This window comes from Theropithecus gelada, chromosome 2 (genome assembly GCF_003255815.1).
Source record: "Theropithecus gelada isolate Dixy chromosome 2, Tgel_1.0, whole genome shotgun sequence".
NCBI classification, from domain to species: Eukaryota; Metazoa; Chordata; class Mammalia; order Primates; family Cercopithecidae; genus Theropithecus; species Theropithecus gelada.
In genome coordinates, this window is record NC_037669.1 from 99784977 (window position 1) to 99909881 (window position 124905).

At 43.0% G+C, this 124905-nt stretch overlaps 4 protein-coding genes and 1 non-coding gene across 15 annotated transcripts; 1 reads left to right on the forward strand and 4 right to left on the reverse strand.

Annotated features, from left to right (window-relative positions):
* Positions 1-25553: 25553 nt before the first annotated feature.
* Positions 25554-39722, reverse strand: ZNF621 (zinc finger protein 621). Of its 5 annotated transcripts, none has more exons than XM_025377944.1 (5): positions 39562-39722; positions 38742-38827; positions 31696-31822; positions 30828-30935; positions 25554-29124 (listed from the first exon to the last, which is right to left on the reverse strand). In XM_025377944.1, exons 2-5 carry the CDS (start codon positions 38763-38765, stop codon positions 28064-28066), a joined length of 1320 nt encoding a protein of 439 aa, XP_025233729.1. In that variant the 5' UTR covers positions 38766-38827; positions 39562-39722; the 3' UTR covers positions 25554-28063. The 5 variants fall into 5 exon arrangements, with proteins under 5 accessions (XP_025233729.1, XP_025233728.1, XP_025233730.1 ...); XM_025377943.1 differs by having other exon boundaries at positions 39326-39699; XM_025377945.1 differs by lacking the exon at positions 31696-31822 and adding an exon at positions 31562-31642 and having other exon boundaries at positions 39562-39684.
* A 6562-nt stretch (positions 39723-46284) lies between these two features.
* Positions 46285-58576, reverse strand: ZNF620 (zinc finger protein 620). Of its 3 annotated transcripts, XM_025377949.1 has the most exons (5): positions 58479-58570; positions 58237-58309; positions 52993-53119; positions 52060-52173; positions 46285-48687 (listed from the first exon to the last, which is right to left on the reverse strand). In XM_025377949.1, exons 2-5 carry the CDS (start codon positions 58258-58260, stop codon positions 47684-47686), a joined length of 1269 nt encoding a protein of 422 aa, XP_025233734.1. In that variant the 5' UTR covers positions 58261-58309; positions 58479-58570; the 3' UTR covers positions 46285-47683. The 3 variants fall into 3 exon arrangements, with proteins under 3 accessions (XP_025233734.1, XP_025233735.1, XP_025233736.1); XM_025377950.1 differs by lacking the exons at positions 52060-52173; positions 52993-53119 and having other exon boundaries at positions 58479-58576; XM_025377951.1 differs by lacking the exons at positions 52060-52173; positions 52993-53119 and having other exon boundaries at positions 58417-58506.
* Positions 58577-62806: 4230 nt separating this feature from the next.
* Positions 62807-62918, forward strand: LOC112619798. Its single transcript, XR_003118301.1, has one exon. It is a non-coding gene; the product is annotated as a U5 spliceosomal RNA (small nuclear RNA).
* Positions 62919-80435: 17517 nt separating this feature from the next.
* ZNF619 (zinc finger protein 619) lies at positions 80436-92185 on the reverse strand. Of its 4 annotated transcripts, XM_025376762.1 has the most exons (6): positions 91968-92141; positions 91313-91398; positions 86965-87118; positions 86636-86785; positions 86284-86400; positions 80436-82217 (listed from the first exon to the last, which is right to left on the reverse strand). In XM_025376762.1, the coding sequence occupies exons 4-6, from the start codon at positions 86637-86639 to the stop codon at positions 80785-80787; spliced, it is 1554 nt and encodes a 517-aa protein (XP_025232547.1). In that variant the 5' UTR covers positions 86640-86785; positions 86965-87118; positions 91313-91398; positions 91968-92141; the 3' UTR covers positions 80436-80784. The 4 variants fall into 4 exon arrangements, with proteins under 4 accessions (XP_025232547.1, XP_025232544.1, XP_025232546.1 ...); XM_025376759.1 differs by lacking the exon at positions 91968-92141 and having other exon boundaries at positions 86636-86755; positions 91313-91391; XM_025376761.1 differs by lacking the exons at positions 86636-86785; positions 86965-87118 and having other exon boundaries at positions 86284-86397; positions 91968-92185.
* Positions 92186-105747: 13562 nt separating this feature from the next.
* Positions 105748-110453, reverse strand: RPL14 (ribosomal protein L14). 2 transcript variants are annotated; one of them, XM_025376766.1, is made up of 6 exons: positions 110377-110453; positions 109755-109856; positions 109006-109100; positions 106495-106594; positions 106350-106403; positions 105748-106079 (listed from the first exon to the last, which is right to left on the reverse strand). In XM_025376766.1, exons 1-6 carry the CDS (start codon positions 110377-110379, stop codon positions 105792-105794), a joined length of 642 nt encoding a protein of 213 aa, XP_025232551.1. In that variant the 5' UTR covers positions 110380-110453; the 3' UTR covers positions 105748-105791. The 2 variants fall into 2 exon arrangements, with proteins under 2 accessions (XP_025232551.1, XP_025232552.1); XM_025376767.1 differs by having other exon boundaries at positions 110266-110401.
* Between the last annotated feature and the right edge of the window lie 14452 nt (positions 110454-124905).

The window sequence follows — 124905 nt, forward strand, 5'->3', positions numbered from 1 at the left end:
AGGTTGATACTTGGGTGCTGGGTGGGGTGACTGGTGTCTGTGTTTCGTCACGTATGTTTTGTTTTGACCGGAATGGAAAGCGTTAATTCACTTACCCATGCAGCCAGTTGGGCTGCATCATGCAAAGCTAAGAGGCTTTTCCTTATGTTCCCATGAAAAGAAAAAGGTGATTTTCTTTTGTAATGCAGCTTGGCCCCCACGGCTACAGTACAGCAAACAAGGTCATCAAAACTACTCGGAGAATGGGAACCCAGAAACCTGGCAAGTTGGCAAAAGCGTAAGGACTTCTTACCAGTCAGGCTTCTGACTTCTCTCTCTCTGTGCAGACTGGCTGAGTGAATGATAAAAATCACCGCTTCTCTCCTCTGCAAAGTTTTGATTAACGAGAAATAGGATTTGTGTGACAAATCTTAGCTTGTAGCAAACCTGGTGTACTTTATGCTGTAAATTTGTCCTTCTGTGTTATTCTGTCAAAAAGAGGGGTTACTGGCCGGGCGCGGTGGCTCAAGCCTGTAATCCCAGCACTTTGGGAGGCCGAGACGGGCAGATCATGAGGTCAGGAGATCGAGACCATCCTGGCTAACACGGTGAAACCCCGTCTCTACTAAAAAATACAAAAAACTAGCCGGGCGAAGTGGCGGGTGCCTGTAGTCCCAGCTACTGGGGAGGCTGAGGCAGGAGAATGGCGTGAACCCGAGAGGAGGAGCTTTCAGTGAGCTGAGGTCTGGCCACTGCACTCCAGCCTGGGTAACAGAGCAAGACTCCGTCTCAAAAAAAAAAAAGAGGGGTTACTATGGGATAAAACACTGCTGTAGGTCTCCTATAAGACCTCTGTTCAAGCTAGCCCTGAAGACTGGTCAGTTACAAACTTTGCTTCAGGTCCCTGAAACAAAAACCAGATGGGTTTCCCTTTCGTCTTGTTTTATGTCCTTGAAAGTTTCACTTTGCAACTGTGTGGGAGTATTCTCTCTTTCTTTCTACCATCTGGAAGTTAGAAATGTTCAGGTTCGTGTCAGGCAGCCAGTCTGAAGTTACCGAGAGTCTGAAATGTGTCAGTACACTCTTCATCCCAAATGTGTCAAGCACTTGGGTAAGTTTTGTCTTCAAAGACCCCATCCCTATGGGGCTTTTTTCATCTTTCACTATCTTAAGCCCATTTCTGAGAGTGAATTCCTGGGGACCATAGACATGTCTCCTCTCCCCCATCTGTAGAAATACTTCTTGCTTATATGGTAAAATCTGGGAAAACCACCATCTGGTTTAACTGGCTTTTGGACTGAGACGCTATTGGAAAGAAGTATGCCATTTTTTAAAAAGGATTTTAGAGAACTTTTACTTGCAACATTTTTTTTAAAGGTTTGAATTAAAAGAAGGACACATGATAATGTCCTGGCTAGTCTTAGAAAATTCTCTTGAGCAGTTAAAATCCTTTGAAGCTTGAAAACGACTGCTCTAGACTCCTTCTGGGAAAGAAGATGGTAGTCGCCTCATGCTGTAGTTCAGTAGCTAAGCCATTTCGCTTTCAAAATGGTGGCCTGGGTTCAATTCCTGGCTTAGGGAATTAGTTCTTTCTGATTTAATACTTGTGGGAATGGCCCGGCGCAGTAGCTCATGCCTGTAATCCCAGTACTTTGGGAGGCCAAGGTGGGCAGATTGCCTGAGGTCAGGAATTGGAGACCAGTCTGGCCAACATGGTGAAACCCCGTCTCTACTAAAAATACAAAAAAATTAGCCAGGCGTGGTGACATGCACCTGTAATCCCAGCTACTCGGGAGGCTGAGGCAGGGGAATCGCTTGAACCAGGGAGGTGGAGGTTGCAGTGAGCCAAGATCATGCCACTGCACTCCAGCCTGGGCGACAGAGAGAGACTCTGTCTCAAAAAAAAAAAAAAGCTATTTACTGATTCTTTGTCCCCTCCATGGACAGCTTCTGATTTTCTATCTTGAGTTTTCCTTTCTCCAAGGTACCTTAGTGGTGATTCTAGATCTTCTAAAAACCTCTTGTCATCTCTTTGGAAACACTTCATGTGTCCACAGATAAATCATAACCTTAGTTAAGGATTTTTGGGTTCACTTGGGAAAATACCTTTGGGGAAGAAAAATAAAGCTTAAAAGCCAGAGGTGTTGGCTGTTTGTCCTGGCTACAGTCTGGTAATAAGAATTTAAAATGATTTTTTTTAAAAAAGAGCTCCATGGTTAAAAGTCAACTTAATTAAAAGTGGATATCCAAACTACACATATATCCTTTATGCTTTTTTCTCTTCTTGGGTCTTGTTTTCAGAGAGAAAAAAAAAGTTTTTTCCTCTCAGTCAACTGAATTATTTCTCCATTTACTTTTTTGCCTGTCTTTTTGCCACCCTCAATGCCCACATGAGAAGACCTAAGGTAATTGCAGAGAGCCTGGGACTTTTGGGGAGAAATAGAGGAGGTGCTACAGACCCCATTTTGGGAAAAACCTGTTTTCCTCATGGAATCTCCAAAAGTGTAAGCAGACAGATCCCTCTCAAAATCTAAGGCCCTGCTCTGTTTTTCATTGCGTTACCTGACCTTCTTGACTTTGGGGCATCAGAAGTTACTTTGCGTTATGAAAGGGTTGTTAGCCTTGGTGTGTAATAGCTAAGTAGAAAGCATACTTTTAGGGATGGCTAATGTAATGGCAGTTGCTTACAGTGAGTGGATATTACTACAGGGCGACACCAGGTTCTTTGGATAAGAAAAACACGCTCTTGGGTGCCTGGTAGGTAAGAATTGGGGATGGGCTGATTACAGAATGTGCTGGTTGGCTTTGGATTGCTGACAGGCCTCGAGAGAATGTCCTTGCAGTGAAATGCATGGTAAAAGCATTGCACTGTCTCATCCCATAGCGGTTTCCTCTTTTGGGGAACCCGGGATCCAGTGTAAAAACGAGATCCTTGAGTTTGGAGGATCTGTTTTGCCTTCCAGCTACTCCTGTTTATTAAGCCCTAGAAACTGCATGCTTTCTTGGGCCCATTCCTTAAAAGGTTCCACCCTAAAGCCACTAATCCAATTTATAAACTTAAATCTTTAGGAAATACTCCATGTATAAAGAAAGGTCTTTGCTTTTCCTGGCATTCTTAGCTGGATTTTTACTCACACCATTTTCCTTGATTTGATTAAAACATAAATTCTCTATCTTGTTTCACCTAAGAATTGTCCCTTTAAGAATGCAAATTTACAGGCCAGGCACAGTGGCTCACACCTGTAATCCCAGCACTTTGGGAGGCCGAGGCAGACAGATCGCCTGAGATTGGAGTTCAAGACCAGCCTGACCAACATGGAGAAACCCCGTCTCTACTAAAATACAAAATTAACCGGGTGTAGTGGCGCATGCCTGTAATCCCAGCTACTTGGGAGGCTGAGGCAGGAGAATCGCTTGAACCCGGGAGGCGGAGGTTGCGGTGAGCCGAGATCATGCCACTGCACTCCAGCCTGGGCAACAGGAGCAAAACTCCATCTCAAAAAAAAAAAAAAAAAAAGCAAATTTACAATTGCCTCTCTGAGAATTATTTAGGGCGAGGAACAGGTAATCAAGAGACTGATGGTATCAAAAAGGGAAGAGAAACTTAAAAACTGGCAAATGAAGAATCTTATAACTCTACCAGATCTACTTCTGTCTTTGTATTCATATGTGTCAGGTGTGTGATGTTTCACTACCAAAACATATAAAAGAGCTCTAATTAATTGGCTTAAAGAAAAAAAAGCACTTAGGCCGGGAGCGGTGGCTCACACCTATAATCCTGGCACTTTGGGAGGTCAAGGCAGGAGGATTGCTTGAGCCCAAAAGTTCAAGACCAGCCTTGTTGATGGCTGTTGTGAAACCTCAATTCTTGTCTTCTTAGTTTAAAAGAATTTAAACAACAGGCACATGACAAAGGAGATGCAGCATAGAGCAATGTATTGCAAAGGAGAATGAATATTCTGAAAGTTAGGTGCAGAATAAACAGTACAACCTAAGAGAGGGTTCAGAGCAGACTGCTCGTGAGGATAAGACAGCATTACCTGTTACAGAGGAAACTCCCTTTATGGGACTCTTACATGATTATTCACAAGGGGTGGGAAGAGGTGTTACTAACAAGCATGTTCTGGATGGTCCTCTCGACACACACGTGCAGTAGCTGTATATGCTTGTTCATACATCACATGTCTCATTAGCATCTTAAGTCTCCACCCAGGGGTGTGTTTTTTACTACCATAGTGAACAAAGGATCAGCTTGAGGTCAGCTAAAATCAACATGCCCTCTACAGGGGCAATTCTCTACTGGAGATAGCTATACTTTGGTCACCACGGTTACTGCATCCCGAGGACATGGTTACTTCCTTGACTACCTATCCTGCCTCGCCTGGGCAACATAGTGTAACCTTGTCTCTACAAAAAATAAATGTAACATGAACAGATACTTTTCAAAAGAAGACATACATGCAGCCAGCAATCATATGAAAAAAACAAAAACTAAAACTAAACATCACTGATAATTAGAGAAATGCACATCAAAACCACAGTGAGATACCATCTCACATAAGTCAGAATGGCTACTATTAAAAAGTCAAAAAATAACAGACACTGGCAAAGTTGTGGAGAAAAAGGAATGGTTATACACTGTTGGTGGGAGTGTAAATTAGTTCAACCATTGTGGAAGACAGTGTGGCAATTCATCAAAGTGCTAAAGACAGAAATACCATTCAACCAGCAATCCCATTTCTGAGTTTATACCCAAAGGAATATAAAGCATTCCATTATAAAGACACATGCATGTGTATGTTCATTGCAACACTGTTCACAATAACGAAGACATGGAATCAACCTAAATGCCCAGCAATGATAGATCGATAATGAAAATGTGGTACAAATACACCATAGAATACTATGTGGTCATAAAAAAGAATGAGATCATGTTATTTGCAGGCACATGGATGGAGCTGGAGGCCATTATCCTTAGCAAACTGACACAGGAACAGAAAACCAAATACCACATGTTCTTACTTATAAGTGGGCGCTAAATGATGAGAACACATGGACACATGGAGGGGAACAACATGCACTGGGGCCTATCAGGGGTTGGAGAGTGGGAAAAGGGAGAGGATCAGGAAAAATAAGTAATGGGTACTAGGCTTAATACCTGGATGATAAAATAATCTGTCCAACAAACCCCCATGACACAAGTTCACCTATGTAACAAACCTGCACATGTACCCCTGAACTTAAAATAAAAGGTAAAAAATAAAAATAAAACTACATTTTGGCCAGGCATGGAGGCTCATGTCTGTAATCCATCACTTTGGGAGACTGAGGCAGGCAGATCACTTGAGGCCAGGAATTCGAGACCAGCCTGGGAAACATGGCAAACCTCCATCTCTACTAAAAATACAAAAAAAAAAAAAAAAAAAAGTTAAAAATAAAAAATAAATATTTTAAAAATTAGCCAGGCACAGTGGTGCATGCCTGTAGTCCCAGCTACTCAGGAGGCTGAGGTGAGAGGATCACTTGGGCTCAGGAGGTCAAAGCTGCAGTGAGCCACAATCATGCCACTGCACTCCAGCTTGGGTGACAGAGTGAGACCCTGTCTCAAAAAACAAAAAACAAAAAAAAAAAAAAAAAAAAAAAAAAGAAAGAAAGAAAAGAAAAAGAAGCACTTAAATCAAATATTTTGCCAGAAAAATAGAAACTTTAATCACTTTATAATCTTTGGTAAATATGGTTTTAAAAATTATTGGTAAAATAAAATGACAATGTTTTCAGAATTTAGACAATTGGTTTGAATTAGGCAAATCAGATATGGTGTTTGCTATAAGTTTTAAGGTCATAAACTGCTTTTATGACTTTTTAAAAATAATCGTTTGACTTACCTGTTTTACAGTCATTACATTTTAGGTAAGGCCTGGAGACATGGAGTTAGCCATGTCCCCCGGCTATGCTGGGAAGAGTCAGATGTGTCTGCAGCTCTGTCCTTATCCTAGGCTCTGCAATCTGATACATGGTTAAACTTGCTTATATTTCAGGTTCCTCACCAAAAGTAAAATTTGCTAAGAGTTAACATTGTAACATATGTAATTGAGACCAGTGAGAAATAGTAAATAGTTTTACATGCAAGGCATATAAGGAAAGTAGAATGTGTTTTCATACAAGATTATAAGAAGACTTGGAAGTATGGTTTTTATTAAAGAGAACTTTTAAGTATTATCTTAAGTTAAAAAAAAAAAAATTATAGGACAAACCTGAAAGGCTAAGCAAGTTGTAAAAGATTTGTAAAACATCAATCTTGTAAAGGAAGTTCTATGCGTTTAAGTAAGTTTGCTAAAATTTGAAAAGGTTATTTAGTTTTTCTATAAATTAAACATTAAAATAAAAAGCACACTGATGCAGGGCTAGAATCTGGGCCCATGTGTCAGAATAACAGGGTTACCTTGGAACATTGATCTGTTCTATGATAGAAAATTTTAATGAATTATAGAGGGTTTATGGAAATCTTGCCATATGGTCAAACTGATTAAGAACGATTTGTTTATAAGGTTTGATTAAAAATTAGATTTAACATTAATAATAAAATGAAAAGGTAGAATTTGGTTTTCTCTTTTGAACAAGATTTTCACATAATATTGAGAGATGATGAAAGATTTGTCTTTACCTTTTAAATAAACTGCAGGAAAAAAAGGGAAAAAGAGGGGGAAGAAAAGAGACAGGCTCAATTCACCTTATATTGTCTTTATTGGGTCTTATTTGGAAAGCTAAGTCTCCCTTCTACCCACAAGTAAAGGTTTTTGCACTTTAAAATTTTTTTAGTTACCACTTCAACTAAATAAATGACCTATAATCCTATTTTGGGATATCAAGTGGTTTAATCCTTTGATATTTGACACACTTTCCAAAATCAAATGCTAAATTAAGTCTTTTTTGAGGGTCCCCTAAAGCCCAAAAGAGACATAGTCACCTTTGGCATACTGAAACCATACAGAAAACATTGACAAACATAAAATGGTGTTTAACTTTATTTAGGTTATATTTATATAAATATATTATCAGTATGTGTTCCAAAATTATTTAAGCTTCCTATAATTCTAATATGTCTCAGTATATGTTATCAGTAATATTTATAATTGTTACATTCAATTGTCGTGTGCCATAGAGGTGACCAGATTTCCTTGTTCATTGTGTCTTTAACCATTGCTGTCCTGAGACTTTTGTCACAGATAATTATTATCTTGATTGATCCTTTTTTAAAGGTGGTTTGTGACTGGGCCTGGGGGCTCACACTGGTAATCCCAGTACTTTGGGAGGCCGAGGCAGAAGGATCACTTGAAGCCAGGAGTTTGAGACCAGCCTGGCCAACAAAGTAAGGCCCCATCTCTACAAAAATTAGCCAGATATGGTGGCATGCATTCATATTTCTCAGCTCTTTGGGAGGCTGAGGTGGGAGGATCACTTGAGCTCAGGAATTTGAGGTTGCAGTGAGCTAAGATCACACCATCACACTCCAACTGGGGAGACAGAGCAAGAACCTGTCCCTAAAAAATAAAATAAGTAAAAGGTGGTTTGCTTTTAAAAGGTACTCTTGGCTGCAGATTTCTGATAACTTTGGAAATTGTGCCATTAAAGTAGAGGGAAAACTTCCAGGACTCTCACAGGAGAGCTGGTATGTTCATGAATATCAAGCAGAACAGGAGTTAATTGCATGAACTGAACTAATAGAAGACTGAAATAACCTTTTTATGACTTTTTGCTTGAAATATGGCTGATTCTTTGTGTTTTGTTTTTCAGAGTCTCAAAAATTCTTTTGAGCTATTTACAGCTTTTAACAATTGAGTAATGTACATTCCTATGAACAAACTTTAAAGCATATTTCTCTCTACCTGATGTCTCTAGAATTTGGAAGCTATTTCTGAGTATTCTTAGCTTATGGCAATATTGTTATTTGTATAATTTCAATAAGGATCTGTTTTCTTTTGTAACAGGACACAATTGGAGACACTGGCTGTTTTACCATGGCTTTGGCTGGAATGACATGTTTTCAGACTGTTTTGAGGAACTGAGGTTGATCTAATAGAGCCAGTAAAAGCTCTTTGGAAAAACTGGCCTCATACCTTATCCTTTACAGGGTTTCTAAACTGTGGTAGGTAAAGAATGTCACTCTTTTTTTTTTTTAATCTTTTATTTTGAAATAATTTTAGACACACGAAAAAGTTGAAAAATAGTACAAAAATCCTGCATGTATCCAGATTCCACAAATGTTAACTTTTTTTTTTTTTTTTTTTTTTTGGAGACGGAGTCTCGCTCTGCCGCCCAGGCTGGAGTGCAGTGGCATGATCTCGGCTCACTGCAAGCTCTGCCTCCTGGGTTCACACCATTCTCCTGCCTCAGCCTCCCAAGTAGTTGGGACTACAGGTGCCCGCCACCACGCCCGGCTAATTTTTGTATTTTTCGTAGAGATAGGGTTTCACCATGTTAGTCAGGATGGTCTCCATCTCCTGACCTCGTGATCTGCCCACCTCAGCCTCCCAAAGTGCTGGGATTACAGGCGTTAGCCACTGGCCAAATGTTAACATCTTACATAACTATATTACAATTCTAGAAACAAGGAAATTACCATTAATATATACTATCTAACCTACAAACTTTATTCAGATTTTTACCAATTGTTATTTTTGTCATCTAGAATCTAAGTTTAGTATGTTCTTATGTCCTTTTGGTCATCTAGAATCCAAATTTAGGGATTTTGTTGTCATGTCTCCTCAATTTCCTTTAATTTGGAACAATTCCTTTGCTTTTCAAGACGATGAAAGAGTTGCTTTCTGACAGGCCCAGGAGCCCCAAGTTATTTTGGGATCTCAAGAAGAGAAGAACTCACTCAATTTGTACAGGTATCTGCAGGCACAGATAAATAGTTGGCTGGGCTCAAGAGGCTTTTTAAAAGATTTAATCTGAGCTTCCTTATGAAATGAATTCCAGGAAAGCCTTTTATTAAAAACAAAATAGCCTATATAGCAAATACTTACTCTTGCTGCTCAATATACAAATAATTGAACCAAGTATTATAACACTAAAACTTACTTTGCAAATAAATTAGTCCTAACATGATTTGTCTCAGGTAGAAATGGAAAATTGGAGAGAGAGAAATTATGTTTCAGAAAAACTATAGTTTGCCTGTCATTAGATTCCAACTTTGTCCATTGTTTTTTGAGTCACTGCTAATGACCCAATATCTGATTGGTTCTCAGGGTCATTCACCTGGATCTCTCAAGGCTTCAGGTCTGTTCTATAGGGATTCCCGAAGCTATGATCGTTCCTTAAGTTGGGCTCATTATTTATCTTACAGTCTGCTATTCACTTAAGTGCTGTGCTAAAGGTGTGGATAAGAGTACTAATGTTTTTGTTATGAAGACTTTGGTATCCCAACCAGGGACCTGTGACTACATGCAAACTGCCAGATGGTTTCAATCCTCCTACCCTATGGGCAACCCTACCCCAACTATGCCTTTGTCAACAGAAAGAAGTTAGAGCAGTCATTGCCGTTTTCCCATTCCCATCTCCATAGCTCACACCTCAGGACTGATATGTGCTAAAACCCAAGGGGGAGATTGAAACAACCTTTGCAAAATTATGACAGTAAGATAAATCTGACATAGTCAATTCCATCTTGTTTCTAACCTCCAAGCTATACTTGGTCACTCCTGCATGTAGACCAGCTTACTTTGGGAGAAATTTAGTTCATAGTTTAACCTTAAAGCAAGGATGAATAGCCCTTCCCAAAACTAAACTGCCTTTGTATAATTAGTGAAAATCCACAAGTTTAGGATTATGAGAGGTGCCTGAATTCTGTTAAGATGTAGGCTTAGTTAAATGATAACCAGCCATTGTTCAAGAGGTCACAAGATTTGTGACTTCTCCAACTGCTTATAGATAACATCACTATTATAGAACCTAAGATTGGTTTTAGATATAACATCACTATTGTAGAATCCAACATTGGTTTTTTGAAATGTTGTTCAGACTGACCCCACCTGGACTCATGACCCATGACTCAACTGGTCCTGTGGCCCCACTCAGAGACAGACTCAGCCCCTCAGCAAGTCCATTTTCTACACCCCTATGATTTCATCTCCAACCAATCAGCATTCCCCACTCCCTAGTCCCCAGTCCACCAAACTATCCTTGAAAACCCCTAATCTATGAACCTTCAGGGAGATTTATTTGAATAATAACTTTCTCTCTCACAGGGCATGGCCCACCTCATGTCAATTAAACTCTTACTTTATTGCAGTGCCATGGTCTCAGTGAATTGGTTTTGTCTGTGCAGCAGGCAGGAAGAACCTCCCTGGTGATTACAAATATGCCAAGTACTCTGCTAGTTATTTGGAAATCAGATAGCTGTATAAATTAGACATGTCAGCCAATCATAAATTATTTACTTGTTTCTTTCTTTCTTTTTTTTTTTTTTTTTTTGAGATGGAATCTCACTCCCATTGCCCAGGCTGGAGTGCAGTGGTGCAAACTTGGCTCACTGCAACCTCCACCTCCTGGGTTCAAGCGATTCTTCTGCCTCAGCCTCCCCAGTAGCTGGGATTACAGGCTCCCACCACCATGCCTGGCTAATTTATTGTAGTTTTAGTAGAGATGGAGTTTCACTGTGTTGGCCAGGCTGGTCAGGAACTCCTGACCTCAGGTGATTCAGCTGCCTCAGCCTCCCAAAGTGCTGGGATTACAGGTGTGAGCCACCGCGCCCAGCCTACTTGTTTCTTATAATAAAAATCTCACAATGACTAAGGTTCAAATGAGAACCAGCAGTTGATATCCCTTGGTCATCATCCTTCAGCACCAAGATCATAGCAATCTTGTTATTCACTTTGGGTTTCCACATGAAACCCAACGGCAAAGTTGCAGATGTAAATCCTACCATATCAGTAATTACGTTAAGTTTAAATGAAGTAGGCCTTATAAGGCATAGACTAGCAGAATGCATTTTTTAAATAAACTATATGCTGCCTTAAAAGACACAATTTAGAATCAAAGGCACAATTAAACTAAAAATAAAATCATGACAAAAAGATATGTTATGCACTCAGTAACCATCACAGAGCTAAAGTAGCTGTACTATATCGACAAAAGAGACTTCAAGACAAAAAAAAGTTACTTGAGACAGAAAGATGTAACAGTTAAAAAAAAAAGAAAAAGCTCAATTTGACATGGAGAAATAACAATTATAAGCATAGATGTACCTAATAATAGAGCCCCAAAATACATGAAACAAAAATTAAGAGAATTGAATTGAAAAAGAGACAACTCAATAATAATAGTTGGAGACGTCAATACTCTATTCTCAATAATTGATAGAGGCCAGGTGCAGTGGCTCAAACCTGTAATTCCAGTGCTTTGGAGGCCAAGGTAGGAGGATCAGTTGAGGCTAGAAGTTCAAGACCAGTTTGGGCAACAGAGTGAGACCCCATCTCTACAAAAAGAATTTTTTAAAAAACAATCTCTATTTAACAAGTAAGCAAGTTGCACTAGTAAAATGATGCTATCTTGTACTTTTTATTTTCTCCATCCTTCACTCATTACTCCAGCCACAGCAGATTTCCTTCAGCATTTCAAATGAGCCCTGTACCTGACCACAGGACATACGGGTTTTTCCCTCAGCACCTCCTCTTTACTCACAATACCCCATACGTTTTCTTCAAGTGCTTTTCCAAATTTATCATAACTTACTCAATTATCTGTTGTACTGTCTCCCTCAAAAGATTATAAGGTACAAGAGGGGATGACTTGTTTATCACGATATCTTAGTCCTAGTGCAATGCCTAGCACATAGTGGGCACCCAATAAGTATTTTTAAGAGAATGAATTAATTTGTTCCCTGGGTTCACCAATATGTCATCAACTATCACATATCTCACTATTGTTAGAAAAGCACACTTATTTTAGAATAAATTTGTCTCTAAAGAACAGTTATCATTTTTTCTGTTGTTTGTTTGTTTGTTTGTTTGTGACAGAGTCTCGCTCTGTCGCTCAGGCCGGAGTGCAGAGGCATGATCTCGGCTCAGTGCAACCTCTGCCTCCCAGGTTCAAGCAGTTCTCCTGCCTCAGCCTCCCGAGTAGCTGAGATTACAGGCGTGCACCACCATGCATCTAATTTTTGTATTTTTTAGTAGAGACGGGGTTTCATCATATTGGCCAAGCTGGTCAGAACTCCTGACCTCAAGTGATCATCCGCCTCGGCCTCCCCAAGTGCTGGGATTACAGGCATGAGCCACCACGCCGGCCAATCATTATCATTTTTTTGTTGTTTTGGTTTTTTGTTTGTTTGTTTTTTGAGACGGAGTCTCGCCGCGACACCCAGGCTAGAGTGCAATGGAGAGATCTTGGCTCACTGCAACCTCCGCTTCCCTTGTTCGAGTGATTCTCCTGCCTCAGCCTCCCGGGTAGATGGAATTACAGGTGTCCACCACTACGTCCGGCTAATTTTTGTAGTTTTAGTAGAGACGGGGTTTCACCATGTTGGTAAGGCTATTCTCAAACTCTTGACCTCAAGTGATCCGCCCACCTCAGCCTCCCAAAGTGCTGGGATTACAGGCGTGAGCCATTGCGCCCCGCCCACAATCATTTTAGATTCAAGTCTGCTGATGTTCCCTGAAGGTTTCTGCCAGCCTGTTTCTCAGTATCTTCGTAATTAAGGTTTGCGGAGAGGTAGAAAATCAGACAGAATGAGCATGCACTCATTTGTGGGGGAAATACATTGTAAGGAGCAGAAAGAGTAAATCAGGCAGAAAGCATCTTGAAAAGCCTCATCTGATGGGTCTTACTGCAGCATCTGGCATACCGTGGATGTGGCAGGGCAATTAAGAAAGTGACTTATGGTTCGTTTGCTTGATTTTGCTGCTGCCAACCATCAAGGACTGAGTTATTTTTTTTTCCTCTCCCAGGAGATACAGTAGCCAGTATCTCGGGTACTAAAAATCTGGATTTTTCTCTTTGCATGGGAGTAGTTAAAAAGTGCTTATGTTGGGCCGGGCGCGGTGGCTCACGCCTGTAATCCCAGCACTTTGGGAGGCCGAGGAGGGCAGATCACAAGGTCAGAAGATCGAGACCATCCTGGCTAACATGGTAAAACCCCGTCTCTAGTAAAAATACAAAAAAAAAAAAAAAAAAAATCAGCCGGGCGTGGTGGCGGGCACCTGTAGTCCCAGCTACGCGGGAGGCTGAGGCAGGAGAATGGCGTGAACCCGGGAGGCGGAGCTTGCAGTAAGCAGAGATCAGCCACTGCACTCCAACCTGGGTGACAGAACAAGACTCTGTCTCAAAAAAAAAAAGGTGTTTATGTTTCAAAAAAGGATGAGTTCATGTCCTTTGGGAAGCTGGAAACCATCATTCTGAGCAAACTATCGCAAGGACAGAAAATCAAACATGGCATTTTCTCACCTGTAAGTGGGAATTGAACAATGAGAACACTTGGACATGGGATGGGGAACACCACACACTGGGGCCTGTTGGGGGGTGGCGGGAGGGGGGAGGGATAGCATTAGGAGATACACCTAATGTAAATGATGAGTTAATGGGTGCAGCACACCAACATGGCACGTGTATACATATGTAACAACAAACCTGCACGTTGTGCACATGTACCCTAGAACTTAAAGTATAATAATTTTAAAAAGTGTTTATGTTTCTTTAAAGAAAGAGAAAGAAAGAAAGAAAGAGAGAGAGGGAGGGAGGGAGGGAGGAAGGAAGGAAGGAAGGAAGGAAGGAAGGAAGGAAGGAAGGAAGGAAGGAAGGAAGGGGGGAGGGGGGAGGGAGGGAAAGAAACTGCACATTGGAATTTACTGACATGAAAATAATCCCTAAAAACAGGCATTTTCTGTTAAAAGCCTAAGTTTATTGAGGGAATTAACTCGCCTGGGGAGAGCATGCAGTGCAGGCCTTGTGTTTTTCTGTTTGAGAAGGGGAATCTAGAATGGGATTATTCCCTCAAGACTCCAGAGAGCAGTGGGAGGAGTGGAGACATGAGTCATGAATGTTCAGGTCTGAGACGGCCAGGCCTCCAGATGAGTCTGCTCACTAATCCTTGGAAGGACTGAGCATGCCCTGCAGTGTGGCATTTCTGTGAACAGGATCTAGTAATCTGTGTTTAAGAAACCCTCCAGAGAATTCTTAAGCATTTTCAAGTTTGAGAATCACTGGCCTATAGTATGATCCCCATTGGGCTTTTTAAAACTTGTATGTGTTCATGCATGTAAGAACATATATACATATACTAAAAAATCACATATGCATATGGAAAATGACCTAAATAATGTACACCCTGTTCACAATAACATCTGGATGAAGGATTTCGATGGCAAAAAGTACTAGTTTTTTTTTTTTTAAACTTTATATTATGTTGATTTTATCTTTTTAAAGATGTTTCCAAAAGAAAACAGAAGGAGTAGTGTGATCAGGGTTCCACTTCTCAGAGCTTATCTGGGCTCCGTCTGCCCTCCGTCATTTTGGCTGGCTCACCTCAGGCTCACAAGATGAATGCCACAGCTCTGAATACCACATCCAGACATGACAATACCGAAAGGCCACTTCCTCAGTGTCTCTTTTGTAAGAGTAAAAAATTTACTCCTTGAAGCTCCTAAGAAGCCCTCCCTTGTGTGTTATTGGCTAGAATTGCAGCACACTGCTATGCCCTAGCTGGTCAGGAAGGGGTACAGAAACAGCATAATTGACTTGGAGCAAGCAACGTTTACCCTCTGGAGACGCACCTTGCTGTGCACGGCTAATGGAGGGAGGGAATGATGAACAAAACTCAGACAGAAGGAAGAAAGAGTGTGTGTTATTGGCTAGAATTGCAGCACACTGCTATGCCCTAGCTGGTCAGGAAGGGGTACAGAAACAGCATAATTGACTTGGAGCAAGCAACGTTTACCCTCTGGAGACGCAACTTGCTGTGCACGGCTAATGGAGGGAGGGAATGATGAACAAAACTCAGACAGAAGGAAGAAAGAGACTGGATGTTTTGTAGACAGCCAACTGTAGCTGCCACATGTGTTTACACTGCTCTTCATGGAGGTAGTTATCCTTTTTAGCTAGAATCACTTAAGTTCCTGTTGCAATTATTGAGGATTTAGCTCTTTTACATCTCACTATACTCTATCATTCTCCCAACATTATTATATCATAAATTTTGGTTATAACAAAAGGCAGCATTTACATTATCATGACTGCATAAATATCATTATTTTCCAAACTAAGTAGTGCTTTCTAATTACATTTTTTCACTCAACTTTTTGTGTTTCCTGTAGTTCACAGTTGCCTGAATTCTTTTTGTAACGTGCTTTGTTTTTTATGACCCTTTTCTCCTACAGACCTGTCAAACAGTATTTTCCCCAACACTCAAGGACCTCAAGCAATCTATCAATTTCCCCCACCTTTTTTTTTCTCCAGAAGATCTCCCTCTCACAACCTCTTATTGTTCTATTACGATCATGATTGGTTGCTGCCTAACCCTAGTATATAATTGTACAAGAGAAGGAGAATCATTCTCTCCTTCTTCTGTGCTGGATTCCCAATTTCCTGGATCCCCTACTTTTTTTTATTATTTCCTCATTTTTCTGAAACACACATATTCTTATAACATGATGGCTAAATTATTTAGTCCCTGCGCCGGGCGCGGTGGCTCAAGCCTGTAATCCCAGCACTTTGGGAGGCCGAGGCGGGTGGATCACGAGGTCAGGAGATCGAGACCATCCTGGCTAACATGGTGAAACCCCGTCTCTACTAAAAATACAAAAAAACTAGCCGGGCGTGGTGGCGGGCGCCTGTAGTCCCAGCTACTCGGAGGCTGAGGCGGGAGAATGGCGTGAACCCGGGAGGTGGAGCTTGCAGTGAGCCGAGATCGCGCCACTGCACTGCAGCCTGGGCGACAGAGCGAGACTCCGTCTCAAAAAAAAAAAAAAAAAAAAATATTTAGTCCCTGAATGCTTAAAATCTCTTTATAATTTTTTTTTTGTTTTGGAAAAATTTCAAATTTATAGAAGAGCTGTAAGAATAAGAATATACATGAAATACTTGTTACCCTTTACCCAGACTCACTTATTAATATTTTACTGAATTTTCTTTAGCATTTTCTTTTTCTTCCTTTCTTTCTCTCTTGTGGATGGGTGAATGGATAGATGATAGAATAGATAGACAAATAATCATTTTTTTCTAAAATAATTAAGGAGAAGGTACATAGGCCGGGCATGGTGGCTTATGCCTGTAGTCCCAGCACTTAGGTAGGCTGAGGCGGGCAGACAACCTGAGGTCAGGAGTTCAAGAGCAGCCTGACCAACATGGTGAAACCCCATCTCTACTAAAAATACAAAATTAGCCAGGCGTGGTGGCACATGCCTGTAATCCCAGTTACTTGGGAGGCTGAGGCAGGAGAATCACTTGAACCCGGGAGGCAGAGGTTGCAGTGAGCCGAGATCACACCATTGCACTCCAGCCTGGGCAAAAAGAGGGAATCTACATCTCAAAAAAAAAAAAAAAAAAAAGTTACATACATCATGGCCCTTCATCTATAAATACTTCAGTGTGTATGTAATATTTCCAAGGAATAAATATTCTCCAAATAACCATAACACAGTTATCAACTTTAATAAATTTAACATTGATCCAATGTTTTTATATATTGTCTAGATTCTAATGTTGTCAATTGGCCCAACAATGTCTGTTATAGCAGTTTATTTCTTCTCTACTAGAAGATTCAGTCAGATCAAGCATTGCATTTAGTTGACATGTCTCTTTAGTCACTCATAATCTGGAATCTTTTCTCAATCTTTGTCTTTTACACCAATTAACACTTTTTTAAGAATACAGAAACTTCTTTTGTAATATTACATACTCTATTTTGGGCTTATCTGGTGCATCCTTGTGGTTAGATCCAGATATTCGTCTCTGGTTAGAAAATTCATTCAAGTGTTGTGCCTTTCTCAGATCATCACATATGGAGGTCACAATTTCTACACACTCCTCATTGGTGGTGTTAAGTTTTTGTGTCCAGTCAAGATGTTGTACAATCTCTAGATGCTTACTGTGCTTTCTCTTGCAACTAATAAGCTTTCCATTGGTAGATATTTAAGACTATACAGATATTCTCCTCCTCATTAAATTTCCCCCCTAGATTCAGCAACCATTAATGATTCTTACCTGAACCAATCTTTACTATAATGCTTGCAATATGATTATTTTTCTAACTCCAGCATTCTCAGTACATTTATCAGTCAGTCTGCTCACATTCATTTACTTTTGATGGATATTTGACTATGGGTGTAATTCTAGGTTGAAAATAATTTTCTTCAGGATTTTGAAGGCAATCCTTCACTATCTTTCAGCATCCCATGTTGCTATTGAGAAGCCTGGTGCCATTCTGAATCCAGTTTCCTGATGTGTACTCTTTTCTTTATCCTTGGTGTTCTGACATCATACTATAATATATTGGGATTTTTAAAATTTTTGCCCTTTTTTCCTAGAGTCCTTCTTCCCAGTTTTTCATCCTCCTCCTCTTCCTCCAATTTGAACTGGTTGTTGCCTAAGACAGGCACACAATTGTCTTCCTGTTCCTTCACTTTTCTATGAATATTTGATCCTCCGTTTCCTGAACACAGTTTTTCTCTTTTTTGGTTTATTCCCTAATTTTGCTAAACCACACCTTCTATAGTACTATATCTCAAGCAATTTGTTAATGGAAAAAAATTGCTAAATGATACACTGAAACTAATATAGAATCACTGTACATAGTTGTACATGGCATAACTATCTCCAGTGCCCCTGGAATAACAGCATCTATGTTACTTTTTAAAATGTACAAACTAGCAGAATATTGTGCACATGTCCCGATTAACAAGTAAGCTATAATATGTTTAATGGATGCAGGAGATGTGAGTCTCCTGGCTCACATCTGCAATCCCAGCGCTTTGGTAAGCCGAGGCTGGAGGATCACTTGAGGCCAGGAGTTCGAGACCAGGCTGGGCAACACAGTAAGAACTCATCTCACCGGCCGCGGTGGCTCACACCTGTAATCCTAGCACTTTGGGAGGCTGAGGCAAGCGCATCATTTGAGGTCAGGAGTTTGAAACCAGTCTGGCCAACAGGGTGAAACCCTGTCTCTACTAAAAATACAAAAAAATTAGCTGGGCGTGATGGCAGGCGCTGTATTCCCAGGTATTTGGGAGTCTGAAGCAGGAGAATCGCTTGAACCCAGGTGGCGGAGGTTGCAGTGAGCCAAGATCGCACCACTGCACTCCAGCCTGGGTGACAGAGGGAGACTCCGTCTCAAAAAAAAAGAAAAAGAAAAAAGAATCCATCTCTACAAAAATTAAACATTAAAAAATTAGCCAGGTGTGGTGACAGACACCTGTAGTCCCAGCTTCTAGGGAGGCTGAGGTAGGAGGATTGCTTGAGACCAAGAGGCCTAGGAAGCAGTAAGCCATGACTGGGCCACTGCACTCCAGCCTGGGTGACAGAGCAAGACCCTGTCTCAAAAATAAAGTAATATTATGTATTACTTACGAACTCCGGAAAAATAACAGAGGGAAACAGGGAGAACAACAAAAGGGATCTCCACTTTAATTCAAGTATTTTCTTTCCTTCCTTCACTTTAATTTAAATATTTCTCTTCCTTCCTTCCTCCCTCCGTCCTTCTTTCTTCTTTTTTTTTGAGACAGGGTCTCACTCTGTCACCCAGGCTGGAGTGCAGTGGTGCAATCACAGGTCACTGCAATCACTGCCTTCTGGGCTCAGGTGATAGTCCTGCCTCAGCCTCCCAAGTAGCTGGGATTACGGGCATGTGCCACCACAACTGGCTAATTTTTTCATTTTTTGTAGATATGGGTTGTCACCATGTTTCCCAGGCTGGTCTCCAACTCCTGGGCTCAAGTGATCTACCTGCCTCATCCTCTCAAAGTGCTGTGTTTACAGGCATGAGCCGCCAGACCTGGCCCTATTTCTTTCATTAAAAAAAAAAAAAATCCTTGGAAATAAACTTTTAAAAATCATGACTGTATCATCATGTGTGTACAAGTTGTTTCTCAAAGTATTTAAAAGAGATTCAAAGGCTGGGCACGGTGTCTCATGCTTGGAATCCCAGCACTTTGGGAGGCCAAGGAAGAAGGAGCACTTGAGCCCAGGAGTTTGAGACCAGCCTGGGCAACATAGCAAGATCTCATCTCTACTAAAAATAGTAAACTTAGCCAAGCATGGTGGCAGGCACCTGTAGTCCCAGCTACTCAGGAAGCTGAGGCAGAAGTGCTTGAGTCTGGGAGGTCAAGGCTACAGTGTGCTATGATCACACCATGGCACTCCAGCCTGGGCGACAGAGCGAGATCCTGTCTCTAAATAAATAAATGAGATTCAAAATGGAAATATCCTAAATGTTCAATAATGAGACTGCTTACGTAAAGAGTTTAAGTCCAGGGAATGTAATATTATACATCCATGAAACATATTATAGCTTACTTGTTAATTGGGACATGTGCATGATATTCGGCTAACTGAAAAACAGAAATTTACAATAGGATATGCATAATATAATTTGTGTATGTGTACATATGTGTGTTCACTAAATACTAAAAGGGGTGGAATTCAGGCGTAGGTACTTTTCTAGGTAAGTTTTTTGCTCTAAGCACATAGTTCTTTTATAGTTAGAAAATATTTATTCATTTCGGTTAATTTAAAAAGTTTATTTTGCGAAGATTGAGGATGTGCCCATGACATAGCCTCAGGAAATCCAGATATGTGCCCAAGGTGGTCACGGCACAGCTTGGTTTTATACATTTAGGAAGAGACATGAGACATCAATGAATATATGTAAGAAATACATTGGTTTGGTCTGGAGAGGCAGGACAACTTGAAGAAAAGGCAGGAAGACTCCAAGCAGGGAGGGAGCTTCCAGGTCAGCTAGGTGATACCCAAAGGCTTACATTCTTTAGAGTTTCCAATTAGACTTTCCAAAGGAGGCAGATCAGATATTCATCTATCTCAGTGAGCAGAGGAGTGACTTTGAATAGAAGGCAGGTTTGCCCTAAGCAGTTCCCTGCTTGAGTAGAAAACAATTCTTTAAATTTAAAAGGTGCTTACATAGCCCGGGCTCTATGTAAGCCCTACATAGCCCGGGCTCTATAGGTGGCTCACGCCTATAATCCCAGCACATCCCAGCACTTTGGGAGACCCAGGCGGGTGGATCACCCGAGGTTGGGAGTTCCAGACCAGCCTGACCAATATGGAGAAACCCCGTCTCTACTAAAAATACAAAATTAGCCAGGCATGGTGGCACATGCCTGTAATCCTAGCTACTCAGGAGGCTAAGGCAGGAGACTCGCTTGAACCCAGGAGGCACAGGTTGAGGTAAGCCGAGATTGTGCCATTGCACTCCAGTCTGGGAAACAAGGGCAAAAACTCTGTCTCAAAAAAAAAAAAAAAAAAGCTGCTTATATAATCAAAAGATTAAAAATGGACAATCTGTACAAGTGATATAGACATCCCTTCTAGGTTGTTTATAAAACAATTAAGCACTTTGTTTATGGAAAATGAGAGATCTGAAAAGTACAAGAAAATCGCTCTGTCCCTGGCTCATAGCGACTGTAAAGAGAACCTCCCTTCTCAGTAACAAGCATAATTTGTCTTCAGATTTCTGCTGCCTATACATTTGACACTCATTATTTACACCTCTACAATCTAATGGACATCACTCCTTCCATAATTAACCAATTTGATAGTCACTGAAGAACAAATTACAATTGAACTGCTAAGACTACCTGCAAAAACAGAAATAAAAACAAACAAAAAAGCCCTATTTCATGTAAGTACTTGACATACTGAAAACTGCTGCTATAACTTGAGAGTGTTATTGTTAGAAAATTAGCATCAGGGCTGAGTGTGCGCATCAACATACTTCAGCTTTGTCCCCAACCACTGCAACTGTTAGCAAGGTCATTTACTCTCTCTGGAGCCTCATTTCTTTTTATACAAACCTGAAATGTAAAAATCTAACCTTTCAATGCCCTGTGCTTAAATGTCAAATGGGGAGTAGTACCAGGAAAGTATATCTTTTTATCATTATTAAAATCCAAGGTGTCCTTGTGGACGCAGCAAAATGGAGTAGATTGAAACTTTTGGGCCAACTGCAATTTCCTATAACACCACAAATCCATTGAAACAAGAAAGTAAATCAGTAGAAATGAAATTGTAACAATGGTTGCTGACTCATTTAAGAGAAGGATATGAGCTAGCCTTACAATTGGGTTTCATGTAATACAATTGTCAAATGCCCTGTAGTCCCAGCTACCTGGGAGGCTGAGGGAGAAGGATTGCTTGACCCTAGGAGTTCAAATCGTTTGGGCAACACAGAAAACTTTGTCTCTTAAAAACAAATTGTCAAAAGTTTTCTTTATGAAATGTATTAAATCATCAGGCTTTTTAAATGATTTTTAGATTAAGACAAGTTATGTAACCTATTTCTGGACAGCCATGAAATAAGATATTATTACTGATATACTTCATAGCAGTGTTGAAAGGTCACATTTTGAAAAATACAGGCATACCTTGGAGATATTGCAGGTTTGCTTCCAGACAACTGTAATAAAATGTTTAACACAATAAAGGGAGTCACACAATTACTTTTATTTCCCAGTACCTATAAAAGTTATGTTTGATCTATAGTATAGTCTATTAAGTTTGCAATAGCATTATATCTGACAATGTACATACTTTAAAATATTTTATTGCTAAAAGATGCTAACGATAATCTAAGTCTTCAGTGAGTCTTTGTTGTTGGAAGAGAGTCTTGCCTCACTGTTGATGGCTGCTGAATGATCAGTGTGGTGGTTGCTGAAGGTTAGTGTGGCTCTAGCGATTTCTTTAAATGAGACAATAATGAAGGTTGCAGCATCAACTGACTCTTCCTTTCCCAAAGATTTATCTGTAGCATGTGATGCTGTTGGATAGCCTTTTACCCACAGTACCCACAGTAGAACTTTCTTCAAAATTGGAGTCAATCCTCTCAAACTCTGCTGCTGTTTTATCAACTAAGTTTATGTAATATTCTAAGTCCTTTGTTGTCATTTCAACAATGGTCACAGGATCTTCATAAGGAGTAGGTCCTATCTCAAGAAACCACTTTCGTGGCTCTTCCATTAGAAGCAACTCATCTGTTCACGTTTTATCATGAGATTGCAGCAATTCAGTCACATATTCAGGTTCAGGTTCCATTTCTAATTCTAGTTATCTTGCTATTTCCACCTGCAGTTACTTTGTCCACTGAAGTCTTGAACCCCTCAAAGTCATCCATCAGGGTTGAGGTCAGTCTTCCAAACTCCTGTTGATATTCTGACCTTCTCCCACGAATTGCAAATGTCCTTAATGGCATCTAGAATGATGAATCCTTTCCAGGTTTTCAAATTACTTTGTACAGAAGAATCACTATGGCAGCCACAGCCTTACAAAATGTATTCCTTAAATAATACTTGAAAGTCAAAATTACTCCTTGAACCATGGAGTAATGGATCCTGCAGAATGGATGTTGTTTAGCAGACATGAAAACATTAATCTCTTTGTACATCTCCATCAGAACTCCTGGGTGACTAGATGCATTATCAATGTGCAGTAAAATTTTGAACGAAATTTTTTTTTTAGGCAGTCTCACTCTGTCACCCAGGCTGAAGCGCAGTGGTACAACCTCAGGTCACCAAAACCTCTGCCTCGCGGGTTCAAGCAATTCTCCTGTCAGCCTCCTAAGTAGCTGGGATTACAGGCACGCACCACCACATCCAGCTAATTTTTGTATTTTTAGTAGAGACAGGGTTTCACCATGTTGGTCAGGCTGGTCTCGAACTCCTGACCTCAAGTGACCTGCCTGCCTTGTTCTCCCACAGTGCTGGGATTACAGGCGTGAGCCACTGCACCTGACAGAAATTTTTTTTCCTAATATTTAATAGGTCTCAACAGTTGGCTTAAAATATTCAGTAAACCATGCTGTAAACAGATGTGCTGTCATCCAGGCTTTGTTCTTCCATTTCTAGAGCACACGCAGAGTGGATTTAGTGTAATTCTCATGGGCCCCAGGATTTTCTGAATGGTAAATGAGCGTTGGCTTCAACTTAAAGTTACCAGCTGCACGAACCCCTAACAAGAGAGTCAAGCAGTCCTTCAACGCTTTTAAGCCAGGAATTAACTTCTCCTCTCCATGAAAGTCCTAGACGGTTTCTTCTTCCAAAAGAAGGCTGTTTGATCTATATTGAAAATCTCGTTTGATGTAGCAACTTCATCAATTAACTTAGCTAGATCTGGATAAATTGCTACAGCTTCTACACCAGCACTTGCTGCTTCGCCTTGCACTTTTATGATGACTTCTTAAACCTCATGAACCAACCTCTGCTAGCTTCAAACTTTTCTTCTGCAGCTTCCTCACTTCTCTCAGCCTTCATACAATGGAAGTTACAGCCTTGCTCTGGATTAGGCTTTGGCTTAAGGGAATTTGTGGTTGGTTTGATCTACTATGCAGACCACTAAAACTTTCTCCACATCAGTAATAATGCTGTTTCACTTTTTTCGGTTTCATTGTCACACATGCTAGAGTGCGGTGGCACAATCATAGCTCACTGCAGCCTCGAACTCCTTGGCTAAAGGGATCCTCTCACTTCGGCCTCCCAAGTACATCAGACTACAGGCACGCACGATGACACCCAGCTAAATTTTTAATTTTTTGTAGAGACAGGGGTCTCACTATGTGGCCCAAGCTGGTCTCAGACTCCTGGCTTCAGGGGATCCTCCCACTTTGGCTCCCCAAAGTGCTGGGATTCTAGGTGTCAGCCACTGCCTGCACCCGGCCACTTTATTATCGTTCATGTGTTCCCTGGAGTAGTACTTTTCATTTCCTTCAAGAACTTTTCCTTTGCATTCACAACCTGACTGTTTGGCAGAAGCAGTCTAGCTTTTGGCCTATCTCAGCTTTTGACATTAGCCTTCCTCACTAAGCTGACTTTTTCACTTAAACACTTGGAGGCATTTGTAGGGTTATCAACTGGTCTAATTTCAATACTGTTGTGTCTGAGAGAATAGTGAGGTCTGAGGAGGAGAGACATGGGGAACCATCAGTTAGTGGAGTAATCAGAACACACACACACATCAACTAAGCTAACTGTCTTACATGGATGCAGTTTGTGGCACCCCAAAACAATTACAATAGAAACATAAAAGATCACTGATCATCAAGACGCATATAATGAAAAGTTTGAAATATTGTTAAGTTACCAAAACATGACACAGAAAAATGAAGTGAGCACACGCTGTCGAAAAAAAAATTGCCCTGATAGTCTTGCTCAACACAGGCTTGCCACAAAACTTCAGTTTGTAAAAAATGCAATATCCGCAAAACACAATAAAACAAAGTGCAATAAAATGAGGTATGCCTGTACTTCGATAATCACTAATTCATTATATTTTAGAAACAAACATCTGTTTTACACAAGAAATAGGTAGCAAAGGTGGAGGGTGTTGGACAATTGGCAGGTAGCACTTGGGACTGGATTCCTGAGATGAGACAGAATGAGAGCAGTAGCAGAATAAAGGAGACAGGATAGAGACGGAACTACCTTTTATATTTTCTCAGCTGTGCCACTAATGCTTACCTCTCTGTGCTTTCTTTATAATTTTGTATAAAATATGTATATTTCTAAATAGTACCTTATTTTAGATTTTTAAAAATTTCAGCAAATCATGTTACAGGCCAGGCACAGTGGCTCATGCCTGTAATCCCAACACTTTGGGAGGCCAAGGCGGGTGGATCACTTGAGGCCAGGAGCTCAAGACCAGCCTGGCCAACATGGTGAAACCCCGTCTCTACTAAAAATTTAAAAATAAGCTGGGCGTGGTGGCACACACCTGTAATCTGAGCTACTTGGGAGGCTGAGGCAAGAGAATCACTTGAACCCGAGAGGTGGAGGTTGCAGTGAGCCAAGATTGCACCACTGCACTCCAGGCTGGGCAACAGAGCAAGATTCCATCTTAAAAAAACAGTAATAATACTATTATAGTGTAGGGTGTTTTTGTTTTTGTTTTTTCAACTTGGGTTTGGGAGGTTTGTTTTTTGCTTTGTTCTGTTTGATGATCATTGTATATAATATCTGGTAGTATAAAACCCCCTTGTTCTTCAAAATTGGGTTAGCTACTCTGTGTCCTTTGCCTCTCTATACGCAGGCCCCTCTGGAATTTTGATAATGTTTTTATGAATTCATTTGATAAAAATTGAAATCTTGACGAAACTAATATTTCCTACCCATGAATATAGTGCATCCTTCTGTCATTTAGGTCACTTTCAATGCCTATAATGGGTATCTGATATTTTACAGCTGCCCAACGTATTTTGAAAACCCCTTCCCCATTTTCAGACTTCTCCATATTATGACTGTCTTCCCAGGCAGAATCCAAAAACTGTATTTCCCAGAAGCCCCTGCAACTTGGACATACATATATAACCAACTCCCACTGAGCAGGTACACCCTAGCTGAAGACAGAAGAACCTACCAAAATGATTGTGGGGATATTTTTACTACAGAATGTGAAACGACCTTCCTGGTAGTCCAGTCTCTGTCTTCAATGGGGGTGGCAGTCCAGTAGCAGGCACCAGCAGCTGCTGAGTTTCCACTGGAACCAGTTGGTTCTGTGGTTGGTCATTTTTCCTGGCTTCTGCCTATGTGGCATCCCAGCTTAGTTCCTCTTAGACATTTTGTAAGCTAATTAATAGTATGCAGCAAATCTAAGGTGGATTCTTCAGTCTACTACTGATCACTGACACAGAATGAGGAACCAGAAGTGGGTTACTGAGTGTGACAGAACCTTAAAACAGTAGCACTATTTAGTGGAAGTGACTGAGAATACGGTGGTGAAGAATCAGATACTGCAAGCTGAAAAGTAGATGGGCGAAACGAAGTGGCCACAGCTCTTCTGGACTCAAGTTGGCTCCATATGTTCTCATTCTGGCACGGGGCTGAAGGCACAGCCACTTTCTGGAGCTTGCTGTTCTCTCGCAGAAGGCAGAAACAACCATAAGCTGAGCATGAGAACTGAGAGGGATGTTTTGGAAGTTAAAGAAGAGAGGAAGTATAAAGTAGTCGCCTAGGAAAGCAGGGGAGTTAAGTGGACTCCAAAAAGTGTAGTATGACCGTCAGGAAACATTAAGGGCCTCCATGAAGTTACTGGTCATGAATTTAAAGTGACAATTCAGCATGGTAGTAGGCTTTCTCTTGATCACTTCTGGTGCAGGAACAGAGAAGGCAAAGAACTGTATTTAGTCAGAGATGAGGTTTTGCCAAGCGAGCATGACAAAGCAAGAGAAGGGCAAGGGAGTTAAGGAAGACTGTAAAGGAATTATTTTAAGAACTGACCATAGAGTTTAAGCTGGGTAAAGGAGGAGGGGTGGGCATTTTCTGTTTGAAGCACATCTCTTAAAGTATGGTCCATGCTAAAGATCTGGCCATCACCATAGATATCCAAAATCAGAATTTCTGCAAGACAGAAAACTCTTCTTTTTACAAGCACATCACATAATTCAGGCACATGGTAAAGTTTAAAAACCAATAATGTAAAGGTTTTGCTATTAACTGTTACAGAGAAACATCTAGATAGCAACAGCAGCACAAAAGAAAAAAATGTATGGACCCTTCCATCAATGCTTAGGACTTAATGTTTACATTAATGCCAATAAATGCATAATTCAAGTTCTTTTCCCAGTAACTACTTCACACAGTCCACTGAATGGTTGTAAAGGATCCTCATCAAAGCCACTTCCAAGAGCAATCCCAAATTCCACTTCACTAACCTACCACATAAGCCTAGCCACTGACCCACTAAACAGCTCCCTTTATTTCTAAAGAACAATTTTGGAGGCTTATTCAGATTCCCCTCGAGTTGGCTTTACACCATTACTTTTATTTCTTTAGTAATTCATCAAATTCATATTTACAGTTCATAAATATGAAATAAAATATAGAAGCCAGTGCTCACAAAGAAAAAAAAAACAATGCTCATCAAGAAAAATCTACAAAACACATGCAACAAAGATGAATGAATGCCTTTGTGTATATTTACTTAGGAAATAAAAGTTAAAAGAAACATCTAGCTATCAAGAGCAAAACTAAAGAAAAAAACTTCATGTTTACAGACATGATTGCTCTCACTGCCATCAACATATACTTCTTTTTTTTACTGTTTATTTCACACTATCTTTTGCATAGATGTACGAGATTCTCAAAGATGTGTGCCAAGGGCAACATAACTTCAACTGTATTAATACCTCACCTAGCCATGGGCCCACTAAACAATCTCCATTAATCTCTACGGTCCATTGTTGGAAGCTTATTCCAATTCTCTACCAGTAGCCACAGGTCTTGTACATTTCTCCCAGGCTGCTTATCTCTAATCATAATGGCCTAATACAGGGATATCCTCTTTTCCAAACTTTCCTAACACCAAAGTGTTCTACCACCAGCAACCCCACGATGCAGATACAGCCACTGTTGTTCAAGCCTGAAAGGGACTAAAGCAAAGGTTCAGTATTTCCATTTTCTACCCAGAAGAGATTATATAAACATGGTCTTTAAATGTATATAGATGATAATGGAATTTATGTTGAAACAGCTGTAACACATGTAAGGTGAAGAAAAAAATACGAATGAAACTCAAATTAGGTTGGAGGCCGGGCACAATGGCTCACTTCTGTAATCCCAGCACTTTGGGGGACCAAGACAGGCAGATCACTTGAGGTCAGGTGTTTGAGACCAGCCTGGCCAACATGGCAAAACCCTGTCTCTTCTAAAAATACAAAAATTAGCTGGGGGTGGTGATGTGTGCCTGTAAACCCAGCTATTCGGGAATCTGAAGGAAGAGAATCGCTTGAACCCAGGAGGTGGAGGTTGCAGTGAGCCAAGATCACACCGCTGCACTCCAGCCTGGGTGACAGAGCAAGACCCTGTCTCAAAAAAAAAAAAATTAGGTTGGAGATTTACTGGGCATAAGAACCATAAGACTGCCAAGATAAAGCTCATGAGGAGTGAGAAGAAGGGGTGAGAATAACTGGGGAAGGTTTCACATTGGGAGTAAGATCCTGGAAGACACGCACTATTTGGGCAGATGAAGAAGGTATTCCAGATGTAGGCAGCAGCATGAACAAATTCCCAGAGGTAGGAATGAGCACAGCATGTGGAAAGGTCAGCGAAGGCACAGCCACAGCTGGAGCAGAACAGGATCCCTGGAGAAGAACAGGAGGTAAGGCTGGAGAGGGGCACTGGGGACTGACTAGGGATGGCCCAAGAACCTTGACCGGCTTCTTTTCCACAGGGTGCAATTTCTGATGCTGAACAAAACTTCCATACCATTTGAAGGCTTTCCCACACACCTTACATTCATAAGGCTTCTCCCCAGTGTGAACTCTCTGATGCTGAATGGAGGCTATTTTCTGAGTGAAGGCTTTGCCGCACTCCTTACACTGGTAAGGTTTCTCCCCAGTATGAATTCTCTGATGGACAATAAAAAGTGACCTACAACCGAAAGCTTTCCAACATTCCTTACATTTATAGAGTTTCTCTCCCGTGTGTAATCTCTGATGCTGCAGGTAGGCCGCACTCCTACGGAAAGCCTTCCCACACTCTTTACATTCATAGGGTTTCTCTCCAGTGTGGATCCTCTGATGCTGAGTCAAGGCTGTGTTGGAACTCAAACCTTTGCCACACTCCTTACATTCATAGGGCCCTTCTCCAATGTGGTTTTTCTCATGTACAATACAGTCATAGCTGGACTTGAAAGCTTTGCCACACTCCTTACACTTAAAGGGCTTTTCCCCAGTGTGACTCATCTGATGCCGAATGAGCTTTGAGTTATATCGGAAGATTTTCCCACATTCTTTACATTCATAGAACTTCATTCCACCTCGAAGTATCAGGTTTGGATTTAGATTGAAAGTCTGCTGCATTGCCTTGCTTTTAAAATCAAAGTGCTGAGAAACGTTCCTGAGAAGTCCTCCTACCGGCATTCTGTGCAACTCTGTTTCTTCAGAGGCTTCCTGCTTTATAACCGGCCCTTCATTTTTGATCCAGGACTCACCACCTGACCAAAGAAACCACAAGGGTTCCTAGTTACAAAACTGGGAGAAAAGTAGGATCCAGTGTTCCTAATTTTCTCTTGCAGAATGTAATTTTAAAAACATACCTGTGAAATGGTTATATACAAGCATCTATAAAGGAGGATGAGAGAGACAAAGAAAAATAATGACAGGCCAGGTGTGGTGGCTCATGCCTGTAATATCGGCACTTTGGGAGGCTGAGGCAGGCGGATGGCTTGAGCTCAGGAATTCGAGACCAGCCTGGGCAACTTGGCGAAACCCAGTCTCCACAAAAAAATACAAAAATTAGCCGGGTGTGGTGGTGCACATCTGTGGTCCTAGCTACTAGGGAGGCTGAGGTGGGAGGATCACTTGAGCCCAGGAGGCAGAGGTTGCAGTGAGTGGAGATTGTGCTACTGCACTTCAGCCTGGGTAGCAGAGCTAGACCCTGTCTCAAAAAAAAAAAGAAAAATAATGACATAGAATTGGAGAAGTAAAGGCACAGAAACGGAACAGGAAAGATAGCCAAGAAGTGCTCCCCATGAGCAAGGCTGGAAAACTGAACTAAGGTAGGTGAAATGGGAAGAAGGAGAATCAAGAATGAGAAGGAAAGAAGGCAGGAGGGACAAGAAAGAAAAAAGAAGGAGAGAATAAGAAAGAACAGCAAGAAATGGGAAAATTTTTTAAAGAGAGACAGAAACCCAGAAGAGGAGAAAGGAATGAGAGACTGGGAAGAATAGAGAAGCAGCTCCAACACTAGAAGAGGTCTTGCAGACTGAGAAACACAAACCAGGAAAAAAATGGATCCCAATGTCCTACCTGTAACCCAGGCAATCACCCCAAATTCTAAACAATGTCCTAGTTATCCTATATTTAAATATTCCACACAATATTCTGGGATAGAAGATGATTAGTTTCAGAAAGTCAGCTGGAACAGAAGTTGGATCAGAGAGCTGTAAGCCACTGTGGTACCACTGCTCAAGGAACCACTATATACAAAAGCATGTATGCGTGAGAAGGCTTGACATTTTCTTCCAAAAAAACGGAAACGCAAGTAACCAAAACCTTCCAGGACTGGTAAGTCATCTCAGGGAAATTTTAGGTGGCGTGTGTGTGCACATGTGCATGTGTGCATGTGTGTGTGTGTGTAGGGGGCTATGATGGGAGAATATTCCTAGCCCTTTCGTCTATAGTCCCATCTATGGTAAATATAATGTAGATCTAAAGATTATGGCAAATGAAACTCTTAAGTGATTTAGATACTAAAAAGGCCAATTAAAGCCATTCTTTTCAGGGCTGAAGGCCTAAAGTAAAATGTATAGCTATAGCACAAATAAGTCAGTTTGGCCCAAAAAAATCATATTTTCCTTAAATTTGGCTGAAACCCCACTTCTTTGCAATGAAAAATGGCATACAATTAAAACTTCTCCACCAGTAAGTAAGAAAAAAGTGGTTTAGGAGCTACTGGGTTACAGCTTTTCTGCCTCGGAGGACAGCTACATGAATGTGCAGACAGCGCGAGGCCATGTACTCCTAGAGGCGGTCTTTCGAAGCTCAGGGTCAGAACTCAGTGTGAGTTCTGAGAGTGCAGTGAGTATCGACTTATAAATAACTGGGAGCTTTGTTCCCTGAAGCATAAGAAACACTTCTTACCTAGTAAACCAGGAAGGCAAAACAAGAAACTTAACCACTGGATTCTCATACTCACCTTGACTGATGCCTCTCGGAATCTCGGTATCCCAGGGATCTGGGCCCCATGGTGCTTCCCCTCTCTCCAGGTGGGAGATCAAAGCAGGTTTGGGGAATGGAAACGCTACTTTATGAAGAAAAGAGAAAGACAAATCGAGGGGAGATGTCCAGAGCTATTCCTGGGATCTTTCTCAGCCCACCCTCCATCAGGCTACCTGGGAGAGAAATGGAACATCAGCAGACCAAGTGAGAGTTCCGACAAGGAGGTCCAAACTGTGCTCCACGATAAAGCCAAGGAGGTATGATTCTCCTCAGAAAGAAGCTGCAATCTGGCCCTGACTCAGAAGAAGGGAAACTCCCTCAGGAAAAATGTACCTACTGCTCCCCTGGGAGACCCTTCCACAAAAGGAGGGCCAACATCCCCAGAAAACTGGATAGACAAAGGAACAAAGGGCTCACCTAGGGTGCCAGAAAGAATGTTTTCCCTCAGGGCCTGGGACCACACTGTTCCTGGAGTATAAGGAAGTCTAATTTCAAAACCAAAGGGAAGCCAGGCACAGTGGCACACGTCTATAGTCCCAGCTACTTGGGAGGCTGAAGCAGGAGAATTGCTTGAGCCCAGGAGTTTGAGGCTGCAGTGAGCCATGGCCATGCCACTGCCCTCCAGCCTAGATGACAGAGCAAGACCCTGTCTCAAAACAAACAAAAAAGCAAAAAACAAACAAAAACAAAGAAAACCAGGGATTTCCCTACCCAGTATTTCTGGAGGCTGGTGATTGCAAAACTCTCCTCTGAAGTCATCAAACCCAAGGGCTACTAGAATCCCCAAAACATCTGAGGAAGATAGCAAACTGTTACAAAGGGCCACAGAGGGAGGGAGGCCTTACCCAGGGAAGCCACATTTGCATAATTCTCCAGCATCACCTCCCCGTATAGGGCCCTCTGCGCAGGGTCGAGGCTGGCCCATTGATTCTGGGTGAAGTAAACAGCCACATCCTCAAAGGTCACTGACTCCTGAAACAACAGGTTCCTGCTCAATCTCTGAGTGAGGAGTAGAAGGAAGAAGGGAGCAGCTTGAGCTTCAGGGAAGGGATAAACCTGCCTGCACCCACAACTCTGAGCCCCACGGAAGATCTGCTCAAACAAGAGCATCCACCACCACAGCCGGGGCGAGCCCTCAGCCAGTAGTTCCACTTTCAAATGGGGAACACTCTCCCATCTACTCTCCCAACACTCTCCCATCTACTCAGCTCTGCAGCCCCTAGCTGCTACTGATTCTTATAGCCTGGCATCCAGTTGCTTTCTCCCTGGTAACAGCATCTACTCCTAGGTTCCTAGCTTCACAGATCTGTCCCCCTGGCACCTCCTACCCTCAGGTACTCCATAATCCTCTCTCCTTATTTTCTATACACCAACCACTACAGACAGCAGCTACTCACCCTGTGATATGGTATGGCTGTGTCCCCACCCAAATCTCACCTTGAATTACCACATGTGGGAGGGACCTGGTGAGAGATAATTGAATCATGGGGGCAAGTCTTTCCCATGCTGTTCTCGTGACAGTGAGTAAGTCTCACGAGATCTGATGGTTTTAAAAAGAGGAGTTCCCCTGCCCAAACTCTCTCATTTTTCTCTTGCCGCCACAATGTAAGAAAGGTCTATCACCTCCCACCATGACTCTGAGGCCTCCCCTGCCATATAGAACTGTAAGTCCAATTAAACCTGTTTTTCTTCCCAGTCTCAGGTATGTCTTTATCAGCAGCATGAAAATGAACTAATACACCCTGTATCCACCCATCCAAGGGGCACATGCACAGCCCCCATCTGCTCCCTGTACCTAGCTTCTCTTTGGTTCTCCCCAACACTGTCTACAATGTAGAGAGAAGCATGTTAGAAATATCACCAGTATTTTGCAAATTTCTCTTTTCCACCTTTCTGCCTTATCAGAAAGCTGGCTCTCTTGAAAGAAACCTTTAGCCTGCCTGTTCTGACCCTCTTCTCTGAACCACCAGTCTTGAAAGACAAGCTGGCAGTGCCAGGTCCCTGGGCACAGATCTGTCCCCCAATTTTCTGAGCTCCATCACATCCACCAAGGCTGTCGCTTCACTAGGTGTTCCCCTCTCTGACTCCCTCCCCTGGGGCTATCTCCATCTTCCCAAGAATGAAGACAACTATACTTGTTGATTAGCCCTGTGCACCAGGCCCCTAGGTTGGTTATTTTATTTATTTATTTATTTATTTTAATTATTTTTTTGAGACGGAGTCTTGCTCTGTCACCTAGGCAGGCTGGAGTGCAGTGGTGCAATCTCGGCTCACTGCAATCTCTGCCTCCCAAATTCAAGTGATTCTCTAGCCTTAGTCTCCCAAGTAGCTGGGATTATAGGCACACACCACCATGCCAGGCTAATTTTTGTATTTTTAGTAGAGACGGGATTTCAACATGTTGGCCAGGCTAGTCTCAAACTCCTGACCTCTGGTGATTCATCCGCCTCAGCTCCCCAAAGTGCTGGGATTACAGGCATGAGCTACCAAGCCCGGCCTTTTTTTTTTTTTTTTTTTTTTTTTTTTAGAGACAGGGTTTCACCATATTGCGCAGGCTGATCTCAAACTCCTAGGTTCAAGCAATCCACTTGCCTCGGTCTCTCAAAGTGCTAGGATTACAGGTGTGAGCCACCACGCCCAGCCAAGGTTGGTAATTTTACATCTTGTTTTTCATTTAATCATTACAAAACATATGTGAAATAAGAATTACTATTCCCATTTTTCAAATGATGAAACTTAGATTCAAAAGTTCAATTACTTTGCTGAAGATCACATAACCAGGAAGCGGTAGAACGGGAACTTCAATACAGATCTGCCAGACAACACACGTGGGCTCTACTAACACACCAAGCTGTCTCCCACACTGGGCTCACAAACTTCCCCAAAAACATGGCTAACCCCTGAACCTGGTGCTGCCCTATCTTTGGAGAATAGCTTCTCAAACTCAACTCCAAAAATCACCATTCAAACCATCTTTAGTGTACTCCCTCCAGGCCATGTGGGCCCCCTCCCCCAATTTAAATTGGGGGTCATCTATTTCAAAACTACACACACCACCCTGGAAGCCCAAGCCTCTGAACCTTCCATGAGGCCCCAGAGCAGTTCCAGATGGTGCCCACTGGCTACTTTCTCTGGCTTTTTTTTTTTTTTTTTTTTTTTTTAGCAGAATCTCGCTTTGTTGCCCAGGCTGGAGTGAGGTGTTGTGATCTCGGCTCACTGCAACCTCTGCCCCCTGGGTTCAAGCGATTCTCCTGCCTCAGCTTCCTAGGTAGCTGGGATAATAGGCACCAACCACCACACCTAGCTAATTTTTGTATTTTTAGTAGAGACAGGGTTTCACCATTTTGGCCAGACTGGTCTTGAACTCCTGACCTTAGGTGATCCACCTGAAAGTGGACCCCAAAGTGCTAGGATTACAGGCGTGAGCCACTGCACCCGGCCTTTCTCTTCTTCTAGAGTTCAGCATACTGCAAACCACAGAGACTAGACTCTCAGCTTGGAGGAGGTTTCATGACCTGTACGCTTTCTCACCTTGATGCTCCCACAGACGATTCCATCTCCCAGAAGAGTCTCATTACGCTATGCAGTCAGCCTTGTTCTTTTCAGATGCTGAAAATAAAATACCTACCAACAGAGGCACAGTCAAGCTCCTAACTCTTGCATGCACATTCTACATTCTGTCTCCTGGGAGCCCTTAAAGCAGCATATGGACTGGAGTGGGCACAGGGGAATAGAGAAAAAGGAATATGACTGTAACTGGTCTCGAAGGAAGGAGGGAAGAACTGTACATCAAGGATAAATTCTGGCAACTCAAACTGCTTAGGGCAGCTCTGCTGGCTCCGCACGCAGGTCCTTATGAGACAGTGTCTTTTCAAACAAGAGCAAGTAGAGAACTCAGCTCTAAAAGATGCTGAAAGGAAAAAATAAAATAAACGCAGACACTCCTCAAAGGGAGAGCCAGTCTTTAAACTGAGCAAAGACGAGGTCCAAAGGGCCCCCAAAATAATGTGAGCCAAAAGCCCAAACAGCAGACTGGATCATGTTGTCCTGTATACAATTACTGTACTGCTTCAACAAGCCATTAAGGGCTTCTGAGGACAGTAACCACAGGCTCACAGATAAAACCAAATTTCACCTCCACTTACAGCAAGTCAAACCTCACACCCTGACATCTCCAGAGCTTCTCTCACAACTTTCTCATCTCTTCTTCCACAAACTGTCTGCCTCTCCTGCCATCTACTATCCTCAAGTTTCATGAGCCCTAGAAAATGCCTAATATTAAGGAAAAAACATTGTTTTAAGGCAGTTGGGTTTGGGATATCTTTTTGTTCTTCCTGTGGATGGTCCCTATGTACCTCACCTTATTTCATTTTTCTCCACAGTATTATTCATCTTGTCATATGATATGGTTTATCATCTATCTCCGCCCACCAGAATGTAACTCCATGAGGCAAGAATCGTTTGTTCATGATTGGTTTACTAGCACACAGTAGAGTGCCTAACATGTACCAGATGCTTAATATATATTTCCTAAGAGTTTATTTCAAAAACGGTTACCCATTAAAAAAAATTGTTTTAACTTATGAAGAGAGTAAGAAACCAACAGCAAACACCATCTAAACAGTAAAATGCTACAATAAATCCATTAAAGTTGATAGTTGACAATTTACCATAAGCTGAGGTTTTACTTTCTGCAAAAGATGGGAAAGGAGCATATATATAGGACAGGAATGAACATAAATATCTCTGCTTGCAGATGAAATAACTATCTGCCTAAAGACATCTAAGTACCAAGAAAACAAACTGAAAACATTTAGAGCTGATAAAACAATTCACTAAATTATCTAGATATAGAATAAGTAAACCAAAATTATTAGCTTTCCTAAGTACCATCATAAACAACTGGAAGATACACTGAAAGAAACCAAGATGCCATTCACACAAAAAATTGCTAAGAATGGACCTAAGAGAAATCAGTGAGAACAGGATGGAAGAACACTAAATGTTTACTAAGATACATTTAAAAAGAACTGAATAAATTGGAACTTATGGTGTTTCTGAACAGGAAGAATCAAACTTGTAAAGATGTCAATTATCTCCAAATTTACTCATGAATTCAATAAAATCCACTCTCCTACCAAAAAAAATCCATGAAATTTGTGCAGGGGTGGGAGATCATTTAAAGTCAGCTAGAAAAGCATGCGTGAAAAACTAGCAAACAATGTTTTGGAGAAAACAATTGAAAGAAAAAAATGAGGGGGAATTAAACTTTATTTTAAAAGGATAACACATTAAGAATATGAGAAGACATACTAAAGTGTGGGAGAAAATATTTGCAGAAGACATATCTGATAAAGCACTATTATCCAAAATATACAAAGAACTCTTTATGAACAAGCCAATTAAGAAATAGGCAAAAAACCTCAACAGACACCTCAACAAAGCAAATATACAGATAGCAAATAGGCATATGAAACTATGTTCAAGATTATATGTCATTAGGGAACCGCAATGAAAAACAATGAGATACCACTATATACCTATTAGAAAAGCCAAAATCCAAAACACTGACACCACCAAATGCTGGCCAGGATGTGAAACGACAGAATGCTCACTCATTGCTAGTGGGAATGAATGCAAAATGGGACAGCCACTTTGGAAGAGAGTTTGTCAATTTCTTACAAACTAAACACACTCTTACCATACAACCCAGCAGTCATGCTCCTTGTTACTTAACTAAAGGAGTCGAAAACTTCTGTCCACACAAAAACCTGTAGGTGGACATTTATAGGGCCTTTTTTTCATTATCGCCAAAACTTGGAAACAACCAAGGTGTCGTTCAGTAGGTGAATGGATAAGCTGTAGTATATATAGACAATGGAATATTATTCAGCACTAAAACAAAATGATCTATCAAGTTATGAAAACACATAGAGGAAATGAAATGCATTATCACTAAGTGAAAGAAGCCAGTCTGAAAATGCTACATACTGTATGATTCTGGCTATATGACATTTTGGAACTGGCAAAACTATGAAGAGAATACAAAAATCAATTGATGTTTGTCAACTGGGACGGGACTAAGGGGAAAGTAAGGATGGATAAGAGAAGCATAAGGTATTTTTAGGGCAGTGAAACTATTCTGCATAATACTATAATAGTGGATACATGTCATCATCAAGAGTGAACCCTAATGTAAACTATCGACTTTGAATGACACTGATGTGTCAGTATAGGTTCACTCCCTATAACAAAAGCGTTACTCTGATGTGGAATATTAATATTGAAGAAGGTTGTGCGTTTTGTGGTGGCAGGAGATAAATGGGAACTCTTGCTTTCTGCCCAATTTTGTTATCAACTAAAACTGCTCTAAAAACTATTTTAAGTACCAGTGTTAAATGGTTTCATGGTAAGTTATTTCTCAATCAAACCTCATATGCTATTTAGGACATATCGGAGAATAAGGAAAGAAAAAAAGGATTTCCATTCTTCTAAAGACACTGACATTGTACTACTGTGCTGATACCAGACTTGTATTTGAACTTCTATCAGAACTTGTATATACATGTGTAGGGGCAGGGAATACACGGGAAATCTCTGTACCTTCCATTTAATTTTGCTGTGAACCGAAAACTGCTCCAGAAAATAAAAACTATAAATAAATTAATTAAATTAAAAAGTAAAATGCAGCCTGGCCAACATGGTGAAACCCCTTCTCTACTAAAAATACAAAATTAGCAAGCGTGGTGGCACATGGCTGTAATCCCAGCTACTTGGGAGGCTGAGGCAGGAGAATCGCCTGAACCCGGGAGGCGGAGGTTGTGGTGAGCCAAGATGACACCATTGCACTAGAGCCTAGGTGACAAGAGCGAAACTCCGTCTCAAAAAAAAAAAAGGAAAACACTTAATATCTTACCTGACCGCAATATCTTCTTAATTGACCAACACCTTTCTACAGAATTTGCCACTAAGGGCTGGGAAGATCCTTTTAATATATAAATCCAACTCTGTCACTCTGTCATCTCCCCGCCTAAAATTCTTCAGTGCCTTCCCAATGAACCAGTACAGAAACCACTGTCCTCACCATGACCTATAATACAGGTATCTATTTCTTCCATCTCATATTGAACCACTTTCTCTGACCCCTTCCGGTTTTTAGAGTACATCCAGCCTTCCCTTCAACTTCACAGTCCTTGCATCTAGCATTTAGAAAATGTATATTTAAGTAACAATGCTAGTCTCTCTGGGATACATGCAATACAATTCGTGGGCAATCTCTCCAATAAAGAATTTCTGATTTCAGGCTGGAGTGGTGGTTTATACCTATAATCCCAGCACTTTGGGAAGCCGAAGTGGGCGGATCACCTGAACTCAGGAGTTCGAGACCAGCCTGGCCAACGTGGTGTAAACCCCGTCTCTACTAAAAAGACAAAAATTAGCTGCACATGGCAGCGCACACCTGTAATCCCAGCTACTCAGGAGGCTGAGGTATGAGAATCACTTGAACTCGGGAGGCAGAGGCTGCAGTGAGCCGAGATCATAGCAGCACTCCAGCCTGGCGGCAGGGCGAGACTCCGTGTCAAAAAAAAAAAAAAAAAAAAAAAAAAAGTCTGATTTCAGCAGGTAACTTTCATTTCTAGAACATGATCTGAATTTCCAAATTCAGAAAGAATTCATTGGCATAGGTCCCCTGTCTTTCATTTAAATCTATACATCCACTCTCTATACACAAAACTTTTATTTTCCCAGTACATATTTACATCTGCCATAGCCCTAGAGATAGATACAAAGGGGAAAACACAGCTTGGACAAGTTAGGCTTTCCTGATCCTTTCCTGATTATGTGATAGCTAAAGTGAGTTTAAAAAAAAAAAGATTTAAGCTCAGCTCACCTGAGGCCAAGTTGCTTGGAGCATGGCGGATGTCCCCCGGCTTCATGCACTGTCTTCTGGGTTTGGACAAGCAAGATCCTCAGGAGCTAAGAGAAAAACAGCCAGGAGTGCTAAGGACCCTGTCCTCCACCACCTACAGCAACCTATGGCCTCCTAGTTTCCACATTTCCAGCACTGGATGCAGGGAGATTCTACTAGGACTCCCTCTAATTGTTCTCACGCTGATAGCCCCAACCTTATGAGCTGTTCTGCCTGGTCTTCAGGACAATCTTCCACCTGCCTGCTCAGTCCGAAGAGCTTTTTTTGAGCCCATTCCCACGGGCAGACTGAGGGACCCAAGAGCCCTGTCCCTATTGTATTGGGTCTCTACAAACGTAGAGTCTTTACAGAATGATTATAGGCAAGATGACGCTGACCCGAAAGAAAGAACCTCAGGAGAAAAGGGACTGGAGTGGCTAAATGTGAATTAAGGGTAAAATACTCAGCGTCCCAGTGGGTGATGCTGACCGGAGACCCCACCCAACCGGGATCTTAACACTCCACCCAAGAAAGCAGGCGACCCCAAACATCAGAAACGTCAGTACCGGGAGCGAGAGGCTGTCAGGGCAAGTTCTTTAGGGCAGAAAAGAGTATCAGGCCTCGGTGGCAAAGGGCTGGACCCGGGCTGTAGAAGCCAGAGTAACCACCTTGGCGGCTTCAGCGAGGCCCAGATGCCCACGGTCCGGGTGAAGGAGGGGCGGGCCGCCATTGGGACCAAGTTCAGGGGAAGTGGGAGGTGACGAGCCGCCAGGGGCAGTGAGGAAGCCGGCACCGGGCGGACCTGGCACGTAGAACTCGCTGAAACCCACGCTCTGCCGAACACCGAGGGGCTGATCACTAACTAAACGCCGAGCCGGAAGGGCGAGTGCGCGCCCAGGGCCCCTCTAGGCCCCCGGAGGCAGCCATCTCGGTCGCCCCGCGGCCAGACCCGCCCCGCCTCTCATGGCTGGCCCCGCCCTGCGGAAGAGGAGAGGTCGCGGCGACCGGCTGGGCTGAGAGGCCCGTGGCGGACCGGCAGTGTGGGGCTCTCAGCCCGGGCTTCTCCGGCAGCCGTCGGCATTGCCTTGGGAGTGTCACCGACTGATGCAGCCTGGCTCTACCCATACCTCACCCTGTAGGCACAAGTGGGGCCCCAGTTCACTGGCAGCTGTTGGCCGCCTTCACCCCGTGGCTCACCTGAAGCCTGGGCCGTGCAGGTGAGGTGAGAATGGCGCCTGCTTTGTCATCTCTAAGAGGCCCAAGCCTAGGATCTTGCTTGGGTCCTCAGCTGGGCAGTCCTCAGGGAAACCATGGTTTCCACTTGCCCTTTTAGCCCTCTGCCTTCCAAGGACCTAGATGTGCATGGAACCTTTTAGGACAGATTCATTTAACAACCAAAACACCCTGGCGACGGTTGCCAGGCATCCTGTATATACAGGACATGTCCTATATTAAATGATCTTGTCCAGTGTTGACTTTGGCAGGACACCCTAAATGTCTTACATTTAGCTTTTTCCAATAAATTACAAAAACTCGTAGTGAGAGCTATTTTTCTGCTAACTGGCACTTAAATAACTTAAATGTTAACACCGGCTGAAATATATATATCTCATACTTCCACAAATAATGATCTGGACAGTCCTTTATGGTCTGTTCTGTAAGTTGGCCTGCAGGAAGAAAAAACAGTGAAGAGGGGAGTCTGCTAATTAAAAGAACTTATTTTTCATATTCAGGGAAGGAAAAGACTGTTTTTTGACCAAAGTCCCAAGTCACTAACAAGTACTTGCCATTAATTTACATAATTTTAGATCAGTACACGTAACTCTGAAAATCAACCAATACACAACAGCGTCACTCCAAGCTTCTGAACATGAGCCAGTCAGCGATAAACACTTCCTGAAGCCAGCCAGTCAGTGGCAGCCCTCCCCAACTCATTGGCAAGTACCTCTCTACTGTGCCCTTCCTTCTGGACAGGAGCCTTTCTCCAGTATCAAAGTGGTGCCAAGATGGACAGACTTTGTTTTACCTCGATCACACTGATACTTCTCCTGAACACAGTTCCAGATACCAGGCTCCTCCTCACCAGGCATTTCCATGCTATAAAGGGGAATTGGTCTCCCACCACTAAAAGATAAAAAATGATCCTGGGTATCTAGATATATTGCTTTATTACAGGGGTCCCACTTCTTGGATTTGTTATTCCTTTCTTAAGAATTAGACTGACTTATGAAGTCCTATTATGGAGAGTATACTAGGTATCAACTGCTGCATAACAAATCACCCTAAAGCCTTATGGCTGAAAACAAAACACACTATCTCTTAAAGTTTCTATGAATCAGTGAACATAGGTCAGTCAGTCCTAAAAAGAGAAAAAGGAAAAAAAAAATGGGTTCTGTGGATGAGGAATTCGGGAGTGGCTTGGCTGGATGGTACTGACTTGGGATCTCTCATGAGGGTCTAGTCAGGTGTTACCTGGGACTGCAGTCACTTGAAAGTTGGACTGAGGCTGGGGATTTGCCTCAAAGGTAACTCACTCACATGGTTGGCACATAGGTGCCGGCTAGTAGTGTGAAACTTTCTTTCTTGTGCTGGGTACAGTGGCTCAGATCTGTAATCCCAGCACTTTGGGAGGCCAAGGCAGGCAGATCACCTGAGGTCAGGAGTTTGAGGCCACCCTGGCCAACATGGCGAAACCCCGTCTCTTCTAAAAATACAAAAATTAGCTGGGCGTGGTGGCACACACCTGTAATCCCTCCTACTTGGGAGCCTGAGGCAGGAGAATCGCTTGAACCTCGGAGGCAGAGGTTGTAATGAGCCAAGATCCCGCCACTGCACTCCAGCTCAGGGGATAGAGCGAGACTCTATCTCAAAAAAAAAAAAAACCTCCCTTCCCACACCAGGTATCTGTATATGGCTGAGTATCCTCACAACACAGCATCAGACTTCCACTTCCACCTCAGGTGAGCAGCCCAAGAGGTCAAGGCAGAAGTGGCAATATCATTTATGTCCTAGCTTTGGAAGTCACCTGCTGTCATTTCCTCAGTATACTATCATCACAGGCCAGTCATGATTCAGTGTTGGATGAGATACACAAGGGTGTGAATGCCAGAATGAGAATCACTGGGGACCATTTCGGGAGCTGGCTAAACACATTTTTTACCTACCACAGAAATGGTCCTTTTTATAATACTTTCATTGTAACATTTATGAAGAGCAATTGTTTTAAATAGATGAATTAGATTTCCAAGAATCATAGCATTAGAACATATATTTGCATACTGCCCCTTCTCTAAATCTATCAAAAAGAGTATCTACCGTGAATCTAGAGAAATGGACACACATATATGGGTGTACGTACATGTACACATTTATACACCACAAACTCTAAAGAGTATCAGACAGTTATTCCAATTAGTTCTAACTTGAACTAACTAGAAGGAACAAGATTGGACATGTAACTCCTCCATTTGGTATTATGGTGCAGGGAGAAGAGATGAGAGTTTTGGTAGGCAAGACAAAGTGCCTAAAATCCCCAGGTTGGAACCATGACAGGAATCATGAGCAGTCTGAGGAGAAAATTGGGACCATGCTACAAGAGGCCCATTCTTTTCCAGAACAGCTTCGACAGAAACAATCTATAGGCAGTGCTGCTTAGAGGAAGCTAAAGAGCAAAGTGAACCAAAAGATACGGGAAACTTTAGACTTTGCAACTGTGAGTCAGTTCACATAACAGCAAAATTAAAGTCTCTGAAGCTGAATGTCTCTCTCCTGATCAATGCCAGAGAGATGAGCTCTCCCTAAAAACACACCATCCCCACCCACTGCCACTACAATAAGGCAAAAAACAAAAAAGCATCCAGAATTAGAAAGGAAGAAGTAAAACTGTTATTTGCAAACATGATTCTCAATGTTAGAAAATCCTATGGAATCTATAAAATGTTACTAGAACTAATAAGGGAGTTGTGCCAGGTTGCAGGATATGCGGTTAATATATAAAAACCAATTATATTCCTATATGTCAGCAAAAACTAGAAATTCACTGTTTATTATTACAAGTATCATAAGTTATTCAGTACTTATGCATGAAAAAGATGAAATTTTTAGATGCATCCGGGGAAAAGTGTGAAAGATCTGCACAGTAAAAATTACAAAACATTGCTGAAGGAAATTAATATCTAAATAAATGGGGAGATCTACCATGTCCATGGGTCAAAAGACTCTATATAGTTGTCAGTTCTCCATAAATTGATCATTATATTCAATGCAATCCCAATCAAACTCTCAGGAGGTGTTTTATAGAAACTGAAAAACTGATTCTAAAATTCATATGCAAATGCAAAAGACCTCTAATGGCCAAAACACCCTGACAAAGAACAAAGGTAGAGAACTAACACTATATGACTTCAACGCTTACTAGATTTCAACACTTATTAGATAACTACAATAATAAAGGCAGTGCCTTAATGGCATCAAGACAGACAGACAGATCAATGGAACAGCATCTAGAAATAGACCCACACATATATGGACTTCTGATTCACAATGGTACAAAGGCAATTCAATGGGGGAACCTTTTTCAAACAATGGTGTTACAGACCAGGCAACAGTGGCACAGACTTGTAGTCCCAGCTTCTCAGGAGACTGAGGCAGGAGGATCACTTGAGACCAGGAATTCAAGGGTACAGTACACTATAATCATGCCTGTGAATAGCACTGCACTTCAGCTTGTGCAACATAGTGAGACCCATCTCTTAAAAAAAAAAAAAAAAAAACTTAGTTCCATGCCTCAGACAAAAATTAACTCAATAGATGATATAATTAAATGTAAAACCTAAAACTATAAAACTTCTGGCCAGGCACGGTGGCTCACACCTGTAATCCCAGCACTTTGGGAGACCGAGGCGGGCAGATCACTTAAGGTCAGGATTTCGAGACCAGCCTGGCCAACATGGCAAAACTCCACCTCTACTAAAAATACAAAAATTAGTCGGGCATGGTGGCACAGGCCTGTAATCCCAGCTACTCAGGAGGCTGAGGCAGGATAATTGCTTGAACCTAGGAGGTGGAAGTTGCAGATTGAGATCCTGTCACTCTGCCACTACACTCAAGCCTGGGCAACAGAGTGAGACTCTGTAAAAAAACAAACAAACAAACAAAAAACAACAACAAAAAAACAACTATAGAACTTCTAAAAGGAAAACAGGAAAAAAATCTTTGCAAATGTGGGTAAAGCAAAGATGTCTTAGATTTGACACTGAAACCATGATCCATTCAAAAAATAATAGGCTAGGCACAGTGGCTCACACCTGTAATTCCAGCACTTTGGGAGGTCAAGGCAAGAGGCTTACTTGGGCCCAGAAGTTCAAGACCAGCCTGTGCAACATACTGAGACCCCATCTCTGTTTAAAAACAAATAAAATAAATAAACTGATAAATCGGATTTCATGCATACTAATGTCTTCTGCTCTTTAAAAGACACTGTCATCATGTGCACCTGTAATCCCAGCTACTTGGGAGGCTGAGGTGGGAGGATCACTTGAACCTGGGAGGCAGAGATTGCAGTAAGCCAAGATGGTGCCACTGCACTCCAGCCTGGGCAACAGAGTGAAACCCCATCTCAAAAAAGAAAAAAAGAAAAAAACAAAAAAACACTGTTATGAGAATGAAAAGACAAACCACAGGCTAGAAGAAAATATTTAAAAATCACATATCTGAAAAAGACTTGTATCCACAATAAATAATGACCTCTCAAAGATTGATAAAACCCAATAAAAACATGGGCAAAAGATATGAGCAGACACTTCATCAAATAAGATATATAGAACACAAATAAGCACAACAGTCATTAGAGAAATGCAAATTAAAACCACAGTGGGATAGCATTAAACAATTAGAATAGCTAAAATTTTAAAAACTGACATCAAGTGTAGGCATAGATGTATTGGAAGTACAACTGTCATACAATGCAAGTGGAAATGTACAATGGCACAACCTCTTTCATAAAACAGTTTTGAAGCTTCTCAAAAAGTTAAATAGGGTATGCTGGTGCACACCTGTAGTCCCAGCTACTAAGAGTAGGACAGGAGGACTGAGGCAGGAGGATACGCTGAGCCCAGGGGTTTGAGTCCAGCCTGAACAACAAAGCAAGAACCGCCCCCTCCCAACCTCTAAAAAATAAAAATGTAATAAAAATTTAAAACGTTTAATGTACACAACCTACCTAATGACCTAGCTATTCCACTCCTGGTATCAAGATAAATGAAAGCATATATTCTTACAAAGATGTGGACACAAATGTTCATAGCAGCTTTATCTGTAATAGCCAAAAACTGGAAACAACCCAAATGGCCATCAACAGGTCAATGAATAAACAAATTATGACATATCCATACAGTGGACTACTACTCAGCAATAAAAAGGAATGAACTAGTGATATATATGCAACAACATGGGTGAATCTCAAAGTAATTATGCTGAGTGAAAGACACCAGACCAAAAAATAAAGGAAAATTAATGCAAGTGACAGAAAGCAAGCCAGTGGTTGCCTGCGAAGGGCCAAGAGTAAGGGATTATGGAGGGGTACAAGCAAAGTTTTGGGGTGGTGGCTGATTATCTTGAACTGTGATAATTGTTTCACTGGTATATTGATAAGTCAAAACTTATCAATAGGATTATAATAATAGGTAATTTTTTTTTTTTTTTTTGAGGCAGAGTCTCACTCTGTCGCCTAGGCTGGAGTGCAGTGGCGTGATCTCAGCTCATTGCAACCTCTGCCTCCCCGGTCTCTTGCCTCAGTCTCCCAAGTAGCTGGGACTACATGTGCGTGCCACCATGCCCAGCTAATTTTTTGTATTTTTAGTAGAGACACGGTTTCACCGCGTTAGCCAGGATGGTCTTGATCTCCTGACCTCGTGATCTGCCCACCTCAGCCTCCCAAAGTGCTGGGATTACAGGCCTGAGCCAATGCGCCTGGCCAATAATAGGTAATACTTTTATTATATACAGTCAGTTTGAAACACTTCTACATGTATTAATGCATTTAATTCCCAACACAAACCTATGAGGTCATCCCCATTTTACAGATAAGGAAACTAGTGCAGTTTTTGTAACTTAACCAAGGACAAACACCTGGGCTCAAATCAAAGTCTGCCTGGCTCTGTATTATTATTATTATTTTTTTTTTTTTTTTTTTTTTGAGGCGGAGTCTCGCTCTGTCGCCCAGGCTGGAGTGCAGTGGCCGGATCTCGGCTCACTGCAAGCTCCGCCTCCCGGATTTACGCCATTCTCCTGCCTCAGCCTCCTGAGTAGCTGGGACTACAGGCGCCCGCCACCTCGCCCGGCTAGTTTTTTGTATTTTTTTAGTAGAGACGGGGTTTCACTGTGTTAGCCAGGATGGTCTCGATCTCCTGACCTCGTGATCCGCCCGTCTCGGCCTCCCAAAGTGCTAGGATTACAGGCTTGAGCCACCGCGCCCGGCCGGCTCTGTATTATTAATCACTACTCTCTGCTTCCTGCAACAGGCAAAATCAAGCTAGCTGCCAGAGGGGATGCTAAAACCTAACACATTTACATCTTCCCTCATTTCCACAGATAACAGCAATAATGGTCGGTTCTTCCATGATCATAAAAAATAACTAGATGGGGTTGCAAGAAAATGCTTCCAGCTTTGAGATCACTTGAAACAGCAATGAGAAGAATAAATTTAAAACAAATGGTGCCTTGCACCTGACTCAAAGAGTATATACATCCTGACTTTTGCAAAGGCACAGACTACAACTGTCTGTCTAGTGAAGACAAACTGAAGGGTAAGTAGGGTGGGTGGACACTGAACCTGAGATAGGTCTCTGAAGTTTGCACCCTACTAGAAATGTCTTCCAAGATGCATTTGGCTCCACATGGACAGGGCCCGTTTTTGAATTTAGGAGACTTCTGACATACGGACTGTAATAGGGTATCCATGTATCTGTCTTTTTATTTACTGGTTTACTTCTTGTGTAGTGTTGCACATATAAGAAAGGATGCATGGGAAATAAAGGTTTCAGATTTAAAGGGCCTGAATTGCCTTATACTTTGTAAGTATAAGGGCCTTATACTTATACTTTGGAGTATAGAATTGCAGGGGAAAACATTTTCCATGAGAAGTCTGAAGGCATACACATTCTCATCTGACTTTGAAGGTTGCTGCTGAAAAATCTAATGCCATTTTCATTTTTTTAATTTTTTTGAGAGAAAGTGTTACTCTGTCACCCAGGCTGGAGTGCAGTGGTGTGATCTTGGCTCACTGCAACCTCTGCCTCAGGGGTTCAAGTGACTCTACTGCCTCAGCCTTTCGAGTAGCTGGGATTACAGGCATGCACCACCATGCCTGGCTAATTTTTGTATTTTTTTTTTTCAGGAGAGACAGGGTTTCACCATATTGGTCAGGCTGGTCTCGAACTCCTGACCTCGTGATCCGCCCGCCTCAGCCTCCCACAGTGCTGGGATTACAGGCATAAGCCACCGCGCCTGGCCCCACTTTAATTTCTGATCTTTTGTTTTCTCTCTCTAGAAACTTTTTAGGGTCTCATTTTTTTCTCCATGATCCTCTTATTCAAACTTGGTGTTTTCATAATTGACAGCAATTTTCCTTAATGTAGGTTTCCCTTGAATCCATCCTGCTGGGCACCCAGCATATCCTTTAAATCTGGAAACTTACATTTCCTTTTATGTTTCTAAGTTTGGTTTTTTTTTTTTTTTTTTTTTTTTTTGGTCTTCTCTAACCATAAAGAGACTTCATGCTGGGGAAACAGGAGTTCAAAAAACTTAAGGAAGATTTCATGATGAAAGCCAAGTGTCTACCCAGGAAGGACAGTGAGGACACTGAAAAAGAGCATGAAAATAAAGAGAAAAAATGAGAGGCACCGTAGGCCTAACTATGGATAGCCCTATGCTTGGACAGGTGTCTTCTGAGTGTGTAGTTTCTGATGCAGAATGAATCTTCCACACCAGCTGAAAGTTTTACCACACACTTTACACTCATAAGGTTTCTCGCCAGTGTGAACTCGCTGGTGCTGAATCAGGGTTATTTTCTGATTGAATGCCTTCCCACAGTCCTTACATTCAAAGGGCTTCTCCCCAGTGTGAATTCGCTGATGCTGAGTCAAGGCTGTGTTGGAGCTTAGTCGTTTTCCACACTCTTTACATTCATAAGGTTTCTCCCCAGTGTGCATTCGCTGATGGACAGTGAAACTTGAGCTACAACTGAAAGTTTTCCAACATTCGTTACATTCATAGAGCTTCTCCCCAGTGTGGAACCTCTGGTGCTGGAGGAAGACAGAGCTGCTACTGAAGGCCTTGCCACACTCCTCACATTCATAGGGCTTTTCTCCAGTATGGATTCTCTGATGCTGAATCAAGGCTGTGTCTGAACTTAAACCTTTTCCACATTCTTTACATTTAAATGGTTTCTTTCCAGTGTGAATTATCTGATGCCGAATAAGTAATGAGTTATATCTGAAGTCTTTTCCACATTCTTTGCATTCAAAAGACTTTTCACCAGTGTGACATTTCTGATGTCGGTGGAAGTCTGCTATTCGAATGAAATATCTGCCACACTGTCCACATTCATAAGATATCTGACCACTAGGAATTGTCTGATTTGTAGTGAGCTGTGTGCTGACACTAATATTTTTTCCTAATTTCTCAAACTTCTCTCCATTCTTGACCGCATAGGCCTCATGGTGCCTGGCTGAGGTATCTGTGAAATGTCTCCTCTTTGACTTTTTCTTAATTATCCAATGACCTTGGGGCTGCTCTAGGCTGCTCCCAAAGTCAAGGTGCTGGGAAACATTCCCTGGCAGCACCCCCACCATCAGTCGGAAGGACACTGTTTCTTTGGACACATGCTCCTTTGGAGTTAATCTTTCCTTCTCAGTTCTGGCCTCATCTCCTATCACAAAAAGAAAATACAAGTGTCAATCCCTGATCACACACACACACACACACACACACACACACACAATCTGTGCTGAAGAAGAAACAGAATTAAGTGGTGCTAATTTGCCCTGAGTATATGAATATTTTCTAATATGCTCACAAGATGGCTGCCTAAGATCACCACACAACAGAGCCCCGCAGGGACATGAAAACTCTATGAGAGGGGAGGCAAGCAAGGCCAGGAGACATTCCTACAAACAGTGTGCAAACCAGAAAACTGCAAAGACTGTTAATTAGGGCAGAAAGACTAAGAGAAAAGTGAATGAGGTGGATAAAGACACAAACATAGAAAAGTAACAAATGGAAATCCATAAGTGAGACGAAGACTCCCGAGATTAGAGAAGGGGCAGGTTGAGCAGCTCAAGCACTACAACAGGTCCCACAGGCTGAGACTCCTTAAGAGATGCTTGTTAGAAGACATCATCCATGTCATAATCTTGCAAAGAGAGCTGATCTCTACCATCAAGCTGGCTCTAGTAAAGCAGCAGGCTCCCATGCAGTGGTTGAGGACGCCATACATGGCAACCACCACAGCATCCTGAAGGAGAAAGGAAGGTTTGGAGGCTTGCCTTTAAAACCAAAGAGCAGTGGAAATGTGAAGAACTCATCCAAGAGTGAACGTAAGTCCCAAAGAGGGCCTGGTAACGATGCTTGCTATTTTTCCTAAAAGGTCTCATAGTTTGTGCATTTGTTTAATACAACAGTTTGAAAAGTGAACCACTAAACTCACATGATAATAAGGGAAAACCAAAGAGAAATATTCCCTCCACTATCAAAACCTTTTGCAGATTAAATAAAATCTTCAGCCTGCATGCATTCACAAAAAAATTGTTCAGAAAATATTTTTACTCAGATGACGTAGGGTCCTGAGGTCACATCCAGAAAGGTACAACTTAAACTCAAGACTTGGGAGTGGATCAGTAATGGGCATTCTCTGCAGAAGAGCACAGAAAATTTTCACAGGCAGAGAAGGGGTGAAGCAGAAGAAGAAAGAATAAAAAATATACTATGTTTTATTTATTTATTTACTTTTGAGATAGAGTCTCGCTGTGTCACACAGGTTGGAGTGCGGCGGCGCAATCTTGACTCACTGCAACCCTCCTGGGTTCAAGCGATTCTCATGCCTCAGCCTCCCCAATAGCTGGTACTACAGGTGCACACCACCACACCCAGCTAATTTTTGATGTTTTTTTTTTTTGTTTTTTTGGTTTTTTTGAGACAGAGTCTCGCTCTGTCACTCAGACTGGTGTAGGGTCCAGCCCTACTGGGCCTGTGGGTTTTTCTCCTCATGTGTGGAGACAAGAGATTATAGAAATAAAGGCACAAGACAAAGAAAAAGAAGAAAAGACAGCTGGGCCCGGGAGACCACTACCACCAAGATGCGGAGACCGGCCCTAAATGCCTGGCCATGCTATTTATTGTGTACAAGGCAAAGGGGCAGGGTATGGAGTGAGAGTCATCTCCAATGATAGGTAAGGTCACGCAAGTCATCCGTCCACCAGACAGGGGGCCCTTCCCTATTTGGTAGTCGAGGCGGAGAGAGAGAGGGAACAGCTTACATCATTATTTCTTCTGTGCATTTCAAAGGCTTTAGTACTGTCACTAATTCTGCTACTGCTATCTAGAAGGCGGAGCCAGGTGTACAGGGCAGAACATGACAGTGGACCAGGAGCGTGACCACTGAAGCACAGCATCACAGGGAGACGATTAGGCCTCCAGATGGCTGCAGGCGGGCCTGATTGATGTCAGGCCTTCCACAAGAGGTGGTGGAGCAGAGTCTTCTCTAACTCCTCCAGGGAAAGGGACACTCCCTTTCCCAGTCTGCTAAGTAATGGGTGCCTTCCCAGGCACTGGTGCTACTGCTAGACCAAGAAGCCCTCTAGTTGCCCTGTCTGGGCGTGACAGAGGGCTCACAGTCTTGTCTTCTGGTCACTTCTCACTGTGTCCCTTCAGCTCCTATCTCTGTATGGCCTGGTTTTTCCTAGGTTATAATCACAGAACAAAGATTATTATAATATCGGAATAAAGAGTAATGCTACAAACTAACGATTATTAATATTAATATGCAATCATATATATAATCTATTTCTAGTATAACTATTCTTACTCTTTTCTTTATTATATATTTTCTTTATTATACTAGAACAGCTTGTGCCCTCAGTGTCTTGCCTTGGCACCTGGGTGGCTTGCCGCCCACAGGCTGGAGTGCAGTGGTGTGATCTCAGCTCACTGCAACCTCCACCCCCCAGATTCAACCGATTCTCCTGCCTCAGCCTCCTAAGTAGCTAGGATTACAGGCACGTGCTACCACATCCATGCTAACATTTTGTATTTTTAGTAGAGATGGAGTTTCACCATGTTGGCCACGTTGGTCTTGAACTCCTGACCTCAGGTGATCCACCCACCTCAGCCTCCCAAAGTGCTGGGATTACAGGCATAAGCCACCAGGCCTGGCTATATATATACACACATATATACACACACACACAGACACATATATATATATATATATATATTTTTTTTTTTTTTTTTTTTTAAATTAGAGACGGGGTTTCACCATGTTGGTCAAGCAGGTCTTGAACTCCTGGCCTCAAGTGATCCACCTGCCTCGACCTCCCAAAGTGCTGAGATTACAGGTATGAGCCATTATGCCCAGCCTATTGTTAATTCTTATATCAATAGCCATCAAAGTGAGGAATTTATTCACCTTTAATTTACAATAAATTTTGCTTCAGAAATTGTTTTAAGTATCTGTGGGGGAAAGATGAAATAAGAATCAAAGGATATTGGTGACTGTTGAGGCTGGATGAAGGATACATGGAGTGCATTATGCTGGTGTTTGCATATATTTGAAAATTTCCATTATAAAAATAAACTTTTTATTATTTAAGTCAGTACTTAAACAATATAGCCTGTGATATGCAGATGGCCAGCAATGTTGCCAGAAGCCTATTTTCCTCCAAAGGTGGCTGACATTCTCATCTTTGCAAAAACAAACTGGCAGAAAAATAAAATGGTTTCATATGACAGAGAAGAAATGAGCTGGTTTAAGTGCTGCCCAATCGGACAGTCTCCCTTGGCAGGTTGTGAGGAGAAGAGGCAAAGATGAATATGCAAAGAAATCTTACAGTCATTCCTGTCTTAAAAGAGATTGGCCCTTCCCCAGTTGAGGTAGGTTACCACCACGAACTAAGAGAATCACATGTAATCATTCCACAGGAACAAGAACAGTCTCCCAAGAGAAGGAACACTTCTTGCGCAATGAAATGTGAAAACAAGAAAGCAAGCCAAGCCAAAAAGACATCTAGTAGGTTCTCACGCTCACCTGGACAGATACCTCTGAGAGCCTCCCTGCCCATAGGTTCCCAGGGATCGAGGCCCCATGGCAGTTCCCCTTGCTCCAGCTGGGAGACCAGAACAGGCGTGGTGAATGGAAACGCTGCCCAGGGAGAAAGAAACAGGAAAAGGTAAGGGGAATCAGGAACCAGGGTCCTCTTGCAGCCCCCCCTTTATCTTTATCTGCTGAGCCAGGTAGTGAGAGACGAGGTGAGTCAGGGAGAAACTTAATCTATGCTGCTGGAGGACAGCAATTTCCCACAAAGCGGCACAGAGTCCCAGAATAATCCCACGCTCACATAAGGGAATCTCAAGTTTTCTTCAGAGAACTTGGAAGACACAAGGGGCTTTGCTGTGCTCCCAAGAGCTCCTTTCCCCCATGTTTTGGGTACAGTCCCTCCTAGGGTTGGAGAGACAGCTGATTTCAAAACCTGGGAACACAGGCTCTCTCCACCCAGAAACCTCCAGGCAGCTCAGCCTTCAGGGCAACAGGGAGTTATTAGAAACCCCACGAAGTTCTCGGGCCAGAAGTGGTGGCTCACGCATGTAATCCCAGCACTTTGGGAGACTAAGGCAGGAGGATCACTTGAGGCTGGGAGTTCGAGACCAGCCTGGCCAACATGGAGAAACCCCATCTCTACCAAAAATAGAATAATTAGCCTGGTGTGGTGGCACCCACCTGTAATCCCAGCTACTTGGGAGGCTGAGGCAGGAGAACCACTTGAACCTGGGAGGTGGAGGTTGCAGTAAGCCGAGATCACGCCACTGTACTCCAGCCTGGGCGACAGAGACTGTTGTCTCAAAAAAAAAAAAAAGAAAAAAGAAAAAAAGAAAAAAAAGAAACCCTACAAAATTCTAAGGAATAAAGAAGCCAGGATGCTCAAAGGGCAGAGGCCAAAAACAAGAAGAAGAGATGTCTTACCCAGGGAAGCCACATTTGCATAATTCTCCAGCATCACCTCCCTGTACAGGGCCCTCTGCACAGAGTCCAGGCTGGCCCACTCATTCTGGGTGAAGTACACAGCCACATCCTCAAAGGTCACTGGTTCCTAAAACAACAGGTTACTGCTCAAACCCTGCATGAGGGCAGAGGACCAGGCTAAGTAGTGGGGCAGAGACCTACTGGGTCTAGTGGTACTGCCAAGGACAGTTACCCAGCACTCCACCAGAGGCCAGCCCTCAGCCATCTTTGCCCACACCAACAGGAGAGTCCAAGGGTCTCTGCACCCCTTTGTGGTCATCCCCAGCAAACAGTTCTATTTTCATCTGCTGATCTCTGCTTGCCTCCACTGTGCCCTGCTCTGTGTGCCCATCTGTTCCTCTGGGCTCCTTTCCCCAGTGTGGGTTTTGTGTGCACATGCACAGGGGACATCTGTATAAACACAGTGAATAACACTTTTGTACTGATCTCCACTCTCTCCCTAACCCTACTAAAGTGATAGTAACGTAATAGCCCAAGAGAAGAGTCAAAGCTGGCCGGGCACAGTGGCTCATGCCTGTAATCCTAGCACTTTGGGAGGCTGAGGCGGGTGGATGGCTTGAGACCAGCCTGGCCATGTGGCCAATAGGGTGAAACCCTGTCTCTACAAAAGATACAAAAATTTGCCAGGTGTGGTGGTGCATGCCTGTAGTCCCAGCTACCTGGGAGGCTGAGATGGGAGGATCACCTGAGCTTGGGGAGGTCGATGCTGCAGTGAGCTGTGTTTGCACCACCGTATGCCAGCCTGGGTGACAGAGTGAGACCCTGTCTCAAAAAAAAAAAAAAAAAAAAAGAGAGAAGAGTCAAAGCCAGCTAGAGGCATAAACAGAATTTTAGAAGGCAGAGAAAGAATGAATGATAACTAGACTAGAAAAGCAGACAAAGATGAAACTCAACTTCCGGCAGAAGGGGAAGCAAACAAAAAGGGGCCCAATTCAAACCACAGAACTAAGGATGAGCTAAGGATTTTGTAAATGTGCACTGTTGTTTATAACTTGGTAAAATATTCTATCTCCTTAAAAGCAACATAGAGAAGGAAGGACCAGCAAAGTATTTAGGACAATGAATGAAAAATATCTACACATAGGCATGTAACTGAGAAGTCTCAGAAAAATGAGAATACACAACAGATCCCACAGGCTTTCAGAGAAGGAAAAACAATACACACATGAAGACTGGGAAGTCGAGATGGCAACAGAATAAACAGCAAAAGTAAAAGGGTAATGTTTTTGAAAATGCAGGCCAGGTGCAGTGGCTCACACCTGTAATCCCAGCCCCTTGGGAGGCCAAGGCGGGAAGACTGCTTCAGCTCAGAAGTTTGAGACCAGTCTGGGCAACATGGTGAAACCCCGTCTCTACAAAATATACAAAAATTAGTCATGCAAGGTGATGCTCCCAGCTACTCGGGAGACTGAGGTGGGAGGATCACCTGAGCCTAGGGGAGGTCGAGGCTGCAGTGAGCCGTGATTGTGCTACTGTACTCTGGCCTGGGTGACAGTGGGACTGTCTCAAAAAAAAATGCTAAGGGAAAACTTCCAGTTCTTATCTAGGTGGAATCATGGGGGCTGGATTTTCCCTCCTGCCTGAAACAAAATAACCGGACAAATTATATAAAAATAATTTTCAAGATATCATGCAAAAAATGACAACAGTCCCTGAGAAACAGGAAAAAAAAAAAGAGGTGAGCCCTGTAATTCCCTAAGCTACTACCCTGAGGAGTTTCCAGGCTGCAGCACAGGAAGAGGGAACTGAGGCAGAACCTGGCATATTTCCTTGTAGAGTCTGAAGAGACCAAGGCAGCTTGAGTTTATAGGACAGAATGCTAGCGAGGAGAGGGCTGCATAGAGATGGAATCTCAATTATCAGAGTATTCAACAAAATACAGATCAGTACATGGATGTGGGAAAACTAACCAAGGCCAGAGAAAGGATCATTTGGAAAGACTGAAAAGAACAATGCCTGATATTTACACACCATTAATCCTATGGAAAATGGAAAAAAAAAAAAGAGCCAGGCACGGTGGCTCATGCATGTAATCCCAGCACTTTGAGAAGCTGAGGTGGGCAGATCACTTGAGGTCAGGAGTTCGAAACCAGCCTGGCCCATGTGATGAAACCCCATCTCTACTAAAAATACAAAAAATTTACCGGGCATGGTGGTGTGTGCCTATAATCCCAGCTACGTGGGAGGCTGGGGCACAAGAATTGCTTGAACCCAGGAAGCAGAAATTGCAATAAGCCGAGATCGCACCATTGCACTCCAGCCTGGGTGACAGAGTGACTCTGTCTCAAATAAAAGAAAAAAAAGAAAATAGAAAAAGAGGATAAAGGGAAACGAAGAACAGTTGGGACCATTAGAAAACAAGTAGAAAGATGATAGGCCCAACTCTAGCCATATCAATAATGGTATCAAATGTAAATAATCTAAACATCCCAAAAGGCAAACATTGTCATATCGGATTTTTTAAAAAATAAGAACCTACTATCTGCCACCTTCAATAAATGTACATTAAATATAAAGACAGGCATAAATTAAAATCAAAATAATAGACATACCAATAACAGATATACCAATATAATAGATATATCAAAATAATAGATATACCAAAATAAAAGCTATACCATGACAACATTAGTCAAAGAAAACTGTAAGGCCAGGCATGGTGACTCATGCCTGTAATCCCAGCACTTTGGGAGGTGGAGGCGGGAGGATAGCTTGCATCTAGGAGTTTGAGACGAGCCTGGGCAACCTTGTCTCTAGGAAAAAGAAGTTAGCTAAGCACAGTGGTCCATACCTGTAGTCTCAACTCCTTGGGAGGATCACTTAAGCCTGGGAGGTCGAGGCTGCAGTGAGCTGTGATTGCGCCACTGCACTCAGCCTGGGAGACAGAGTAAGACTGTCTCAAAAGGGGAAAAAAAAAAAAAAAAAAAAAAAGCTGTAGTGGCCAAATTCATATAAGACAATGTAGATAGGTAGACAGTCCATAGTCTGTGCCATAAAAGAGAGCTCAATAAAAATCAAAATGATTCAAGTCATACAAAATATGTTTTCTGACTGTAATGCAATTAAATCTGATATAACAGAAAGACTCCTGGAAAATCCCCAAATATTTGGAAAGTCAGTAACACACTTCTGTAAGAGAATGTACAAAGTACTCTGAACTGAATAAAAATGAAAACACCATGTACTAGAATTTGCGGGATAATGCCAAAGCAGTACTTGGGAGGAAATTTATAGCACTAAATGCCTATTTTACAAAACAAAAAAGAAGACAGATCTCAAATCTGTGACTTCAGCTTCCCCCTTAAAACTAAAAAAAGAATAGCAAATTTAACACAAAATAAGTGTAAAAAATACATTAAAGATCAAAGTGAAAACTAATGACATAAAACAGAAAAGTAATGAAACCAGAAGGTAGCTCTTAAAGAAAAATTAATAAAATTTATAAATCTCTAGCCAGAGTGCCCAGAAAAAAAGAGAGAATACACAAATCACTAATATTAGTAATAAAAGAAGTGACATCACTGCAGATAATAAAAGATACGGACATATTATGAACAACTTTGAGTAATTTCTACAACTTAGATAAAACGGATAAGTTCCTTGAAAGGCACAAGTTACCAAAACTCATTTAAGCTGCACATAGTGATGCATGCCTGTAGTCCCAGGTACCTGGGAGGCTGAGTGGGGAGGATCACTTGAGCCCAATTTGAGGTCAGCCTGGGCAACATAGACAAAAACGTGTCAAAAAATAAAAATAAATAAATAAACAAATAAAAAGAGACAGATAACCAGAGTAGCCCCTATATCTACCAAAGGACTCAAAAATCTTATCAGAAAGAAAATTCCATGCCTATGTAACTTCACTGGTGAATTCTACCAAACATTTAAGGAAGAAATGCAATCAACTCGACATAAATTATTCCAAAATATTAAAGAGGAGGGAGTATTTCTCATTCTATGGAACAAAGATATCACAAGAAAACTGCAAATCAATACCTCATAAACACAGACACAGAAATTTTGACAAATTAAATTCAATATATAGTACTAATAAAAGAATAATACATCATGACGAAGTCGGTTTTATCCCAACGCAGAGTTGGTTTAATATTTGAAAGAAAAATAATGTAATGTAATTCACCACAATAACGAACTAAGAGAGGCTGGGCACGGTGGCTCACACCTGTAATCCCAGCACGTTGGGAAGCCAAGGCGGGGGAATCACGAGGTCAAGTGATTGAGACCATCCTGGCCAACATGGTGAAACCTGGTCTCTACCAAAAATACAAAAATCAGCTGGGTGTGGTGGCGCGTGCTTGTAGTCCCTGCTACTCAGGAGGCTGAGGCAGGAGAATCGCTTGAACCCCGGAGGTGCAGGTTGCAGTGAGCCAAGATCGCGCCACTGCACTCCAGCCTATCGATAGAGCAAGACTCCGTCTCAAAATAAATAAATTAATTAATTAATTAAGAGAAAAACCATATGATCATCTAAATAGACAGAGAAAAAGCATTTGTCATAATCCAACATCCATTCCTATAAAAACTCTCACCAAAGTAGGAATAGAAGAGAATGCCTGATAAAGGGCATTTACAAAACAAAACAAAAAAGCAAGAAACCTACAGTGAACATCAGTCTTCGGTGTGAAAGACTGAATGCTTTCACCTTAAAAGCATAAATAAGACAAAGATATCTGCTCTCACCACTTCTGTTCAATATTGAAATAATGTTTCTAGACAGTACAGTGAGGCAAGACAAAATAAAATAAAAGGCATCCAGACTGGAAAGAAAGGAGTAAAACTATCTTTACTTATAGATGACCTATGTAGAAAATACAATGGAATCTACAAAACAGTTACTAGAATTGCTATACTGGAGAAGTAAATACTTCTCCAAGCCTGCGGATTGGGGTGAAAGGGGTCTTTATTGGACGTAATAATGTAGATTTCCACATTTCAGAATTTTTAGTTTTAAGCTGGCTTCAACTGCCAAATCCCAACCAATCCCCCCACACTCAATAGTTTTCTAGTCTTAAATTGGGCATTCTTACCTCTCCATCCCTCTCATAGTGACAGATGCACAATGGAAGCCACTAGCCTACACAACTCAAGATCTGAATGCAGAGGTGACACCTGCTCTCTCTTGACATCAAAAGGCTGAGAGGGAGGGAGAGGATGCTCACTCACCTGGCGCCAAGCGGTCTGGAGCATGGCTGGCGTCCCAGCTTCACACACTGCCTCGGGGCTCAGAGAAGTGAAACTGAAGAAAAAATAAAGCAGCACCGGTGAGACTGACGCTGCCTCGCACCCTGCAAACGCCCTCTGTGCGCCTTGGGCTCCTCTCCGTTCCGCTACCCCCTCCCTCACCCCAAACAGCAAAGGGGTTGGAAAACCAGGTAGAACAAGCCCCAGGGAAACCAATCAGTCACCCGGACCGCGAACCTCTTCTGCTCGGACCGCGAACCCCGCGCAGCGCAGGCGCAGATAGGGCATGGAAATACCACCTGCAGCTGACACCGAGAGAAGCGTGGGACCCTCCGCCGGAAGTGCGTTTTCCATGCCCCTCCTCTCTAGGAACCTGGGAAGTTGCCAGTCTCTGTGGTTCCCTGCCCCAGCCGCCATCGCCAGTGTCCCTACTGCCTGAGACAACACGGGCCCGAGCGGGCAGCCCCAGGCGGGGATCCTGCAGCGCCCACACCTGGTGTCTCCTTCGGGGCATGACGTCCGGCCAGCTCAGGCCACAGAATGGTTACTATCCTGGGTATTATTCATGGTTGTCTGGCATTTGCCACTGTGGGTGTCCTTCCAGATAATGAAGGCACCATCGCTCCCTCCACATGCGCCAAAGCTGCCTGGATTGTGTGGGTGCGCTGCAGTGGGAAAAGTGGGCGAGGGGAAAATCGGGCCCATCACTCAGAAGGCCGAATGTGTATGGACTACGTCGGTCCAGAAACCCAGCTGCACCGCTTACTAATTGTATGACCTGCAGCAAGTTTCCTTGCCCCGGTTTCCTTGTCTGTTAAATGCGTATTATGATGGTGGTACCAACCTCTTGAGGCTGTTCAGGGTTGATTCATTAAATTAGTTAATTGATAGGCAAATTATTTACAGCTGTGCCTGGCACACAGCAAGTGCTGGTGAGTTTGTATTGTTCTGTTTTCCAGTCGTGTCTTTTGAAGACACAAAATAGGTGCTGCTGGGACTCCAATATGTGGCGTGCTTTAGGGAAATAGATTTTTTTTTTTTTTATGAATAAAAATAAATCCAAACTTTAGACAAATTGTATTGAAATTTTAGAACATTACAGATAAAGAGAAAATTTTAAAAGCTACTAGAATGAAAAAGATAAATTATCTTCAAAAGAACAGTATTAAACTTAAAGCAGGTTTCTAATCTACAACAGATGCCAGAGACAGTGAAATCTTCAAACTGCTAAGGGAAAATCGTTGTGGCAGGCTCTAAGGCCAAATGTTAATAGCTCTTTCGCTAAACTTCTCAAATTGTCTTAAAAAAAATTTGAAAATGAAGATTTTTTTTTTTAAGACAATTTGAGAAGTTTAGCGAAAGAGCTATTAACATTTGGCCTTAGAGCCCTTCCCTGCCCTGTACTGGGATGTGTGTCCTGGCCCACCTGGAGACAGATTTTAGTTATTCCTTCCACGGGAATTAGATGTATCCACCACCTCCAAAACAAGTCCTGCCATGGAGAGTACATTATGTATCTACTGCTGCATAATAAACCACTGTAATACTTTGTGGCTGAAAACAATAAACATTGTTATCTTTCACAGTTTCTGTGGACCCAGAATTCAAGAGCAGCTTGGCTGGGTGGTACTGGCTGAGGGTCCCTGCTGAGGTTGCAGTCAGGTGTCATGTGGGGCTGAAGTTATCTGAAGCTTGACTGAGTTAGGAGGATCCACCTCCAAGGTAGTTTATTCACATGGCTGGCAAGTGGGTGCTGGTTGTTGGCAGGAAGCCTCAGTTCCTTCCCATGTGAGGGTTTTCACAACATGGCATGTAGCTTTCTCCCAAAGTGAGGAATCCAAGAGGCCAAGGCCAAGGCCAAAGCTTTTATGACCTAGTTTTGGAAATCATGCACTATGATTTCCTCAATACATTCTCCTCAGAGATTAGTCATGATTCAGTGTGGGATGAGATACAGAAGGGTTTGAATGCCAGGATATGAGAATCATTGGGAGCCACTGTGGGGCCACCTAGCACAGAGATTTTAACTGTCACAGAAACCGTTCATTTTATAAAATCTATAGTATTTTCACTGTAAAGTTTATGTACAGCAATTGTTTTAAATAGATTTCCAGAAACAATGGCATGACAAGGACATACATTTGAATACTGCCCCTTTGCTAAACCTATTAAAATGAACATTTACCATGAATGAACATGCATATGTGGGTGCACATAAACATACATACATATACACCACAAATTCTAAACAGTATTAGCCAGTGGAAAAAAAGCTGATAAACTGGACTTAATCAAAGTTAAATCTTCTGCTTTTCAGAAGATACTTTTAAGAGAATGAAAAGACAAGCCACAGACTGGGAGAAAATAATGAAAATATTTGATAAAAGACTTGTTTCCAAAATATATAAAGGACTCTCAAAAGTCACTCATAAGAAAATAAACCAATTTTTAAAAATAGGCAAAAGATTTGAACAGATCCTTCACCAAAGAAGATATATGGAAAGCAATTAAATATTTGAAAAGATGCTCAACATTGTTAGTCATTCGAGAAATGCAAAATAAAACCACAATGAAACAGTATTACCCACTTATTAGAACAGCTAAAAGTAGGGAAGACATCAAGTGTAGGCAAAGATGTATCAGAAGTGGAACCCATACAGTACTGATGGAAATGTACAATGGCATGGTCTCTTTGGAAAAACTTTGTAGGTTCTTTAAAAATTAAATATACACCTACCTTATTATCTAGCCATTTCACTCTTGTTATTTACCCAAGAGAAATTAAAATGTATGTCCTTACCTTACAAAGACTTGCATACAAATTTTCATAACAGCTTTATTTATAATAGCCAAAAACTGGAAACAATTCAAATGGCCATCATTTGAGTTAAATTGTGGCATATCCATACAGTGGAATACTACTCAGTAATAACAAGGAATGAACTACTGATATATATGCAACAACATGGGTGAATCTCAAAATAATTCTGTTGTGTGAAAGATATCACACCAAAAAAAACAAAACAAAACAAAACAAAACTTTAAAAACAGTAGATGCTGTGTGATAGCATTTATATAAAATTCTAGAAAAGGAAAACTGTAGTAAAAGAAAACAGATTGGTGGTTTCTTGGGGCTGGGGGCAGGAGAGGAGCAGGCTGGAATAGAGAGATTATAAAAGGGCATAAGGAAACTTTTTGGGGTATGATTATCTTGATTGTGTTATTTTTTTGAGAGGCATATACATATGGCAAAACTTACCAAATTATACACTTGATGCATGGCTTATTGTATGTCAGTGATACCTCAATTTAAAAAAAATACATACTAGAAAGACAACATAATCTTAAAATGGGTTGTGTCCTTAAATCTAACCCTAGTTCTAATCCTGGTAGGACAAACCTGAAGGAAAAAGCCATTCATCAGGGAGGAGAATCTGCAGGCTGAAAGTGCAGGCCAATCACTTGAGGCCAGGAGTTTGAGACCGGCCTGGCCAACATGGCAAAACCCCGTTTCTACTAAAAATACAAAAATTAGCCGGGTGTGGTGACATGTGCCTGTAATCCCAGCTACTCGGGAAGCTGAGGCAGGAGAATTGCTTGAACCTGGGAAGCAGAGGTTGCAGTGAGCCGAGATTGCACCACTGCACTTCAGCCTGGCGACAGCCCAAGTCTGCATCTCAAAAAAAAGAAGGTGGGTGTTCTGATTAAAAGTTTGTCCACTTCCTACATGAGTTCGGTTTCTCCCCATTTGGATTTTCTGGTGCTGTGAAAGTTCTGACCTATATTTAAAGACTTTTCCACATTCTTTACAATTGTATGATATCTTCCCAGGATAAATTATCTGATATTGGTGAAAGACTGACCTTAGTTTGAAACGTCGGCTTCACTCACCACATTGATTAAATCTGTTCTATATGAACTCTCAGATTTGTAACAAGATGCATGCTGTCACTAATGATGTTACCTAATTTCTTACACTTCTCTTCTTAACAGGCTGAAAATAAGAAAAGCCAAAATACTAATACCAGCACTTTGGGAGGCCGAGATGGGCGGATCACGAGGTCAGGAGATCGAGACCATCCTGGCTAACACGGTGAAACCCCGTCTCTACTAAAAATACATTTAAAAAAATGAGCCTGGCGTGGTGGCGGGCGCCTGTAGTCCCAGCTACACGGGAGGCTGAGGCAGGAGAATGGTGTGAACCCGGGAAGCGGAGCTTGCAGTGAGTGGAGGCCGTGCCACTGCACTCCAGCCTGGGTGACAAAGCAAGACTCCGTCTCAAAAAAAAAAACAAAAAAAACAAAATACATGTTTCTGGATTTTTTTTATCTTGTTCAGTTAATTTATTTCAAATGAAGAAAGCCAGTTTCCATCCAATTACAATCATGAATTCCTCAGAGTTTATTTTTAGGTTAATATTTAGAAACATTACATTTTCTCACGGAAACAATGAACAATAATGATTATGTTTGCTTCCAGGCTAGCTCACAGAAGCCTATATTCCTCTAATTGTAATGAAAACACATCTTTGTATTGAAAACAGTAGAAAATTATACTCTGGTTTCTCTTCAGATCGTATAAATCTTTTGCCTTTTACTAAAGATTTCCATGGAGAGGAACAGCTCTGAATCTTAAGATACCATCTCATGCCAGTTAGAATGGCGATCATTAAAAAGTCAGGAAACAACAGATGCTGGAGAGGTCGTGGAAAAATAGGAATGCTTTACACTGTTGGTGGGAGTGTAATTTACTTCAACCATTGTGGAAGACAGTGTGGCGATTCTTCAAGTATCTAGAAGTAGAAATATCATTTGACTCAGCAATCCCATTACTGGGCATATACCCAAAGGATTATAAATCATTCTATGATAAAAACACCTGCACACGTATGTTTATTGCAGCACGATTCACAACAGCAAAGACTTGGAACCAACCCAAATGCCCATCAATGATAGACAGGATTAAGAAAATGTGGCACATATACACAATGGAATACTGTGCAGCCGTAAAAAAGGATGATTTCATGTCCTTTACAGGGACATGGATGAAGCTGGAAACCATCATTCTCAGCAAACTATCACAAGATCAGAAAACCAAACACTGCATGTTCTCATTCATAAGTGGGAGCTGAACAATGAGAACACATGGACACAGGGAGAGGAACATCACACACTGGGGCCTGCGGGGGGTGGGGGGCTAGGGGAGGGATAACATTAGGAGAAATACCTAATGTAGGCGACGGGTTGATGGGTGCAGCAAACCACCATGGCATGCATATACCCATGTAGCAAAACTGTACGTTCTGCACATGTAGCCCAGAACTTAAAATATAATTTTAAAAAAAGTAGAAAGTTTAATTCTCCCATTAAGTAAAAAAAGGTGTGTAGGGGGTGCTCTGTAATATTTGTCTGTGTAAGAGTAACCACTTTCATGCTTCACAGCAGTCATATAAAAGAAGAAAAACGTTTTGCATGACAAATTATTAAAACAAAGGACTGGGCATGGTGGTTCATGCCTATAATCCCAGTGCTTTGCAAGGCAGAGGCTGGAGGATCACTTGAGACAAGGAGTTCGAGACCAGCCTGGCCAACATCGTAAGTCTATTTTATTTTATTTCACTTATTTTATTTTATTTCATTTATTTTATTTTATTATTTTATTTTATTTTATTTTGAGACAGAGTCTCACTCTGTCGTCCAGGCTGGAGTGCAGTGGCACGATCTCAGCTAACTGCAACCTCCGCCTCCTGGGTTCAAGCAATTCTTCTGCCTCAGCACCCCCTAGTAGCTGGGATTACAGGCACCTGCCACCACGCCTGGCTAATTTTTGTACTTTTAGTAGAGACAGGGTTTTACCATGTTGGCCAGGCTGGTCTCAAACTCCTAACCTCAAGTGGTGTGCCCGCCCCAGCCTCCCCGAGTGCTGGGATTACAGGTGTGAGCCACCGCATCCGTGACCCTATCTCTTAAAACAAGCAAACAGACAAAAACAACAACAAACGAAGAGGAAAAGCAGGAAGTGAAGCTCACAGGTTCTCTCACTCACCAGAACAGACACCTCTCAGGGCCTCTCTGCCGAGCAGCACCCAGGGATCTGGGCCCCATGGTATTCCCCCTTGCTCCAGCAGAGATATCAGAACTTGTTTAGGGAATAAAATGTTTCTCAAGGAGGAAAAAAAAGGAATAGGAAAATGTGGGGAGTCAACCATTGTTGATTCTGGAACTCTTTTCAGCCCATCTTTCGCCTTTAGCAAGTGGAGGAAGAATTGGAACACCCAGGAGAACAAGCGAGGCGGGATCTCAGGGAAAGGGGAGCACACGACAGAAGGAGCCCAACTCTCTTACTCAGGAAGGAGCATAACACATCTGGCCCTGTGAGAGGGTGGGCTGAAATCGTGGTAGTATCCCACCCACATGGTAGGAGGCTAAGATCTCAGGAAAACAGGGATGGTGTAGGGACAGAGGGCTCAATTAGGGCATCAAAAAAATTTTCATTTCACATTTTGTCCAAAGCAGAACCTCTACTAGGGAACTGGGGACATCTGTTTCAATACTACAGAGAACCTAGGGTTCTCCCTGGCCAGCAGTCCCTGAGGCGGGTGAGTTGGGAAACTCAGTTGATGGGATTCTGAAAATGAGCTTATGAGAGATACCTCAGCCTATAAGAGGAAAGAAGCCAGGAAGCTCCAAAGTACAAAGGCTGAGTCCTAGAGAGAGCCTCACCCAGAGGCTATATCTCCAATACCATCTCTGTACAGGGTCTTTTGAGCAGGCATCAGGCTGGCCCATTGCTTGTAGGTGAAATAGAAGGTCTTATTCTTGATGGTCACTGGTTCCTGAAACAAAAGATTCCTACTCAAGCCCTGGGGAACAGGGGAAGGGGGCAGATGTGCTGTAGATAATTAGATGGCCAGATGAAGACCAACATAGAAAATCAATAGTATACCCCAGAATTCAGTTGGAAAATGGACAAGACCTATAGCACACACATGCATGTATGCATACATGCGCACGTGCCCCTTCATAAAAGAACTGAATAAATGATAAGAGAGAACATGTTCATAAGTGGAAAGCATTATTTTTCTAAAACTGTCATTTCTCATTTAATCTATAAGTCATTGCAATCCCAAAGGAAATCATTTTTTATTCTAAAGTTCTAAAGAATCTGGATTGTGAAGCTTATATGGAGGGACAGATGGAAAGACTAGTAAGAATATTTTTTGGGGAAAAAGGAAATTTGCTCTACCCAGATATCAATCCATACTATAACATTACAGTAATCATTTCCTGGCTGTACTCCTGCAATAACCTCCTAACTCAAATCTCATTCATTTTTCTCTTACATACCCAATAATGTGTGGGTGTGTAATAAAGTAGATTTTGCAAACAGTCTGAATGATCTGATAAAAAGTTCATGAAACAGTCAAAAACTCTTTAATGGCTATCATTCTTCTTAGGGTGAAATCAAACTCTTTCCCATGACCTCTAAGATCCTACTGATCTGGCCCCTACGTCCCTCTACAACTTCAGCCCGTGTAACTCTCTCCCTGGGCTCTGTCTAGTCCAGCACCCTGGCTTCCTTTTTTTTTCTTCAAACAAGTCAAACTCTTTCCTACCTCAAGGCCTTTGTATTTGTTCTTCTATCAGCCTAAAATTCTCTCCCCTTGTTCTTCCCTTTCTTTAGATCTCATTGAGGACATCGCCTGTTCAGTAAGTTGTAAAAACTCTGCGTGAAGAAGGCCTTGCCCAGTTATACAATATCAAAGCCACACAAAAAGTGGCCCACCTCTTTCTCTCTCTGACCTCATCTCTAACTACCAGGTCTGGCTCCTTTTCCTTCTGAAATACTTGCCTTCTTTCTGTTGCTTAAAAACTCAAACACTTTAAGATTGTTCACACTTTAGGACCTTGCTGTTCCCTCTGCCTGGTTTGGTCCCTCAATTCATTCTGTTCAAATATCACCTCCTTCAAGAGGTCCTCTCTGACCTTCTTCCACTCCAGGCACTATAGTCACTTTCCATCCCCTCACTTACCCTTCCATTTTGGCATGTATCATTCCCTGACAATGCAGTATACATTCACGGGTGTGTTGTGTGTGTCTCCCATTAGAGTTTACAGCTCCATGAAGGTACTGTCTTGGTCACCATTGGCACAAAGCAGAAACCCCATAAATATCTGTTAAATGAATGAATCTACAAAGTAAGAGCTCAGTAAGTCATGTAACTATTATTATTTCCCATTGTATCTGCAAAGCTTATTCCATGGCCTGGCATACAAAGGCTGCTCAGTATATACTTGCAGAATAACCAGGCCCCCAGGCATAAGCTGTTCTACACACACTATTTGCAGAGCAAATGTATTTCTCCAAAGGACTTTTCCTACTTACCCTGGTGGACTTCATCTGTAGAACGTGTGAATTTCCAGTTTCCAGAAAATTTTACTGGCAGTTGCCTCCCTCCACTTTACCAATTAAATGGATCTTCTCAAAATCATGTGCTGTCTCTAACCAAGACATGTCTTAGTCTGGACAATCTCATTTAGCCTCAAATCACTTCCCCCCCAAAACACACAGTTTCTTGTGTATAGACACACATATACACTTGCTACAGCCACCCTGCAATGGGTAAACCAGGTCAGGCCCCTGAGACCTGTACTGATTTCTCCGACAGCTGACTTAAGGCAGACTGTTAGGAAGCCCAACTCAGCTGGGACCATATTCTCTGCAGAAAGGGCTGCATTCCCCTGGTTTCCTGCACTGCTCTCTGATTTTGGAAAAGGAAGAGTCTCGGGAACTAAGTGAGGAGAAGAGAGCCACAAATAAGCCTGACCTTCTCTTGCAGCTCAATATGGGCACTACTCCCCCTTATCATCCTGCTTAAAAACCTTTAGAACTATGTCTTGTCCTCTCACTCCAGGGTTACCTGGCCCCACCTTCAGCTGCAGAGTTATAACTGCTCCTTCAGTTTATTGCTTCATCCAATTGTGGGCAAGACACAAGGTTTCTCAAAACATACCACTACACTCCATAGTCCAGAACTGAATCTCAGCTACAGGAGAATCCTGGTCTCAGAGGAACTGCTTGGATTTCTAAAGAAAATAAAATTTCAGGACCTTCTAAATTTATTATGTCAAGCGGAAAGTTAAGCCCTGGAGAGTCACATATTATGTATGCTATTCTTCTTATTATTGTTTAACTCTCTTCCTCATTGTTCTTATTCTGTAAATGACTAGGAGAAACCAGAGACCAGATCTTCCCCCTTCCAATCACTGATCTTCGTTATAGATTAACTGTCTCCTTTATTATCCTGTACCTAACTCAGACCAGATGGTGCCCAAGGCCCCATGACAGTTATATCTTCAGGGTGGAATGTTAAATATACTTTTCCTGGAAAAAAAGACCACCCAACTAATCAAATAATCGTAACTATGCATTAAACCTTACATAGAAATATGTTGAAATTCTATTACACTTCCCTGAACTTTGTCTATATAAACGATCTTAAACGTCTACCCTTTGGAAGACTGACTTCCATTCTTTGGAATCCGTGCTTCCTGGGCAACCCATCCTTAACTTTGCACTTGAATAAAAACTATCTTTAAACCAGATTCTGACTTTTTGATTATTTTAGGTTGACAGGTTGGAGTAGAAAATAGTTTTTACTAAATGTGTTCAAAGACCCTGACCATGACCAAGAGAGGCCGCCTCTGGAAAGAAATCGGGCAGAGGGCTGCTGAACCAATAACGGCTTACAGGACAAAATGAAAGTGCAGGCTTGCCTACGGGTCAAAGCTGGAAAGAGTGCCCAGAAACAACAAGAAAAAGGCTCAAGTGCCCCGTGGGTAACGCTGGGAGCAGACCCGCTAGGATCACTGAGAAGACGGCCAGCCAATGTCATCAGCCACAACTAGGAAGGAGGCCACAAAGGCCGGCGCAGAAAGCCCTCCAGGCGGAGAAGAACGAAATGGGCTCACGGGGTCTCCTCGCCCCGCCTGGGATCACCGAGGGCCACGTTTCGCTTCCAGGCTGCGGCTCTCTGGTCAGAGCGCCACCTTGCAGGTACACTCTCCCACGGGACCGCAAGGGCTCCACCTGGCGGCAGCGAGCCGGAAGTACGGCGGGAGCCTGGTTCTCTCTAGGAAGCCAAAGGGTTCGCGTCTCGGTGGTGCGTTGGTCCAGAACCCTCACGTGACAAGTAAGCACAGGCTGCTCTTCTTGCTGGTCAGTGTTGGAGATGCGCCCTGGTCCCGGCCCCTCCTTGCTCATTAGTGTTGATGATGCCCTGCTGCCTAGCGAATCTTGATGCAACCCTGCCTCCACAAGCCTCGTAGCTGGCTACAGATGGGGCCATAGTGGGGCCCAGGAGGGTGCACATATTTTGGGATTCGTCCTGCAATCCTGGTTGTCCACATGCAACTGGGATAGAAAAGCCAGACTTGCGGCGGACGTGGTGGCTTCTGCTTGTAATCCTAGCATTTTGGGAGGCCGAGGCGGGCGAATCCCTTGAGCTCAGGAGTTCGAGACCAGCCTGGGCAACATGGTGAAACCCGTCTCTACAAAAATTACAAAAACTTAGGGGCTGGGCGCGGTGGCTCACGCCTGTAATCCCAGCACTTTGGGAGGCCGACGTGGGTGGATCACGAGATCAGGAGATCAAGACCATCCTGGCTAACACGGTGAAACCCTGTCTCTACTAAAAAATACAAAAAATTAGCCGGAAGTGGTGGCGGGTGCCTGTAGTCCCAGCTACTCGGGAGGCTGAGGCAGGAGAATGGTGTGAACCCGGGAGGCAGAGTTTGCACTCCAGCCTGGGCGACAGAGACTCCGTCTCAAAAAAAAAAAAAAAAAAAAAATTAGCCAAGCGTGGTGGCGTGCCTATAGTCCCAGCTACTTGGGGGGCTGAGACAGGAGGATCGCTTGAGCCCAGGAGGTTAAGGTGGCTGCAGTGAGCCAAGATTTCCCCACGCCACTCCAGCCTGGGGGACAAAGTGAGACCCTGTAAAGAAAAAAAAAAAGAAAAGAAAAAGGAGGAGAGGAGGATTTGACTTCCAGGGCATGGCATCATATAGGGAAATATTAATAGCTGTTTGTATCTCTTCATAAGCCTTCACCATTCCTAGGACCTTGTCCAGGGGGGGCTGGACTGGTAAAGATGAATCTAACCATCTCCAGTCTGTTCTCTATCGCTATTCCCTCTAAAGGCCTTGTTAACACAGCAAGCTTTGACATACTGAGTGTTAACCTCCCCCGAGGGGAAGCCTACAAACTAGATAAATAGCCCAATTTCATACTCTCAAGTGCAGAGGTGTATTGGCCAAGCTTATTATAATTTGGACTGAACTGTAAGAGGCAGAGTTCTTCCCTACAGCTTGTTAATTGCTGTTAAGACATAGAGAACAGGCCAGGCGCGGTGGCTCACACCTGTAATTCTAACACTTTTGGGAGGCTGAGGTGGGGGTATCACGAGGTCAGGAGTTCGAGACCAGCCTGGCCAAATTGGCAAAACCCTGTCTCTACTAAAAATACAAAAATTAGTTGGGCATGGTGGCACATGCCTGTAATCCCAGCTACTCGGGAGGCTGAGGAAGGAGAATCGCTTGAACCTGGGAGGTGGAGGTTGCAGTGAGCTGAGATCATGTCACTGCACTCCAGCCAGTGATGGGAGCAAGGCTCCCTCTCGGAAAAAAAATTTAAAAAAAAAAGATATAGAGAATAGGAAGTTTATGGAATGAGATGTGTCCGAAGGTGGTTCTAAGAAATCTTAGCTTGGGAAGATGACAGCTAGGAGCAGAGGCATTCAAGGAAAACCAGGGAACCCTACCGGATACCTATTCTGGTAGAATAGGATATTCCAGAGACCTATTAGGAGGAATGGCAGTAGTGACCGAATTAAAGGAGAAATCATGCAGTCACACAGTTTTTGTTAACACCAAGACAGCTTCCATATTGGAGTGAATATGAAAATACAAAAAAAAAAAGAAAGAAAGAAAGAAAGAAAGAAAAGAAAAGAAAAGAAAAGAAAAGAAAAGAAAAGAAAAGAAAAGAAAGAAAGAAGGAAAGCCAGCCAGCCAGGCACGGTGGCTCGCGCTTGTAATCCCAGTACTTTGGGAGGCCAAGGTGGGCAGATCATGAGGTCTGGAGATCGAGACTATCCTGGCTAACAACGTGAAACCCCGTCTCTACTAAAACTACAAAAAATTAGCCGGGCATGGTGGCGGGTGCCTGTAGTCCCAGCTACTCGGGAGGCTGAGGCAGGAGAGTGGCGTGAACCCAGGAGGTGGAGCTTGCAGTGAGCTGAGATTGCGCCACTGCACTCCAGCCTGGGCAATAAAGCAAGACTCCGTCTAAAAGAAGAAAGGGGAGGGGAGGGGAGGGGAGAGGAGGGGAGACAGGGAGAACTATAACCATAACTGAATCAAATGGATCAAATGGAGAGCTATAGCCTGAGAGCCAGCCTTGCTACTGTTGAGTTGGTTGCACACACATATCCCAAACAGAAAGACCCAACTCACTCAACAACTATGGCCAGTTGGGTCAACTAAGTGGCTGTTTACCCCAAAGACAGAGCCCCAAGGAAATCAGAGGAGACTATATCCCCATTTCCCTAACCCCACCAGCTATTCCACCCACTGACCAGTCACAAACCATCATCAGAGGAAGATGTGAATGCAGTCTGAGAGATCACTGAGAGCCAAAAAACGTTAATGGAGTATAACCAACACCAAGGCAGAATGAACTGTCAAAGATAAATTTATGAAAGCTTCCAGGCAGAAGAGAAAAAAAAAAAAAAAACCCTGAAGCTTCTCAGTTATCTTAGTTGTCAGGAGACATAGAGCAATAGAAATGAGAGAAAAGGTTGTGATCTAATTAGCAGCAGGCACCTTTTGGGTGTCTGATCAGCCCAGTTAACCACCGCCTCCCACAGGATAGGGCCCTGGAAGCCTCATTTACATTACATGACCTAGCCCCCCTGGGCCATAGGAGTAAACCAGAAGTGAACATCTAACCCAAACTGAGCAAATCCTATTGTCTCTCCCAAGAATTAGGAATTAAGTCTGAGAGAGTCTAACTCAATTTGGGCTGGTTTCTGGAATGGAGTTATACACTTGGGCCCTCTGGCAATTTCTGCCCTATGCCTAGGATTAGAGAAAGCAGGAAAGCAAAGAGCAAAAAAGGGATCAGAAGTGAGGAAAGAGCTGAGACTGAACCTGCGTGCGCTGCCCGTTGTTCCTGATTGCTTGGATTTTCCACGCTTCAGAACTTCTAGTTGCATTCTTGCCTTTAGGTGCCAGGGTACATGCAGAAATCCTCATAATAAATTAAGTGTATTTAAGTTAATTCAAGTAGGTTTCTGCTATTTTTAAACAGAATCCTAAATAACACACTTAGCTAAGTCACTGTTAAAGGCCAAAGTCTGAAAACGACACAACTTAGTTAACAGACATCCATCTGTCTTTCCTGAAGAAAGTGGACATTCCTTATGCAAATCTTGAACTAGCAAGTAGACAGGAGTATGAGCTGTTTTTGTTCAAATTCTCACATAAATAGTTGGATTTCTTCCAGCTGTTTTTGTTCAAATTCTCACATAAATAGTTGGATTTCTTCCCACACCAACAACCAATTCTTCAGCTCTCTGGACACCAGCTAGGTGTCTAACAATTCAACTCTGGCACTAACTACCCAGAGTTAGCATCAAACCATACAGGTTAAAGGCTCAGTCCCACAAGACTGTCCTCACTTTAGATGCCAATCACAGGGCCACTGTACTTCTGTTCCCATAACCCTCTTCTCATGTTTAATAATGTGCTAGAATGGCTCACAGAAATCAGGAAGGCACTTTACTTCCTCTTACTGATTTATTATAAAGGAAACAACTCATGAACAGCCAAATGGAAGAGACGCAAAGGGCAAGGTATGGAGGGAGGGGCATGGACCTTCCATGCACCACCCTCCAAGCACCTGCATGTGTTCACAAACCTGGAAGCTCTCTGAACTCCCTTGTTTAGGGTTCATATGGAGGTTTCATTACATAGGGATGATTGATTACATTATTAGCCATTGATAATTAGCTCAGCCTTCAGCCCCTCTCCCCTTCCCAGAGGTTGGAGGTTGGGGTTGAATGTTCCAGCCCTCTAATTATTCCTTGATCTTTCTGCCATCAGACCCCATCCCTAAGCTATCTCAGGGACCTCAGCTACCAGTCATCTCATTAGCATACAAAAGACACATTACTCTGGAAGTTGTTAGGGTCTCAGAAGCTCACGTGCCAAGAACTAAGACTGCATATTATAAAAAAAAAAAAAAAAAAAGATGCTCTTATCACTAGGAAATTACAAGGATTTTAGCAGCTTTATGCCAGAAACTGGGGAAAAGGACAAATATGTCTTTCTTACTGTATTACAGTATCACAGGGGGAAAAGTCAGTATGTTTAGATATAACCATTTCAGTTTCCGAAGAAATAGAAGGCCAGGTGCAGTGGCTCATGCCTGTAATCCCAGCACTTTGGGAGGCCGAGGCAGACGGATCACCTGAGGTCAGGAGTTCAAGACCAGCCTGGCAAACGTGGTGAAACCCCGTCTCTAGTAAAAATACAAAAATTACCCAGACGTGGTGGCTCATGCCTGTAATCCCAGCTACTCAGGAGACTGAGGCAGGAGAATTGCTTGAACCCATGAGGCAGAGGTTGCAGTGAGCCAAGATCGCGCCATTGCACTCCAGCCTGGGTAACAGAGTGAAATTCCATCTCAAAAAAAAAGAAGAAATAGAAACTCCTTGGAAGAACACTATGTTGGAATCTAAGTGATAATGAGTTTATTTTTACACATCTATTCCCACTGTGAAACTCTATCAGAAGTTTCACAGTGATGGCCCCTATCAGAAAACACCTGAGTATCTATTAAGTACCAGAAAACTGGGCATCATTAATACCTGAATTAAAAAGAATGACACATTATTCATCTATTTTCAGCACCTACTATAAGTACTGTAGAGCTTTGTAATAACGTTTGTGTAACAATGCAGTGGTGGGGGGGGAACCCCTCTAAATATCTGTTCAATGAATAAAGAAAAAAATAAATGAGAAAATACACTTCACCAGTCAAATCCATAAATCTCTTGGCTATGAAAACTAGGGCAGATCCATTTATTTTTCCCTACACTCCTTGCTTTCTTCTCCTCTTACAATTTCCTATCCTCCAAACCATACTTAGAAGCTCCTCTTTTCTGAAGCCTGGCTAGTTGAGAAGTCTCTCATTCCCTCTTCCTTGCTATAATCCTCCCAGAACCCCTAAGGCCCTTTCTGTTTAATGGTGCTTTGGAGAAGTAAATAGAACTAAAATTTTGTATATGTGTCTGTGTCCATTTTGACTGCTTTACTTAGCAGTAATTCTGGGTTCTTTGCATATTCTGCAAGATCTGACTCTAGCTGGGAAATCAAATTTGGTTTTTGATTTTTCTTCTCCTAAACTCTATTGTACAAACCTTATCAAGGAATGAAAATAAAGTCCCCAACATCTCACCAACCATTTAATTTCTCCCTATGCCAAGGTAACTTTTTGGGGTGGTGGAAATTTTCTAACTCTTGCTTATACATTTGCATTCATTTATCAAAAGTCATCAAACTGTATACCTTAAAAAGGGTGAATTTTACTTTATGTAAAGCATATCTCAATAAACCTGACCAAAACCAAAAACAAAATCTCTCTATGCCCTCTCTTGCATACATAATTTTATGGTGTTAACATTTTTCTCTTTACTCAAACTCCTTAAGAGGCCTGGAGAGTCATGTCAGCAGGCCAGTCAAATATATATGTGTATATATACACACACACACAAAAATATGTATCTATATATCTCTCTATATATACATATACACACAGAGTATATCTATATATCTATATCTATATATAGATATAGATTTATTTTTTTCAGATATGTCGCCCAGGCTGGAGTGCAGTGACGTGATCTTGGCTCACTGCAACCTCCACTTCCCGGGTTCAAGTGATTCTCCTGCCTCAGCCTCCCAAGTACCTGGGATTACAGGCACCCACCACCATGCCCGCCTAATTTTTGCATTTTTAGTAGAGATGGGGTTTTACCATATTGGACAGGCTGGTCTCAAACTGCTGAACCCAGGTGATCCACCCGCCTTGGCCTCCCAAAGTGCTGGGATTACAGGCGTGAGTCACTGCGCCCAGCCTATATATCTATATCTATATCCACTTATCTATCTATATATAGAGAGAGTGGCTTGGTCTCACAACTCAACTCTAGCATAGCACCACATGATGCTTAGCAGACTTGTCTTTTTTTAAATTAAATTTTTAAAAATTATTTTTAGTAGAAACACGGTTTTGCTATGTTGCCCAGGCTGGTCTTGAACTCCTGATTTCAAGTAACACTCCTACCTTGGCCTCCCAAAGTATTGGGATTACAGGTGTGAGCCACCACACCTGGCTACAAACTTCCTTAAACATTCCTTTCTGGTAACTCCAAGTTCTTAGACCACACTTTGTTCTTCTAAACAATTACAAATTAAAGAATCTCTGGCCCTGCACGGTGGCTGACGTGTGTAATCTTAGCACATGCCTGTATTCCCAGCACTTTGGGAGGCTGGAGTGGGTGGATCACTTGAGGTCGGGAGTTCAAGACCAGCCCAGCCAACGTGGTGAAACCCCATCTCAATTCAATTGCGCCACTGCATTCCAGCCTGGGCAACAAAGTGAGACTCTGTCTCAAAAAAAAAGAATCTCTGAACCCACCTATGACCTGTATTCCCCTGCTTCAAGATATCTTGCCTTTTGGGACCAAACCAATGTATAACCTGCATGTATTGATTGATGGTTTTTTGTGTAACTTCTGCTTCCCTGAAATGTATAAAACAGAATTACATTCTGACTGCCTCAGGACTACTTATTCAAGGTTTCCTGGGTTTGTGTTTTCTGCAGGCCACGGTCACTCACATTGGCTCAGGTTAAACATCTCTGAAATATTTTTCATGATTTGCTTTTTTTACATTAACACAAAATAAAAGCCGTTTTCTTAGTACTGTATTCCCACTTCATTTTTTAAAAAAAAAAACCTTTGTGGCAGGGTGCAGTGGCTCATGCCTGTAATCCCACCACTTTGGGAGGCTGAGGTGGGCAGATCACCTGAAGTCAGGAGTTTGAGTCCAGCCTGACCAACATGGGAGAAACCCTATCTCTACTAAAAATACAAAATTAGCTGGGCGTGGTGGCGTATGCCTGTAGTCCCAGCTACTCGGGAGGCTGAGGCAGGAGAATTGCTTGAACCTGGGAGGCGAAAGTTGTGGTGAGCTGACATCACATCACTGCACTCCAGCCTGGGCACTTTGTCTCAAAAAATAATAAATCAATAAATAAACCTTTGCATGTCGTTATACTGCCCTGAAGCAGTGATTCTGAGAAGGGTTAGTCTCTAGGCAGTAGGCCAAACCAGTGAGATCATAATGTCTGGTAAGATCAGTGTCAGTCTGTTTTCTGTTGCTGTAACAGAGTATCACAGATTGGGTAATTTATAAAGAAAAGAAGTTTATTTAGCTCATGGTTCCGAGGGCTGGGAACTGTGGAGGAGCCATATCTGGCCTTCTTACTGTGTCATAACATGACAGAAAGCAAGAGGGCAAGAGCATACATGTCAGCTCAGGTCTCCCTTCCTCTTCTTATAAAGCCATCAGTACCATCATGGGGGCCCCAAGCTGATGACTAAGTCTAGTTCTAATCATCTCTTAATACTGTTACAATGGGGATTAAGTTTCTTTCTTTCTTTCTTTGTTTTTTTTGAGACACAGTCTTACTCTGTCACCCAGGTTGGAGTGCAGTGGCATGATCTCAGCTCACTGCAACCCCTGCCTCCTGGGTTTAAGTGATTCTCCTGCATCAGCCTCCTGAGTAGCTGGGATTACAGGTGCCTGCTAGCACACCCGGCTAATTTTTGTATTTTTAGTAGAGATGGAGTTTCACCACGTTGGCCAGGCTGGTCTCAAACTCCTAACCTCCCAAAGTGTTGGGAATACAGGCGTGAGCCACCGTGTTAGGCGGGGATTAAGTTTCAACATGCGTTTTGGTGGGGACATTTAAACCCTAGCATTCTGCCCCTGCCAACTACCCCAAACTCATGACCTTCTCACAAATAAAATATATTCATTCCATCCTACTGGCCCCAAAAGTCTTAATTCACTTAGCTATCAACTCAAACAGTCCAGAGTGTCATCTGAATCAGATATGGGCATAACTCAAGGGATAATTCCTCCTCAAGTGACTTCTCTCCAGCTGTAAACCTGTGAAGTCAAAACAAGTTACCTACTTCCAAAATACGATGGTGAAATGGGCATAAGATAGATATTCCCATTCCAGTGGGGGAAACAGGCAAGAAAAAAGGGGTAACTGGTCCCAAGTAAGTCTAAAACCCAAACAAAAACCAAACCAAAACAAAACAAAAAACATTAAATCTTAAAACTTCAGAATGCTCTTTCAGTCCATGTGCAATTTTCTGGACACACTCAGAAGTTTGGGCCTCCAAAGCCTCAGGCAGCCCCACCCCTATGTCTTTGCTGGGCTGGGTCCACATTTCAACTCTCTGAGGTTTGGGTCTCATGACCACAGCTCTCCCAGGCTGGTATTGCACATTGGTAGCTCTATAGTTTGGGGGTGTGGGTGGCAGTCTTCTAGGCTGTGAGTTTTCCAAATCTTTCCACTCTACTTCCCTTTCAAGTATAAGTTGTCTTTAAATCATCTCTTCCCTCTTATTTTCCTGTAAGTAGTTCAAACTAGCCATGCAATAGCCTATATGCCTTTGTTGCTTAGACATTTCTTCCATCAGATATTCTATTTCATTACTCTTAAATTCTGCCTTCCATAAAGCCTGACACAGACACAGCTCAGCCAAGTTCTTTGCTACTTTATAACAAGGATGGCCTTTGCTCCAGTTTCCAATACCATTTTATTCAGTTCCATCTGAGACCTCATCAGAATGGCCTTTACTGCCCATATTTATATCAACATTCTTTTTTTTTTTTTTTTTTTTTGAGACGGAGTCTCACTCTGTCGCCCAGGCTGGAGAGCAGTGGCCGGATCTCAGCTCACTGCAAGCTCCGCCTCCCGGGTTCACGCCATTCTCCTGCCTCAGCCTCCCGAGTAGCTGGGACTACAGGCGCCCGCCACCTCACCCGGCTAGTTTTTTGTATTTTTTAGTAGAGATGGGGTTTCACCGGGTTAGCCAGGATGGTCTCGATTTCCTGACTTCGTGATCCGCCCGTCTCGGCCTCCCAAAGTGCTGGGATTACAGGCTTGAGCCACCGCGCCCGGCCTATATCAACATTCTTGTCATGATCACCTGAGTACAGCTGACCCTGGAACAACTCAGGGGTTACGGGCATCAACTTCCACGCTACGTATAACTTTTAACTCCCCAAAAATGTAACTACTAATAGTCTACTGTTGACCAGAAGCCTTACTGAAATATAGTCGTTAACACATATTTTTTATGTTATACATGTTAGATACTATATTCTTATAATAAAGCTAGAGAAAATATTAAGAAAATCATGAGAAAGTATATTTAGTAAATATAATCCACTATATTATATAGATCATCATAAAGGTCTTTATCCTTGTCATTTCATGTTAAGCAGGCTGAGAAGGGGAGGGGATGGGGACTGGTCTTGCCATCTCAGGGGTGGCAGAGGCAGAAGAAAGTCCATAAGTGGACCCACATAGTTGAAACCCAAGTTGTTCAAGGACCAACTGTAATCTCTAAGAAGTTTCAGACTTTCCCTAGTCTTCTCTTCTAAGCCTTGGCCAAAATCACCCTTAATGCTCCATTAGATAATACAGGCTTTGTCTGACCTGATCTTCCAAATTTTTCAAGCCTCCACCCATTACTCAGTTCCAAAGCCACTTCTACATTTTTATGTAAATGTCAGAGCAGCAAACCTACTTATGACTACCAGTATTCTGTCTTGTTACATTTTGTGTGACTCTAACTGAATACCATATACTGGGTAATTTATACAGAATAGAAGTTTATTTAGTTCACAGTTCTGAAGGCTGAGAAGTCCAATATAAAGGTGCAGGCATCTGGTGAGGGCTTACTTGCTGCATCATGACATGGTAGGAGGCATCAAAAGGCAAGACAGAGCAAGCATGTGTCCCAGTTCACATTGCTCTTCCTCTCCTCATAAAGCCACCAGTCCCATCGTGGAGGCTCCACCCTGATGAACTTATCTAATTCTAATCACTCTTAAAGGCCCCCCACCCAGTACTGTTACAATGGGGATTAAGTTTCAACATGAATTTTGCTGGGGATATTCAAACCATAGCAATCTCTCTCCAGCTGTAAACCTGTGAAGTCAAAACAAGTCATCTACTTCCAAAATACAATGGTAAAATGGGCATAAGATAGACATTCCCATTCCAATGGGGGAAACAGGCAAGAAAAAAGGGGTAACTGGTCCCAAGTAAATCTAAAACCCAACCAAAAAACAAAACAAAACAAAAAAACATTGAAACTTAAAACTTAAACCATAGAAAAAATTTCTTGGTGTCACCAAAACAGTTCTTTATAAAATTAACTTAAAACTGCCACCAATAAAATTCAGATTTAATCATAGGGAAATCTGAAGTAGGTGTGAGAACATATCCAAGGGCCTGCATAGTAACTCATCAGGAATGGACTCACTTCTGAGGAACTACAGCAAGTCATGGTCAGGTTTCTCTTCTCTTTGCCTCTGGTGCTCACCAGTGTGATGCCAACAAGTTCAGTCCATGTATAGCTTTAGAGATTACTATACTCAGGCATCTACTCTAAAGGGTGCAAGTCCAAGTCACTTTTCGTACCTACATATATGAGCGGGTACTGAAATTCAACAGATATGAAAAAGAATAGAGGCTGGAACTGGTGGCTCAGGCCTGTAATCCCAGCACTTTGGGAGGCTGAAGTGGGAGGATCACTTGAGTCCAGGAGTTTGAGACCAGCCTGGGCAACATGGCAAAACTCTGTCTCAACAAAAAATACAAAAATAAGCTGGGTGTGGTGGTGTATGTCCCCGGGGCTCAAGCAATCCTCCCACATCAGCCCTCTGAGAAGCTGGGAGGCTGCACTACCTCCTAGATTGCTTGAGCCCCAAAGGTCAACACTGCAGTGATCCATGATCACACCACTGCACTCCAGCCTGGGTGACAGAGCAAGACCCTGTCTCTAAAAAAAAAAAGGAAAATGTAAAAAGAAAATAGAGAAGGAACCCAAACTGAAAAACCATGTCCTCTTCCAATAAAGCTCAAAGACATAATTTTACATTATTGCTATCAATGCCAACTCATCACTTCATTTTCTTCCTGCGTAAACAGGACCCTCATAATTTTTTATGCTATCAAGGTAATAAAAAATTCCAAGTTTTAAATTCTTTCAGTGAGCCTTGCCACTGGTCCACCAAATAGCCCTCCTTAAATCCTGAAAGCAGGCTGGATGCAGTGGCTTATGCCTGTAATCCTAGCACTTTGGGAGACCGAGGTGGGTGAATCACCTGAAGTCAGGATTTTGAGACCAGCCTGGCCAACATGGTGAAACCCTGTCTCTACTAAAAATACAAAATTAGCTGGGCATGGTGGTGCATGCCTGTGGTCCCAGCTACTCAGGAGGCTGAGACATGAGAATCACTTGAACCCTGGAGGCAGAGGTTGCAGTGAGCCAAGATCGCACCATTGCACTCCAGCCTGGGCGACAAGAGTGAAACTCTGGCTCAAAAAACAAACAAACAGGCCGGGCGCGGTGGCTCAAGCCTGTAATCCCAGCACTTTGGGAGGCCGAGACGGGCGGATCACGAGGTCAGGAGATCGAGACCATCCTGGTTAATATGGTGAAACCCCGTCTCTACTAAAAAAGTACAAAAAACTAGCCGGGCGAGGTGGCAGGCGCCTGTAGTCCCAGCTACTCGGGAGGCTGAGGCAGGAGAATGGCGTGAACCCGGGAGGCGGAGCTTGTAGTGAGCTGAGATCCGGCCACTGCACTCCAGCCTGGGCGACAGAGCGAAACTCCGTCTCAAAAAAAAAAAAAAAAAAAAAAAAAAAAAAAAAAAACAAAAAACAAACAAACAAACAAACAAAAAAACTCCTGAAAGCAATCATTGGAAACTTTATCTGATTATCTTCTCCCATAGGCTTTGCATTTCTCCTAGCCTCTAATTATAATGCCCCATCTCATCATAATCATAATGCCATATGCCCTAAACCCCAAAATGTTCTGCAAATTCTTCCAACTCCAGTAGCTCCAGAAGATGCAGACTGATAATACAGCCCAAATGTGAACATGATAAGGAATTAAGTGCTGCCATTTCCTACCTGGGGCATAAAATAAACTAATCAAACATGGTCCTTAAGTGTGAGAACTTAAAATGAAGTTAGGAAAACAGTAACAATTTATACAACACAAGACCAGAGGAATATCAATAGACACAATCAGGAGACCAGTGGAATCCCTAACTTGATGTGCAATTGATGTTGAGAACATAAGGGGGCTTACAGGGAGTGAGACAAAGGATTTGGGCTATGAGGGGATGACTTCCCAGAAGAAGCGAGATCCTGAAAGAAATGTACTATTTGGACAGGTGAAGGACTGGCCTTTTCAGATGAGGGAAGCAGCAGGAAGAAAGGCAAAGAGGGAGGAAGTACCACTGCATGTGAAGAAGATAAGGGAGGCCCTGGTGGGGCTGGGGTAGAGCAGGCATGTTGGGGAGGCAGAGGAGAGAGGACAGCGGAGGAGCAGTAGGGCTTAACTGCAGATAGCCCTGTTCCATTGATGAGTTTCTTTCTGGTATGCCACTTCTGATGCTGAATGAAACTTGCATTCCATCTGAAGGCTTTCCCGCACTCCTTACACTCATAAGGTTTCTCCCCAGTGTGAACTCGCTGATGCTGAACCAGAGTGATCTTCTGACTGAATGTCTTCCCACATTCCTGGCATTCATAGGGTTTCTCCCCAGTGTGGATTCTCTGATGCACTATGAAGTGGGAGCTACAACTGAAAGTTTTCCAACATTCATTACATTTGTAGAGTTGTTCCCCAGTGTGGAACCTCTTGTGCTGAAGAAATACTGAACTCTGGTGGAAGGCCTTGCCACACTCTTTACATTCATAAGGTTTCTCCCCAGTGTGGATTCTCTGATGCTGAATCAGAATTGAATTAGAACTCAAACTCTTCCCACACTCCTTACATTCATAGGGCTTCTCCCCAGTGTGAATTCGTTCATGGATGATGCAGTCATAGCTACACCTGAAGACTTTCCCACATTCCTTACATTTAAAGGGCTTCTCCCCAGTATGGATTCTCTGATGCTCAATCAGTTTTGAATTATAGCTGAAGGTTTTCCCACAGTCAGTACATTCATAGGGCCTCTGTCCACCATGGAGCTTCTGATGCTGAAAAAGGTGGGAATTTTGACCAAAGGCTTGTCCACATTCCTCACATGAGTATGGTTTCTCTCCAGTGTGGATTTTCTGATGCCATGACAGTTTTGAGTTGTATCTGAAGGTTTTCCCACATTCTTTGCATGTGTAGGGCCTCTCATTAGTGTGAATTCTCTGATGCTGGTGAAAGTCTGAATGTGGGTTGTAGTAACTGCCACACTCACCACATTTATAAAACACCTGTTCTTTGGCAAAGTCTTGCTTTGTAATGAGATGTGTGCTGATACTACTTTCTTCCAATTTCCTGGCTATCTCCTCCCTTTCAATGGTGACAGATTTATGATCCTGGACTGTCAAATCTGTGCAATCCCCTATATTTGTTTTCTTCCCTGTATCATGTTGTGACTTCTCTAACCTGTCCTTGAAGTCAGGGTGCTGGGGAATGTTCATCAGCAGTCCCTCCACTATCAGTCTGTGGGACTCTGATTCTTTAGAAATGTTTAGCTGTGCAGTTTGTTCCTCATTCTTAGTCTTGGTTTTACCACCTAGCATGATAAAAAGAAAACACAAGAGTCCCTTATTTATGCCAGAAGGGAAAGGGATTAATCAGTATCAGCCTGCCCTAGACACATGAATTTTTTTTTTTTTTTTTGAGATAGAGTTTCACTCCTGTTGCCCAGGCTGGAGTGCAATGGCATGATCTTGGCTCACCACAACCTCTGCCTCCCAGTTTCAAGCGATTATCCTACCTCAGCCTCCCAAGTAGCTGGGATTACAGGCATGTGCTACCATGCCCATCTAATTTTTTGTATTTTTCGTAGAGATAGAATTTCTCCATGTTGGTCAGGCTGGTCTTGAATTCCTGACCTCAGGTGATCCACCCACCTCAGCCTCCCAAAGTGCTGGGATGACAGGTGTGAGCCACCACGCCCACTAGACACATGAATTTTTTGAGAGAGACATAGCCACCTGATGGTACCTCAAAGGGAAAGTAAACAAACTGAAGGTTAAGAAGGTAAGCAATCCCATATGGATGACAAAAAACAAAAACTGTGGATGGCAGAAGCTATTGATTGAGGCAAATGGTTAAAGAAAAATGGGAATGGGGTGAAGTTGCAGGAAGGGGAAGCAATAAAGAAAAGTAGAGGAAGCCAAAAGTGAGAAAAGCAATCTCTAAACCAGAGAAGAGAAAGATGGGTAGGCAGCTGTAGTACCGCATAGTATGCAGAGGGCTGGGAGGTACTGTCTACAACAGTGGATCTCAAAGTCCAATAAAACCTGTCAAAATACTTTAAAATATTCTGTAATTTTTAAAGAAATGTTCTCTAGTTCTCTATCACAAGCATGGCTGGACAGAAAGCAGTTTGTAACACTGCTGTTTACAAAGGGGTCGTGAGAAGACCACAATTTTAAAACCCAAGTGCTGTCCTTTGGGAGACTGACCTTTGAAAGGAAAAAAGACAGGTTCAGCCAAGAACCTGCCCATAATGGAGATGGCAATTGGATTGGGGGCATGGGGATCATGCTTTCACTGGTAGCACCACAACATAGAAATCTTTTTGCCTTGTCAAGCACCAAAGATCTGACAAATGAAACTTTCATCTTAGTGTTTTTCAAGCCTTGTTGACCATGACTCACATTTTGGATCCTAATACAGACATGCTTGCGCGCACACACACACACACACACACAGCTGAAACCGAAACAAAACAACGTCCTTATTAAGAGTGATGTATTCACGCCGGGCGCAGTGGCTCACGCCTGTAATCCCAGCACTTTGGGAGGCCGAGGCAGGTGGATCACCTGAGGTCAGGAGTTCGAGATCAGCCCGGCCAACATGGTAAAACCCCGTCTCTACTAAAAATACAAAAAAGTAGCTGGGTGTGGTGGCGGGCACCTGTAATTCCAGCTACTCATGAGACTGAAGCATGAGAATCGCTTGAACCCGGGAGGCAGAGATTGCAGTGAGCCAACATCGTGCCACTGCACTCCAGCCTGGGGGAGAGAATGAGACTGTCTCTCCAAAAAAAAAAAAAAAGATGCATTCACAATAGACTTTATACTACTTTAGTCTTTATTTACACCTAATACAGGGTAGTCTAAGTTTTAAAAGCTGGTAACAACTCATTGATGAGTTGCAACCCAGAGTTAAAGAATACGGTTCTAGATTTTCAAGAACAGTGGTCTCAAATGGTGGTCCCTGGACCACTATCATCTGGGAACTTGTTAGATATGCAAATTAATGGGGCTGGGTTTGGTGGTGTGTGCCAGTAGTCCCACCTAATTAGGAGGCAGAGGTGAAAGAATTACTTGAGCCCAGGAATTTGAGACCAGCCTAGGCAAAATAACAAGACCCTATCTTGAAAAAAAAGAAAAAGAAATGCAAATTCTCAGCCCTACACCAGTCTACTGAATTCGAATCTCTGGAGGTGGCATCTGGCAATCTGTGTTTTAACAAGCCCTGCAAGTAATTCTGATACATACCAGAATTTGAAATTTACTAATCTATAAACTACAAAAGACAGATTGAGGCTGCTTTTTTCATTGTTTAAGGCTGCACTTTCCCAAAAGGTGGCCACTAGCCACATGTGGCTATTTAAGTGTAAATTAATTAAAATGGAATAAAATTAAAAACTCAGTTCCTCAGTTGCACTAGGCACACTTCGGGTGCTCATGTGATTCATCTGGCAGGCTAAATAGACAATGCGCACCTGTGGCAAGGGGCAACGCTAACAACTGCAGGCAGGATACTGGGAAAGCCGCTAGAGGATCTGAAACGCTGAAGTCAATTTAAGGCATTGATTAAGGCAAAGTGGGGGGATTAGAAAGGAGCATTTGCCTTACAGAGGCTCTGAAGAGCATAAAAGATTGACAGAATATGATAACAGAGCCCATAGAATGAGGAAGGCTATATACCAAATCTCTGATTGGTCTTTACATTTATCTCAATTCAGTATCTTTCAAAAAAGAAAACCATTCATTCCCAATACATAAACAAGCTTTCTTTCAAAAGCTAATATAAAATTCAGTGTTTAGGAATTTAGAAAAATTCCATTTACATATATAGTTTTATACACACACACAAAATGTTCTTATAAAAACAAGTTCTAGCCAGGTGTGGTGGTTCACACCTGTAATCCCAGCACTTGGGGAGGCTGAGGTGGGAGAAGCACTGAGGTCAGGAGTTCAAGACCAACCTGGGCAACATGGTGAAACCCTGTCTCTATTAAAATTAGAAAAATTACACGGGCGTGGTGGCAGGTGCCTGTAATCCCAGATACTTGGGAGGCTGAGGCAGGAGAATTGCTTGAACCTGCGAGGCAGAGGTTGCAGTGAGCCAAAATTGTGCACTGCACTTCAGCTTTCAGAGCAACTCTGTCTCAAAAAATAAATAAATATGCCAAGTGCGGTGGCTCACGCCTGTAATCCCAGCACTTTGGGAGGCCAAGGCGGGCAGATCACCTGAGGTCAGCAGTTCGAGACCAGCCTGACCAACATGGAGAAACCGCGTCTTTACTAAAAACACAAAATTAGCTGGGTGTGGTGACGCATGCCTATAATCCCAGGAGAATTGCTTGAACCTGGGAGGCGGAGGTTGTGGTGAGTGAAGATCACGCCATTGCACTCCAGCCCAGGCAACAAGAGTGAAACTCTATCTCAAAAAATAAACAAATAAATTTTTTAAAAACCAAGTTCTTGGCCAGGCATGGTGCCTCACACTGTAATCCCAGCACTTTGGGAGGCCGGGGCAGGGGTGGCGGGCGTGGATCCTGAGGTCAGGAGTTCAACACCAGCCTGGCCTACACAGTGAAACCCCATCTCTTCTAAAAAATTAGCCAGGCACGGTGGCGCACGCATGTAGTCCCATCTACTCAGGAGGCTGAGGCAGGAGAAACACTTGAACCCAGGAGGCGAAAGTTGTGGTGAGCCATGATCGTGCCACTGCACTCCAGCCTGGGCAACAGAGCAAGACTCTATCTCAAAAAAAAACAAAAAAACAAAAAAACAAAAAACAAAAACCAAGTTCTTACTATATTGTGTTTATATTCCTGAGCTGACCAACCAACAGAAGCCTGTTTGAAATCTTTTTTTTTTTTTTTTTTTAAGAGATAGGGTCTCACTCTGTCACCCAGGCTGGAGTGGAATGGTGTGATCCTAGCTCACTGCAACCTCAAACTCCTGGCTCAAGGGATCCTCCAGCCCCAGCCTCCTGAGTAGCTGGCACTACAGGCACATGCCACCATGCCCAGCTAATTTATTTATTTATTGTAGTGACGGGGTATTGCTATGTTGCTCAGGCTGGTCTTGAACTCTTGGCCTCAAGCATCCTCCCACCTTGGCCTCCCAAAGTGCTGGGATATAGGTGTAAGCCACCACACCCAGCCTGAAATCCTTTAGCTTTACAAAGAAAAATGGCAGAAATAAAATGGTGGGAGTGGTCTTTTCCAGTTTGGAGATGAAGTTCTGGTAAGCAACACTTCTTTGAATAAGAGTGACTATTTTAATGCCCACAACCATCATATGACAAGGAAAAACTCTTTTTCATGCTAAATTGTTAAAAGAAAGGAGGAGGCAAAGCTGGAAAGGAGGATGGTAGGCTTTCCTGCTCACCTGTGCACATGCCTCTCAGGGCCTCTCCCCCAGCAAGTGTCCAGGGATCTGGGCCCCATGCTGCTTCTCCTTGCTCCAGCTGGAATATCAGATCTGGTTTGGAGAATGGAAATGCTGCTAGAGGAGAAAGAAAAACAGGAAGCTGAGGAGAATCACCACTGACCTCCCTCTGACTACTCTCTGCTTTGCCAGGTGAAAATAGAAGAGAATGGCCCAGGAGACTAAGTGAAGTCAGGGAGGAGTGAATCTGCAGAATCTAATGAAGGGCTTGAAGCTTACTCTGGCCTATAAGAGGACAGAAAGCTCCTACAGTCACTGGGGGGTGTATACACAAGGACCCTAGGGGACTCACACATAGGCAATAGGGCCAAGATCACCTCCAGGGAACTGGAAGATGGAAGGAATGAAGGCAGTGCACCAGGAACCTTCTCAGTTCTCTCTGTGCTCAGAGGAAAGCCCCCTGCAGTTGGGTCTCCATTAGGAATCAGGGAAGAGAAAAGTCCTGTTAAACATCAAAGTGAACCCAGCTCTTTCTCCATCCAGCTACTCCTGGCACTGGGGATTAGGGAGCTCAGCCCATAGGGCATCAATTCTGATGGTATTAAGACATCCTAGATCTGCTAAGGAGGAATTTAAGAGCCCCCAAGGGCAGAAGCTGAGTTTCAGAGAGGAAGGACTTACACAAGGAAGTCACATTTGCATAATTCTCCAGCATCACCTCCCTGTACAGGGCCCGCTGCATAGGGTGCAGGCTGGCCCATTCATTCTGGGTGAAGTACACAGCCACATCCTCAAAGGTCACTGGCTCCTGAAACAACAGGTTCCTGCTCAAACCCTGCACAAGAACAGAGGGAGAGGCCTGAATTCTAGGAAAGGGATACATTTACTGGAATTCATGGCACTGAGCCCCCATGGAAGGTTTGTACTGGCAAGGAGAGCCACAGGACCCCAGCAGGGGCAGCCCCAGACCAGCATTCCAACTTTCCATGTGCATACCTCTGGGGCCCTAATATTACCATCCTAAGCACAGAGCCCAGCACCTGCTGTTTTCTGCCTGGTGATCATGTCAACCTATGTCTGGTTCCACAGGCCAGGTATATTTTTCTGGCATGCTTTCTAAATCGACCACAGCAGGTAATCGTCTTTCACAGTGCCTCCATCCATCCTGAAGCACCTATCAGGGTCCTCCACTCAGCTTCTTTCTGGTCTTCCTCCTCTAGATTTTCTGCTACAGACAGAGGAGTGATCTCATGGGGATAAAGTTCCTTTCATCCTGGATATTTCTCCCCTTTCTATCATCTTGCCTTATCAGAAGCTATTAATAGTTCTCCCTTGAAAGTGATGTGCAATGTTACTTCTTTGTCTCCTAACATACTTCACTCCAGGACAGGATGGCAATCTCCCATCCTTCTGCAGAGATCTGCCCACTGATCACCTAAGCTCTGTCTGACCTGCCAATGCTGTCCTCTTCACTATGTGTCTCTCTCTTTCTGCTTCCCACTAAAACCACTTCCAGCTTCTCAGGGAAGAAGGAAACCATCACAGGTTGTTTAGAGCTTTGTGTCAGCTACTTTTAAATCAATTGGCTCAATCATTATAGCACATCTGTGAAATAAGAATTATTATGTCCATTTTCAGATGATGGGAATCAGCAATATTAAACACTTTGAAATAGACTAAAAGGAGTCCTCTTTGAGTATTTATAACAAGGTTGTATAAGGAAGCAAAAAGTGCAAAATGAACTGACCCCTTTTATATGAATTAGTCCCACTGTAACATCTCTCTCTGACTCACACTGTAGTCTTTCTCAGTTCATCATGTCAACAACCTTCTCTTTGTACTTAAGTCTCTTCTGAGTGAAGAAATATAACATAGAAGTACTAGAAGATTTGGACTGGTCGCGTGGCTCACGCTTGTAATTCCAGCACTTTGGGAGGCCAAAGCGGGCATATTGTAAGGTCAGGAGATCGAGACCCTCCTGGCTAACACAGTGAAACCCCGTCTCTACTAAAAATACACAAAAAATTAGCCGGGCGTGGTGGCGGGTGCCTGTAGTCCCAACTACTCGGGAGGCTGAGGCAGGAGAAAGCCCTGAACTCAGGGGGCGGAGCTTGCAGTGAGCCAAGATCGCACCACTCACTCCAGCCTGGGCGACAGACAGAGCAAGACTCCATCTCAACAAAAAAAAAAAAAGAAGAAGAAGTACTAGAAGATTTGTATTCATCATTGTAAAGATTGGTTTGGTCAAAAATCATCATGGATGCTATATCTAGGAGGAAATTTTGATGAGAAGCAGAATATTCGCACGACCTTAAATGTCTCCTCATAGATTGCTTATTAGTTACAAGATGAAAACAGTAACTATACAGTAATCAGATTACCCCTTAGCGAGAAAGTTCAAATGTGGCTGGCATGACTGAGGAAATTTAATTGATTTTAATTTAAATAGGCACATGTAGCTAGGGGGTACCTTCCTGGACAGTGCAGAATAAATACATCTGTTAATACTCTTGTCTTCGGCCGGGCGCGGTGGCTCAAGCCTGTAATCCCAGCACTTTGGGAGGCCGAGACGGGCGGATCACGAGGTCAGGAGATCGAGACCATCCTGGCTAACACAGTGAAACTCCGTCTCTACTAAAAATACAAAAACTTAGCCGGGCGAGGTGGAAGGCGCCTGTAGTCCCAGCTACTCGGGAGGCTGAGGCAGGAGAATGGCGTGAACCCGGGAGGCGGAGCTTGCAGTGAGCTGAGATCCGGCCACTGCCCTCCAGCCTGGGTGACAGAGCGAGACTCCGTCTCAAAAAAAAAAAAAAAAAAAATACTCTTGTCTTACTTCCTTCAGAGTCAACAGCTGGGAATATGGATCTCCCTTTTTCTTCACATTATGTTCTACCTCTCCATACCTCTGAAACATCACTCTAATTATCAGCACATTCTTTGGTTCCTTGTTTTCGGAAACACTTAGCTTCTCCAGATCTTCTCTATCTGTGATCATTCTTCTTCTGTCCTTTACTTGCACTTACTCTTTCTCCATTAAGTGGGGCTATTGACTCCCTTCTATAGGAAGTGGGTTACAGGGGCAGCACAACATAGTGGCAAATGGCACAGATGTTAAAGCTGTGGCTCTTACCATGGGGGCAATTTTTTCCCCCAGGGAGTATGTGGCAATGTCTGGAGACATTTTTAGTTGTCAAAACTGCAGTGTGGTGGTAATGGTAGTGCTATTGGCATCTAGTAGATAGTGGGCCAGGGCTATTTCTGAACATCCTATAATGAACAGGACATCCTCCAAACAAAGAATTATCTGGCCCAAATGTAAATGATGCCAAGGTTGAAAAACCTTGCTCTAAGCTGGACTCCCTAGGTTCAAATAGTATCTCTAATACTCATTAGCTGTTAACCTTGGATGAGACAGTTAAACTTTCTGTGCCTCAGTTGCCCCCATTTGTAAAACCGGGATAATAATAGTAATTATCTGATATGACTCTTACAAGGATGGCTTAAGTTATTATCTGTAAGGCACTAAGATATCACCTGGCACATGATATCATATAAATCTCAGCACTTACTACAACCACAGATGCGATTGGGGGAACTTCCTAGAAGATTCTAAATGACAAATGTTCCTCTTAGAGATTGTAGCAAAGACTGACAGGTGTGTGTGTGTAGCCCCTTTCTTTCTTAGTATTGGAATCCTAATTTTACTTGAGGTTGCACTCAGCCCTGGCAACCCAGTGGGGCCAATGAAATGCAAGTATAAATATTGTTGGGGACTTATGGGAAGGTTCCTAAAAGAGAGAGGTTCACCTTTTTTTTTTTTTTTTTTGGCAGCTCCTCTTCTAGGTGGAATGCACACATGATGGCCAGCGATCAAGCAGCCACCTTGGACAATAAAGTGGCCTAGAGCAGGTGAGACACTACTAGGATGGTAGAACAGAAAGACAGAGTCTGAGAGCAGGATAATAGAGGAGCTGCCACACTAGCCCTGGATTGACTCTCGACACTTTTGTATGAGAGGGAAGCCTTTACCTTGTTTAATCCACTGTCATTTGGGGTCCTCTTTGTGGAATCTAATCCTAAGTGATTACTGCACTTCAGGCAAAGCACCAGGAGAGCACAGCATACCCCCACAGAACACTTCCTGACTTGTAGGAATGGATTTTCTCTGAAGTGCTCCAACAGAAGTGGATGGTCCAATATCCACCAAAAGAAGGACACACACATTGTTTTTAAGTCCTTGGGATGGAGCTTTCTTGTTACAAGATACATCCATTACATGATAAACTCAGTTTTCTCATTACATGATCTAGGACACTGGGGAAAAATCCAGTAAAACTATCATCTACCACCGAGAAAATTGGAGGGAAAAGTGCTCCCAATGCTACATGAATTTGTAGCCAGGAAAGGATATAGACTCTCACAGACGTTAGCCTGATGTCTTTGCATTGAGCTAAAGGCACTGGCTTCAGCTCCAAACTCATCATTCCTCCAAAAATACACTTCCCTCATCAATCTATATTTTCCAAATGCTTCCAGTTCTGGCTTCACTGTACCTTAACTGAGTAGTCTGAAGGGTAAACTACTCCCTTGGAAGTGTCTATTTAACCTCAGAAATGGCTTTTCTTTGTGGACTGTTACGCAGACTAGCACTCCTCAAATTTCAATCTGCCCTTTAATTTTCCAGATCTTGTAAAAATGTAGATTCTGATTCAGGAGATCTGGGGAGGAGGCCTGACATTTTACCTAACAAGCGACCTCTGTGATGCAAAAGCTGCTCATCTCCAGGCCACACTTTCAGTTCTCATGAATGCAGATTCCCATTTTCTAGGATAAGTCTTTCCTTTTTTTCCAACCCACCTAACCCTCCAAAGTTCACCTACTCTAGTTCTTCAACTCCCCTCGCATACTGTTTTTACATAGTCTGTCGATGTAAAACTAAGCATGGGACTGGTCAAGTCAGGCTACTGGGCCTGTACTGACCTTCCATATCTGTTCTGAGTACGGAAAGCTGAAAGAAAGCTCTGCTCACCTGGAACCACACTGTCTGGAGCATGGCTGATGACTCCTGGCTTCATGCACTGCCCTCTAGGTTTGGAAAAGTAAGAACCTGCTGAGCTAAGAGAGAACCACAATGAGACTGATCCTGTCTGTCTCCTACACTTGCCGCCTCTTCCCCTGTCTCCTGCCACTAGCACTGCAGATATTCTTGGCACACTAGCTGTTCTCATTCACCCTCTCCACTGATTCATGGGATGCTGCAAATGCTCCCTCTGCATATTCTCCTATAGATCTGCTCGGTGACACTGGAGACTCTAGAAAGAATATCTGTAAAGCAAGAATCAAGAACTGCAGTGGATGCGTGGCTGTTTAAAAAAAAAGAAAGAAAACTTCTTGGCTCCACTATGAATACATTACTAAGTAGTTTGTATTGACTGAATGCTTCTAGTGATCGTGGCAAAAACCCAAAACAAGTCTCTGGAGAGAAAGTAGGATATAACGGAGACCCCTAAACAAACCACAGGCTGCAGGACAAAATGCAAGTGGTGACCTAGCCCCGGGTGACAAGGGTAAGACGCTCAATGTCCCAGTGGGTGATGCTGACCGAAGACCTAACCGGGATCTGAACACTCCACCCCGGGAACAGGAGACCCTATAGTCACGGCTCCCATCCTTCCCATGAATACCGCGACCCGAGGACATCAGGCCAGCTCTTCGGAGCAGGAAGGTCGAGAGCGTCTCTGAGGACTGGGGACTGGGCCCAGGCTCGGGCGGCCGCGCGGGCCCCTCGGCGATCTCTGCAAGGGCCCAACGCCCGACCTCCAGAACAGGCGGCCGAGTCGGGGAAGCCCGGGAAACTCAACCCAAGGGCTCGCAAGGCGGCCAAAACGGAAGCACTAGCTAGCCCGCCGTAGGTCCCTACGGCCTCTCTAGGAAGCCGGGAGGCTGGCCCTTCTCTATGGTTCCCCCGAAACCAAACTCCCACCCTTTGCTTCCCTTCTCCACAACCGCTCTGCGCCTGGTTGGTTTGTTTTTTAATTTTAATTTTTTTATTTTTTATTTTTATTTTTTTGCTTTTGTTTTTGAAACAGGGTTCTTGCTGTGTTGTGCAGGCTGTTCTCGAACTCCTGAGCTCAAGCTGTCCGCCCGCCTCGGCCTCCCAAAGTGCTGGGAATGCAGGCGTGAGCCACCGCGCCCGGCCGCGCCTGGTTTATTATTATTTTCTCTTATGTCTTAGTACCCCAACTACATGATAAATTCCTCCATATTTAACAATTAATTCGTAACTTAATTCCTAACTCCTTACCTAATTTACTTAATTTCTAATTTAACATTCTAATGAATGTATAGCCCCTGTCTCCCACTTAATGACTGTGACCTAAGACCATGGGGTATGGGGTCTCATTGTCTGCGTTCCTGGCTCCACTCTGTATGGACTTGCTCAAGTTATACTTAAATTGTTGCCTCAATTTATCAATTGAGAATGGTAAAAGTTTGTAATTTATAAATTCAGTGGATTAACTGAGTCAATTCATGCGACAGTTCTGTAAACCAAAGATAAAATTCTAAGTCCCCCAACCAACTGAATGGACCACTCCTCTCCGCCAAAACTTTCCAAAGAAAACCTGGCCATCTAGTTCAGGCCATGATGGGAAGCAGGGGATCGGACTTGCCTCATTCTGCTCTTGGAATTCAGGCACTACGAACCAGCATGAACATAAAAACAGAGATCTAGAGACTGATTCCAACTTTTTTTCCCCCCCTCGAGACGGAGTCTTGCTCTGTCGCCCAGGCTGGAGTACAGTGGTGCGATCTTGGCTCACTGGAACCTCCGCCTCCCGGGTTCAAGCAGTTCTCCTGCCACAACCCCTGGGTAGCTGGGATTACAGACGCCCGCCAACACGCCGGGCTAATGTTTATATTCTTAGTAGAGAGGGGGTTACACCATGTTGGCCAGGCTGGTCTTGAACTCGACCTCGTGATCCGCCCGCCTCAGCCTCCCAAAGTGCTGGGATTACAGGCGTGAGCCACCGCGCCCAGCCCAAAACAAATTCTTTATAGCAATAAGACACCAAATTCTAACCTGACTAGTATAGTCTCACGTGACAGATAGCAGGTCCTGAAATAAACTGAAGTATTTTACCCTAAAATGTATTTATTTGACATATTTTGAAATGGCCCTGTAAAGCAGTCTCTTGTGGCGAAAATCTACATCCTTTTGTAAAGAATCCTCTTCACTTTCGAGGTCTTTTCCTTGATCCAGGAGATAATTAACTGAGAGAGTCTGGCACCTTTTGAAGTCTGATAAGAAACATTTACAATCGTTTCTCTCTGAAGCCTGCTACCCCGAGGTTTCATCTGCATTATAAGAACATTGGTCTCCAAAACCTCTTATCTTAACCCAGAACATTGGTCTCCAAAACCTCTTATCTTAATCCAGACATTCCCTTCAATTGATTCCAGGTCTTTAGGTAATAACTCTTTCAACTAATTGCCAGTTAGAAATCTTCAAAAAAACCAAAAAACAAAAAACAAAAAAAAAAAGAAAAGAAAAGAAGAGGAAAAGAAAAGGAAAGGAAAGAAAAGGAAAGAAAAAAGAAATCTTTGAATCCACCCTATGGAAGGTACCCCCACACTCCCCACTTCGAGTTGTCCCTCCTTTCCGGATGGAGCTAATGTACATCTTACATTTATTGATTGATATCTTTTATCTTCCTAAAACATATAAAACCAAGCTGTAGCCCGACCACCTTGAGCACAAGATCTCAGGACCCGCTGGGGCTGTGTTGTGGGTCACTGGTCCTCATATTAACTCAGAATAAATCTCTTTAACTATTTTACAGAGTTTGACTCTTTTTATGGACAGAGTCCAGTTCTGTACCAAACTAAGTCAAAATAAGTGCTGTATTATTGCTGACATTATTCTTCTTCTTGTGTATCTCACCACTCTCCTGTAAGACACTCCCATATCTCTTTCTGCAGTCCAGATGTAATAATACTCATGGCAATAGTGCTTCCTATTGGCCAGGCAGTGTGCATTTGAAACTGCCTGTTGATTTCTAATTATTCCACAAGAGCCTAAAATCCAAAATGTTCCAAACTAATCTCATCATCCCTCATCCCCCAGTTCCTCCTCCAGGGTTCCCCCACCTCAGTGAATGCACCAGTTTGCAGCCAACCAAGAAACTCATCACACTACTGAACTCCAGCCTGGGCAACAGAGTGACACCATGTCTATAGTAGGTATATATACAGTTTCATATTATTTAGGAAAGCATAACTTAGGGCCAAAATGTTCTATAAAGGTGTGAAAATTTCACCTATTAAACTCATTCTGGACCCAACACTATTTTATGAGTATATTTGACAACTCTTCCGTCTCTTGTGTGGTTATTAGTCCATTCAGGTTTTTAATGCCTTTAACCAATTATGGTACTTTATTCTTCCATAGAAAATAATTTGTCATAGGCTGTCAAATTTACTGATAAAAAATCATCTTACTTTTTTTATGTCCACGTCTGAAGGGATTTGTCCCTTTTCTTGTATCAATTACTGTTTACCTATACTTTTTTTAAATTGAATTTTTCACAGAACCAACTTTTAGTTTTATTGTCTTCTTTTTCTCATATTTCACTGCTCTTTTTCTGTATCATTGTTTGATTTTTTTTTTTTTTTTTTTTGAGACGAGTCTCGCTCTGTCGCCCAGGCTGGAGTGCAGTGGCCGGATCTCAGCTCACTGCAAACTCTGCCTCCCGGGTTTACGCCATTCTCCTGCCTCAGCCTCCCGAGTAGCTGGGACTACAGGTGCCCGCCACCTTGCCCGGCTAGTTTTTTTGTATTTTTTAGTAGAGGGGTTTCACCGTGTTAGCCAGGATGGTCTCGATCTCCTGACCTTGTGATCCTCCTGTCTCGGCCTCCCAAAGTGCTGGGATTACAGGCTTGAGCCACCGCGCCCGGCCCATTGTTTGATTTTTAATATCATTTTTCTTTATTTTTCATGAACACTTCTAATACCCATATCATTGTGTTTCATTTTATCATTATTGATTTATTTCTTAAAATTTGGGAGATGTATATTCTTTTTCCAGCTTTTTTTGAATAGCATGCCTAATTTTTTATAGCTTTTTTGTTCTCTCATACTTGTATTTATGTCTATAAGCTTTCTTCTGCGTCTGTTTTAATCATATCTCACGTTTGATTATTCTTATTTTTCTCTAATTTTTTTTTTTTTTTTTTGAGACATAATACCCCTCTGTCACCCAGGCTGGAGTAGAGTGGCGCGATCTTGGCTCACTGCAACCTCCCCCTCCCAGGGGAGGCATGAGCCATCATGCCCAACCAGAACGGCTATTATCAAAAAGACAACAGATGGCTGGGTGCGGTGGTTCAAGCCTGTAATCCCAGCACTTTGGGAGGCCGAGGCAGGTGGATTGCTTGAGCTCAGGAGTTGAGACCAGCCTGGCCAACATAGCAAAAACCCATCTCTACTAAAATATAAAAATCAGACAACAGGTGTGGTGGTGGGCACCCATAATCCCAGCTACTCGGGAGGCTGAGGCAGGAGAATCACTTGAACCAGGGAGGTGGAGGTTGGAGTGAGCTGAGATCATGCCACCGCATTCCAGTCTGGGCGACAGAGGGAGACTTCGTCTCAAAAAAAAAAAAAAAAAAAAAAAGACAACAGATAACATGTAGGTTGTGGAGAAAATGGAACCCTTGTACACTGTTGATGGGAATGTAAATTTGTCCAACCATCATGGAAAACAGTATGGAAGTTTCTTTAAAAAAATTAAAAATAAAAATACCATATGATTCAGCAATCCTGTTACATGGATATATTTCCAAAGAAAATAAAATCAGTATGTCAAAGAGATATCTGTACTTCTGTGTTCATTGCAGCATTATTCAGAACCGCTGAGATATGGAACAACCTATGTGTCCATCAATGGATGAATGGTAAAGAAAATGTGTATACACACACACACACACACACACACACACAATGAATTCCTCCTTTAAAAGAAAAAAATCCTGTCATTGTGACAACATAGATGAACCTGGAGGATATTAAGCTTAGTCAATAAGGCATAGAAAGACAAATGCTGTATGATCTCACTTATATGTAGAACCTAAAAAAGTTGGCCGGGCGCAGTGGCTCACACCTGTAATCTCAGCACTTTGGGAGGCCAAGGCAGGCAGATCACTAGGTCAAGAGATCGAGACCATCCTGGCCAACGTGGTGAAAACCCGTCTCTACTAAAAATAACAAATAAAAAAAATAATTAGCTGGGCGCGGCGGTGCATGCCTGTAATCCCAGCTAGTCGGGAGGCTGAGGCGGGAAAATCACTTGAACCCAGGAGGCAGAGGTTGTAGTGAGCCAAGGTTGCGCCATTGCACTCCAGCTTGGGCAACAAAGCGAGACTGTCTCTCTCAAAAAAGTTAACTTTATAGAAACAGAGTGAAATGGTGGTTGCCAGCAGCTGAGATGGGTAAATGGGAACATGCTGGTCAAAGGGTACAAAGTTTCAGTTGGACAGGATGAAGAAATCAGAAAAAAAAGCAAAAATAAAAATAAATAAAAAATATGTAGCAGATACAGGAAACAGAATTATCATTATTTGTAGATCACAGAATTATTGTTATAGAAAAGACCACAGACTCAGAATTTAACGATAAGACTTCATCATTATAAAATGTCCACTGGAGGAAAGGATGAATTTTCACTAACCAGGGGCTGGGTAAATTACACTTCTATTCCTTGGCACATCACAGTTACAGGATTTGTTTTATAAAAATATAAAAACAGGGAGTCATTTTCTAAGAATTGCCTTGGGGCCCTGTGACATGAAGGAATGGGAGATAAGACAGTGTGGTACTCATCTGGGAGGGCAGTGTTCCAAACAGTTATTTGAAAGGAGTGGCAATAACATAGATTTGAAAAGAGTTGCATGCTTATCCATTAAAATGTCTAAGAATATATCATTTTATTGAGATTTTCTATACCTACTGACATGTAATACGATTTTTTAATGGATAAGTTGTTTTCATCATCATCCTCATAGAAAATCCAAGACATCCAGCCGGGCATGGTAGCTCACACCTGTAATCCTAGCACCTTGGGAGGCCAAGGCAGGTCTGTATGCATTCAGAAGTTCGAAATCGGCCTAGGCAACATAGTGAGACTCTGTCTCTACAAAACATAAAACTCATGTCTGTAATCCTAGCACTTTGGGAGGCCAAGGCAGGTGGATTACCTGAGGTCAGGAGTTCGAGAACAACCTGGCCAACATGGTGAAACCCTATCTCTACTAAAGATGCAAAAAAATTAGCAGGCATGGTGGTGGCGGCGGGGGTTGCGCCTGTAATCCCAGCTACTCGGGAGGCTGAGGCAGAAGAATCGCTTGAACCTGGGAGGCGGAGGTTGCAATGAGCCAAGATCGCACCATTGCACTCCAGCCTGGGCAACAAAAGCAAAACTCCATCTCAAAAATAAATTAATAAATACATAAAATAAAAATAAAAATAAATTAGCCGGGCATAGTGGCACATATCTGTAGTCCCAGCTACTTGGGAGGCTGAGGCAGGAGGATCACTTGAGCCTGGGAGATCAAGGATGCAGTGAGCCATGCTCATACCACTGCACTCAGCCTGGGTGACAGAGCAAGACACTGTCTCAAGGGGGGGAAGAAAAGGAAAAAAAGAAAATTTTAAAAAATCAACTAAAAATTATATTAGAACAAAAAGAGAGTTCAGCAATGTGGACACACACAAGATGTTAAATACAAAAATCCTCAGCCCCTTTACATCCGTCAACGTCCAGTTAGAAAAGATACTAGGAGTCAGGCACGGTGGCTTATGACTTTAATCCCAGACTTTGGGAGGCTCAGGTGGGTGGATCACTTGAGGTCGGGAGTTCAAGGCCAACCTGGTCAACACAGTGAAACCCAATCTCTACTAAAAATACAAAATTTAGCTGGGCATGGTGGTGGGCACCTGTAATCCCAGCTACTCGGGAGACTGAGGGACGAGAATTGCTTGAACCTGGGAGGTGGAGGTTGCAGTGAGCCAAGATCTCGCCACTGCACTCCAGCCTGGGCAATGGAGTGAGACTTGGTCTCAAAAAAATAAAAATAAAAAATAAAAATAAAATACTAGGAACTGATACTAGTTCAAAATCACTAGGAATATGGCCTGCGTGGTGGCTCATACCTGTAATTTCAGCATTCTGGGAGGTTCAGGCAGGTGCATCATATGAGGTCAGGAGTTCAAGACCAGCCTGGCCAACATAGTGAAACCCCATCTCTATTAAAATGCAAAAATTAGCCAGTGTGGTGGTGCACGCCTGTAATCCCAGCTACTTGGGAGGCTGGGGTGGGAGAATCACTTGAACCCAGGAGGCAGAGGTTGCAATGGGCCGAGATCATACCACTACACTCCAGCCTGGGGAACAGAGTGAGACTCATCTCAAAAACAAAGGCCAGACGTGGTGGCTCACACCTGTAATCCCAGCACTTTGGGAGGCCGAGGTGGGGGGATTACTAGGTCAGGAGATCGAGACCATCCTGGCTAACATGGTGAAACCCTATCTCTACTAAAAATACACACACACACACACAAAAATTAGCCAGGTGTGGTGGAGGGTGCCTGTAGTCCCAGCTACTCAGGAGGCTGAGGCAGGAGAATGGTGTGAACCCAGGAGGCGGAGCCTACAGTGAGCCGAGATGCCACTGCACTCCAGCCTGGGCAACTAAACGAGACTCCATCTCAAACGAACAATCGCCAGGAATAAGCCAATATATAGTTTGTTTGTTTGTTTATTTATTTATTTTGAAAAGAATGACGGCCCAAGTAACTGGAAATATACCATGCTCCTGAATGGAAAAGTTGGTATGAAGATGGTGAGTTTGTTCTATCTAACACATCTATAAATTCAATGCAATCTCAAAAATCACAATATGATTTAACTTACTTGACAAGCTAATTCTAAATTTTATTTGAAAATGTGGGAGAAAACTAAAGGAAAACATTTAAAGTAACTCTATGAGTGGACTTAATGGCTATCTAATGGCTATCCAAATAGAATAAATACAGAACTCAGGCATTTAGTGCACTATTGGACCAGGAAAATGCAAGTTAAAGAAAGATACTACTTTTCACACATTGGCAAAAATTTAAGAGATAACAGTAGGAGTTCAAGACTGCCAGGCAGGAATGTCTTTGTTTACTGCTGATGGAAATCTAAATTGGTAGAGCAAGTCTAAATTGGTACAGCCTACTGAAAGAGTGGTAAAAACACTCATATTCTTCAATCCAGCAAGTGCACTGATTGGCGATGTGCGCCAGATAAACACCATTGAGTACAGAAGGAGGTACATACAAGGACATTCATGGAAGCACTGTTTAAATAGAAAAAGAGGGCCTGTTGGGGTGGCTCATGCCTGTAATCCCAGCACTTTGGGAGACAGAGAGGGATGGATCATGAGGTCAGGAGATGGAGACCATCCTGGCTAACATGGTGAAAACCCGTCTCTACTAAAAATACAAACATTAGCCAGGTGTGGTGACGTGCTCCTGTAATCCCAGCTACTCAGGAGGTTGAGGCAGGAGAATTGCTTGAACCAGGGAGGCAGAGGTTGCAGTGAGCTGAGATCGCACCACTGCACTCCAGCCTGGGCAACAGAGCAAGACCTCGTCTCAAAAAAAAAATAAAAATAAAAAAATAAAAAACAAAAAACCAGAAAAAGAAATTGGCATCATCCTAAATGTCTATCAATAGAGTCAAACGTCAACATTCATGTTGTGGATTATTATGCAGAAGATAAAAAAGAATGAGGTAGATTAATAAGCAAAACATTTCTGGATCTGTGAGATTACTTCTGGAAAGGAGATTGGCATTTGAATGGGTAGACTGAGTAAAGACGACCTTCACCAATGCAGGTGGGCATTATCCTATCCACGGAAGGTTCAAATAGAACAAAATGGGGGAGGAAGTGTGAATTTGCTTTTTTTTTTTTTTTTTTTGAGATGGAGTTTCACCCTTGTTGCCCAGGCTGGAGTGCAACTGTGCAATCTCGGCTCACTGCAACCTCCGCTTCCCGAGTTCAAGCAATTCTCCTGTCTCAGCCTCCTGAGTAGCTGGGATTACAGGCATGTACCACCACACCCGGCTAATGTTGTATTTTTAGTAGAGACGGGGTTTCTCCATGTTGGTCAGGCTGGTCTTGAACTCCTGACCTCAGGTGATCTGCCTGCCTCGGCCTCCCAAAGTGCTGGGATTACAGGCAAGAGCCACCGAGCCCAGCCGAATTTGCTTTTTTTTTTTTTTTTGAGACGGAGTTTTGCTCTGTAGCCCAGGCTGGAGTGCAGTGGCCGGATCTCAGCTCACTGCAAGCTCCGCCTCCCGGGTTCCCGCCATTCTCCTGCCTCAGCCTCCGGAGTAGCTGGGACTACAGGCGCCCGCCACCTCGCCCGGCTAGTTTTTTGTATTTTTAGTAGAGACGGGGTTTCACCGTGTTAGCCAGGATGGTCTCGATCTCCTGACCTCGTGATCCACCCGTCTCGGCCTCCCAAAGTGCTGGGATTACAGGCTTGAGCCACCGCGCCCGGCGAATTTGCTTTTTTAATCTGGGAAACCCATCCTCTCCTGCCCTCAGTTGTTGATGCTCTTGAATCTTGATCAAGCCTTTGGTCTCAGACCAGGACTTACACCACTGGCACTTCCAGTTCTCAGGCCTCTGGATCCAGCTTGAATTATCCCAATCAGCTTTCCTGGTTCTCCAGCTTGCAGATGGTTCTCCATAATCTCTTGAGCCCATTCATCCATCCCACTGGTTGTTTTTCTGAAGAACTCTAATTTAGAGGCTGACTAGATAAGATCTCCAGAACATATTAAGAAAAAAAACCAAGTTGCAGAGTATGAAATTTGCTTAAAACAAGCACATATATTTTTATGTCCTATACTACAAATACATTAAAAAATGTCTGCAGGATGTGTTTATTTTCCTTTATACAGGGTACTGGAATTGGAAGTGGAGATAATGAAAGGACCGTTTATTTTCAACTGTAATATTTTATTTAAATGTAAATGACTTACGGTTTAGTCTAGATTTTAAAAAATCAGCTAACTAGAAGATTGAGGTAGCCTTTAATTTTATTTTATTTTATTTTATTTTATTTTATTTTTTTTTTTTTTTTGAGACGGAGTCTGGCTCTGTCGCCCAGGCTGGAGTGCAGTGGCCGGATCTCAGCTCACTGCAAGCTCCGCCTCCCAGGTTCCCGCCATTCTCCTGCCTCAGCCTCCCGAGTAGCTGGGACTACAGGCGCCCGCCACCGCGCCCGGCTAGTTTTTTTGTATTTTTTAAGTAGAGACGGGGTTTCACCGTGTTAGCCAGGATGGTCTCGATCTCCTGACCTCGTGATCCGCCCGTCTTGGCCTCCCAAAGTGCTGGGATTACAGGCTTGAGCCACCGCGCCCGGCCAGCCTTTAATTTTAGTACGAAGGGATAAACAGTATTTCACCCAACAGATGAGAGGGGAAAAATATGAATTAGAGGACATGCCAATTACTTACAGATTAGAGGAAGTCAAGACTTTCTGAAAAACAAACTTCCAAATTTTGCCTATACCGCCAGGTTAGTTCAACACAATTCAACCCAAATTAATAAGTACCTAATGTGTAAAAAGAATTGCGCCAAGTGTTGAGGATAGATCCTGTCCTCACTTTCACAAGCATCTTATTTGACTCATTTGATCCTTGCCATAATATATGAGGCAGGTATCAGGATCTTTGCTTTTTAGATGAGACTCACATAAGTAACGTAATGAGTTTGGGCTGAATGACAGAATTTAAACCTGAATATGACTCAAATCAGCATTTTTATTTTTTTTGGATTTTTAATAGAGACTGGGTTTCATTGGCCAGGCTGGTCTCGAACCCGTGATCCACCTCCCTCGGCCTCCCAAAGTGCTGGGATTAAAGGCGTGAGCCACCGTGCCCAGCCCAAAATCAGCATTCTTTTCGTATGCCATCCCCTATCTCCAATGAGGGTGACTGAACAAGTGTGTAGTTCTCCATAATCAAAGTAGACTTTTATGTACCTGGATATTTCGACAATTTTCTGCTCTCCTTCCCCATCCCCCAATCCAATCCATACTATACTACTTAACTTCCTGAAGAGTACTCCCTTGCTCAAGTCTTTTTTTTTTTTGAGACAGTTTCCCTCTGTTGCACAAGCTGGAGTGCAATGGCGTGATGTCAGCTCACTGCAACCTCCACCTCCTGGGTTCAAGTGATACTCCTGCCTGTCTCCCAGGTAGCTGGGATTACAGGCATGCTCCATGCCTGTCTAATTTTTGTATTTTCAGTAGAGACGGGGTTTCACCATGTTGACCAAGCTGGTCTTGGACTCCTGACCTCAGGTGATCTGCCTGCCTCAGCCTCCCAAAGTGCTGGGATTACAGGTGTGAGCCACAGTGCCAGGCCTCAAATCTTTTATCATATGGCCCCACCTTATTAATTTTATTTTCTACTCCTTTTCAGGCATCATATGCCTCAGTTACTTTCCTAGAGATTCTAAGATTGGAATTTCCAATTTCCACTGTTTTATATTGCACTATTTTCTAGGTGCAGCTTTAATACTGCTTCTACCCTGAAGCTTTATCCTCTGAGCACCTCATGGACTGTAGCCAAAGGGCCCTCAAGGCCGCTGGCAGTCTGACAGAAGTGCTCTCCCCTTTCCTCCATAAGCAATTACAACCTGTATGTCTGCAAATCTACATTCCCTCATCCCTCCTTCTCAGTATATGACCTTGCCTTGCTAACTCCAGAAAAACTTCAGAGATCAAGGTGAAAAGTCTTCAATTTCCGAACAGCAAACCTACAGATTTACCAGCTAAACCCACCTTTTCTTCCTTTTCCTCATGTAAAGGGCATCTTTCTTCTAAAGCTAATCCTTCCTCCTCTCCCCTAGGATCCCTCCCTTTCTGTTTTTCGAAGGGCCAAGCTTCTCTACTATTAGCTCCTTTCCCAGAAGTATTTGAACATGCCCATCACTCCAGATTTACAAAAGCAAAACCTCCGAACCCCATATATTTCTCCTTCACTTACTGCCCTTTTCCCCTCACTTTGACAATCTCAAGCAAAATTCTTTCCCTGGCTTCCATGTGCCCTGCTAGTTTCCCACCCCTCATGACTCCTTTCCAACCTCTCTACTCATCTCTTGATTGTTGTCATTCTACCCCTGGGCAGTCAGTGACTACTTAACCTCTCCTCCTTGTGTCATTATCACAGCTCTTGCCAGGGTAACCAGTCACTGGACTACATATCACGATTTATTAACTGCTCTGAAGCTTACCACATAGATGAGGAAACTGGGTTTTGGCTATGTGCCTAAACTACATAGCTTTCAAGAGGCAGAGCCAGGATTTTAGTATGATTGTCTGCAGTCTTTGCATATACACCCAGATAGTCTACATATCTAACTCATTTTACCTGGATAAACTTTACCCTGCCTCATGTTCCCTCACAACCAATGAGCCAGAGGTACAAACCAGAAACCCCGACACATTGTTTTCTCTTACTTCTGCAGTCCAATGCATGATCAAGACCACGTAAATGGCATTACCACTGCCACTTCCTTGGATTATACTGCCAACCCCGGCATTCCCAGTCTTGATCCCGGAAGTTTCAGTCTTACCAGTTCAATGATCTAAATCTGAGATATCACTCCATTTAAAAAAACCCTCAGTAGCTTCCTGTGTTCCCCTACAGGATCTAACCACTAACCTACTTCCTTGTTGTGTTCCCAAGCCAGTCTACATTATCAATTCATTTATTTCCTATCTGATGTCATTCTTCCCCTTACGCCACCTTCTCATTTTAGCTGTAGATTCCACTTTCTCTAAACAATTCTCTACCTCCCAGAGTAGAACAGCTAATCCCAAATTGTCCCTATTTTCCTCATCACACCATACCACTTACCTATTATCAAGCAGATCAATGTGCTTTTTCCTTTACCTCAGTGAAGCTTGAAGCTAGCTTTTGGTTAAAAAATGAGCTTCATTTAAAATGTATTCCTGGCCAGAAGCAGTGGCTCACACCTATAATCCCAGCACTTTGGAAGACCAAGGTGGACAGACCACCTGAGGTCAGGATTGCCCCAAATTACCTAAATTTTGTGGTAGAGAGAACCAGAAGTCCAACCTACTATATACAAGGTAAGTATCTTATCTGAAACACTTGGGACCTAGGTCTATACAGGAAATTCATGTATGCTTCATATCCACATACCCTGAAGGTTAACTACTTGTTCCTCAGGGACAATGAAGTGTTGTGTACCTGCATTTTGACCCTGAAGGTTAACTACTTCTTCCTCAGGGACAGTGAATAGTGTTGTGTACCTGCATTTTGACTATAAACCACCATGAGGGTAGGCTAGGGATTTTATAATTGTTGTGTCACAGCTCAGTTTCAGAGGTTGGAGCTTCTTGGATTAGAAATATGCTCAACCTGTAATTTTTATACTTGCCCTATTTTCCTACTTTTTGTAAGAAAATTTGCAGGAAGGGTACAGCAGCTCACACCTGTAATCCCAGCACTTTGGGAGGCCAAGGCGGGTGTACCACCTGAGGTCAGGAGTTCGAGTCCAGCATGGCCAACACAGTCAAACCCCATCTCTACTAAAAACGCAAAAACTAGCCAGGCGTGATGGCACACGCCTGTAGTCCCAACTACTCAGGCTGATGCAGGAGAATCGCTTGAGCCCAGGAGGCAGAGGTTGCACTGAGCCAAGATCGTTCCACTGCACTCCTGCCTGGGTGACAAGAGCAAGACCGTCTCAACAACAAAGGCCAAATGCAGTGGCTCGTGCCTGTAATCCCAGCACTTTTGGAGGCTGAGACAGGCGGATCACAAGGTCAGGCGTTCAAAACCAGCCTGGCCAACATAGTGAATCCCCATCTCTACAAGAAATACTACAAAATTTAGCTGGGCGTGGTGGCAGGCGCCTGTAGGCCCAGCTACCTGGGAAGCCAAGGCAGGAGACTCACTTGAACCCAGAAGGTGGAGATGGCAGAGAGCTGAGATCACGCCACTGCACTCCAGCCTGGGTGACACAGCAAGACTGTCTCAAAAACAAAACAAAAAAAACCTGCTAGACTCTTGAGCATCAAGAAGCTGTCACTTTACCTATTTATGGCAAACATATTTGTACAAGGAAAAAAAAAATGATCTGAAGCCAAGGTGACCATAAGAAAAAATGTCACTTGTGTCACTTGGTGTTGTTATCATGATTTCTCATGATATGATCAGTTATGACTTTGCAATGATTTTGCACTATCTATCCAAGTATGGGCAGAGAGTGAGATTAAGGAACTGATTATTTAATGTTTTATTGTAATCCTACTATCAATCTGCCTCCTAACTCCAGTCTCAACAGGCTTTAAATCCAAAGGCTTAAATACATTTGCCAACATGTCAAAAAGAACCTTTATTACTTTTTTTGATTGCCACTTATGCTTTCTTGCCAGATGCCTTTGGAGCAGGTGCTTTCTGGGCTGGAGCTTTTTGACCCTTCTGAGCTTTTGGAGCAGGCGCAGCCTTCTGGCCTGTGGCTTTCTGGGCAGGAACCTTCTGGGCTGGAGCCTTTTTACTCGCGGTGGTCATCTTTTTTGCTGGAACTTTAGCAGCAGCAGCAGCAGGAGCAGCAGTACCCTTAGTACCAGGTGCTTTTTTGGGAGAAGCTTTCAGGAGAGCTGCCTTTTGAAGCTTCTTAACTTCATTCTTGATTATTCTGTTCCTCTGAAAATTATCAATGTAAGAAAGCATTTATTGTGTATACATACAATAAACTCCAATTTATGCTGGTTTCAGAAAGGGTATTAAGTGATCTGTTCCCCTGCATCTGAAGAAAAGTAACAATTCCATAAGGACATCATGAAATACAAATAAGGATAAATTCTCCCTTTTTACAGAAAACTCCCAAGAAGCTGGCAGCTTGAAATGGGGTTTGGCTACTGCTCCCTCATTATTCTAAAGCTGTTACACAAAAACACAGATCTTAAATCTTACCATTTTCTTTGCCTTCATAACTTTAAAACGATCAAAATCTGTCATCTTGGCTTTCTGTTAAAAAAAATAAATAAAATTATCCCTCTCACACTACCTTGAACTCTCCAACAAAAGGACCAGAATTCAAATGACCCCACGTTATTACCCTTTCTCTGGCTTCAATCTTCTTGGCCCACCGTGTGGCTGCCCATTTTGTATTGATGTCTGCCTTCTGCCACGCTTGTCGGACATACTTCTGGCGGGCACTAGAACGAGCCAAGACCACAGATCAGCTTTGAAGTCATTCATTATCAAGGACACTTTCTTTGTTCCTTGAAAAGCATTCCTCCTGTTACACTTTTTTCTCTACATAAGACACAATGGCTGGCACACTATGTATTTTACTCATTTTTGTGTTCAGTAAGCCAGAAAAGGTTGTAACTTCAAGCATATTTTAATCAAAACTGTAATCCAGTTCCATTTTTTTTTTAGAGAGGATCTTGCTTGCCACCCAGGCTGGAATGCAGTGGTACGATCACAGCTCACTGCAGCCTCGATCTTCTTGGCTCATGCCATTCTCCTGCCTCAGCCTCCCAAGTAGCTGGGACTACAGGTGCATACCACCACACCCAGTTAATTTTTGTACTTTTTGTAGAGACAGGGTCTTGCTATGTTGCCCAGGCTGCTCTCCAACTCCTGGGCTCAAGCAATCCTCCACCTTGGCCTCCCAAAGTGCTGGGATTACAGGTGTGAGTCACTGTACCCAGCCAAGTTCATTTTACGAATTTAAAAACTACCTCTCGGCCAGGCGCAGTGGCTCATATCTGTAATCCCAGCACTTTGGGAGGTCGAGGTGGGTGGATCACCTGAGGTCAGGAGTTCAAGACCAGCCTGGCCAACATAGTGAAACCCCGTCTCTACTAAAAACACAAACATTAGCCGAGCGTGGTTGCAGGTGCCTATAATCCCAGCTACTTGGGAGGCTGAGGTTGCAGTGAGCCGAGATTGCATCACTGCACTCTAGCCTGGGTGACAGAGACTCCGTGTCAAAAAAAAAGAGAAAGAAAAAGCCACCCGAAAACAAACAATACAAAAACCCCACCTCTGACTATATATGATTCCACTCGGGCACTGGACGTGTTGAAAACCTTTTTTTTTTTCCTTCTTTTGAGACAGGGTCTTGCTCTGTAACCCAGACTGGAGAATGCACTGGTGCAATGTTGGCTCACTGTGACTTCCACTTCCTAGGTTCTAGCAATTCTACTGTTTCATTCACTCAAATAGCTGGGACTACAGGAGTACACCACCACACCCGACTAATTTTTGGACTTTTAGTGGAGACGGGGTTGGCTAGGCTGGTCTCAAATTTCTGGTCTCAAGTTATCTTCCCGCCTTGGCCTCCCAGAGTGATGAGATTACAGGAAGGAGCCACTGCACCCATCCAAGCCATTCATTCTCATAACAACCAAAGTAATTAATGTTAACTCTTAGGCTCTTTAAAAAAAAATTTTACGGTAAAAATTTGTGGCCAAACATCCTAAAAATAAAATCCAGGGTGCTCCGGAATCCAAGGCAGAATTACAAGAGTACCTAGTGAAAAATCCAAGTTACCAAGTATTTTCTACTGCTTTGAACTTTGACAAGTATCCTCAAGCTTCACTCCTAATTGTGCTGCAAACAATGCGGTATGTCACAGTAGCAGCAGCACGGCTATGTTCACTCGAGGCTATTCAAGTGGCATGTTTTCAACCACCAGTACTTCCATTATGTGTTAATACACGTACTGCAGTGTCTGTAGCGCTCAGCATACAGCAAGTTTTTGACTATTTTTTAAAGTATGCAAAATTACATTATTTAGATCTACTTTATCTGTAGTGGCCACGTGATAGTACATGTTCCACTGCAACCATCACTGTGTGTTGAATTAACTGTACAGCAACACACTAAAGTGTTTTAATTTTCATGTCAAAAAAGAACCGCTATTCACCGTCTCATTTAAATGTAAGCTAGGGATAAAACCTTTCATGTTAAATACTGTGTAACTGACACACACTAAGAGCTCGCCTAATGATAGCTAGTATCAAAAAACGTAAGACTTAGTATTTTTGTTACTTTAAGCTAAAAGTTTGGCAGAGACCAGAAGAAAAGAGGATGGCAAGTCTAAACAAAGGCAAAGCCCTAAACTACCAGGGTAGAAAAGTGACTTTAAGGCATTTATTTTATTTATTTTCGAGACAGGGTCTCACTCTGTCAACCAGGCTGGAGTGCAGTAGCATGATCATGGCTCTCTGCAGCCTCGACCTTGCTAAAGTGATCGTGCCAACTCAGCGCCCCCGCGGCCCCCCCTACCTGGGATTACAGGCACGTGCCACCATGCCCAATAAATTTTTTTGTATTTTTTGTAGACAGGGGTTTCCGCCATGTTGCCCATGCTGGTCTCGAAACTCTTGGGCTCAAGAGACCCTCCCATCGTGGCCTCCCAAAGTATTGGGATAACAGGCATGAGCTATCACCCCCAGGACATTTTAAAAGTAAATAATCTCTGTCTACTTCTATAATGTAAATCCCTCTTCAGGATGGCTCGGAATCTTCCATACTGTTTACTCTAAAACAAACTTTTACTAGTACAAACAAATCTGGGGATGGGAGAGAGGAGTGATGATTAGTGGATAGTTACCTGTGTGGAAACTTGAGGATGAAATCAGTGAGCTGCATACACTTGAAAGGCATGGCCTGTCTCCTCACTTGAGTGCAAGGTCCATCGACCAAAGCCTAGAACACAAACATCAAGAACTTCAGTGCAAAATCTAACTGCAATTAAAATGGTCAGATGGTTCTGTAAAATTACTTATCCGTTCAGGGCCATCAAACCCACACTACTATTTAAATAAAGTGCTCAGAAAAGACAAGGATTGTCCTATCTGGGTCACGTATGTTTACTTCTTTTGCTCAACACAAACATTTCTCCACACCATTAAATGCTCCTTTTTAAACTATTAGTACCCAATAGAAACCAACCACATGTAATTTACAGGCAACTTTAGGACTGTGATCCCTTTTCATTGATAGCCAGTGGTCAACTCCTTAGTGTGCCTGTCTCAAATACACAGCAGTAAATACAAAAGTGCTTTCTATGTGTTGGATCTGTTCTAAACTCACTTTATGTATAGTAACTCATTTAAAACTAACCAACTTTTCAGTCCATAACTGGTTCTACCTTAAGTGGCTAACACGAATTTAAAATTCAATACTAAGAGCTAATTTAAGACTGTGCTTACAACCCTTACCATTACCTGTTTCCTCAATGGTAAAATAAAGCTACTACCCACAGCAACCTCATCTTACACAGCCATCGAGACAATTCATTATTGTCAACTGCAGAGCACATGTCCACTGTCATGTTTAGTAAGAAGCTGTGACACTTACCCTGTTCTGATCAATAACATCTACAATCGCGACCAATTTTCCGGCATGAGGTCCAAAGGAGACGTAGGCCACCCGGCCAACCTCCACGAAGCGCCTGAACACCTAAAAGTGGGGGAGAAAGGACAGTGAAACTTACTTATAAATACTTACTAGGTATGTTACCTTCTACAGCTAAAGACGACATGGTTAAATTCAGCGAAAAGGAATGCTGCAGGGGAACACCCGCCCGAGCGCCAGGCGCCAACCTGGATGGACGAAATCGGCAGACGCCTCAGTAACTAAAGCCCGCTCCCACCGCCACCGCCTGCCAGCTCTCAGCTCCGCAAGGCCCAGGCGGCGGGCGGGACAACGCTCTCGGACCACGAGCCGCCTCGGCCGTCCAGCTCCAGCGGCGGAGGCGCGCAAGCGTGGCCCAAGGCGCGCCAGGCCTTGCCGGGCCCTCCACGCGCTCGCCAGCCGCGAGTCCGGGAAGGGTCAGTTTCCGGTGCACAGCCGGCCCGGGGACCCTCACCATGCGCTTCCCGGGACCCTCTGGGAGCCGTTCGGCGCCTCAGCTTCCCAGCAGAGGTGGAGGTCGAGCTGCATGGTCGCCAGCCCCTGAGCCCGCATCAGTAAGACTCACCATGTTGGCGGCGTTAGGCGAGAAGGAAGGAGGCCCGCCCAACCGTGCGCATGTGTAGAAGAACGCACCGCCCCTTCGGTAACGAGACGCCGACGTGGGCACCGATTGGTTGGTGCGTGAACCCGTGCGTGCGTACGCGCAGCTCGCTGGAAAAACATGGCGGAGCCGGCTGTAGCCGAATTGCTTTTTGGCAAAGTTGGGCGGCGAGATTGTCTTTGGTGATTTGGATTGGAGAGCTGCAGGAAGATCATCGCTTAGTAATTTAGGGTTAAGAGTACGGAAGCTATGTCTTCCGTTGATGGCATGCCATTTGACTTCCTTTTTATTTCCCCGAGTTTTACTTGTTGGTTATTCATGGCTTAGTACTAAGCCTGTTCGCTCCTCACGTTCTCTCCCTAATCTCAGTAACTTTGTTAACCTTTCATTTTAAAGTAACTCACACTTACAGAAATATTGCTAAACTAGTACAAATAATTCCCATAAGCCCTTCTAGATTCCACAAATGTTACCGTTTTGCACGTCCTATATCATTCTGCCATTTGAGAGGGCATTGCCGACATGATGTCCTTTTCTCTCTACTTTTTTTTTCTTTTTTTTTTTTAAGACGGAGTCTCGGTCTGTTGCCCAGGCTGGAGTGCGGTGGCGGGAACTCGGCTCACCGCAACCTCCGCCTTCCGGGTTCAAGCGATTCTCCAGCCTCAGACTCCCAAGTAGCTGGGACTACAGGCGCGCGCCACCATGGTGGGCTAAGTTTTTTGTATTTTCAGTAGAGACGGGGTTTCACTATGTTGGTCAGGCTGGTCTCTTAACTCCTGACCTCGTGATCTGCCCCCCCTGGCCTCCCAAAGTGTTGGGATTACAGGCGTGAGCCCCCGCGCCCAGTGTTACATTCTTTTATAGAGACAGGGTCTCCCTCAGTCGCCCAGGCTGGAGTGCAGTGGTGTGATCACGGTTCCCTGCGGCCTCTAACTTCTGGGTGAAGATGATCCTCTTGTCTTGGCCTTCCAAAGTGCTGGGATTACCAGCGGGAGCCACCATGCCCAGCCTATTTATACATTCTTAAAATGTGTATTTCCTAACAACAAAGAGATTCTCTTATGTCGTCAGTACACTTATCAAAATCAGGAAATTAATATTGCAATAGTACTGTTATCTAACCTGCAGTCCTTATTCAAATTTATAAGTTGTTGCTCCTATGTTCTTTGGAGCAAATGGGGAAAAAAATTTTTTTCCAGGCTCTTGGTCTAATGGAGGATTACAAATTACATTTATTTATCAGGTCTCTAGTCTTTAACTGATAGTTTTAGATTTAACTCTTAAATTTGTAACATGGGTTTGTTGGAGTTTTATTCAGATAGTGAATTTTTGGTAGAAATGCTATGTCCTTGGTGCATCACATCAGAATACATTCTCTCTCTCGCGCGCGCGCTCTCTCTCTCTATATATATCTATACACACACACATATATATTTTTTTTCCTTTCTTTTTTTTGGAGACGGACTCTCCCTCTGTTGCCCAGGCTGGAGGAGTGCAGTGGGGCGATCTCGGCTCACTGCCACCTCCGCCTCCCGAATTCAAGCAGTTCTCTGCCTCATCCTCCCAAGTAGCTGGGATTACAGGTGCCTGCCACCATGCCTGGCTAATTTTTGTGTTTTTAGTAGAGACAGGGTTTCACCATCTTTGCCAGGCTGGTCTTGAACTCCTGACCTTGTGATTCACCCGCTTCAGCCTCCCAAAGTGCTGGGATTACAGACGTGAGCCACCGCGCTCGGCCACACACATGCTTTTTTAAAAGAGATGGGGTCTGGCTGTGTTGCCCAGGCTGGAATGCAATGGCTATTCACAGGTCTGATTGTAGCCTACTACAGCCTTGAACTTATGGGCTCAAGCAGTTCTGCCTCAGCCTCTGGAATAGTTGGAACTACAGGAACACACCACCACACATGGGTTCCCAATATTGTGGTGTTATTTTATTTTTTAGATTTTTACCCATGCCAGTGGAGAGAGGTGTTACCTTTTATTACTTAATTAAGGTGATCTTTGCCATGACAGTTCCCAGATGTGTTTCAAGTCTTTCCTCTAAGCTCTATACCAGCATATCTTCCTGAGACTGCTCTAGCAGCCTCCTAAATTCTGTCTTTAATCTGTTTTCTGCTTAGCAGTTAGAGGGATCATTTAAATAAATAAATCAGATCACATTATTTCCTGTTTTTAACACTTTTAAAATTGCTTTTCACTACATTTGGAATAAAGTCTAAACTTCTTACTTTGGCCTTGTATCATATGCTTTAATACCCAGATACACCTTATGCCATCCTTCCTTGTGTTGCAGCCACACTGGTCTTGAATGGGCCAAGCTCTCTCTTCCTCCAGGACCATTATACATGGTGTCTCTCCTGCCAGGAATGCTCTTCCTTCTGTTAATACTCCTTGTGTAGCAGTGCCAACTTATGTCTTGTATTTTTTCCTAGATATTTTTCTGAGAGTTAACCAGGCTACCACATAAAAAAATAGGTTAAGTCCCCACCCTTCTTTTTCTAGCTCACCTTCTTTCCCTCAGAGTTATCACAGTTGCAATTGTTTGACTTGTTTTTCTGCCCACTTAGGTGTCGTTTTGTTTCAGTTAGAGTAAGTTCCATGAGGGCAGGACCTTTGCCGTCTTTTCTGTTTTATTTTCTGACCTTAGTCTGGTAAGGGGCTCAATAAGTAGGTAGTGAATGAATCAGTCTTTAGGTCTTGGTGTCTTGCTTTATAATTTACAAAGCAAACGATATGAATGAAGAAGAATGTTCATTTTAGCATTTTTTTTTTTTTTTTTTTTTGGTAATAGCTCCAAACTCGAAATTACCCAAAGGCCCATAAACAAGAGACTGGATAAATTGTTATAATCTATAGCAATGGAGTCTACAGCAACTACATGGAACAATGCAGATGAATTTCATAAATAACACTAACAAATAAGCTGACATATGCTGTATGCTTTTATTTATATCAAATATATGCTGTATGCTTTTATTTATATCAAATTCAAAACAGTCAAGACTACGGTTCTTATAAGTAATGATCATGTTTACCTTTGGTGCAAGCAGCAGTGGCTAAAGGGGAAAAGGGAGCTTCTGAGCTGCTGGCCATGTTGTTTCTTCATCTGGTATTAACTACAGGAGTGTGTAGTTTTTGTTTTTAATTTTTTTAGAGACAGGGGTCTTGCTATCTTGCCCAGGCTGATCTGATACTCCTGGCCTCAAGCCATTCTCCTGCCTAAGCCTCCTGAGTAGCTGGAATTACAGGCACGAGCCACCCTGCCCGGCTGAAGTGTTTAGCTTGTGAAAATTCAAAGCCCTATCCATATGGTTTATGCATTTTCTCACCAAATGTATGTTAACCTAAAAAAAAAAAATTTTAATGCAGTTTCCTGGCTGCACAACCAGAGAACTTTATTTGCAGGTCTGGGGAGGGGTAAGAATCTGCATATAAAAACAAGCTCTCAAACACACTTTGAACTTCCTTGAACACATTTTGAGAAACACTTTGGGACTCCCTCTACAGTTACAGAATTATTTTCTAAAGTACATTATCTTGTTATGTCACTCCTGTTTAAAGTTGATTTTTGTCCCCTATCTTACAGGGTAAAGTCCAAACTCCCTAGTTTGGCATTCAAGGCGCTCCAAAATCTTACTCCCAAACACCTTCCTAGCTTTTTTCTCCCACCATTCTGCGTCTCCCATTTCTATTTCCCGCAGCATTTTATGCAGCTTGAGACCCCTGCTTTCCTAATATGTGCTCCCCACAAGCATCTCAAGATCCCCATCCCAGGCAGCCCCAGGCAGTTTTTAAGTTTCTACCAAGCTCCACTATACTGGCAAGGCAACTTTCCCCAAGCAAGTCTTGTTTGCTTCGGAAAGTCGCAGGCGCCCAGGAATGAACAGGATAACCGCTAGTGGCTCCAGATGTCAGAAAACAGATGACCAGATCGAGCACGCGCAGATCTCTGGTTGGTCGGCTGTGTGCCTCCGGAAGGGCCGTGCTCGTCCAATCACCGAGAGGGAGGGCACGTTGAGGGTGATGCCAGGAATCAAGATGGCGCCCTCGGTCCGCTCTCAGCCACTTCGGTCTCTACCTGAAGAGCCACGCCCCGTCTGCTACACCCAACCGGTTGGTTCTTCAATCACAGAGAGGAAAGGCAACATGAGGAAGACGTCAGCCGCAAATATGGCGTTCCGGACGTGCTCTGTAGTTTGCTTGGCCTCTACTCAAGGTGCATCGGATGTCCAATCACCAAGGGGCACAGTCCGCTCTTAGATGTGGTGGCAGGGGCTTAGGAACTCAGACTTAGGAGATGTCAGCTGGTACTGTGTACGAGCTGTCCTGTAAGCCGTCGCCCGTCCCCTGAAGCCGCACTCCTCCCGCTTATTGCAAGGGACGGATGTGAAGGGCTGGGCGGGCGTCGAGCTTCGGGTTCTTGCAGTGGGGCATAGACCTGAGGGCACTGGTCCCGCGGCCCAGATGCGGGATGCGGGGGACAGTTGTAGCACGTCCACTTGTCCCACAGTCTCTGCGGTGTTGACGTGGCCAGAACTGCCTGCCTGTAACCAGATTGATACCTGTATTTCTGTCAGCGTCAGCTAATTAGTTGTGTCTCGTTTTGTTTGTTCAGGCACTGGGAACGGGGGCGTCAGTTTAGCAGACAAAATATTTACCTGAAACCCCAAAGAAAAAGAAATATAAGCCAGTACAAGAATCGAGCCAAAAGCTGTGCAGAACCCTGACTTTCTTTCTTGTTCCTGTAACTAACCTTCCCGAGAAGTGAACTAACCCTCGTTATGACCAAATTGACGTGATAGCCATGTGCATAACTACCTGGCAACGTGGACAGGAGCAATTTATATTTAGGAGTGAAAAAACGTTTGTTGTATCTGTTTTTGAAATTTGTAATCTTAGGAACCCTGAAGCTAAGCAAGACTGTTCAAGCCCAGTCAGCCTAAGACCACCAGGGACGAACCAGTAGTCAGCAAAACCAGGTCTATCGACCTTTTTTAATGAGGGAGATTGCACACCAGAGACACCATGGGACATTTTACTAAAGGAAGGAAAAGATAAAGTTACGGAATTTTGAGAAAGTGTAAAGTTTGAATGGAACTTAAATGAAACAGGGTTTTAATAGCCTCAAAGCAAATCAGGTCTGTGAAAAAGGGTCGACATCAGGCCTAGACTGCGGAGTGGACCCATGGTCCTGTTTCTTTGAAAACCTCTTTTCTGAAGCTTTGCAACTGGCTTGTAAATTGAAGCTGTGTCTCTGTGTTAAAGTGACTTAGATCCTCCAAGCAAGATGTTTTATTCTTACTGACACAATTTCAAACAGCAAATTTCTGAGGGTCTTTGATTTTAGAGAACAAAGTTTCTCAGTGAGAAAGTGAGAAAGCAGTAATCACTCAAAGAAGGTTATTATGACACTAAAGATTAAGCATGTCCTTGGCAACCATAGTTTCTTGTTAACTTTGCAGCTGTCTTTATTTGTGTTTGTTTTTCCTGCCTGATGAATAACCACGCAGATTTTTCTTCTCAACTGAGCTTGTATTTTCTTATTCCTTAGGAATGCTGATGGTATAGCAAGAAGGTATTCTGAGCATTATATCAATGGGGAGGTTCTAGATCTTTCGCAAAGCAGGAGGTAAGCTCACAAACCACAGGTAATGACACACTCTGGAATAAAAAATGTCCGTAATGAACAGGAACATTGGCCTATTACAGAAATCTGAGTGAGAAGCAAATGAAGGTCATCTTAGCAACTCAGTGATTGCCCACTTCCAACTTCCTGTTCCCAAAGTGGCTGATAGACTCTGGAATGGGTCAGGACACTTGGGATGCAGTGCCCAACTCCTCAGTAGTACAAGTTTGTTCAACACTTCAAATGCCTAGATAGGGGTGTGTGTGTGTGTGTGTGTGTGTGTGTGTGTGGTCTGTCCCTTGTATTTAACAAACAAGGAGGTAGTGTTGGTTTCTGTACTTTTTTTTTTTTTTTTTTGAGGTAGAGTCTTGCTTTGTCACCCAGGCTGGAGTGCAGTGGTGCAATCAGAGCTCACTGCAGCCTTGACTCACTGGCTTGAGCCATCCTCCCACCTCAGTCTCACAAGTATCTGAGACTACAGGCACGTGCCACCATGCCCAGCTAATTTTTAAATTTTCTGTAGTGATGAGGGTTTCATTATGTTGTCCAAGGTGCTCTCAGACTCCTGGACTCGAGTGATCCTCTCGGCCTCTCATAGTGTTAGGATTACAGACGTGAACCTCTGTACCGTGCCCTGTTTCTTTGTTGTTGTTGTTTGTTTGTTTTTACTGGACATATTTCGCATCAGTGGGCTGCAAAGTCAGGAGCTAGAGATCAGTAAGCAAGATGAAGATCTTTGACACTCTTTACCACAACATAAACAATAGGTGGAGTAATTTATGATAATTCAACCCTGGGAACCCAGGGTGAATCACTGGTGAATGCTAAGTGACTAAAACAGTGCCTGGAGTATAACAGGCCCTTCGTAAATATTTTGAGTGAATGAATGAAAAGGCAAAGCCTTAGAACATACTAAATGTCTATCAAAAGAGGTCTGCTTAAATAAACCTGCCTACAGAACTGCTGAAAAGCACCAGGCAAATCACATAGCTAGCTATACTGATTGAGAATGCTTTCCAGGATAAGAATGGGAAGTTCTGTGTGTGTTGGAGTCTTAACAACACTAGAAATAGAACCATGGTGCAAAGAGCTTTCTGAGAGGCCTGCTAAGCAGGAGAAAAGCTCCTGTATCACCATGGAAACAACTCTCCCCCAAAGGAATGACTACAAAGACAGGTGCTAGATAATGCAGCATAATGAACATAGTGGTAAACAAGGATGCAGAACAAGTGACAGGGCATTCAGGGAGAAGAGATGCTGACATGGTGCCATCTAGAAGGAATGAACATGTATTAATTCATTTAGCAAATACTGAATGCCTCGTGTGTGCCAGAAACTATTCAAGGAATTGAAGACATAGTAGTGAACAAAACAGGCAAAAGTTCTACTCTCATGGAACTGTCATTTGAGTGGGTAGATACAGAAAATAAGCAAATAGTGTGTCATATGGTGGTAAGTGTCACAGAAAAATAAAAAGGAGGATGGAGAGTACTAGGGTGGAATTGCTTTAAGAGGAAAGGGTAGTTATTTTAAATAGGAAAGTGAGGGAAGGCCTTGAGGAAAAAAGTGACACTTGAATAGAGAACTTCAGGAGATGAGTGAGCACTTCATGTGGCTGTCTGGGTGATGACAATTCCAGGCAGAGGGAACAGCAAGTTCTCTCTTAGCATGTGTGTGGAAGGGCAGGGAGACCAATGAGGCTGAAGTGGGGTGAGTGAGGGAGAGAGAGTATGAGATGAAGGAGCCAGGGCATGTGGAACCTTGGAAGCCACTGGAAGGACTTGCTTTTACTCTCAAGATGGGAGCCAATGGATGTTTTAAATGGAGCAGTGACATGATCTGACATATTTTTAAAGATTATACAGGCTTTATACAGGTTTTATAAAGATTATACAGGTTTTAAAGATTATAACATTGGGTTAAGAATGCCCTCCTCGTCATAGACTGTAGGAGGCAAGGTTGCGGCTGGAGACAAGTTGGATGGGTGTTACATCTTGGCTTTTTTTTTTTTTTTTTTTTTTTTTGAGACGGAGTCTTGCTCTGTCACCCAGGCTGGAGTGCAGTGGCCGGATCTCGGCTCACTGCAAGCTCCGCCTCCCGGGTTCACGCCATTCTCCTGCCTCAGCCTCCCGAGTAGCTGGGACTACAGGCACCCGCCACCTCGCCCGGCTAGTTTTTTGTATTTTTAGTAGAGACGGGGTTTCACCGTGTTAGCCAGGATGGTCTCGATCTCCTGACCTCGTGATCCACCCGTCTCGGCCTCCCAAAGTGCTGGGATTACAGGCTTGAGCCACCGCGCCCGGCTGGCTTTTTTTTTTAAAGGATTAAATGCATTAACATTCATTAAAGACAGTAGTAATATGTAAAAAGGACAATGCTGGGCCTGAAAACCTGAGTTTTGTATATCTCTGTACCAGCAGGGACACTGTTTCGGAGGTCACTGTGGTCCTAATAAACAAATATTCGGAACCCAAGTTGCACCAAATATTTACCAAGGGAAGCAGTACTAGGGCTTAAGTTTCTCTTGGCATAGATCCTGGATCAAAAATGTTTCTATTATGAAGAATTTCCACATGTACAAAAATAGAATAGTATGTATAATAAACTCCCATGTACACATTACGCTTTCTCAAAAATTATCCACACAGGGCCAATCTTATTTCATTTCTACTCATTTACCACTCTCTCTTCTGTTTTATTTTAAAAGCCAATTCAAGAAATTTTAGCCATAAATACCTCAATATGTATCTAAAAGATGATTTCTTTAAAAGAAATATAACCCCAACAGTATTATCACACCTGAAAATTAACAAAAATTCCCTAATATGTTCAAGTATTTATTCCAATTTTGGAGGGATTCTTGCACCTTTGTCCATATTTTCTGAGAACCTGTAGTTAATCAAAAGCCTTCCGAGAGACAACATCAGTTTTGAGAAGACCAGTATTTAAATTTTTATCAAATAACTCCAGAATTGTGGCTAAGAACCAGTCACACACACACATTCACATAGAACATTTGCATAGCTAATCCTTGTAGCACTTCTAACAGACACTAGGCACCATTCTGAGTGCCTTACACATATTAAATCATTTAATCCTTGCAAAAGCCCAAGATGTAACCTCCAGAATAGAGGTGATATTATTATCCCTACGTTGCAGGTGAGGAAACGGATAGGGAGGCTAAATAACTTGTGCCCCCTCAGATGGCTAGTCAGTGCATCGTTCAGACCCAGAGTCCATCCTCTTAACCATGCAGAATCCATTGAGGGTGTAAAGTTGTTAGCTGGATCCAATTAGACTGAAGAAAGTAGCAGCGATCCTAGTCAAGGAATAAAATTGCATCTACTCAAACCTAAGAGTTGAAAGAAGTTATGATAAAAATTAAAGGGAACTTGAAGGACAGCTCAAGGACTTGTGATATACTTAGTTGTCAAATCGTGATCTCAAACTTTTTTTATTTTTAATTTTATTTTTATTTTTAATTTTCGTGGTTACATAGTAGGTGTATATATTTGTGGGGTACATGAGATATTTTGGTACAGGTATGCAATGCATAATAATCACGTCATGGAAAATCGGGTATCCATCTCCTCAAGCATTTATCCTTTGTGTTACAAACAACCCAATTATACTCTTTTAGGTTTTTTTAAATTTAAATTTAAATTTATTTTTATTTTTATATTTTTTTGATACTGAGTCTCGCTCTGTTGCCCAGGCTGGAGTGCAGTGGTGCAATCTCGGCTCACTGCAAGCTCTGCTTCCCGGGTTCAAGCCATTCTCCTGCCTCAGCCTCCTGAGTAGCTGGGAGAGGGGACAGTCAGTGTGTGGCGCAGTAGAGGCACTTGCAACCACACCCGGCTAATTTTTTGTATTTTTAGTAGAGATGGGGCTTCACCAAGTTAGCCAGGATGGTCTCAATCTCCTCACCTTGTGATCCGCCTGCCTCGGCCTCCCAAAGTGCTGGGATTACAGGTGTGAGCCACCGTGCCCGGCCTCTTTTAGGTATTTTTAAATGTACAATTAAATTATTACTGATTATAGTCCCCCTGTTGTGCTATCAAATACTAGTTTTATTCATTCTTCCTAAATTTTTTGTGTATGCATTAACCATCCCCACCTCCCCTCACCACACCACTCACTATCTTTCCCAGCCTCTGGTAACCATCCTTCTATTCTCTATCCCTATGAGTTCAATTGTTTTGACTTTTAGATCCCACAAGTAAGTGAGACCGTGTGATGTTTGTCTTTCTGTACCTGGCTTATTTCACTTAACATGATGATCTCCAGTTCCATCCATGCTATTGCAAATGACAGAATCTCATTCTTTTGATGGCTGAATAGCAGTCCATTGTGTATAAGTACCACATTTTCTTTATCCATTCGTCTGTTGGAGATCTCAAACTTAACACACCACACAGAGCTCCTGATCTTCAGCAACCCCTCCCTATTAATCCACTAAACCTTACTGTTTAGTTTTCCCCATCTGTGTCAATGGCAACTCCATCCTTCCAGTTGTTCAGAGCAGACACCCTGAAGTCACCCTCAATCCTTTGCTTTTTTTTTTTTTTTTTTTTTTTTTTTGAGACTGAGTCTTACTCTGTCGCTCAGGCTGGAGTGCAGTGGTGCGATCTTGGCTCACTGCAACCTCCGCCTCCCTGGTTCAAGTGATTCTCCTGCCTCAGCCTCCTGAGTAGCTGGGATTACAGATGCCTGCCACCTCGCCTGGCTAATTTTTTTATATTTTTAGTAGAGATGGGGTTTCACCATGTTGGCCAGACTGGTTTTGAACTCCTGACCTCAAGTGATCCTCCCACCTTGGCCTCTCAAAGTGGTAGGATTACCGGTATGAGTCACCTCGCCCAGCCGATCTTCCACTTTCACATCCCATATCCATTCAGACAAAAACTCTTGTTGGCTGTACCTTTAAAATTTTATTGAGAACCTGACTACTCTCCTCCTCTGTTACAACAAACCTTGTGCAAGTCACCACTATCTTTTGTTTGGATAACTGCAATAGCCTCTGTGGTGGACACTTCTAAAATGGCCCCTAATGATTTCTGCCTTCTGGTATTCTAACCTTTGCATAATCCCTTCCCCTTCAGAAAGAGCTGGACTTAGTGACTTTCTTCTAAGGCATAGACTATGAAAGAAGTTGTGGGATATACTTCTGAGATTAGAGTATAAAAGACTGTGACCTCTATCTCTCTGTCTTTCTCTCTGTTTCTCTGCCTCCCTCTCTTTTCTGTTTGCTTGCTGTGATGAAGCAAGCTGCCCTGTTGTGAGCTCTGTGGTGGAGAGCCCCACATGGCAAGAAAATGAGAAGCCCCCTGGAGAGACAAGAGCTGAGGCCCAGGATACAATATCCTGAAAAAAACTGAATCCTGCTGACAACTGCCCAAGTGAAGCTGGAAGTGCATCTTTCCGCAGTGGAACCTTGAGATGACTGCAGCCCTGGCTGACAACTTGATTGCAGCCTGTGAAGGACCCTGAACCAGAGGACTCGGCGAAATTGTGCCTGGATTCCTGACCTACAGAGGCAGTGAGATAATAAATGCTGTTGTTTGAGGCCACAAAGTTTTGAGGTATTTGTTAATATAGCAACGGATACTTAATACAGCTTCCTACATGGTCTCCCTCCTTCACCCTTCACACTACAGTCTGTTGTCCACACAGTAGTCAGAGATCCTTTTAAAACATAAGTCAGATCATCATGACACTTACTTCCTTGCTAAGTGGGCTGCAAGGCCTTTCACAGTCTGATCCCCTATCCTCTCTCTTTCCTCATCTCCTATCATTCTTTCCCTTGCAAATTTTCTTCCAGCACGTGGGCCTGCCTGCTGTTCTTCGGTATGGCAAGCAACCTGCTGCCTGGAGCCCACACACTGACTGTCCCCTCTCCTAGGACACTCTTCCCTCAAGGGCTCCCACATCTTGCCTGCTGGCACCTGCATCTTCTTCAAGTCTGCTCAAATGTCACCTTCTCAGTGAGGCCCATCCTGGCTATCCTCTTTCAGTTCTGACACAAAATAATTTATCCCTTTATTATATCATTATTTTGTTGTCTTCCCTCCTTCTGTTCCTACTAAAATTTAATCTCAGGAAAGCAGAAAACGTTGTCTTGTTCTTTGCTGTAACCCAAGTGCCTCGAACATTGCCTCATTAATTGCTTGCACTCAATAATATGTGTTGAATAAATGGGTTAAGTAGTTGATTAATTGTGAAGCTAAATCCCGTCTGAAAGGTTTGGAGCAGCTTGTTGAAATAGCAAATAGAGATTCTGTGTTTTAAGTTTTGTTAAGGTAGAATCATCCATGATGTATATGGAGCCAGATCCTGTGTCCTGGACTCAAATATCTGTATCTGACCTGTGGGTAATTATATTGCTATCCTATACCTTTGACCCATTCATCTCGGCTCACCTGTGATCCAGGCTATACTCCTAGAGTTGGGTGAGAGAGTCTGCAACACAAGGAAAACACAGAGCCATCATTTAGTAAATCACACCCATAATAATACATTTTGTTGTTAAATGTTGCCAATCTCTGAGTATTTTTTATTAAAGTATCTCTAGTGTTTAAGAGCATCTAACACATTCATCATGTTTCACCTGTCCTCGGCCCCCGCTTGGCTTCCCTCCTGTATGCGTCAGTGCCCAAAGTCCAGCAGGGGCCAAGGTAGCAGGGAGCTGGCGTGTCAGTGCTACCCTGAGTGTGTGCCCACCTGACTGGGCTGCGACAGTGCCCGGGTTCGGCCCCAACCTTGCTCCATAATTGGAACGGGCACTGGGAGCAGGGAGAGGCCAGGCCGTGGGAGCAGACACTTCGCAGGGGGGCCTTCCTGGGCCCGCAAGAACACAGAGATGCCTGGGTTTGCAGCCAGGCCTGGGCAGCTGCAGTGGCACCTGGGGAGGGCGGGGCTTCTACCTATTCCGTGGAGTGTATAACTCCAGCAGTGCCTCCCTGCTGCAGCCGATGTCCTGGCAGTGGCTACTCTAGATTGGCCACTGCTGCCACCAATATGACATTAATGAAGTAGATTTAAAATTTTCAGGGGATTTAATTAATCATGGTTTTAAGTGGTGCTAATGTTTCTGGAAATTTAATCTCTTAGACTTATTTGAACATTCATCATAGAGCAAGCTAAAGTTATTGTTTCTAATTTACATAAAAATTACTGCCTATAAAACAGAATAATAACTTTACAAGTTGAAATAAAAGCTTTAAGAAAATCTAAGTTTTTAAACATAAGACTTTAAAAATTAAATATTATTTTAATGGCTAGTAACTGTTGATAGTCCATTCTGTGCACAACAACCCCCCTTGGGCATTTGAAAATAAAATAAAAATCTCTACTGACCATTTTGAAAGAATGAGTTCGAGAATACATCCACAGATTGGAGCTTCAGCAGGAGCAGGACATGGAGAGCCCAGGAAACTTGAACAAAATTATAGAGGTCACATCTGAACAAGAATTGATTACATTCAATTCTGGTCACCTGGCTCATTAGAGGTAGCATCAGACCCAGAAAAGGCACCTGGAAAGCAACTACAGAGGGGAGTTAGTGTGCATCAATTTTAGCAATGAGTTATAGAGTCAGTGACTATGGCTTAAACATTTATTTTCCTCTTTTGTGGGAGTCCTGGACTGGCCTGGTCCCTCAGCTCAGGGATCCAGCTCACTCTTCCTACATCCCTAACATCCATGAGGTGGCTCTTTTTCTCATTGCTTCAGGCCTACAGATCTTGCCCTTACACTTTGCAGCAGAATAAAGGAAAAGGGCAAAAGATACGTGTCCACTGTTTTCTCAGGAAGAGTCTTGGTTGCCATGTCAGGACACTTCTGCTTCCTTCCCATTGGCCAGAACTCATTACCACACCTACAAGCAATGCTGGGAAATGGAGTCTCCACTTCTGGTGGCTATGAGCCTTGCTAAAAATCAGATGTTCTAGAACCATTACTATGGAAAAAAGCAAAAGCAAATATGAGGAAATGGGTACTTACTACTTTACACATATTCTGTGGGCAGCAGCAAGCTATAGGAGGTGAAATTGTAAATCTTAAGACTTTATGTGGAATGGCACAGTTAAAATAGGGTGGAAGTGATAGTCATAAGTAGTCACTGAAATGTATACAGGAAAACATGGGCTTGTTCCTGCAGTGTCACAAAACACCAGCTGGAGATTATGTTGAAAACTCAAAAAATGTCATTTTAGGGCAGATAAGTATTCTTTTAGAATCAGCATTTTAGAAACAATAAAAAAAACCCAAACTGAGGACAAATTAGCCTATGAGGAGGTATACATGGAAAGTATAAATTGGGTCTAAAACTTTTTCTCTCCCTCCCTTCCTTCCTTCCTTCCTTCCTTCCTTCCTTCCTTCCTTCCTTCCTTCCTTCCTTCCTTCCTTCCTTCCTTTCTTTCCCTTTCTTTCTTTCTCTCTCTCTCTTTCTTTCCCTCCCTCCCTCCCTTCCTTCCTTCCCTCCTTTCTTTTCTTTCTTTCTCTTCCTTTCTTTCTTTCTCTTCTCTTCTCTTCTCTTCTTTCTTTTTTTTTTTTAGATGGAGTCTCGCTCTGTCACCCAGGCTGCAGTGCACTGGTATGATCTTGGCTCACTGCAACCTCTGCCTCCTGGGTTCAAGCGATTCTCCTGCCTCAGCCTCTGGAGTAACTGGGATTACAGGTGTGCACCACCATGCTTGGGTAATTTTTTTATTTTTAGTAGAGACGGGGTTTCACCATGTTGGCCAGGCTATTCTCAAACTCCTGACCTCAAGTGATCTGCCCGCCTCAGCCTCCCAAAGTGCTAGGATTACAAGCATGCAAGCATGAGCCACTGCACCCAGCCAAGTATCTTTTTTCTTTTCCTT

Coding starts and splice junctions, on each gene's coding strand:
- ZNF621 (XM_025377944.1), bottom strand. CDS start 38,765: ATGCTCCAAGCAACTTGGCCTCAG. Junction 31,823..38,741: donor TCCAAGCAACTTGGCCTCAG/GTGAGCTGAGCT, acceptor CTGTTGTTTCAG/GAGTCAGTGACCTTTGAGGA. Junction 29,125..30,827: donor TCCGAGAGGCATCAGTCAAG/GTGAGTATGAGA, acceptor TTCTTTGGTCAG/GTGGTGAGTCCTGGATCAAA.
- ZNF620 (XM_025377949.1), bottom strand. CDS start 58,260: ATGCTCCAGACCGCTTGGCGCCAG. Junction 53,120..58,236: donor TCCAGACCGCTTGGCGCCAG/GTGAGTGAGCAT, acceptor CTGTTGTTTTAG/GAACCAGTGACCTTTGAGGA. Junction 52,174..52,992: donor TGCAAATGTGGCTTCCCTGG/GTAAGACATCTC, acceptor CTCCCTGGGCAG/CGTTTCCATTCACCACGCCT.
- ZNF619 (XM_025376759.1), bottom strand. CDS start 91,336: ATGCTCCAGACAGTGTGGTTCCAG. Junction 87,119..91,312: donor TCCAGACAGTGTGGTTCCAG/GTGAGCAGAGCT, acceptor GTTCTTGTGCAG/GGTTTGAGCAGGAACCTGTT. Junction 86,401..86,635: donor CTTGGCCCTATTGCCTATGT/GTGAGTCCCCTA, acceptor TTTCTCCTCTAG/CAGCATTTCCATTCTCCAAA.
- RPL14 (XM_025376766.1), bottom strand. Junction 106,595..109,005: donor ATCCTCAAGTTTCCACACAG/GTAACTATCCAC, acceptor GGCTCGTTCTAG/TGCCCGCCAGAAGTATGTCC. Junction 106,080..106,349: donor TTATGAAGGCAAAGAAAATG/GTAAGATTTAAG, acceptor GATAATTTTCAG/AGGAACAGAATAATCAAGAA.